The 144,179-nt window shown below is 41.1% G+C and overlaps 6 protein-coding genes across 16 annotated transcripts in view; 2 read left to right on the top strand and 4 right to left on the bottom strand.

Moving 5' to 3' along the window:
- hppy (MAP4K3-like protein hppy) overlaps positions 1-24,304 on the bottom strand; it is a 104,667-nt gene extending 80,363 nt beyond the window's left edge. The window contains exons 1-5 of the mRNA XM_080276052.1: positions 24,179-24,304; positions 18,273-18,330; positions 10,597-10,752; positions 7,782-7,885; positions 6,089-6,217 (exon numbers count right to left, since the gene is read on the bottom strand). Of these exons, the coding sequence (XP_080132178.1) occupies positions 6,089-6,217; positions 7,782-7,885; positions 10,597-10,752; positions 18,273-18,330; positions 24,179-24,304 (573 nt within the window). The remainder of the gene's footprint in view (positions 1-6,088; positions 6,218-7,781; positions 7,886-10,596; positions 10,753-18,272; positions 18,331-24,178) is intronic.
- Positions 24,305-24,896: 592 nt separating this feature from the next.
- LOC145404490 (methylglutaconyl-CoA hydratase, mitochondrial) lies at positions 24,897-46,334 on the top strand. 4 transcript variants are annotated; one of them, XM_080276050.1, is made up of 6 exons: positions 24,897-25,021; positions 33,671-33,835; positions 35,367-35,456; positions 39,501-39,632; positions 40,618-40,817; positions 46,213-46,334. In XM_080276050.1, the coding sequence occupies exons 1-5, from the start codon at positions 24,940-24,942 to the stop codon at positions 40,770-40,772; spliced, it is 624 nt and encodes a 207-aa protein (XP_080132176.1). In that variant the 5' UTR covers positions 24,897-24,939; the 3' UTR covers positions 40,773-40,817; positions 46,213-46,334. The 4 variants fall into 4 exon arrangements, with proteins under 4 accessions (XP_080132176.1, XP_080132175.1, XP_080132172.1 ...); XM_080276049.1 differs by lacking the exon at positions 46,213-46,334 and having other exon boundaries at positions 40,618-40,857; XM_080276046.1 differs by lacking the exons at positions 33,671-33,835; positions 35,367-35,456; positions 39,501-39,632; positions 40,618-40,817; positions 46,213-46,334 and adding an exon at positions 28,140-30,018 and having other exon boundaries at positions 24,927-25,021.
- Positions 46,335-48,478: 2,144 nt separating this feature from the next.
- Zn72D (Zinc-finger protein 72D) lies at positions 48,479-85,565 on the bottom strand. Of its 6 annotated transcripts, none has more exons than XM_080276041.1 (16): positions 85,469-85,565; positions 79,676-80,004; positions 74,853-75,026; positions 74,166-74,536; positions 73,362-73,647; positions 68,062-68,258; positions 67,654-67,863; positions 67,105-67,340; positions 66,249-66,426; positions 60,264-60,408; positions 59,091-59,188; positions 57,134-57,229; positions 56,387-56,596; positions 56,116-56,272; positions 49,658-49,775; positions 48,479-48,904 (listed from the first exon to the last, which is right to left on the bottom strand). In XM_080276041.1, the coding sequence occupies exons 1-15, from the start codon at positions 85,486-85,488 to the stop codon at positions 49,705-49,707; spliced, it is 2,778 nt and encodes a 925-aa protein (XP_080132167.1). In that variant the 5' UTR covers positions 85,489-85,565; the 3' UTR covers positions 48,479-48,904; positions 49,658-49,704. The 6 variants fall into 6 exon arrangements, with proteins under 6 accessions (XP_080132167.1, XP_080132170.1, XP_080132166.1 ...); XM_080276044.1 differs by having other exon boundaries at positions 56,128-56,272; XM_080276040.1 differs by having other exon boundaries at positions 48,479-49,775.
- A 4,600-nt stretch (positions 85,566-90,165) lies between these two features.
- On the bottom strand, positions 90,166-128,454 carry LOC145404496 (uncharacterized). 3 transcript variants are annotated; one of them, XM_080276059.1, is made up of 8 exons: positions 128,411-128,454; positions 124,207-124,332; positions 118,636-118,773; positions 114,002-114,040; positions 107,748-107,837; positions 106,777-106,938; positions 98,098-98,334; positions 90,166-92,378 (listed from the first exon to the last, which is right to left on the bottom strand). In XM_080276059.1, coding segments are annotated over exons 1-8 (933 nt in total). In that variant the 5' UTR covers positions 128,413-128,454; the 3' UTR covers positions 90,166-92,239. The 3 variants fall into 3 exon arrangements, with proteins under 3 accessions (XP_080132185.1, XP_080132186.1, XP_080132188.1); XM_080276060.1 differs by having other exon boundaries at positions 106,786-106,938; XM_080276062.1 differs by lacking the exon at positions 114,002-114,040.
- A 243-nt stretch (positions 128,455-128,697) lies between these two features.
- On the top strand, positions 128,698-135,584 carry Taf13 (TATA-box binding protein associated factor 13). The gene is made up of 3 exons (XM_080276064.1): positions 128,698-128,779; positions 133,879-134,064; positions 135,262-135,584. The coding sequence occupies exons 1-3, from the start codon at positions 128,750-128,752 to the stop codon at positions 135,433-135,435; spliced, it is 390 nt and encodes a 129-aa protein (XP_080132190.1). The 5' UTR covers positions 128,698-128,749; the 3' UTR covers positions 135,436-135,584.
- Positions 135,585-143,807: 8,223 nt separating this feature from the next.
- Positions 143,808-144,179, bottom strand: part of LOC145404497 (uncharacterized) — a 56,133-nt gene continuing 55,761 nt past the window's right edge. Inside the window, exon 5 of the mRNA XM_080276063.1 lies at positions 143,808-144,179. This exon is cut by the window's right edge and continues 1,237 nt beyond it. The gene's annotated coding sequence lies outside the window, so the exon portion shown is untranslated.

Below are 144,179 nucleotides of genomic sequence, written 5' to 3'. Positions count from 1 at the left end.
ACCAAGTGTAATCGGCCCGCCTTAAGGCGACTGGGTGCAAGCATACTAGTACGCAACACTGATTCAACCACAGCACCCCTTGTGTCTGCCAAAGTAGCAAGTGGCTTGGTGAATGCTTCCCAAAGTTTTTACAACTCTGGCGGTAGGCGAACCCAAGCTCACCAGCGTGCGAAATGCACACTTTACCGCTGTACCACAGAGGCTCATATATATATATATATATATATATAGGCTCCTATATATATATATATATATATATATATATGGTGGTAGGTGGTGGCGACCATCATCCACTCACTTGATGTAGTGTTGCCTACTTCTTCCTTATCCTTTATCATTCCTTTTCCGTGCCTGCCCTCATCTCTTCCTATATCTCCCATTTTTCCTGTCACTTCTTATTGCTCTTCTTTCCTTTACAGGTGGCTTTACATTGAGTGACAATCCAAATGGTTTCCTGTAAGCCAAGAAACCATTTACAACGCTGGGTGGTAACCATATAACCAACCCATACGTGCTCCCTACGTGTCAACAAGTGGGTTGGTGGAGGGTTAGTGCCCCTCCCCATAAAACCAATAACTCAAAGTCAAATGGCCACCCCTTAAGGGATTATGGCATCTGGCAATAGATAGATAGATAGATAGATCTATATCTATCTATCTATCTATCTATATATATATATATATATATATATATATATATACATACAGATAGATACTGCATGTGGTGGTGCATGAGGCTCTCCCGGTCCTTCCTCCATCCCCTCTCTTCTCCCCCCCCCCATCCCTCCATTCATCCTCCATCACACTCAGCACTGCCAGGCATGTCTCCCTCCTCCAGCCCTGGTTGTCTGACTCCCTCCCCCTCCCTCCACCCTCCCCATCCCCGCTTGTCTCGTGTGTGTGTGTGTGTGTGTGTGTGTGTGTGTGTGTGTGTGTGTGTGTGTGTGCTTGTGTGTGTATTTACCTAGTTGTATTGTATTTATCTAGTGATGTACAGGAAATGAACTATGCTCGTGGGGTCCTGTTTCTTTTTCTCAGTATGTCAAATTTTGCTTTGAACTCGTTCAAGTTTTCAGACTGGACGATCTCTTTGTCTAAGCTATTCCACAGGTCTATGTATCTATATAGAAAACTATATTTCTTGATATTCTTTAAGCAGCTTGGCTTTTTCCGTTTCATTCTCTGTCCTCTTGTTACTCTCCCATCCCACACAAACTGATCTTTTCTGACAATTTTATCTACTTCCATCATGGCCCTGAACACTGCCATCATGTCAACCCACTCCCTCCTTTCTTCTAAGGAAGGCAGATCCAGCTTTTCCAGCCTTTCTCTCTGTACAACAGATCTGCCAGGCTAGGGACCATCTTGGTAGCTGTTCTTTGTATTCTTTCGATCTTGTTTATATCTTTCTGTGTGGGGACCACATTACTGCCACATATTCCAACCTGGGGCAGATCATGGCCACTATCAATTTTTTCAACATCTCCTCATCCATGTACTGAAATGCTGTTCTTATGTTAGACACGACTTTATACATCTCTAACTGTCTTGTTAATGTTTTTCAGGTCACAAACTATCCTGGACGAGCACTCCCAAATCTTTTTCTTCCCTCGCTTTTGTGACTGGTTCATTACCCATCAAATAATTCAGTGATGGGCTCTTGGTACTTTTACCCATTTACATCATCATCATCATCATCCAATCCTACATTGCCCCATGAGGAGCGTAGGAGCCCGGGGCTAGGCAGTTAGTCCTGACATTTAAGATGAGAGTGACCAGCCTCACTCATTCAGTCATCCCTATACATGAGCAATCAACCCCAACCATCCCTTGGATATAAACCTTCACCGGCTCAGTTCAATTGGAGCGCAGTAATTACCCACTAGACCACCAGGCACCAAAATTTGGTTATATGGTTACCACCCAACATAGTAAATGGTTTCCTGGTGTACCAATATTTTATTTTTTTGCGTTGAATTTCATTTCTCACATCTGGCTCCAATCACGAATCCTATCCAGGTCCTCCTGCAGCATTTTACAGTCTTCCAGCAATTTCTACTTTCCTCATGATCTTTGCATCATCAGCAAACAGACTAGCATAAGTGTTCATTCCATCTACCGTAACGTTTACATAAATCAGGAATATTACTGGTGCTAAAACCAAGCCCAATGGGACTTCACTTGTTACTTCCCTCTATCCAGACATCCTGTCATTTATTACTGCCTTCATTTGTCTGTCCCTCAAAAAGTCTCTCACCTACTCCAGGAGGTTTCCCTTCAGTCCTCCTATGTGCTCCAATTTCCACATTAGCTGCTTGTGGGGTACCTTGTCGAAGGATTTCTCCAAATCTAAATACTGTACACACAATCCACCCAACCGTCTCTCTCCTGTAGCACGTCAATCGCTCTTGAGCAAAAGCTCAACAAGTTGGAAAAACATGACCTTCCATTTTGGATCCAAACTGACTTTCAGCTAAAATGTTCATCTCCTCCAGATATTTTATCCATCTGTCTTTCAGGATTCTCTCACACAATTATGCGACCATGCTGGTCAGGGCCACTGGTCTATAATTCAGGGGTTCTTCCTTGTTTCCTCCCTTATAATCCGGCACCACATTGGCCCTCTTCCATTCCCAAGGCACTTTCCATTCTTCCAGAGAACACACAATTAAACCGTGAATCTTATCCGCCATTCCCCCCCCCCCCTACATGTCCGACTCTGGGCAAAGGCTTCAGGGCCTATTTCTCAGGGACAGTGACCTATCCCAAGGCCCAGTAGTCCTCCTACGCCTCCACATGTCACCACTTCGGCACTAACACCCATCATCAATATTGAATACATGCTAGGGCTGTCTCATACAGAATTGGTGTACAGTATTGGTATTAGCAGGGGTATTTTTACGACATGTCGCCGGGTCATCTGGTAGATCAGGAAAGTCTTGCTTTTTAGGAAAGTCAAATCCTTAAACTGTTCCCTGCCCCAGCCGGGATTCAATCCTGGGTCCGTTAGGACTGAGGCTGCCTCTCTACCGATTCAGCCACCACCTAGTTGTTCTCTGCATTCCTTCAGTACCCAATAAGAGATTCCGTCCGGTCCTGGGGCTTTCCTTACATCTTGAGTTTCCAGTAATTTATGCACTTCCCACACTTCCACTTTTATATCTTTTATCACTACATATCACTCCCTCCTCCTCCACAAGATCCCCTTCTTCAGTGAAAACCGATTGGAAACATTTGTTCATTATTTGTTTGCACTGCCGCATCTTTATAGACCTCTCCTTCTACTTTCAGTTTGGTGATTCCTTCCTTTTGTTTCAATTTGCCATTGACAAATCTATAAAACAATTTGGGTTCTTCCTTACATTTGTCAATTATACCTTTTTCAAAGGTCCTTTTTCAAAGTTCCTTTCTTCCTCTCTATGTACTCTATTCTTGTATATTCATTTCTAGTTCTTCTATAGTCTTCCTTTGTTCTATTATTACCACTCTTTCTCCAGTTGTTCCATGCAATGTCCCTCCCTTTTTCTGCTATCATACATCTTCTGTTAAACCATCCTTTTTCCCATTTTTTTTTCCACTTACTCTTGGCACATGTTTTTCCACTCCCAAATTATACAGGTCTAGAAAGATGTCCCACTTCTTCTCTATCTCTCTTGTTTCTCTGAATTTTCTCCAATCTGCATTTTTGACAAATTTCCTCAATCCTGTAAAGTCTGCTTTCCCAAAGTTGTATCTTCCCTGCCTATAAAGCTCATCTCTTGGCACCATGTTCCCTTTTATCATTTGGAACTCAATGACCACATGATCACGTTTTCCTATAGGACACAGATATCTAGTCTTGCTGGTGTGTCATCACCTCTGAATCTTGTCTCATCTTTGACCCACTGGGTCATTACATTATTCATTGCTATATTTAACAATATAATGCCCCATGAATCTTCACAGCCTCCTGAGTCCCATTCCTCCCAGTTGACCTCTTTACAATTATAATCACCCATCAGAATTAAGTTGTTGCTTTTCTCAATCACTTTCTGTACATATCTAACCATATCTGACAACATCTCCTGGTCTTCAGCATCATTCCATACCCCTGTCTTAGGGGGAACATATACTACTGCCATGTCTCTCTTGCCATTCTCTCAAGTTTCTAATTTCATATTTATCACTTCAGCCCCACCCTCTCCCATTTCCACAGTATCCATATTTATGCTGTTCTTCGCTGCTATCATCACTCCTCCTCCAATTTTTATCTTTTCTGTCTTTTCTCCACAGTTTGTATTTACCATCTCCCATACCGTACTGATATCAATATCCTCTTAACTTGGTCTCTACAAAGCACACGCCAGTGTGTGTGTGTGTGCGTGTGTGTGTGAGAGAGAGAGAGAAAATGAGAGAGAGACTGGGGGAGGGGGTCAGTAGGGCAGTTTGTCTTTTTTTTTCTCACTCCCCATCCCTCCACCCTTCCCCAACTCTGCTTGTCTCACTCTCCATCCCCCCACCCTCCTCCACCCCTGATTATCTCCATCCCCATCCCCCCACCCTCCCCAACTCCAGTTTATCTTCCTCCAGTCCCCTCCCCCTCCCCCGCCCCTGCTTGTCTCCCTACTCGTCCCCACACCCTCCCCACGCCAGAGTGGGTGAGTGAGTGAGACTATGTAAGGAGTGGTCAGTGGGCAGTTTGGCTTTCTTTTCTCCCTCCCCATCCCCCCACCCCCACTTGTCTCCATCCCCCACCTCCGCTAGTCTCCCTCCCCATACCCCCACCCTCCTCCATCCCTGCTAGCCTCCCATCCCATCCCCCAACCCTCCCCCACCCCTGCTGGTCTCCCTCCCCATCCCCCCACACTCCCCCACCCCCACTTGTCTCCCTCTTCATCCCCCCACCCTCCTCTGCCCCTGCTTGTCTCCTTCCCCATCCCCCCACCCTCCCCCATCCCCACTCGTCACCCTCCCAACCCCTGCTTGTCTCCCTCTTTGTCTCTCCACCCTCCCCACCCCAGAATGAATGAGAGAGAGTGATTGAGATGGGGGGGGAGGCAGTTTGGCTTTCTTTTCTCTCCCCGTCCCCCCACCCTCTCCCATCCCCATTAGTCTCCCTCCCCCACCTCTGCTAGTCTCTCTCCCCATCCCTCCACCCTCCTTCACCCCTGCTTGTCTCCCTCCCCATGTCCCCACCCCCACTTATCTCCCTCCCCACTCTAGTTTATCCCCCACCCTTCCCACCCCTGCTTGTCTCCCTTATCCCCCTGCCCTTCCCACCCCTGCTTGGTGCACTTCCAGCTGCCTGCCTGGCTGAGAGTTGCCTTGAAGCATCTCAACACCTCACATCCCATTACCTTACCTTCCTGCATGTAATGTCTGATGTCTCATTTTTTAGCAGTATTATTGTTTATGATGATAATGACATTACCTATGATGTTTCTGTGTCAGTCTCTATTGAGTGAGGTATATGGGAGTTTGGGACTGGGTCTGGAATGCATCTCTGGCTTTTCTTCATTATCTTACGGGAAAAACTGCTTCGATAGCCGACATACTCGCTGAGCGAACACTCCCACTGGTACGCAACATTGTTGGATATAGGGGTAGGCCTGTGAACATGCACGCACACACATACACAAATATACTGTATATATCACATAATGCCACTCATGGATGAATGAGGCTGGTCACTCTCATCTTAAATGTCAGGACCAACCTGCCTACCCCCTGGCTCCTACACTCCTCATGATCCAATACAGAATTGGATGATGGATATACATATATTACAAGGACTAAGCAACAACACTGCCGATCAAGTGGGTTGCATCCTCACTCACCATTCAAACTCTTGGAATCCCAAATACACTGTACAGGCAAGTCTTTAAAAAAAGAGAGAAAAGAAAATGTCTAAAACTATCCAGTCCCACAATGCCCTTTATGAGGTGCTGGTGCAGGGTAATTTATCTACAACACTGAACAAAAAAATACTGACAGGCTTAAAAAAAAAAGTGTGTGTGGGGGGGGGGAGGCTTTCATACCTTGTTATCTATCACTAGTTTTAAAAATAACAGACAGAAACAGACAGTTTTGAAGCATAGTAATTCTCATACCTCAGGCGCCATCCAGTATGGGGTGCCGATAAAAGACTTCCTCTTGCTTATCGTGGCTGTAATTTGCGCTGAAACACCAAAGTCAGCCAACTTCACATCACCATTTTCTGTGAGCAAAATGTTGGCACCCTGTGGATATAAGAGGCAATACGTACAGATTAACGTCTTAAGTCAGAGGATGTTTTTTAATTTATTCTTGCTGCTTCCAAGTTATTTTATACAGATCAGGGAGCACACTAGCAGTGGAGGGTTTAATGACAGCTATATCTAAGTCTTCCAGTTTGAAAATCTCTCCAGAACATACTAATATTGTCTGGAGACTGCAAGACAGAATTATATATCGTGAACATGGGCTGAGACAGTTAATCAGGAATGCAAGGAATATTCTGAGTGTAATCACAACCACATTATTCTTCCAATTTCAGCTCAGTGAAACAGATTCAATAGCAAGGCTAAAATACCGTACATAAAACAAAGCAACAATGTAAGAAGGTGTGTGTGAGTTGGGAGCAGGGCACGGGAATGGCGGAGGACTGGCGACATGGAGGTGATTTGTTTGTGGACACCCCTTATGGGAATAAGGCATCTGGCAATAGACAGATAAACAGACAATTCTCAAAATAACTTGACAGTTTATACATCATTTAACATTCAGAGAGCCTGCCAATTAATATGCAGTACCGGTACTCAGTAAACTAAAGAAAACAAGAAAAAGTACCATTATAAATATCATAGTCACCACCATGATTTAACCCCTTCAATCCAAAGGATGTCTTTGTATTTTTGATGCTCCCTGATTATTTTATGCAACTCTAGAAAGTCCTCTCATAAAAACTGGGTTCACAATTGCTATATAATATTTAATCCCTCCAATCTCAGAAGCTTTTCTAAGCTGAATAAACCTGTCACGCAGAAACAATAAATGGAGACAGACATCACTGAGCCTTATCTAGTTGGAGTGCCTGACCAGCTTGATCACCAAAATGCTGTAATTCGACATCCTAAGAACTTATCGATTAAAATACTGTACTCAATACATGTACGCTAAAATCACTAGGAAATAAAAGGTAATACAGGTGGCCCTCCACATTATCGGATTCAACTTTCACGGGTCTCGCAGATTTGAGGATTGCCCCCCTGTGGAGTCAAGATTCCACTTGCGGCCAAAAAGTGTAGCAGTGAGGACACTTGCGGGTCACTTAGCACCAAACCAGGCCCGCACCAAACCACCGTGCTCCCCTGTCTCTCCCTCAGTCTATGTCCTGCCACTGTTGTGGTCGCTTTCCTGCCTCTACACTGCGACGCCAAACCTCCTGTAATTTTGTTATTGTGCCCAGTGATTGTGCTCTCACGTGTTCAGAGGTAAGAAGTGCACTGCTGTGCTATTAGGTGAGTGAAATTCTGCCCAACTGTGCGATTTACTTGTGATAACTTTGTGTCATATGTCTGTGTTGTCCCGCAAGCATGGGCCCCAAGTGTCCCACATCCCCTAGTGGTGAGCGCACAGGGGGTGATTTGTGGCTGTTGAGACATTTAAGGGGAGGGCGCACCAAACATTCACGGATATTCCACATTTGCAGCAGTCTGTGTCCACTAACCCCTGCGAATGTGGAGGGCCACCTGTAATTATGATACAGCATCACCACCATGATTTCTAGACAGACAGACTTCCTTACAGTGGCATGGATCTTACCTTAATATCCCGGTGCATCTTGCCCATTCGGTGGAGGTATTCAAGGCCACGTAGTGTCTCTCGGCACATGTACCCGATCTGACGCTCTTGTAGAGGCCCAATGACTGACGAGAGAGAGAGAGAGAGAGTTTTATCTGTATCTGTTCCACACAAACACCAGTCCCAACACTGTTTGCATAACAACACTTAGCATCTGTGGATAATACTCAGTAACCAAGAACATTTCTGTAAGTACATTTTGCGTGTAAAGTGGAGGGAATATAAGAAAATGTTTTGGAAGGAGGTAAAGATAGTTAGGATGATAAAGAAGTTAGTAGGGGAGTGAAAGATAAAAACAGTAGAATGATAATGGAGAATGGAGAAAAAGTGAGCAGAAGGCATGAACACTTTAAGGAACTGTTAGAACACAGAAAATGAAAGTAATGTGGGTATAAGTGGCTGAGGAATGGCTGGGAGAAGGAGGGATGTGAGAAGAGAGGAAGAAATCAGTAGGATGGAAGTAGTGGAAGCAATGAGGAAAGTCAAAATGAGGAAAGCCCCAGGAATTGAGGGAGTGTATGGTGAAATGCTGAAGCATGGGGGAGAGGCTGTAGAAGAGTGGATATGGAAGATGTGCAGACTGGTCTGGGGGGAAGTTAGAGTCCTGGAAGATTGGAAGTCTGGTATAATTATTCCCCTGTACAATGGAAATGGGGAAAAAGAAGTGTGTGGTAATTATTGGGGCATTTGTCTTCTTTGCATAACAAAAAAAGTATGTGGTAGGATATTAACAGAGTTAGGGAATAAAAGAGGAATTACCATACTTGGAGAAGAACAAGGTTTTAAGAAGGGAAGAGCTTGTGTAGGTCAGATATTCTTTCTTAGGTCGTTAGTGGAAAAGTCTCTAGAGAAGGGAAAGAAGTCATATGCGACTTTCATGGATTTGGAGAAAGCACATGACAAAGTGGATAGATGAGGAATGTGGAAAATACTAAGAATAAACAGAGTAAATGGGAAGCTGTTGAATGCCATGAAGAGTATGTATCAGGGCGCTAAGGCTGCAATGCATGTGGATAGTGATCTGTGTGACTTTTTCTATTTGAATGTTGGATTGAAACAGGGATGTGTCATGTCTCCATTGCTGTTCAATCTGTATACGGATGGGGTTATAAAAGATACAAGGTAGAGCAGTGGTTGCTGAAGTGACCCTAATAAGTGGGGGCAGCATTTGGAACTTTCCTATATTGTTGTTTGCAGATGATATTGATCGAACTTGCTGATGAGTCTCTTTAATGTGTGGAAGAGTTTTAATACTTGGGAGACATGTTATGTGCTGGAGGTGAGGCAGGAGCTAGCTCTGTAGGTAGGGTGAGAAGTGGTTGGAAGAAGTTCAGGGAACTGTTGCCTCTCCTGACATTAAGAGGACTCTCACTTTGTGCTAAGGGATCTTTGTATGCAGCATGTGTTAGGAGTGTAATGCTGTATGGTAGTATGACCTGGGCAGTAAAGGAAGAGGATATTCGCAGGCTCAAACGAACAAAAATGGCAATGATTAGGTGGATGTGCAACGTGTCCTTGAGTGCAAGGTCTGGGGGTACTAGGTTTACGATGGAAGAGTTGAGAAGTAGGATGGGACTGAAGTGTAATGGTATTGTGATAGGGAGAGGTAGACTGAGATGGTTTGGGCATGTGGAGAGGATGGGGTTTGATAATTGAGTGCAGACAGTGAGAAGTGATGATGTTGGGGATAGGGTAGTGAGAGGTAAACCAAAAACGACATGGGATGACATCACTGGGTGTGAACTCAGGGTTAAGGGACTAAATAGAGAAGCTGCCAGAGATCGAGCAGCAAGCAGAGCACCCATGAGGTGACCAAGGCCAATGCATGCAAACACGTTGGAGCCTATGAAAACGAAAATGACGACAAGGGGAACTGCAAGGCTTGGTGCATGAGTCTGGGAGTTAGTGAGAAACAAAATCTAAAGGTGAATGTAAGGAAGAGTAAAGTTATGGTCTTTGAGAAAAATGAGTTAAGTGAATGTACAGTGAGGTTGGATGATGAGGCAATGGAAAATGTGAGTGCATTTCAGTACTTGGGTAGTGTGATGAGTAAGGATGGAAGTTTGGAGGATGAGGTGCTTGAAAGGGTACAACAAGGAAGAAAGGTTGCTGGTTCTTTGAAAGCAGTGATAAGAGGTGGGGAAGTGAGCATGGAAGTGAAAACATTGCTGCACGATAGTATTATGATACCAACTCTAACGTATGGAAGTGAAGCCTGGACCTTGTTGGAAGGACGCATGTCAAAAGTGAAAGCAGTGGAATTGAGTTATTTGAAAGGAGCATGTGCAGCTGCTTGGAGAGACAGACTGACTAATGAAGAGGCAAAGGAGCACTGTGGTGTGAATGTGGATGTGACAGAAAACGATAAGGAGAAATACACTAAGGTGGTTTGGCCATGTACAGAGGATGGAGTATGACAGACTAACGAGGAGTGTGTATGTGAATGAGGTGAAAAGGGGGAGAGGGAGGGGGAGGCTGAGGATGAGATGGAGGGATCGAGTGGAGAGGTACTGTACATGAAAGAGGGGGGTGTGAGCTAGGGGGAAGGCAGTGAAATGGAGGGGGACATGGGTGACATGGAAGCAGTTTGTTCGTGGCCACCCCTTACAGGATTGAGGCGTCTGGCGATAGATAGATAGACAATACATCAGTACAGTGCTCACTGTGTTCCACCCCTTGCTGCTACACTATTGGAGCTACAGTATTTTCCTATATCAATCAACCAATCACTATTTGTAAACCACAACTATTTTTCTCAAATAATCAACACTCTTACTGTGATAGATATCCTGCAGTGAGCCACCACCACAGAACTCCATACAGATCCATAGTTTGTCCCTCCGTAGGTAGCTTCCGAAGTACGCTACAATGTTCGGGTGCCGGCAGTCCTTCATCATCAGGATTTCTTGTTGGATAATCGTGAAATCATCCCCTGTGAAACAAACATATCATACTGAATTCTTGTTGTTGCTATTGTGGTCTCAGGCTCATCTAAATATGAACCCTATGGATTGCAGGCTAAAACTGAGCCTCTCCAGTCCTATATCCTCTCTTCACGAAAGAAAAATGGAGTCGAGGGATGTTTCTACAGTTATGTTTTGTACTGTTATAAAGTGTGTCATGGGTTTGAACATTTTTAACTCCATTGTCAAAATTTCTCACTGAAAAATCAAGAAGTCATTGCCTGTAAAACAAACACATCATACTGAGTCGATGATTTAAAGTCACTGATTTGTTATTTTCATTTTAAATATTCTTAACTGTTAATTTTTGTACTTGTATACCCCTGCTAACTTCAGACACTTTTATTGGGATTGAGAGAAATATTAAACAGCTGGGCTTTAATGCACCCTTCTATGATCCCTTCATTATTTAAGATCCTTCCTAAGCAGATTAAAATAGTTTGGTAGTGGTCTCAGCAAAATGAGAAATACCGGTGAAAGAATTCTAATTGGCCATCAGATGGCTTTATTCAGCTTAGGTTAGATTTTCAAATTGGAGGGATTATCCTAAGCCTTTTCTAACCCCGTCACCACGGCATGTCTCTCCTAAGCTAGATAAAACTGTGTGGTAGTAGCTTGAATAAAATACTGTATAACAGATGTCCTCTGGCTCAAGCGATTAATTATCTGCTTTGTTTCTGGTCTCGTCATAACCAGTCAGGCGCTGGAGTGGGATGCCTTCACATATTGGCACCGATATAACTCGGCGGGTCAACTACAGCACCTGGTAGTAGTAGTAGTACTAGTTGTTTCCTAGGCAATCTGGCCGTACAGCCCCGAGCCCCTAAGGAAAGCCACGGCTGAGACCGGGCTTTCCCACCGAGCTCTCGAGAAGTGTATGTTGTGTTGTTGGCAAAGGCAACTGTGTGCAATGCAGTCTTCCACGATGTGCTCAACAGTATGGGGTGCTGTGTTGCATCCTGAACAGGCATCAGCAACGGAGTCATCCAGCCTCTTCTGATAACTCAAGAGGGCTGGATGATGTCCACATCTCAGCCTGGCCAGGTGGACCCTGTTCTCACGAGGGAAGTAGGATTCAGTACCTGGTTATACAAATATACAACAACTACTTCCCTATCCCCATAATGGAGATGATGGACAGCAGGAGAGGGAAACCAGCCTGCAATCCACTTGGTTCAAATTCAGATGAACCTGGGGCTGCTACTACTATTACTCATACTGTATCCTGTTTTTGGCTTTTTTTTGGAGTACAGGTATTTTCATATCCTGTTATTTGGTATTTTTAGGTCTTTATTATGCAATTCAAGACTTTCAATTCTCACTGCTGCATGGAATCTCCTTTATACTCTGATTCATGTCTCAGTGTGAAAATTTTTAAAAAAATCTATCTCCTCACTTCATACCAACACAGGAAACAGGATGAAAATACTGATAATGATGATGCTTTGAATTAATTACCCTACACAAAACAAATAAGTAATCTTTCATAGAACACAGCATAAACAATGAAACTCCACCTTAATTAATTCTATAATTATACCTTTCACCAAGACTACAGATAATACAATATAACCATAAAAAGACTAGCTCACTCCTAAAGCCGATAAATGGACAACACTCTGATACTACAGTAAGATAATTCTTCTTTTCTATTTCTTTCCTAAATGCAATTGAATATTTCTTGTACACTATCTGCTATATGGTAAGTAATACTTATATTCAGCCCTCATTTAACCCCTTAAGTCTAATGACTTTAATTTTCATTTCTTCTTGCAATCTCCTATCATTTACAATATAGGGAAGACTTTTCCAACTGGAGAGGTTAGATACTGAATAGCCTTCAATAACCACTTCACTACTACATGTTCTTGCAAAGCTGAATAAAACTGCTTGATAGCAGCAATAATAACACAAAATGTCACTGGAATGAAGGGGTTAAGTCTGGCATATATACAGGCAAAATGCAACTTTAAGTGACACAACTTCAGGTGAGAGTTTGGTTCATGATTACGAAGTTAAAGGGGAAAAAACAAAATATTTAATTTTGATTTCAAAACAACTTTATGATGGATCTCAAGCAACTATAAATGAAGAGAAAACATTGCTGCATCAGGAACTCAGCAACGAAGAAACATTAAATGAAAACTAACTGTATTTTGAAATTACCAAGACAACAGTACAGTATTTTTAGAACTTAAAGGGGAGATTCACCATCCCAGCACAGCAACTTTACAAGACATCCGCAATTATGCTTCACCAATATATGGGCACAGACAGTAATAATTTCACTCCATGAAATGGAATGTTGTCCCTTTCAGTTTATTCTTGCCAATACTGGATGATTCTATTAAACTTAGGAATGGCCTCTCATACTGAAGGGGTTTATTAATGCTTAGTCTAGTTTAACCCTAGACAAGCAACCTTTCTTTTTTTTTTTTTTACACTACAGGTAACCTACGGTCCACTGGACCCCAAAGTTCATCATCATCATCATCCGGACCTCCTTTCCCACCCTTGGGCAGGGAGAGGAGTAGCAACATCCAGACAGCCCAATTTTGCCCATCCAATGGGCCATGCTTCCATTCACTCATCATTCATGCCCCAGGAATCCTGACTCCATCTGATTCCCCAAAAACATTCACCACCTACTGTAGCTTCAAATAAACATATCCGATAGTGTCAATCAGGATGCTGTCACGTTAAAAAAGGGTGCCAAATCCCTGATCAAGCACTTCTCCATACCATATTCATCCAGCCAGCTTGATCTCTTGTCAGTCCCTTAGCCTCACCAACTTCCATAACTCTCTTCCTCACGCACTCATCCACGATATCCCTCCACCTTCTCTTTGGCATACCTCGCCTCCTCCCTCCTTCAAATTCGCTCAGATATACCTGTCTCACCATTCTATTGTTATCCATTCTCTCAACATGACCATTCCATCTCAGTACACTAGCTTCAATTCTGGTGTCCACAGACTTCCTCACTCCACATCTTTCACGAATCACGTTATTTCGTATTCTATTCACCCTCTGTACTCCAAATACATTCCTCAGCATTCCCATCTCCACTGCTCTCACTCCTGACTTTTCATTTTCATGCCACACAACAGTCTCACATCCATATGTTAAAGTTGGCAGTAACACTCCCTCAAGCAAGCTACGTGCAGTTGCAACACTTAAGCCTCTGTTTCTTATCAAGGCCTCCATTGCACAAGTTACTTTCCTTCTTTGTGTCACTCTACTTTCCACTTCTTTTGCACATTTTCCTCTCTTTTTTATCATTGTACCCAGGTATTTGCTCACCAATTCCAGTTTCTCTCCATTCACTGTAACATCACACTGGGAGTCACCTTCTCTCTCAATAACTATCACTTTACTCATTTCTACATTTACTCTCAAGGCAAGACGCTCACAGACATCAGCAAAACTCTGCACTAGTCTACCAAGTTCTTGTCCAGTATTTGCAGGTACTACTGCATCACCAGCATACAACAAATTTGAGATATTCCATTCACCACCATTTATTACCAACATCATCCCTCTCTCTATTCCTCATGTTTTTACTTCTTTCATCACCTCATCCATATATATATTGAACAACCATGGGGACACCATAAGACCTTGTCCTATGCCCACACCGATCGTGAACCATTCACTTAGATGCCTTTTTACCCTTACACATGTTTCACTGCCATCATAAAAACAACTGACAGAACATAGCAGCTTACCATCTACACCGTACATGTGCAAAATCCTCTGCAATCCTTCTCTGCCTACAGTGTCGTATGCTTTTACCAGATCCAAGAATGCCATGAACATCTTATAGTCCTTCTCATAAGCTTTCTCCACGATCTGTCTCACTGCAAATAATTGATCCACACATCCTCTGCCACTCCTAAAGCCACCCTGTTCATTACTCACCAGAACTTCTCATCTCTTTTATTTTCTCTATAATCATTCTTCCATATACCTACCTTACAACACTCAATGAACTTATGCCATGATAATTCTTGCACTCACTTCACTCACCTTTATACTTGTACGGGGGTACAATCATAACCTATTTTCACTCTGCTGGCACAGTTTCACTCATCCATGCCTTCTTATATATCTACAACAGGCACTTCATTTAGCTCTCTCCACTCCACTTAATCATCTCTGCATACATGTCATGAACCCAAAAGTTATTTAAAAAAAAAAAAAAAAAAACTTGTATTGATATATCCTTTGATATATGTGTAATTTCATCTTTCTCGTATCATTTAACCCTAAAAGCAGGAATATTTAAGCAAAAAATACATTTGGGGAAAAAAAAAAATTGGAAAAGCATTAATATTTTTTTTCTAAGATGGTTTGTTGAAAATTTATCAGGTGAAATCTTCTTTTCTTTGCCCCTCCTTTTAGATCATGGATGAGACTTTCTGTAAACAAAAGGAGAAACGGCAAAGGAAACACTGCCGCAAATGAGAAAGTAAAAAATATAATATTTTTTACACAATTTTCAAAGGAAATACATATTTTACATAATTCCTATACAATTTGAGGATTCCATAAAGGTTCATAAACTTATCACAACATATTTAGAACTTAGACAATATGCAGAAAAAAAAAAAAAAAAAAAAAAAAGAGTGAACAAAGAAGATTCTCTGTGCAATACACAAAAATAATGAATTATTTGAGTAAAAATTCATAAACTCACATTTATGTATGTAGTCCTGGGCACAAGTACATCAAAATACAAATTATAACATATTTTCCAGGATAACACACTTTTGCTAACAATAACAGGCTTAATCCTAGAAAGGTTACCATTTTTTTTTTGTTACGCCACAGGTAACCCAGGGTCCAATGGACCCCATTTGCCCTTTTAGTGCCAAATCAGAGTCAGATACAGGAATGACCCCATCACCCCCTAATCTACCTAAAGAGTCAGGAAGGTGGTGGGAGGGTCAGGTCCCTCATTTTTTTTTTTTTTTTTTTTTTTTTTTTTTTAATGAAAAAAATAAATTTTGACTGGGGTCCAATGTACCCCAGGTTACCTGTCTAGGGGAGAAAAAAAAAAAAAAAAAAAAAATCCTAAACTTAATAAAGTTGGCAGCAGATGACAAGACTAAAATAAAAAAGATGTTCCCTGACAAAACTGGCTGAAATTGTTTCACTCCATGTTATTTCATTTTCAAGCTGATGATGAATCAACACTTATCTTCCACTTATTGTTTACCATAAAGTTATATACCGTATTTTGAAAGCAAAAAATTGGTGTTTTAACCCCACAATTATTAATCAGAAGTGGGTGATTCTACACTGAGTGACAAGCCAAATGGTTTCCTGGTGTACAGGAAACCATTTACTACACTTGGTGGTAAACATATAACCAAATTTTGGCACCTGGTGGTTTAGTGAGTACCGGTAATTATGACACTCCAATCGGATTGAGCCGGTGGAAGTTTATATCCGAGGAATGGTTGGGGCTTCTTGCTCACGTAATGCCACTCAGGGATGAGTGAGGCTGGTCACTCTCATCTTAAATGTCAGGACCAACTTGCCTAGCCCCAGGCTCCTACGCTTCTCAGGGGGCACTGTAGGATTGGATGACAAATGAATGAAAAAAAAAATATGCCCTGATTTATGATGTTTCACTTTAGCAGCATTTTCCTTGAAAAAACTCTTCACACTGACAACGAATTATCATAATTTTACACCCTTCAACCTAAGGGCATCTTTTTACTTTAGTATTGTTATCTATATAGTGGTAGGTGGGGGCACTCATCAGCCACTCACTCGGTGTGGTGCTGCTCTAGGGTGCCTGCCCTTTCCTCCCTTCTTATCCATCCATCCTTCATCCAACCCTACGTTGCCCCATGAGGAGCGTAGGAGCCTGGGGCTAGGCAGTTGGTCCTGACATTTAAGATGAGAGTGATCAGCCTCACTCATCCCTGAGTGGCATCACGTGAACAATCAACCTCAACCATCCCTTGGATATAAACCTTCACCGGCTCAATCTGATTGGAGGGCAATAATTACCCACTAAACCACCAGGCTCCAAAATTTGGTTATATGGTTACCACCCAGCATAGTAAATGGTTTCCTGGTGTACACGAAATCATTTGGCTTGTCACTCACTGTAGAGGAAAGAATGAAGTAAAGAAAGAGAGAAGAGGGTGTGTAAAGTCACCCGTAGGCAGAAAGACAAGGAAAGAATGAACAAAAGAAAGACAGATGAGGATGGAAGGAAAGAAGGATGGAGGAGAGGAAAGGGCAGACACCTGAGAGCAGCACTACATCGAGTGAGTGGATGGTGAGCACCCGCATGTACCACAATTCTGTCTTTTTTCTTTCATTCTTTCCTATTCCTTCTGTTTATGAGAGATTCTACACTGAGTGACAAGCCAAATGGTTTCCTGTACACCAGAAAACCATTTACTACACTGCGTGGTAACCATATACCCAAATAATGGCACCTGGGTTTAGTAGGTAATTAATGTGCTCCAACTGGACTGAGCTGGTGCAGGTTTATATCCAAGGGATGGTTGGGGTTTACTGTTCACATAATGCCACTCGGGATGAGTGAGGCTGGTCACGCTCATCTTAATTGTCAGGACTAACTTGCCTAGCCCGGGGCTCCTACGCTCCTCATGGGACAACGTAGGATTGGATGATGGATGGATGGATGGATGTTATATATAAACAACTCTTTTTAGCTATGATAGAGATATTTGACAGCCAAGAGAATAATGAAAGTTATACCTAACCTGTTCTAGTTAGATAACTCTCTTGTTTAAGCTAAACAGATAATCAACTGTTGTTAGCAATTTTACAGTAAAATACACTTCATCACACTGGAGAAGTGAAAGAACAGTAGTTACCCTGTATAACGTACAACTTAACAATCACAGTCTCCTGTAACTCATTCTCAGCTAAATATAATTAAATTGCTTGATGTTGGCTAGAGTTGTCCTGACCACGAGAAGGTTAATGATGACAGTACAGTATTAACTCTTTCTGGCTACTATGTTGCTAGAGAGAAATACCATGTGATGGCATAATATAACCAAGTAGCTTAGCTGCCCAGTTATACAGACATCCCTCGACTCTCCCTCTCTCCTAAATTTACAATGGTGGACTGCAGGAAGAGGGCAACTTCTGCCTGCAATCTAATGGGTTCACATCCTGATGAGTCTGGGGCTATAACAATAACAAAAGGTTTTTATGACTTGCTCCCAGCTCAGTAAAAACTTCCTGGTGTTTGCTGGAATAAAACACTGTAATTGAGTTGACTTGCCCATGAGTGTTAACTGAGGGCAGACATCTCTGACAGTTCACTTATAAGGTGAAGGTACTGGTAAAATTTGAATCAGATGTCAAACATAACTACAGTACAGTACACTGTAACTGAAAAACAATACTGTGCTGTACTGGCATGACCCTAAACTGATAATACATGCCAGTAACCTATTAAAAAAAAAAAAAAAAAAAAAAAAAAAATTACCTGGTTCCAGTTTGATGACTTTAATAGCGGCAAACTCATTGGTAATGAGACGCTTGGCCTGAAACAGAGAAAGAGAAATTAAATACCAGTGCTACCTTACAAACACAATTCAAGTTTAAATAATTTCATAAAGCAAATATTTTCCCATAAATTTTAATTCAGTCTTCAGCAGTCTCACAGGCAGGTGAATACAATAACAAGTACAAAAATACTAGATGTGGAAGCTCCAGGGCTCTTCAGTTAATGCCCTTGGTGTGGTGTGGTGAGGGAGGGTTACTGTATTTTGTGTGGTGTGGTGTGAAAGGGTGGTATGGTATGTTATGGTGAGATGTCGTTTTGCTCAAGTTGCTAAATTCTACTGGAGTGAAGCAACTCGCATCCAAAAGTTATCAAAGAGAGATAGACAGACACACAGAGCTGCTCCAAGTGATACTCAAACATCAAATACCGGGAGACACAAGAGCAGTACTGTACAGAGAGTGGAAATTACAGTCAGCTCTCAGTATGCATAGCTACCATATCAAAGAAGCAACTGAGTAAACCAAGTTCAACCCCAGTTGTAGACATTCAGGACCATCTTTGTCAATTCTGGTCTAATCAAGTCAATTTAAGTCTGTTAACTCTTTGTCTACACAGAGTTTTCTCAGCTGCACAAGTTCTGGTGCAAGCCAGAAAGTAGGTTTGGCAAAAGGGATAATGGAGGCTGCATCAACTGCACGGGGCTGCCTGGACAACTATCTATCATTCAATGGTTACTTGCTCCATCAGGAGCACAGGGGCTCATGTATAGTTTACACAGTCAAGAAAATGAGTACTGGTATATTGTATATCTTAACTCTAATGTGGCCTAAAATTCCCACCTCCACCTTGAATGCTGAGGTGTAACAACAGATTAACATGAGAATATGGTGCAAATAATGAAGAACTGATACGGAAAGGATGCACAGTTGTAGTAGGCTCTCTACTACCTTTTTCTGTCATTGAGCTATGAGAAATAGGCTGTAAAAGGATGACAACTGGGCCTGGTTAAGGTAAAAAAGAGAGTAAACGTTGGCCCGGGTGATATTGATTATGCTTGCAATATATCCCAACTATCCCTCTAATGCAGACTTTTATACGCTGCACGCCTTAACCCAGCAAACCAGCATAACAAAACCACCTTGTGCAACCACAGCAGCACACAGGCTAAGGAATCAAATAAGGGTGACATCAAGTAAAGGTATTTTAACATTAAATTTCAATTATCAGTCAGCCAACTTTGATTTACTCAATTCCCATTACAGCACATCCTTTCATGTCAAGCAACCTTCCAAATGTCTTCAAATCATTCAATGGTATGGTCCAAGTTAATACTATAGTAGCTACATATAATTTTTTGAAATTTCCTTCTCCGCAATTACATCCACAAGAAACTGCAAAAACACTCCTTACTGAATTTTCTTGCTACTTATAAACCTGATACCCTTACTTATCACAATTACAGTACCAGCTATAGGCCTATAGGGAAAGTGTAGTACTTTAGAACACTTAACTTTCTTATTATAAGAAAGTACCTTAGTGCTCAGGCAACAACACTGTGCAGCATTAGAATAAAAAGTTTGCATAGATAGTGTCAGGAAAGTTGGTTTTTTACTGCAGCTAACAGCCTGGGTATGTCTGTTCATTCATTCATTTGTATGTAAAGATTACAACATATTTGCATGCATCGGGCTTGCCCATCTAATGGCAGCTCTCTCTATTGCTTGATCTCTAGCATCCTCTCTGTTCAGTACCTTTTCCCTAAGTCTTGCTCTATGATCTCATTGAAGGTCTTTTTCAGTCTGCCTCTTGTAACTCTACCCTCATGTTCACACCTCACACCCTCTGCACCCTGTTGTCATCATCCATCCTCTCCATTTAAATGTTAGCATTTAGCTACGTACTGTATTGTATTGGCTGGGTTGCTAATGCAGGTCACTTCTCTAAAGAGAGAAATTGGTGTTTCTCTGCCCTTATGGATTGATGGCCCTTCTGAACAACTTAGGAATCTGTATCAAATTTCCAGCCCTGTACTGACTGCTTCTCTAGTGTTTATGATTTCACTTTCATGCTTACGTTCTTCCTCATACGTTTACTGTATAACCTATGTTTATACTGTAATTCACTTGTATTTATACTCTCGTTTATCTTCTATGCAAAACGTAACAAATTCCAAAGAAAACTAGCTATGTAATCTCAATTCTTTTGTATGAAGGTGTTAAGGCTGCAGTGCGTGTGGACAGTAAACTGAGTGAATTTTTCTATTTGAAGGTTGGATTGAAGTAAGGATGTGTCATGTCTCCATGGTTGTTCAGTCTGTATATGGATGGGGTTATAAAAGGGGATACAAGGAAGGGCAGTGGATGTTGGAGCAGCCCTAGTGAGAGAGGGCAGTGTTTGGGAACTCCCTGTACTGTTGTTTGATGATGATACTGTGTTGTTAAATGAAGATGAAGGGGAGCTGCAAAGGCTCGGTGGATGAGTTTGGGAAAGCGGGTAAGAAATGGAATCTAAAGGTGAATGTAGGGAAGGGTAAAGCTATGGTCTTTGAGAGAAGTGAAGTCAGTGAATGTACAGTGAGGTTGGATGAGAAGGAAATGGAAAATGTGAGTACAGTTAAGTACTTTGGTAGTGTGATGAATATGGATGGAAGTTTAGAGGGTGAAGTGCTTGAAAAGGTACAAGAAGGAAGAAAGGTTGCTGGTTCCTTGAAAGCAGTGATAAGAACAGGGAAGTGGGTATGGAAGTGAAAAAGTTACTACATGAAAGTATTGTGATACCAACTCTAATGTATGGAAGTGAAGCTTGGACCTTGTTGGAGGGACAGAAGTCAAGAGTGAGAGCAGTGGAAACAAGTTATCTGAGAGGAGCTTGTGGAGTCATGTGGAGAGACAGACTGACAAATGACGATGTGAAGGAGCGTCGTGGTGTGGATGTGATAGGAAGCGTTTGGAGAAACTCACTGAGGTGGTTTGGCCACGTGGAGAGGATGGAGAGTGAGAGACTGACGAAGAAAGTGTATGTGAGTGATGTGGAAGAGGGGAGAGGGAGGGGGAGGCCAAGGATGAGATGGAGGGATGGAGTGGAGAGGTATATGAGAGAGCGGGGTGTGAGCTGGGAGCAGGGCAATAAAATGGTAGGGGACAGGGCGACATGGAGGTGATTAGTTTAAGGCCACCCCTTATGGGATTAAGGCATCTGGCAATAGATAGATAGACTTTTTTCATTAACACTTTATCTCAGGCACAGGTGTTCCAAATTTCCTTTTCAAATGAGTTGTTCACATGTTGAGTAGGACAGGTCAGGATAGAAATTCTGGTACAGTAAGAAATGAATTGGGGGCTTCCAATGTTTATGTGCAATCCTAGGTAGTTAAAATCGCTGGGAGTCTGGAGGCAAAGCCCAAGTTTGGTTGGTGTGTCAGTAAACAAACTGCAGTGGGCATCCAAGCAGCTTGCTTAAATATATACATTTGTTCTACAGTATGTACATTTTGTGGTCCAAAATTAATAACCATTTATCTGTGCTACATATTGTATTAGGCCCAACGTACACTATCGTTCCGCTCACGGTTCGCTCTCACTCTGGTTAAATGTTATTACTGCATATGCATTTCAATAGTGGCATGCACACTATCACTCACAATTTGCTCTTGCTCTGCATAACAGTTATCCAAAAGATATTTTGAGAGGAATGAGAGTGACAGCATGCAGTACCCAACGGAATAACTTCAGTCTCACCCTGGTCATCACTGAGGTGGGAGGCTGGCTCTCCAACCTTTCCTTACATATTTTCTTTTGTGAATATAAGCCCCAAGAAACCAACCTTGTGGGATTATGAAAAAGGTAAATCTATTTAAAGAAAACATTATTGCTGAGGATTTAGAACAACAGTTTTTATTAACGAAACGGTTAGGATTACGGTAGTCATAATTATAAACATACACTCGTGGAGAGGTATATGAGAGGGGGGTGTGAGTTGGAAGTAGGGCAGTGAAATGGCGAGGGACAGGGTGATGTGGAGGCGATTTGTTTGTGGCCACCCCATATGGGATTGAGGCATCTGGCAATAGATACATGGATTGACTCACGGACTATGATTAGGGTACAGTACTTACAGAGCCTTTGTACATACCTGTATAATGAATGCTAGAGTTATGTTAGGTTTGGTTAAAACCACTATAATTCAGCTTAAACCACCAGAATTTAGCAGTTATGTTTAGTGGTTTGGTTAGGTTAGAAATAGGTTACGTTACAGCTGCCGTAATCGTAGTCCGTGTGTATATTTACGGCTGCTGTAAATCTAACCACAGTCTTTTATTAAATAAGTTTAGTCAGTACAATACTGCAATAATATTTTGTGGAACCTCTGCTGAAATATCATTACAGTATCTACTCCCTTTCAGATGAATTGTTGACAAAGACAGTGAATGCCAAGAGGGACTTTCATGACATGAGTTCTCCTAGACAGTGATGTGGCAAAAAAAAAAAAAAAAAAAAAAAAAAAAAAAAAATATCTATCTATCTAGCTACTGCCAGACACCATAATCCCATAAAGGGTGGCCATTTGACTTTGAGTTAGTTGTTTTACGGGGAGGGGCACTAACCCTCCACCAACCCACTTGTTGACACGTAGGGAGCACGTATGGTTTAGTCATATGGTTACCACCCAGCGTTGTAAATGGTTTCTTGGCTTACAGGAAACCATTTGGCTTGTCACTCAATGTAAAGCCACCTGTAAAGGAAAGAAAAGCAACAAGAAGTGACAGGAAAGATGGGAGAAATAGGAAGAGAGGAGGGCAGGCACAGAAAAAGAATGATAAAGGCTAAGGAAGAAGTAGGCAGCACTACATCAAGTGAGTGGATGATGGTGAGAAATAGGAAGAGAGGAGGAAAGGCACAGAAAAAGAATGATAAAGGCTACGGAAGAAGTAGGCAGCACTACAAGTGAGTGGATGATGGTCGCCACCACCTACCACAAAAAAAAAACACTGGGAGGAAATAGGCTGTGAGCCAAGCAGGAGTGAGCATTACCCATGACCGTAAGCGGGGTGAGAATGGGCAGCGAGCAGAGCAAGAGTGTGCACTGGGCCTTAATGTTACTTTCCGTAAGAACATGAGAATGTAACAAGTAGAATTGCCATACCCATTTGGTAAAGTTTTACACGATTTTCTTACTAATTTTCTCTGATCTTCCCTCTGTATCAATTAATCATGCATACCCATTGCATATATCATGTTACACTACTGTCCTGTACGTTACCACCATGTCTCAATCCCACTAGTCTACTGTAGTAAATCAATACTGGTACAATCAATGCTCAAGATGTAATTATTGAGTGAATTTAAACTGCATTAAAATTTCACTGCAGTTAAATATCAATTTTACATTTGTTCAACTGAAATCCAATGCACATATCAATCGCAATATCAAGACAAACCAAAATAAATTTCCAATTATACAATAATGAGATCATTCTAATGAAGATAGATTCTAATGAAACATAAATTTTGTGAAATGTATCATTGGCCATACCTGTGACAGATTTTATTAAGTATTTTTGAAAGACCCAAGCAGCCCTATATTTACATACTTTATTCCTTAAAGAACCTAAATGCTTTATAATTTTCATCAATGATCCTAATTAAGTGTATTCAATGAGTGAAGAAGTGCAGGTGAGAGGTGTTGAGATGTGGTGTGTGGGCGAGTGATCTTTGTGTCAACCTTGTCAACACCAGGTGGTCCAAAGCTGTCACTCTGTATATTAACCCAAAATTTACGTCCTCCATCTATATTCCCCTGGGTTCTGCCGCCATGCCAGGATGGGGTCTGGTGGTTATGGTTGAGGGGTGGAGTAAAGGCTGGTGAGGGGTACGTGGAGTGGGTACCTTGTAAACATCCCCATAGGTGCCACTGCCGATGCGTTGTATCAGCTCGTACTCATCTTGTGGGTTGCGGCGGCTGATGTCTGCTGACAGGGCCGCCGCCGCCGCCCCGCCACCACCCGCCATCATGCCACACCGCGCCCACCGCCCGCCACACAGCCGCCAAACTCCCTTAAAATCTTTATGGGCCCTTCTGCTTACGACCTTGCGCTATTCCCTTGTTCAATTGACTGTTCCGGTGTCCAGGAACGGTCTGGAAGAGGAGGGAGGGGAGGGGGGGAGAAGGAAAGGGAAAGGAATGAAACGAGAGGAAAACGGAATGAACCATAGGATAAACAATACCCGAAAGAACAGTTACATTTGTAATCAATAAGAATATTATAGGAAGTTATTCCGTAACCATTGCATGCTTTTTAGGAGAGGTCTTAATCCTTTTCCTTGGGAAGCAGTAGAGTATCAGGAACAAATCTGTTGGTGTTAAGAATCGCAACGCCCTTATATTTACTGTGCACTTTTATTCCTTGATAAATATAATCCACAAAAGGTTTGAATGCTTCTACTACATTGCATTCATAAATGCATTTAGCTCCGCCCATTTTCCGACTTCATTCTTACGTCACAATCCATTGGTGACGTCATGTTCGTTACCATTGGCCCCGCCCATGATCCGTGACGTCAAGCCCTTGTTAATTCGAAGGACCTCCCTCTGCTCGAGCCTCCCGCTCTGGTTATTCTTGTGTAACCTCGAGAGCAGGAAGACAACCATGGCTACGGGCAAGAAGGTGGTTGTGTTTGGTGCCACCGGAAATACGGGCCTCTGCGCTACTCAAGCGGCTGTCAAACTCGGTAAGTACTTCATGGGTGTTTCAGTTTCAGTTTCTTCTTTCATAACTCCAAAAAGAAAATCTCAGAAGCAATCGGAGGAAAGTGAATCTGATGTTTCACTAGTACCCCATGAGGATTTCTGATGTCTTCTGTCATTTCAACGCCACGTTATCGACTGGATATTCCTCGGCGCATAAATTTACGTAACTTCAGGAAACGGCCAACTCTGCAGCAGTTCTTTTCTCTTTCATGTAAGTATTTTGTATTCATCGTAATGCATGTTATGTAGCCTATGTTGTAATTCGCATTAATTTGGTCCTTCCCGCCACTGATCGACAGATCGAGTATTTGATTGCTTGTTTGCTCCCCCGGCAGAGGGCACCCTCGGCATTACTGATAAACAGCTGACTTGCGGAACCACCTTCACCTCGTACGTATAAAATTAAGGAAACCTATCAATTTATCTTTATCAGTCTCTCCATCTCAGTTGCCAGACACTGCATCCTTTGAGATGTCAAAGATAGCGTCAAGGGGCTTCTCTCCCTACTCAGTATCGACCTCTCCTTTCCCTACTACGTACAACCGTCATACATTCTTATTCCAGATACAGTACTATTAACTGCTATACAGGGAAGTATAAGAAGAAAACTGCCCAGGTTTGATGCCTAGATCGACTACACTTAGGTCATCACAGCAGACGACTTTTCACCGAGTCAGTTTTTCCCAAATACGACCGGCAACAATCGAATTTACAAACCCAATTAATGCTGTTGGATTAATGGGGACAAGGGGGTAAAGAAACATTAGCTAAAGTAGTGATGGAAAAGAGAGAGAAGGGAGAGGGCTGGCACAGCTCAGTCACGTAGTCCCTGTGATGCAACTCTATTACCCACTTAAAGACCCAGAATTATGGAGAGACCTCACTTAGAAAGCCCTCTTGTCTGTATAAACTTGTGTTGTTGAATCTCTTTGTCTTCTGTACCTGCACTTGCCATTCAGTTTCTGTAACCTCTGTGGTTCTTGGTGGTCATACTTTTTTTTTGCCCATTTCTGTAATATATAAACTTTCTGTAACTTAGTGTTTCTTCATAATCCAGTTTTTGCTTCAGTACATTCCTGTATTCCTACAACTTTGTACTGTATTCAGTAAGTTCAGTTTTACTTCAGTCTATTTTTGTAATGTACTTAGTATTCAGTACTTGCTACTCAGTCTGTACAGTATACGTGTAACTTCATCTTTCTGTAGCTTCAGATTTAGTACTTGCCAGTAAGTTTTGTATTTAACTTCACTTATTAAGTGCCACACAATTTGTGTACTTCTTGTACACCATATTTAGCAATTGCTCATTAATCTATATACTGTACTGTTTGTTATTTGCTACTCTGATTCTGTATTTTATTTCTTGCCAGACTGGAACTGTTTCTTCAGATTTTGGTAACTTGACACTGATTCTGTATTTCAGTTTATTATGTGCCACACAAAAACTTTTTTGTAACTTCAGTTTTTTGGTACTTGACACTAATTTTGTATTTCATTTTATTATATGCAAATGGAATGTACTGGTGTTGTGATGCGGAGGTAAATTGAGATGGTTTGGGCATGTTGAGAGGACGGAGGATGACAGTTGGATGCAGAAGGTGAGAAGTTTGAATGTCACGGTAGGGTTGGGAGAGGCAGACCGAAAAAGACCTGGGACGAGGTCATAGAGTGTGACCCCAGGGATAATGGACTGAAGAGGGAGGCTGCCAGAGATCAAGCAGCATGGAGGGCCGACACATGTAAACAGGCTGGAGCATTTATGAACGATTTGTTATAAATATATACTGTACAGTACAGTCAGCTCTCAACGCACGATCTGTGTGTGTGAACCTCTCATAACACGAAAGGCAATTTTTGAGGCCAGGAAATGGTCAAAACGCGAAAATGACAGATATAATACGGGTTAAAACATCTGCCCATTTTTTCTAAAACCGTACTGTGCTGCGATGATAGGGATTACACGGCCTAAGGCCACAAAGTATCATTTAAATTGTCATTACGAAAAAAAAATTGGTCATAATATGGTGGGAACAGACATAAGGCAGGAGGTGATAGTCATTGAGGGGATTGCAGCAACCAGTGACATATGGCTGTCAGGTGTTTGCACGGGGTGTCATAATAGTCCACTGAGCATTCCTGCACCACTTTAGCCTACCCTCTCCCCTTGCTCTGGCTGCACATGTACTCTGTTCTTTCTTTCTCTCTCTCTCTATTCCACTTGGGGACCAGGAGTCCTGCCCTGCCTCAGAACCCCATTCCCCCTTCCCCCAGGAAACTCACAACCTCATCAGTTCAAGGTGAGGAATTCTCTAGTATTTGTATGTGATGAGTCATTATCAGATAGGTCCTAGGAAAAATCCCAGAAAATTGCCCCAAAAGATGAACTTGGGGCTGGCTTGGGTACCATGATACCCTTTAACGTAAACATATGGCCCTATAATGCGAAAATCTCATAAAGCGGGACCTTCTGGGGACAACATTCGCATGTTATGTGAGAGCTCGCTGTAGAAGTATTGCATTTCCTCATATTCTTCAGGCCTCGTGTAGTTTTCATTACAAATCTTGCATGTACCTAGCTGTGCTGAGACATTAATTGCATTAACTGAATACACTTTGATGAAGATCATGGAATTTAATTAGGCAATGCCAAGGATTGTTATTCTACTTTTAACATATGCTGTCTTGGATTAAATAGACAAGTACAGATTGTTTGCACTGCATACAATGTACATTTCCATAGACATCCCCCTCCTTACCTTCCCTGATTGGGAGCACCAGCACCATCTGCACTTCAGTGTCCCTCACTTGTGTTTTAATGTTGTGCTACCCCACCCACATGCTGCTACAATACTGCTGTGCTTGACCACAGACTGGAGCTGTCTAATAGTCTTTGCTCCAAGGCATGATAACCACAGTGCACATGAAATGACACCCACTTTACCTTTGTGCAGCAACATACTTTCAGGTAGATGATGTCTTGCTGCACAAGTAAACAGGTGCGAGTTGATCTGTCTCTGATAATACATGACTAATAATGTTGGGTTATTCATACAGTACCAATAATTTAATTGTAATGACTTAAGATCATTATTCTTTCAGATTTTCAGATGAATTCAGGGAGCTCGGTACATAAGTAATAGGCTATGACGAGTTACACAGTTGGCAGCTTCCTGAGAGGGGCAAGATGTGCCGTTGGTGTGTACAGCCGAACATTGGGTGGGAGGATGAGCCGACATTACTGCTCTTCAGGCCCTGATGTTGTAGTGGAACGACTGACTGGGGAGCATGAGGGAGTCACTGTGTTTGGCTTCAGTCGACCAGCTGCCAAAAATGCAATAAGTCAGAACCTGTTGAAGGAGTTTGAGGCAGCAATTAATAGTGTACAGCATGACCGAACTGTCAGGGTTGTCCTACTGCGTTCACTTGTACCAGGGGTTTTCTGTGCAGGAGCAGACTTGAAGGAGCGAGCCAAGATGAAATCCGAGGATGTTGGCCCATTTGTTGCTAAGGCACGGGCTTGTATTTCCAACTTGGAGGCTCTGCCCATGCCTGTTATTGTGGCCCTTGATGGAGCAGCACTGGGAGGAGGTCTGGAAATGGCCCTTGCCTGTGATCTCCGTGTAGCTGCTGATAATGCTAAACTTGGATTGGTGGAGACGAAGCTGGCCATTATTCCTGGGGCAGGAGGTACACAAAGGCTTCCACGAGTAGTTGGTGCAGCAAAGGCCAAGGAACTGATATTCACAGCGGCTGTCCTCAATGGCAAGGAAGCGGAAGAAATAGGTCTTGTGAATTACGTTGCCCCCCAGAATGAAGCTGGGGATGCAGCATACCATAGATCATTAGAACTGGCTAAAAAAATACTTCCAAATGGTCCAGTAGGAGTGAAGATGGCCAAAGTTGCAATATCTCGTGGAATGGAAGTAGACCTGAGCACAGGGTTGTCCATAGAGGAGGCTTGCTATGCTCAGGTTATCCCGACTAAAGACAGGATTGAGGGCCTAACTGCATTCAGGGAAAAGAGAACTCCCAAGTACAAAGGAGAATAGCTGTAATATAGACATGCAGCATTTAATGTTCTGAGCACATGTTTCAGCTGCTGGTATGAGTTATGGAGAGACAGAGAAATGGACACAAGCATGGTGAATACGAGAAGTTTTAAAGCTGTTGTTGAATGATCAGTAGTGGGATGAATTGAACTGAATTATTAAATCATGACTAGGGACCACAACAACTCGGTCATTTGGTGCCCCCCAAAATGTTAAAAACCTATATACAGTAGAAGTCCTATTTTTCGGCATCTATGGGACCAGGCAAGTGCCGAAAAATCAAAATTGCCGAATTATCAAAAACCCTACCCACTCAGTACCTTATATGTTTCAGTGAACATTATCATCACTACTCATATCATTACAAATGTTCTTGGAGAGAGTACTGTATACTGTTTGATACTGTACAATACTGTAATGAATACAGTACTATACATGAATATGAAAAATAAAGAAATTAGTGAACATACTGTATATAAATGTATTGATACAGTAGGCCTACATGTTCACATGCACTTACCTAAACTTATAGTAGGTTCCTTATTTACGTAAGTACAATAGAAGGGGTTGATTGGAGTCTGCTACTGCTGGAAGAAGTCCCCAGCAGTAGAGGGGACGAAAAAAATCGGAAAATCTGCCGAACAATCAGAGATTTTCGTAAATGGGACTATTTCTCAAAACTGCCGAAATGTCAGATTTGCCGGGGAATTGGATGCCGAAGAACTGGACTTTTACTCTACTAGAATTTTAAAAAATATATCTTACAAGTATCAGTAGTGGGTATGATTTTAACTCCAATCATTTGGGTCTCTCATGCTGAGAGTATTGTTTGATGTTGCACATACAAAGAAAAAGCCACTAGGTTGAAAGGGTAGATGAAAACTGCTTCTGATCCTTTCTACCACGGAGGTCTCTCGTAAGCTGGAAAGGGGGGGGGGGGGAGTTAGAACAGAAATTGTGTCCAGGCTGAAGGGCTAAAGTTTGTGATAAGCACTGTAAAATGTTTAATACATTAACTGTAGGTTTGTTGTTTTGGGGTCCAATACATTATTTTATTCTCGTAGGGCTGATGTTACCACTGAGGCTCCTATGACTCACTTAGCTGAATAATGATATTAGCAAGATCAGAACACTGAACCTATATTAGAGTTGTCATGCCCATGAGAAGGTTAAAGATGAAGGTATATAATAATAGTCATGCTTCAGTGACCTAACTGAGTAAAATCATCTGACATTGGTTGGCTGGAATAGAATACAAGAACTATACCAACATTTAGAAGGTTAGTTGAGTAAGAGGATCCACTGCAGTGTTCATACTTTGGGTATGTGGATTGTGTGTCAGAAGTACAGTACAGTATTTTATAGCTGAAAAATGTATGAATGTTATACAGTAGTGTGTGTGTTAAGTACTGTACTGTACTATACAGTACTGTATATTACTATTTTTTAAAATTAAATAAAATATTAATACTGCAATATATCTTTATTAATGTCAATTCCTGTACAGTACATTATTTTGCTGTGGTGTGTTCGTGAGGCCAGACCAACACAAAAGTACTGTATTGTACTTTACAGTATTTAATATCATCCTAAGCCAATTTCTTATAAAAACAGAGGTTGTTTGAAATGTGTACAGTACAATACAGACCTGTACTGCATTTTTCAAGTTTATGCTTTGATCAAAATAAAGTAGGATGTAATGAGTGGCAGCTGTCTCATGTTCTTTTCCTGACAAGCACATTCACTGACTGTATGAATGAGATATTCCACCATAATTGTCACAGAAAGAATCGTCAAATGAAGGAAAAATTTGTCCAACAGTCTGTAAGTCAAGATATTATACCACCACTGCCTCCCCAATCCAACAGTCAGTCAAGGTTATTTTAGGTTCATGCAGGCCCTTCACATGTATTTTGGTTCAAGCATATCACTTTAGGTTCTGCTGTATCCAGGCTTTTAAATAATTTCACCATCCATCCATCTGCCAGTAAGTGCTGTCAGGCTATTTCTGGTTCATTAACCACTTTTTTGTTTTTCTCAAATATTATTCTATAAGCTCTATTCTGGCTCTTTGGACCATACCTCATCTCACCTTTGGGTGGGAAAGGAGATCTGGATGATTCCTCCCCCAGATTTGGTGACTTACTGAATGAGTTAGATACAGCCTTCACTTCCTGTTAACAGCTAGGATGCTCTCCTAAACTGAATACAGCTGGTTGGTAAGGATAAACTGCAAAAAGACCTTGTGGACTGCCTAGGCTAAGGGTGCTTCAGGTTCAGTTGGGTTCTTTTAGACTCCCTTCAGGCTCTTCATATCCAGTGCAATCAGATCAGTTGAGGTCCATGCAGAAGTAGTGTCATAATGGTCTTTCAAAATGTCATCCAGTCCAACCAGGACCTTGACATCTAGTTATGCCTAAGTTTCAGGCAGTTTTGGTCCTTATAGAACCTTTAACCCTTCGTTAGTCCTGTGAAGTATTCAAACGTGGTTCGGTGGGGTTTTACAACACCCCAGTACAAAAATACATGTAGTGCTACTAACATGTAAAATATATTCATACTGCTGTTTCAGCATATTTCTGCAATTGCTAATGAAAAGGTTGAGTGCCTTGTAGGTGGTGTTTATTAATTTATAATAATAAAATACAGTAAATTAGTAAAAAAATAAATTGGCTCATATCTCATTTGTCAGGTAAACATGCACAGGAAAATACATTTTGTGATTTTTAAAATCAATATAATTATAAACAATATGCAAAAAACATAAAAAAACAATCTCTATCACTATGATCTAAATGGTTAGTTTGATGGGGTGACTGGACACCCCAGGGGGAGGGGGGAAGTGCCCCACTCTCTCACTACAGCAGAGGCAGGACTAAACCAATCAACGTGCTCCCTCCCCTCACTGAATCAGGAGAGTACTGGAACGGAGAGAAATATTTGAATTACCGACCAGGAAATATGAGCTTTTAAAAAATTTTGGAGTGCCAAAACACCCCACCCGACTAACGAAGGGTTAAGGTCCATCATAATGGAGAGGAGCAAGTGGAAATGGCTGCCTTGATGATGGTGGGTGGTGGTGTGGTACAGGGATAATACACCTTGTGAAGATGGCCATTGTAGGCTGGTTGATATGCATGTAACAATGTTTTAGTTCAAAATTTTCTCAAAGCAGAAAAGCATCAGTAACAAAATAACCACACACCATGACCTGCTTGTATAGTCTGTACTTGATGTCTCACAACACAGGTAATGGTGTTATCATACAGAAGAGGCCAGGAAATTCATTAATCTGTCTGGTCCATGGCCAGATGCCTTCATCCTGTAAGAAGCAGCCTCCATGTTGCCCTGTCCTCTGCCCTTTGGATGTCCTCCTTCCACCTCACTCACACCCTCTCATATATCTCTACACTCTATCCCTCCATCTCATCCTCGGTCTCACTTTGCACTTCACATACGCTCTGCTACTCTGTCTCTCATTCTAATCCTCTTCACATGGCCAAACCATCTCTGTCTCTCTTAACACTTTCAGCACATCCATATGAACATCACAATGATCCTTTTCACTTCCTCATTTATGTGTTTGTCTAACTCCACATGCCCCTATCAAATGACTAATTTCCACTGCTCTCACTCTTGACTTGTGCCCTTCCAACAGGGTCCAAGCTTCATTTGCATACATTAGAATGAGGATTACAATACTGTCATGTAGCAACTTTTTAACTTCCATACATTTCAGTGAACCAGCAACCTTTCTTTGTTGGACCCTTTCATCCTCTAAAACTTCCATCCTTACTCATTACACTAATTATACTTCAATGCATTCACTTTTCACTTTCTCTAATTTCTGACCATCCAGCCTCATTTTTAATGGTGTAACTTTATTACTCTCAGACTATAATGTTACTTTTAGCTTCATACATTTTTAAAATTAATTTCTTACATACACTTCCCAATTCATGAACCAAGCCTTGAAATTTATACTGTAAACAAAAATAGTATTTTAGTTGATGGCAGGAGTGACAAGAGCAATGACAGTGCTGTGTATATGCAAGGAACTGTAAACAGCATTATAAAAATGAATTCTAGTTCTGTCACTCGTATAATGTGAGGCATGGGGAATCTACAACAGGAGAGGGTGAGACTTGGGAGATGATGTGAAGACAAGAACAGATGTCTAAAATATGATGACTATATAATAAATACAAAAGTACTAGAAAATAAACTTTGTACTGTACTACACCAACTACTTGGATCGTACTTTGACTGAATACCCAGTAATTACTGATAACCCTTCTTGATCACTACTTAAATTATTGCAGTACTGTCTAAAATTATCATAAATACAAAAAGATGCTTCTCTAAATTACTGGTGCAGTACGTTGAACTTTCAACTCCACTCTCATCATAAAAATGTTTTAGTACTACACTAACAATACTGTACTATAATTAGAAACTACGTTGAATTAAATTTACAGATAAAGTAACTTAATTTTACACTATCCTGTATGATCTTGATTTGGGGAATTAAAGGATTGGATGATGGAAGTATGGTAACTTATATACTGCAGTGTTTTTCAGGATATGAAGTTACAGCATTTGTACGCACCCCATCCAAACTGCCGGAAGAGCTGGCCTCCCAGCTGACTGTCAAAGTTGGGGACGTGTTGGATGCTGCTGCTGTCGAGGACGCAGTGCAAGGCCAAGATGTTGTCGTCATTCTCCTTGGACGCCGGGATGATCTAAGTATGTGTTATCTTAGAGATGGTGGTCAATTGGTTAGAGATGTGATCTATTGCTTGAAAGGATGAGAGTTGTATTAACTGGGAAATTTGTGGTCAAGTGGTTAGAGATGTCATCTATTATTTAAAGGATTTAAGTTTTATCCCAAGCTGGGGCAGGGAACAATTTAGTTATTTGAATGTCATTAAAACAGACTTTATTTGATTTTCCATAAGACCCACTGGCAAGTCGTAAAGCATTTTCATTAATACGCTCACATCAATCACTAATTATAAAACCCTAGCATGTACTGTATTCAGTATGAATTGTGGGTGCAAGTGTTAAAATGAGGGGTGCTGGATCATAAGAAATGAACTGTCAAGTCTAAGCCCTGGAGTCAGGAAAAGTAAATAAGTAAATAAATAAATGTTGGTACTCATGATTGGGTGTTGTGACCTAAAAACATGCTGGTAGTGCAAGCAGCCTTGTACTTAATGCAGCAGAAGAGAGTGATGAAGGAAGTACAGTAAATCTATTTGCCATGTCATGTCACAAACAGGTCAGATACATGTGCTTCAAATATCCCCAGTCCATGAGAATAAAGGAAAAAAATAATCATCCTGACATCTTTCTCCTACCTGAGGATGGGGTGAGGTATGGTTCAGAAAACAAGGAAAAAATGTGAAATCAGAACTGTCAAGAATATATCCAGTAATATACATGGAGAGACAGACTGACAAATAAGGGAAAGATGGAGCATTGTGGTGTGGATGTGGATGTGACAGGAAGCATTAGGAGAAACACATTGAGGTGGTTTGGCCATGTGGAGAGGATGGAGAGCAAGAGACTGACGAGGAGAGTGTATGTGAGTTAGGTGGAGGGGGGGGGGGGAGGCCAAGGATGAGATGGAGGGATGGAGTGGAGAGGTATATGATAGAGGGGGGTGTGAATTGGAAGCAGGGCAGTGAAATGGCGGGGGACAGGGCAACATGGAGGCGATTTGTTTGTGGCCACCCCTTACGGGATTGAGGCATCTGGCAATAGATAGATAGATGGAATATACAGGACACAAGTTTGTGAAATTAGTATATATTAGCATAAGTATTGCTTACATTTATTGAAATTTATGGAATGCCATGGTAAAAACTATAGTACAGAATGGACACTGCTTTCCCAGTGCATGAGTTAATATACAATTAGGCTTTGTTTTGTTTCATAAATAAGATCCTGATTACATTACCTATTTTTTACTTGAGTTTTAGACTCACTGTACATGTCAAAGTCAAACATGAGTGTTTCTTGTGCCTTGTTGTTGTGGCCCCAGGCTCATCTAGACACCAGCCAGGGGAACTGTAGGCTTAAGCTGCCCTTCTCCTGCAGTCCATTATCCTCCCTGTTGGGGATAGAGAGGGAGTCGAGGGATGATTGTAAACCCCTAAATTTTTGAGCCAAAAGCATATCCCATATAATGGTATTTCACTTAAGAGAGGCACCTACATAAATTCAAGACATTAAGTGAGGACTGACTGACTACCTGTTATACACAACTATGAAGGTGAGACAACTGTGATGTCTACTGGAACCAACAACATCCTGGCAGCCATGGAGAAGCATGGAGTAAAACGAGTTTCGGCATGTATGTCAGGTGAGTTAACCACTGTATCTTTAGCCCTTGAATCTTTTTTTTTTTTTTTTTTTTTTTTTTACCAGACCATTTAATTCAGCTTAGGAAAGGCCTCTCATACTGCAGGGATTTATTAAGGTTGTTATCTAACCACTCCAGCTGAAAAAAAGACTTTTAGCAAAAATTGTGTGAAGGTTTCAAGAATGACAAATATGTCCCCAGGTCAGTGAGTTAAGGGTGACTTCTCTGACCTTGAAAAATGCATGTACACTAATACACTGCACAAAGAAGGGATAAACTGTACATTGAACTCTGAGATATATTCAGATGTCTGTCTAATCTAGCTATCATCCAATTCTTCATTGCCCTACCAGGAGTGTGGGGGCCTGGGGATAGACTGCTTAGTCCAGATATTTAAGACACAAGTGAACAGTTGCTTGCCTATGAGCCGAATTATGTGAGCAATGATCCCCAACACTCCTTGGATGCAGCTCCTTATGGGCCACATCCGGTTGGAGCTCATTAAACCTCTAGACCCCCGGGCATCCAGGAGGTACAAATACACTGCAGATATTCCATGCTAATGTGCATTATTTAGATGGAAATTTCCTTTCCTTAATTGCATAATACTGTTATCAGATCAGTATGTACTATGCTGTTATATAAATTATGTTCCAAAGGATGTATACATATTCCTGGCATTGGTATTAACTTCCCGTTTCTTTCAAACACCTACCTGGGGGTAGGGGGTTTTCAAGAATACTCCCCCAGTATCCCTGCTTGTCGTAAAAGGCGACTAAAAGGGTTGGCGGAGGGTTAGTGCCCCTCCCCGGAAAACAACTAACTAAAAAAACAAACAAGAAGCCTCGGACAAGGACTGACCAAACGATGACGACCCAAGACCGGACAAAGGACTTGGTAATGAGTACATGGAATGTAAGAGGAGCAAATGATGAGGTGAAAGAGAGAGAGATTGTCCAGGTGCTTGAGGGTGCGAAAGTGGATGTATGTGGAATAACTGAAACAAAATGGAGAGGAGAAAGTGTGAGAGAATGGGAGTATGGATGGGGTATATGTGCAGGAGTAGATGAGAATGAGAGGGCAAAGGAAGGAGTGTGTATAGTTGTGAGTAAAAGATGGAAGAAGAGCATAAGAGAGTATGGATCAGTTGGGTCAAGGATTGTGTGGGTAAAGTTGAAAGTTGGAATACAAATGTGGGCGATTGTGTGTGTGTGTATGCGCCAACGCAAGATCGTGCTAGAAGAGTTCTGGACAAATGTGGAAGTGTGCATGGAAAAGTTTGGAAGGAATGAGAGAGTGTTTCTGATTGGTGATATGAATGGTAAAGTTGGTAATGTGAAGGTGGATGGAATAGTTGGTGAGTGGGGTGTGCCTGCCAAGATAGATGGGAATGGGAGTGCGTTAGTGGACATTTGTGCTGGGAGGGGGTTGGTGATAGCCAATACCCTCTTCAGGCATAAAATGATCCACAGGTATACATGGCGAGTGATGAGAAGGGTGGGTGGTGAACTGAATGAAAGGAAGGCAATGATTGATTATGTGTGTGTGGATGAAAGGATGCGAAGATGTGTAAAGGATGCAAGAGTGTATAGAGGTTGGGGGAGTGGACTTTCTCACCACTACTTGGTGGTGGCCAGAATTAGGATGCAAGTGAGATGGAGGAATAGAAGAAGGGAAAGACGAGAGGAAGGAGTAGTTGCAAGGAGAGTGGAAAGGTTACAAGAGGATGAGAAAAAGGCAGAGTATAAGAGAGAAGTGGAGGAACGATTGGGCAAATATGAATTGGAGCAGATGGGAGACGTGGAAGGTGTGTTTAAGATATTTACAGAAGAAATATGTGCAGCATGTGATGTGGTGTGTGGTGTGTGGAAGGAAGAGAAGACGGAGGGGGGTGCAAGGAACAGCATGGTGGACTGAAGAGGTGAAACAGGCTGTGGCACAAAAGAAGAAAGCATACAATGAATGGGTGAGAAATAGGGGCGTGGAAGAAGTTGAGAGGCGGAAGAGAGAGTTATATGTGGAAAGGAAGAGAGAGGTGAAAAGATTAGTAAGAGAGAGTAAGAAGAGAGTGGATGAGGAATTTGGAAGGAATTTGAGTGTAAAGTGGAGGGACTGTAAGAAAATGTTCTGGAGAGAAGTGAAAAGAGTAAGACAGGGTGGAAGTGAAGTTAGCAGGGGAGTGAAAGATAAAAATGGTAGATTACTAGTGGAGAAGGGAGAAAAAGTGAGCAGATGGAGAGAACACTTTAAGGAATTGTTGAACGTAGAGGATGGAAGTAATGCGAGTATAAGTGGCTGGGGAATGGCTGGGAGAAGGAGGGAGGTGAGAAGACAGGAAGAAATCAGTAGGATAGAAGTTGTGGAAGCAATGAAGAAAGTTAAATCAGGGAAAGCCCCAGGAATTGATGGAGTGTGTGGTGAAATGCTGAAGCATGGGGGAGAGATAGTAGTAGAATGGATGTGGAAGATGTGCAGATTGGCCTGGGAGGAAGGTAGAGTCCCGGAGGATTGGAAGTCAGGTATAATTATTCCCTTGTACAAAGGAAAAGGGGAAAAAGAAGTGTGTGGTAATCATAGGGGCATTTGTCTTCTTAGTATAATAGGAAAAGTGTATGGTAGGATACTTATAGACAGAGTTAGAGAAAGAACAGAGAAATTAGTTGGGGAAGAACAGGGAGGCTTTAGGAAGGGAAGAGGTTGTGTAGATCAGATATTCATTCTTAGATCTTTAGTGGAAAAGTTTCTAGAGAAGGGAAAGAAGTTGTATGCGGCTTTCATGGATTTGGAGAAAGCATATGACAGGGTGGATAGACAAGGATTGTGGAAAGTGTTAAGAATATATGGAGTAGATGGGAAGTTGTTGAATGCTGTGAAGAGTATGTACGATGGTGCGAAGGCTGCAGTGCGTGTGGATGGTGAACTAAGTGAATTTTTCTCTTTGAAAGTTGGTTTGAAACAGGGATGTGTCATGTCTCCATGGTTGTTCAATCTGTACATGGATGGGGTAATAAAAGAGGTACAAGGTAGGGTAGTGGATGTTGGAGTGGCCCTGGTGAGAGAGGATAGTGTTTGGAAACTCCCTGTACTATTATTTGCAGATGATACTGTGTTGTTGAGTGAAGACAAAGGGGAACTGCAAGGCTTGGTGGATGAGTTTGAGAGTGTGTGTAAGAAACGGAACCTAAAGGTGAATGTAGGGAAGAGTAAAGTGATGGTCTTTGAGAGAGGTGAAGTTAGTGAATGTACAGCGAGGTTAGATGGTGAGGAATTGGAAAATGTGAGTACGTTTAAGTATTTGGGTAGTGTGATGAGTAAGGATGGAGGTTTGGAGGGTGAAGTGCTTGAAAGGGTACAGCAGGGAAGAAAGGTTGCTGGTTCCTTGAAAGCAGTGATAAGAAACAGGGAAGTGAGCATGGAAGTGAAAAAGTTACTACATGACAGTATTGTGATACCAACTCTAACGTACGGAAGTGAAGCTTGGACATTGTTGGAAGGACACAAGTCAAGAGTGAGAGCAGTGGAAATGAGTTATTTAAGAGGAGCCTGTGGAGTCACGTGGAGAGACAGGCTGACGAATGAGGATATAAAGGAGCGTTGTGGTGTGGATGTGGATGTGATAGGAAGCGTTATGAGGAACACATTGAGGTGGTTTGGCCATGTGGAGAGGATGGAGGGTGAAAGACTGACGAAGAGAGTGTATGTGTGACGTGGAGGGGGGAAGAGGGAGGGGGAGGCCGAAGATGAGATGGAGGGATGGGGTGGAGAGGTATATGAGAGAGGGGGGTGTGAGTTGGAAGCAAGGCAGTGAAATGGCGGGGTACAGGGCGACTTGGAGGCGATTTGTTTGTGGCCACCCTAAACGGGATTGAGGCGTCTGGCAATAGATAGATAGATAGATATTATATATATATATATATATATATATATATAATGTCTATCTGGAGTGGCAGAACTGTAATCCAGCTTGGTGATGATATAGGCCTATATACGGTTCACAGGGAGTGTTTCTCATTGCTGTAAAACTAAATCACCTCTTTATTTCAGCTTTCAATTTCCGAGAGAGGTCACAAGTTCCAGAGCGCTTCTATCACATTTTAGATGAACATGAGAAGATGCTGGAGGCTCTGAAAACAAGTAACCTGGAGTGGGTTGCTGTCTTGCCTCCCCACATCACAGGTACAGTAATTCTGATATCAAAGTTGTTATTACAGGTATTCATCATCATCATCCAAAACTGAGTTGCCCCATGAGGAGCATAGGAGCCCTGAGCTAGGCAAGTTGGTCCTGACATTTAAGATGAAAGTGACCAGCCTCACTCATCCCTGAGTGGCATTACGTGAGCAATAAACCCCAACCACCCCCTGGATATAAACCTGCCCAGGTTCAGTCTGAATGGAGTGCCTTAATTACCCACTAAACCACCAGTTGCCATAATTTGATTGTACGGTTACCACTCAGCATAGTAAATGGTTTCCTGGTGTACAGGAAACAGTTTGACTTGTCACTCAGTGTACAGTCACCCATAAACAGAAGGAAGAGAAAGGGGTGAAAGAGGGAAGAATGAAGGAAAGAAAAAAAGAAGAGAATGGATGGAAGGAAAAGAGGAAAGGGCAGTCACCCGAGCACAGTACTACATCGAGTGAGTAGGTGGTGAGCGCCCCCACCTATATTATTAATTATTGTTATTTTAGTAAAGTACATTAACTACTATTTTTTAATGCAATAAACTCTTATATTATAATGTGTAGGATTTAATGGAAATTCAATAAAAGATACTCCAGTACAGAATATGACTGTTTTGTAAAAGACATGCAATCACAGTATGCTATCTGAATGTTTATGTAGCATCCAGATAAGGCAAAAAAGGAGTACAAAAGTGGAAGAACTATTAACAAGGCCAGTGAAATGGGTCAGTCACTCAGTAACATCTGTAGAATCACTACAAGCCTAACCATTTGCACATATATTTTTCTTTATATATAATACAGAGGAAAAGGAAGCAATGGCTAGAAGCCCACAGTGTTGTTCCCTTCAGAAGCATACAAACAAACAAAAAGACCCAGCTTCAAGATCTAGCCATCTTGAGATGTTCACTATTTAACCATCTTGAGATGTTCACCACTTAACTAAAACTTAATACTGTCCTCTTTGTGTGACACAGATGAAGCAGGTCAAGGTGACTACATCACCCAGGACGGTGGTGGCCCAGGAAGAACGATCTCTAAGTACGACCTGGGCCACTTCATGGTGTCTTGCTTGGACGATGATTCTCGACTCTACAAACTCTGGGGCATCTGTGACAAACTTCAGTCATAAAATCACCCCAACTATCCTCAGAAATACAACAGTGGATTATATAAGGTTCACAGAATGTTGTCCATTAAACACAAAATCCATTGTATATGTTGTCTTTGTTTTTAATACCATTTTCAACAATTAAAGTCCACAGTAAATTAGTGACTAGTTCCACTGGAGCCATAAAGCTGATCTGCAAATCTTCCCCATTTCACGGCATTGGTTGTAGGAGGAAACAGCTCCTGTGAGAAGAGTGGAGAAGTTGCAAGAGAGTGAGAAAATGGCAGAGTATAAGAGCATAGTGGAAGAAAGATTGGGAAGGTATGAGTTAGAGCAGATGGATGGGGTGGAAGACACATGTAAGATATTCATGGAAGAGATAGGCGCAGTGTGTGAGGTGGTTTGTGGGGTGAGGAGGAGATGCAGGGGTGTGCAAGGGACAGCATGGTGGAATGATGAGGTGAAACGAGTTGTGGAACAAAAGATGAAGGCATATAGTGAATGGCTAACGAGTGGAGGTAGGGGAGAAGATGAGAGAGATATGAGAGAGGTATACGTGAGCAGGAGAAAGGAGGTGAAGGAAAGTAAGAAGAGAGTGGATGAAGAGTTTGGGAGGAATCCGAGTATGAAATGGAGGGAGAATAAGAAATTGTTTTGGAAGGAGGTAAAGAAAGTTAGACAGTGTGAAAGGGGTAATAGTAGGGGAGTGAAAGATAGGAACAATAGATTGTTGGTGAAGAGAGAGAAATTGAGGAGATGGAAGGAGCACTTTGAGGATCTGTTAAATGTAGAGAGTGATAGGAGTGATAGCAGTGTGAGTATAAGTGGTTGGGGAATGACTGGGAGAAGAAGAGATGAGAGGAGAGAGGAAGAGATCAGACGGGCGTAAGCAGTGGACGCAATGAAGAAGATCAAGATGGGAAAGGCCCCAAGAATTGATGAAGTGTGTGGTGAAATGCTGAGGTATGGGGGTGAGATTGTAGTGGAGTGGATAGAGAAGGGTTCCGGAAGACTGGAAGTCAGGTATAATTGTTCCTATATACAAAGGAAAAGGGGAGAGAGAAGTGTGTGGTAACCACAGGGGCATTTGCCTTCTTAGTGTGATTGGAAAAATATATGGTAGAATACTCATTGGTAGGGTTAGGCATATAACAGAGGAACTAGGTGAAGAAGAACAAGGGGATTTAGGAAGGGAAAAAGGTGTATAGATCAGATATTTGTTCTAATATGTTTAGTGGAGAAGTATCTAGAGATGGGAAAAAAAGTGTATGCTGCCTTCATGGACTTGGAGAAAGCTTATGACAAGATAGACAGACAAGGTATGTGGAAGGTATTAAGAATATATAGAGTGGAGGGGAAACTGTTGAGTGCTGTGAAGAGTATGTACAAAGGAGCTACGGCTACGGTGCGAATGGATGGTGAGCTGAATGAGTTCTTTGATCTCAATGTGGGACTGAAACAGGGTTGTGTGATGTCTCCATGGCTGCTTAAAATATACATGGATGGGGTTGTAAAGGAGGTGCAAGGTAGGGCAGTGGCTGTGGGGGTGGCTCTAATGAATGAGGGCAAGATTTGGAAGATTCCAGTGTTGTTGTTTGCTGATGAAACAGTATTGTTGAGTGAAGATGAATGGGAGTTGCAAGGTTTGGTGAATGAATTTGGGACAGTGTGTAGGAAGAGGAATCTGAAAGTTAATTTAAACAAGAGTAAAGTTATGGTGTTTCTGAGGAATGAAGTCATAGAATGCAGTGAGGTTGGATGGTGAGGATATGGAGAATGAGTGCATTCAAGAACTTGGGTAGTGTGATGAATAATGGAACTTTGAGGGATGAAGTGCTTGAAAGGGTACAGCAGGAAAGGAAGATTGTTGGTTCACTGAAAGCAGTGATGAGAAATAGGGAGGTGAGTATGGAAGTTAAGAAGTCACTGCATGATAGTATTGTGATCCTTACCCTGAAGTATGCAAGCGAGGCATGGACCTTGCAAGACGGGAACAAGTCAAGAGTGAGGGCAGTGGAAATGAGTTACTTGAGAGGAGCACGTGGAGTGACATGGAGGGACAAGTTGACGAATGAAGAAGTGAAAGAACGTTGTGGGGTGGATGTGGATGTGGTTGAGAAGATTAGAAGAAATACACTGAGGTGCTTTGGACATGTGGAGAGAATGGACAATGAATGACTGACTAAGAGGGTGTATGTGAGGTGGAGGGAGGGAGAGAGAGGGGAAGACTGAGGATGAGGTGGAGGGATGGAGTTGAGAGGTATATGAGAGAGGGGGCAGTGAGTTGGGGGAAGGGTAGTCAAATGGTGAGTGACAGAGCGACTTGGAGGCGTTTTGTCTGCAGCCACCCTTTGCGGGATTAGGGCGTCGGGCTATAGATAGATAGAGAGGTTGTAAGAAAAAACACTGATATATCATGAAACACATCCCTAATGTATAACTAGGACATGCTATACTACTCTCTATGTACTGTATATGCTACTAACTGTGAGAAGTGTACCTAACTACCTATGCTACTGTGGAACATGGAAAGTACTGTTGTACACAAAGTGTGCAGAAGTGAAGGTAGACAAGCTCTGCCTAGGGATCAGCTACTGCTACTTGCAGACTTCTGCTACCCCGGAGAGAAGGAATTTTTATTACACTAGGCTAGTCCTGAGAATACTCTTGAAGGGGATATATTTACACTATAGACTACAGTAAAATTCATCATCATTCATCATCTAATCCACTGTTGCCCCATGAGTGTACAAGCCCCAGGGCTAGGCAAGTTGGTCCTGATGAGAGTGACCTGCCTCATTCATCCCTGGGTGCCATTTCGTGTGCAATAAACCCCAACCACCCCTTGGATATAAACCTGCACAGGTTCAATCTGACTGGAGCACCATAATTACCCACTAAACCACCAGGCACCATAATTTGGTTATATGGTTACCACCCAGCATACTAAATGGCATCCTAGTGTACAGGAAACCATTTGCTTGTCACTCAGTGTAGTCACCTGTAGACAGAAAAAGGAAAGAATGAATGAATGAAAGACAAATGAAGGAAGGGAGGAAAAGGCAAGCACCCGAGAGCAGCACTACATCAAGTGAGTGGATGGTGAGTGTCCCCACCTACCACAAGAGGGATTATTATACATCTTAACCTATTCCTGAGAATATTCATGAAAGGTACTTTTATATGAGCTACTCCTAAGAATACTCATAAAAGATTATTATTTTTACATGTTCATGGCTGAGTGCACATACTGCACTCCTTTTACATGTTCATGGCTGGGTGCACATAATGCACTCCCAGCAGATCCATTCACATACTAACCTGGAAATTTATTTGGAAGGCATGTAATGTGATGGAGGTGGGGCTGAAGCCTAGCTCTTTGGCTAGGGGAAAGAGTGGGTGGAGGAAGTTCAAGGAGCTGTTGCCTCTCCAAACACTGAGAGGGCTCTCCCTCCATGCTAAGGGACCTTTGTATGTGGCATGTGTTAGCAGTATAATGCTGTATGGTAGAAAGATACTGGGCAGTAAAGTTAAGGAATATTCATAGGTTCAAATGTCCAAAAATGACAATGATCAGATGGATGTGTAGTGTCCTTGAATTCAAGGCCTGGGGGAGCTAGGATTGCATTTGAAGAGTGAAGAGGAAGGATGGGACTGGAATGTATTAGTATTGTGATGAGGAGGGGTAGATTAAGATGGTTTGGACATGTTGAGAGGATGGAGAATGATTGTCGGGTGCAGAAGGTGAGAAGTGTGAATGTCAGGGGTAGGGTTGCGAGAGGCAGACCGAAGAGGACCTGGGATGAGGTCATAGAATGTGACCTTAGGGATAAGAGACTGAACAGGGAGATTGCCAGGGATCAAGCAATGTTGAAAACCACCATTACGTGACCAAGGCCAAAGCATGCAAGCATGTTGAAGCATTTATACAAACGATATGATAGTACTACCATTATATAAACAAAGGTATATATGAGTGAATTTGAAGAAGGGAGGAAGCAAGGTAGGCCATGGAGAAGGTGGAGAGATATGGTGGATGTGTGAGGAAGGAGATATGGAAGTCGGTGAGGCTAGGGGACTGACAAGAGATAAAGCTGGCTTGATGAATGTTGTGAGATGAAGTGTATGATCTTGGCACCCCTTTTAACGTGACAGCGTTCGGACTGACTCTATCACATACGTTTTGTGAAGCTACAGAATGTGGTGAAAGTTTTTGGCGTCTCAGATAAAGCCAGGATTCCAGGGGCTTGAATGATGAGTGAGTGGAAGCGTGGCCTACTGGAGAGGGCAAACTTGGGCTGTCTGGACGTTGCTACTCCTCACTCTGCCCTAGGATGGAAAAGGAGGTCCAGATGATGGTGAAGATAATTCATTTAATTGTTTCTCACTCCTTAGCAGAGCTGGTCACAGCAAATGAAAATTCACTTCCACAACCGCAAATCCACAAAGTCAAACCATTACCTTCCGCAACCACAAATCCACAAACATCTTGAAATTTGTGGTTCTGCAAATGCAAATGCAAACTATTTATATCCCTTGCAGTACCATGGCATCTGTTTCACTCTATCCTGGCTACCATTTGAGTATTTTATTAAGTTTAGGATGATATTTTTCGTAATCAAGGGGTTAAAAATCATCTCTAGTTACTTATCCACTACAACTGTATCTTTATTTACTCTATTCTAACTAACAACAGGTGACTTTATGAAGTTTGGATATTGTCTGTAGTACTGAATGGGATATAAAAAATTACATTTACAGTAAAGTTAAAATATATACAGTAACCCCCCCACCCCCAAATTAGTGAGGGTTACATTCCAAACTCCCTCACTAGTTCTTGACACCTTCCTGAAAATGACATTTACCAGTAAGTGTGTATTCTATGAACCACTCATACTGTGATGCATTGCCCGTAAATGTTTCTAGTTAAATCTACTTCCCCGTTGTTTTTAGCTGTTCGGCTGTGCCAACTCGTTTGATTTGTCAGAGCAATGGAGAAAAGGACTGTCCTATAAGTGTTTAAACCTAACCCAACCCAGTTTAACATTATCATCATTCGGACCTCCTTTCCCACTCTAAGGCAGGGGAAGAAATAACAACATCCAGACTGCCTGAAGTTTGCCAACTCCAATGGCCACACTTCCATTCACTCATCATTCAAGCCCCTGGAATCCTGGCTCTACCTGATACGCCAAAAACTTTCACCACATTCTGTAGCTTCACATAAACGTGTCCGATAGATACGTTTAACCATATCTAATAACTTATCTAACCTACAGTAGGAAAACTGGGAAACAAAATCCACTTTAGAACACAAAGTTTCTTCCAGTGCACTGGAAACAATCGTAGGTATGACTTAATGGCTTAACTCCTCAATGGCTGTGGAGTGAAATTTGCATGCACCCCCAGCTGGCCCCAGAACAATTTTCTAAGTTCTAAAATCAATTTATTTTTCTTGCAGATGTGAAGAGAATCATCTGATGCACATAGCAATGTGTTTTTTAGCTTCCTGAACCTGTCCTGTGACTTGCCATGATTCATGGAAGAATTCACTAAATTACGATGCATGTGCCATGTGGATGAAAATATCTGAGATTAAGTGACCGCCTGACTGCTTGGGATGGTAGCGTAGGGTCATGTAAACATGCCAGTGACCTTCATTCCCTTCCCATAACTGTTCGCAGTTTTTTAAAGCTTGCACTAACTCAATGTCACTGACACTGGTACTTTCAAGGGTTGTTAAGTCCCATGGGTTATCAAGGGGTTAATGGAATACATTATTGTTTGCATCAATAATATCTCTTTTACACATACATACAAAGACGAACAAAAGAGTGAGCACTAAATGTACAAATAACTTTCAGCAGAAAGACCTTACTAATTCAATTCTTATTCCTCCAGTTTATTTTTTTTTATGGAGAACTTGTTAATGACATCATGAATTATGACCGGCAATTAGGGGGTTCTGTTGTATTTTAAATACTGTATTATCATTTTAGTATATCAGACTTTTTACAACAAAACAAGGGTAAATCATTTACTATTGTAAAGAAATTAAAATATTACACCTCACAGCCTACACTTGACACACAGACACAACCAGTCCATCTCTGTTCCCTGGCTCAAACCTCCATAGTCCTCACTCCTCAGTCACACTCAGACTCCAACAACTGAGCCAACTCCATCTTGAGGAGGTCCATGTTGCCCATCGTAAAAACAAACCGCTCAAAGTTCTCATAGGTTAGGCTGGTTTACGGGTAGTTTTGTGTTTGCGGAAGTACTTCTGCAAACACAAAACTACAAATCTGCATAAGGTTTGTTGCAAACGCAAATCATCATCATCTGGACCTCCTTTCCCACCTTAGGGCAGGGTGAGGAGTTGCAATGTCCAGACAGCACAAATTTGCCCAGACCAATGGGCCACACTTCCAACCGCTCACCACTCAAGCCCCCGGAATCCTGGCTCTATCTGATACGCCAAAATGAATGAATGTGTGCGTGTGTGTGTAAATTCTTAAATGAAATCACACTTCTGCCATTGTGGAAGTGGTTTGTGGAAGTCCCCAGCCCTGCTCCTTAGCATGCCAGAGTCAGCCACAGTACTCAGGAACTTAGGTTTCCTAATCCTATAACCCAAGAAACCAACTACAACGCTGGGCTGTAACCATATAATCAAATTATGGGGTGGTGTGGAGCCTGCTATGGTGCCCATTAACTGGGTGGAGAGACCCAAGTGTGGCATCCATCCAGGAACCCAACCTCAATGTTATTCCCTGTGCCTCACTGTGGTGAGGCGTTGTCAGCTGCAAGGAGTTCACAGCACAGGACAACCCTGCTGGGGTGGTTAGTTGCATGCAGGTGATGGGTGCTCAGCCACAGACTGAGGTTGATCCACAACCACCACCATTTAACCGTAAGACACCTGAGGAATAAATTAACCATCAGAACCAAGCATTTACAGCACACTCATAGCTGTAATTCAGGCGTAATAATTGTTCATATCATTTATAAAGGCTCCAGAATGCATGCATCTGCCTTAGTCACCTAATGGTGGCTCTCCACGCTGCTCAATCTCTGGCAGCCTTCCTATTCAGTCCCTTATCCTCCTGAGACTACACTCTATGACCTCACCCCATGTCTTTTTTTTGGTCTACCTCTCTCAACCCCATCCCCGACATTCACATTTATCGCCTTCTTCACCGAACTGTCATCCTCCATTCTCTTGTGTCCATCCCATCTCAATCTACCCCTCCTCATCAATTCATCAATATACTCCAGTCCAGTCCTTCCTCTCAACTCTTCAATCATAATCCTAGTATCCCCCCCCCCCCAGGCCTCAGATTGAAGGAGGCACTATTGTACATATCCATCTGATCGTTGTTGTTTCTGTGTGAGCCTACAAATATCCTCTTCCTTTACTGCTGAGGTCTCACTACCATACAGCATTACACTCCTGACATTGCCATTATTTTGCTGAAGAAACTGCAGGCTCGACCATATGCAACAAAAAGCCGTGGTTTAAATACTTCCAAAAAACTCTACTCAAGTAATTTCAAGTCTGTCGGTAAACAAGCTTACTGTAGATCTTTTTATGAAACTTTGCCATCGTCTAGTCTAAAAGAATGAAGGACTAATATCAGTATGGCTGCTGTTAATAAAGCTGATGTTTGAAGTTCCAATGATCTGCTGGTGTCAAAATAAAAGCCATTATTAAATGTATTTTCTTTTACTGTTATCTATATGACAAGTTGAAACACAAGAACACTTTGAAGACAAATATACAAAAACAAAAAGATTTATGTTGTACTGAACATACATGCATCAAATCAAACAATCTTAAAGTATCTAATTATGATAAAAGAACGCTATCTTGATTAAATAATAGCTTTAACCCTCAAGCTAATGATCCGCATCTACATACCAAATACTTCTTCTAAAAGCAGAGTGAATGTTCTAACTTGATTACAGCCTTCCATTCCCTGGTAAGTGTAACAATTTTAGCCATAAAATTCATCCCGGCTGTCCTGTGTAACAACTACATAGTTCTTGATAAAAATTCTATAATAGCAACAAAAGAACCAGGTCTGTTTTCTTACCATAAATAATTTTCAATACTTACTGTCCCTGGCAGATCTGAATACAACCCATCACACCTGTCATAAAAAATATAACTGATTCAAACTAGCACATAACATCCTACTATGGTATTGTACTGGCATAATCAATATCAATCAGACTAGTCTTAGTAACATTAGAGGGAGGGAAATGTTCTGAAGTCTAACCTAATACCAAATGACACCAAACACCATGGTGGGTAATTTTTAAAGCCTAAATATAATACCTTCAGCACTGAGAACATTATTAAATTTTAAACTTTACACCTACGGATCGGTCCTGAAGCTGTTACAATACAATGCTACATCTATGGACTGAACTCAGGATTGCATTCACTGTTCAAACATTTTTATTATGAATGCAATATGTATAATCATTTCTATGCATGTATATGAATGATACAGGTAATTTATCAAGGTATACCTAAATCTCAGTAATATAGTTTAACTGTTCATATCTCTACATACGGTAGGTATATACTGTATACTATTACTGTAACACTCATCTCTCGAATAAAGGAGTAAAAAAATATTTCAAACATATCTAGAAAATTATAATTGATGACAAAATAATCAAACATGGATAATGCACATGTATAGTAATTGAATTTGTTGCTAATGCCCTTCCACCTTCAGATGTTGAGAGGCAAACTAAAATTAATGCTAGAAAAGGAACTCTTGTGATCTTTTGCAAGCAAAGGAGTTTTAAAAATATATACTGTAGATAGAACATCTTAATCTTTACATCAGTGACACTTCCATTAACAAGAACTAATAATAATGACAACTTGCCTTACACTAGCAGATAATTAACAAATCCAGCACCATTTAGGGACTATTTACTTAGTTTCTTTGTCCATTTCCATTTTTGAATCTTCATCCTCCTTCTTATCCTTCTTTCCATCACCACCTGAAAAGCAAAATGGAATCACTTCAAAACAGGATCACCATCACCCATTCTTTCAACAATAATACCCAATTCCATTGTGCCACAAAGTGGAGCATAGGGACCTGGGCTAAACTACTCAGTTCTCACATTTAAGGCAACAGTGAATTTGCTAAGTGGCATTACCAGAGCAGAAAACCCCGACCACCCCCCAAATGGAACCCTTCCAGGCTACATCTGGTTGGAGTACCTTAAGATGGCATAATTTGATATTACAATGAACTCCCAATGTCCATCTCGGCACCACCCAGCATACAACATTATCCAGCATAGCCAATCGCTGAATTACAATGATACCCAGCAGTAATCATAAAACCTTGACACTATCCGGCACAAAGTACCCTTTTTTTCTAGCTAAGAGTATTACCCTGCAGGAGACAGTTGTTGTCATCAAATATCCAGTCATAATCACAAAAAATGAAAACATAGTACACAAAAAGAATGGAGTTACACTGTGCTAATTTACAAACATGATGGAATGTTGAAGAAGGGATGGTTGATGGTTGGTGGGCCTAACTGCTCACACGGTGTTGGTGGGGAGATACAATGGTAGGGAGCAGATGAGTTCTGACTGGCTAAGGCAGGGGAGAGAGAATTCTAATGCAGAGTTTTCATTGTTTGGGAGCAGGAAGGTGGATGTTCTCTCACTATACATTGTATTCTTTTGCTGTTATGGTGCTGATAAACAAACAAGCCAACACTGCACTCAATGTCTCCTACAAAACATTATTACTAGGAAATGGCAACATTGCGATGGGCTTCCCTCCAAAACCTGGCTGGCTTTCCAGTGCGGCTGTGACCTCCTGACACGTTGTACTGCTGCCCCTTATCTCTCCTCTCCTCTCTGGTAATTACAACTTACAGTGTTCTGAAGTTTACATTACTGTACTGTACAAGTGACTGTTGGGTTCCGCTAAGGCACTGATGAAAATGTATTGGAAAGAAAAATCAAACTATCACTTAACAAGAAGAGTTGATGAAAATGTATTTAATTTTACAACACAAAATAATCATGCTACAAAGGAATGGGTAACAAAAAATACAAAAAAATTCAGACAACTGTTCCTTCCCACGTGGTTTGTCCTTCCTACTACGAGACAAAAGTTTCGTTTTGTTCTATGTGGCGGAGCCATCAGCTAGAATTTCAACTGATAAAAGTACAGTATGGTGTAAAGTACAGTGAAGCATGCTTCACATTACTGATTTCTCTCTCTCTAAGTTACTGTATTCTCCAATAATGTCTTTACAACACCAGCATCACATGAAATGTGTTGCTGTATAGAAAATTACAGTGTACTTAACTATATATACAGTATTTCAATATCAGGAGCACATTTTAGCCATGTGTCAATGATTTATGGTGTTTACAATGCATGTGTTTATACATTAGGTACTGCTGGGTGAAAGAAAACAGTTCTCCCAGCTGGGGGGGCTCTGATATTATCCCCATCGTTAACATAAAACTGCTTCTGTATATAAAATTATAGTGCACTTAACAGTACATTACAGTACTTTATTATTAGGAACATCTATTAGCTGTTTTTTGACATTTTCAAGCATTTTGTAGGGGTAAGACAATGGATAAATGTAATGGGGTTGGGAAGTTAGGGGCCCCTAGGAGTACTTTTGGAAAACCTGACAATTTGACACTATTTGGCAGGCCTTTGGCTCTAGTTCGCTGGATAATTGGGAGTTTACTGTATGGTTCCTTCTGCCTCCGGGTGACTTTATGCTCCCTCTTCTGGCTTTCTTTCCTTCATTCTTTCCTCTTCTTTCTGCCTGTGGGTGACTCTACACTGAATAACAAGGCAAATGGTTTCCTGTACACCAGGAAACCATTTACTACGCTGGGTGGTAACCGTATAACCAAATTTTGGCGCCTAGTGGTTTAGTGGGTAATTACAGCACTCCAGTTGGACCGAGCAGGTGAAGGTTTAAATCCAAGGGGTGGTTGGGGTTTATTGCTAATGTAATGCCACTCAGGGATGAGTGAGGCTGGTCACTCTCATCTTAAATGTCAGGACCAACTTGCCTAGCCCCATGCTCCTACGCTCCTCATGGGGCAACGTAGGATTGGATGATGGATGATGATACTGTATGGTTACCACCTAGCATCAAATGTTAACATATAATACAATCCAAAATTTACCAGGCATACAATAACAATTACAATATAAACAAATCATTTAATGGTAAGTGGGGGCGCTCACCATCCACTCATTCGATGTACTGCTGCTTTGGGTGTCTGTCTTTTCCTCCCTTCCTTCCTCTCCTGTCCTTCTTTCCTTTTCTTTCTGCCCATGGTTGACTTCACACTCCCTCTTCTGTCATTCTTTCCTCTTCCTTCTGCCAATGGGTGACTCTACACTGAGAGACAAGCCAAATGGTTTCCTGTGCACCAGGAAACCACTGACTATGCTGGGTGGTAACCATACGACCAAATTATGGCGCCTGGAGGTTTAGTGGCTAATTAAGGTGCTCCAATCAGATTGAGCCGGTGCAGGTTTATATATAAGGGGTGGCTGGGGTTTACTGCTCACATAATGCCACTCAGAGAGGAGTGAGGCTGGCCACTCATCTTAAATGTCGGGAACAACTTACCTAGCCCAAGGCTCCTACGCTCCTCATGGGGCAGTGTATGATTGGATGATGGATGGACAGACCAAATCATTTCCTTGGCCACGGAAATTTCCACGATAGTAGCTGTGATGTTTACAATATCCAAACATATCAGATCGTTCATTAACTTTCATCCGTTCCACAGCAGTACCGTAAATAATAAATTTTAGAATCCTTATCAGCTGACAAAATTTTATCTTCACTCCTTTTTCACCAATTAAACAAATTTCTCCCAGTAAACAATTACAATATACAATAAAAACTTTCCCAAAGAGACAATTTCATGCACTAAATTATATACTAAGATCACACTAAAGCAAATTACAGCATGCACATCATATACTGAAGTTCTTAAACCAGCAAGGGTATATAAAACTGAAAATAGAGAGAGGAGAAATGAATTCCCCAAGCTAGACCTTGATCGATCATACAGCCCTGCTAGGTGATGGGAAAGAGCTACCTCTCCCAGCAAGGCATCTACCCGGGGCAGGGCGCGAACTCTCGACCCTTCAGTCTTGAGTCAGGCACTCTGAGCCACCCAAAGCAGTAACTACAAAATGGATAACAGCCTTCACTTGCATACTATTATGTAACTATACAAAAACTGACAAATGTAACTTTCACCTTAAAGAGAAGGTAAGGATAACTGAAGACTGTTCTATGACACATGAATGTTGAAATCTAAAACTAGTAATTTAAGACTTGGAATTACCTTAAGTGCACATTTTTAAGTTCAGTAATGCACTGGGTGGGAAAAGAAAGTCTGAGACAGTGAGACTGAAGGCAGTGCTGGGAGAGAGAGACTATGCGGAACAATAAACAGTAAAAATTCGATATAACAGATTCAATTGACCGGAATTCGCTTTTATCGGACTCAAGGAGCTACCAGACTAAATTCCTATATATCAGAAAAAGTCTGATAAAGCCAGGCGCAGTCCAGACTGCCTGACCACTTCAGTTGTGTCCACCACAATAAGGTAATTAAAAGACGTTTATCAATGTACACCACTTCATTAACGTAGTGAAGTTATAACACAGTACAGTACTGCATTGGTAGTCAAAGCAGTTTAAAGCTGTTCATGTGATCTGGACTAATGTCTGATATATCAGAAAAAGTCAGGATTAGCAGGGAGAAGTCCAGATGTCGCTTTTATCGCAATTTCACTTTTTCGGAATGGATTGGGCCCCAATTACTCCGTTAAAGGGAGGTCTTACTGTATTGGTGAAAGACCAGCTGGTAGAAGAAGTGTTTGAAGGAAGTGTGGTGTTAGAGGGTAAGGTAGCCTGGAGGTATTTTTGTCATGACTATCCCTCGTCTAAGGGTTCCCAGGAAGGAGCAAGGCATTGGAGATGATTATTTCATATTCAGTAAACTCTTTCATTAATGATATGTTGATATGTAATAAAAATACACTAGAGGAAGAAACCAGTAGGATGGAAGTGGTGGAAGTAATGAAGAAAGTCAAAATGGGCAAAGCCCCAGGAATTAATGGAGTGCGTGGTGAAACACTGAAGCATGGGGGAGAGAAAGTAGCACAATGGATGTGGAAGATGTGCTGATTGGCCTAGGAGAAAAGTTGGGTCCCGGAGAAGTGGAAGTCAGGTATAATTATTCCCCTGTACAAAGAAAAAGGGGAAAATGAAGTGTGCACTAAGCATACGGGCATTTGTCTTCTTAGTTTAATAAGAACAGGATATGGTAGGATACAAAGTTAGGGAAATAACAGAGGAATCAGACGAAGAAGAACAGGGAGGTTTTAGGAACGGAAGAGGGTGTGTAGATCAGATATTCATTCTTAGGTTTTGAGTGGAAATGTTTCTAAAGAGAGGAAAGAATTTCTATGCAGCCTTCATGGATTTGGAGAAAGCATCTGACAGAGTGGATACACATGGATTGTGGAAAATTTTAAGACTACATGGAGTAAATGGGAAGTTGTTGAATGCTGTGAAGAGTATGTATGAGTGTGCTAAGGCTGCAGTGTGTGTGGATAGTGAACTGAGTGAATTTTTCTATTTGAAGGTTAGATTGAAACAGGGATGTGTCATGTCACCATGGTTTTCATTCTGTATATGGATGAGGTTATAAAAGATATACAAGGTAGAGCAGTGGATGTTGGAGTGGCCCTAATGAGAGAGGGCAGTGTGTGGAAACTCGCAGTACTCTTGTTTGCAGATGATACTGTGTAGTTAAATGAAGACGAAGGGGAGTTGCAATGCTTGGTGGATGAGTTTGGGAGTGTAAGAAACGCAATCTAAAAGTGAACGTAGGGAAGAGTACAGTTAAGGTCTTTGGGAGAAATGAAGTCACTGAATGTACAGTGAGGTTGGATGAGGAGGAAATGGAAAACATGAGTACGTTTAAGTATATGGGTAGTGTGATGAGTAAGGATGGAAGTTTAGAGGATGAAGTGCTTAAAAGGGTACAACAAGGAAGAAAGGTTGCTGGCAGAGATGTACCAATGTATTGATATCAGTGGTATTGGTCCATTTTTAGAGTATCGGTATTGGAATCAGTATCGGCTGATTTTCTGCCGATACTTAAGAGGAATTTAGTGAGTAGCATCTCACTCACTGGAAGTTATTTTGTTAAACAGAATTTTGATGCTTTATAAGGATTAAGAATAAATTATCAGCAATACCCAATTTTTTAGTACTGTATCACATTATTCTGAGTACATGGTGCGTAGTAATACAGTACATTCTCTGGTAATGAGCCATATCCGCCACCTTGGACATGTACGAGACAGGATGGTAGCCTCGCATCAGCAGCTCAGGGCCCTGCCACAGCCCTCAGCAGGCAGGCACCACCCTCCCTCACTATCCACACACAGCCTTCTGCCTACGTGAGTTACGGTTTCACAGCTTTTATAATTTTTTCTTACCGATATGTATACTGTAGTTGTTTAATTTCATTCATATTTTTATTTACAATACTATAGCATGACAACTTTCGGTACTGGTTCAATTTTGTGGTATCGGTAATGGTATTGGCCAAAATTTTGGTATCGGTATTTCTCTAGCTGCTGGTTCCTTGAATGCAGTGATAAGAAACAGGGAAGTGAGCATGGAAGTGAAAAAGTTACTGCATGACAGTACTGTGATACCAAGTCTAACAAATGAAAGTATAGCTTGGCCCTTGTTGGAGGGACACAAGTCAAGAGTGAGGGCAGTGGAAATGAGTTATTTGAGAGGAGCGTGTGGAATCAAATGGAGAGACTGACAAATGGGGAAGTGAAACAATGTTGTGGTGTGGATGTGATAAGAAATGATAGGAGAAACACACTGAGGTGATTTGGCCACGTGGAGAGGATGGAGAGGGAGAGACTGACAAGGAGAGTGTATGTGAGTGCGGAGGCCAAGGATGAGATGGAGGGATGGGGAGGTATATGAGAGAGGGAGTTGTGAGCTAGGAGCAGGGCAGTGAAACGGCAGGGGACAGCGCGACATGGGGACAATTTGTTTGTGGCCACCCCTTACGGGATTGAGGCGTCTGGCAATATATTGACAGATTACGTAATTCCACACAGATCAATAGTACACCGTACCATTTCACTTATTTTCTAAAGAAAATAACACCATTATCAAAACAAAATTATGTTCATGCTACTCTATACCATCCCTCACTGTGGATATAATGCAAGCAGTCATGCTTACCTATGACAAAAAACCAATCATTAATGCCTACCGTCCAACTCACCCTCGGAGTCATTACCCTCGCCGGTGGAGTTGTCCCGTCTCCTCTTTCGGTTAAAACGGCCGCCACGCTGGAACTTTGGGGGAGGAATCGGATCCATGCCTAGAACTTTGTGGATCTGTCGGAAAGCTATCAACCGCAGGGCGTGCTGGAATTTGAAAAATACTTGTGAAAAGTGGGTACACATCCAGCTGGTCAGATTTCAATCAACTGAGTGAGTCACACAAGCTGAATACAGTAAGTGCATATTTAGGCTTAGTACCTGTGCGGAGGCAGTGATGTCCTCACGCTCTTGTGCTGAGAGGGGTGATGCAGCATCTATGGGGTCCTTCTCACAGGGGTCAAGGAGGCCAGGTGAGCCAGGCAGCAGCAGCCCTGAGGCCAGGGCTTCAAACACCCGACGTAGGGCATCACCTGGACTTAGGTGCTGACCTGCTGAGGCAATGACCTTCTCACACATCAGCTCCATTGCCTGTAAAATGCAACAATTATATACTAGCTACTGGTGACATGCAGAGGTGTATGGTATGTAGGAGGACTACTGGGCCTTGGGAGCAGACTAAAGCTTATGCCCAGAGTTGGACACACACACACACACAAAGCATGTGGAGAATGGAAAATGAAATACTGATTAGGAGAGTGTACATGAGTGAGGTGAAAGGAAATATTGAGGATGGGGTGGAGGTACATGTATAGGAACGAAGGCAGTGTGTGCTGTATAAAGTACATCCTGATTCCAGATGACAGGGTGATAAGAAGACATTTTGTACGAGACCACTATGTACAGGATAAAGGCACCTGGATATGGATGAGCAAAAAGAAATAGGTAAATGTACATACGCTGCATTACTGTTTCCATGGCACCAAATCCTACAATGGCTAGGCCACATAGTATATACATGTAACACATTTACGGCATGTGACCATTCACTCACAATGGAAAATATAAAAATCTACAAATAACATGAAGTTTCTGCAATTCATTTACAAGGTCATCCATTGGACTCACCCAGCTGTTTAGCGGTCCCCAGGTGGGTACTCGTTGGCAAAGGTCCCGCAAAATCCTTATGACCATTACGCAACTCTGAAGGCCGTTTGCTCTAGCCTGAGGAGAAGTTTGCTGCTACATAAAACTTATAATGCCTCAAAGTGCTGGTTGGTCCAAGATGGGCAGCAAAGAACAAGGTGTTTATATAGAACTAATATATTTCATCTCTAACCAGGGTATCAAAAAGCATTGCAAATCTAATATTACCTTAATGTTAAGCACCTTAAGTTTTGACTTAAAGCATACCTAAAATAGTAAACAATTCTGAAGGACTACAGAAAATTTTGCCCATCTTGTACTAACAAGTGCATAGAGATGAAACAGATCTGTCAATGTATACTCCTTTCACTCCATGCACCCTAAACAGCCAGCACAAATAAATCTTAATAGTTATTTTGAACTAGGTTCTTGTATGAACTCTGCTTGGAAGCTCTTCAAAAAAAAGGCTCCACTGGTGATATACTGAGAGCAAACTACTCAGGCGCAAGACACACCATTACTTGGAATAATGTACAGCCCCTTTTCCATAACAAAGCAGAGTCCTCCTTTACTTTCCAGCCTCATGCTCTTGGTATTCTTGCAGGCTAAGCCTACAATTGGGTATCCTCCTTGACTGGGTACGGGGCACTGCTGTGAGGTAAATGGAGGCCATATTCTAGTTTGCTAAGGAACCTCTCAAGCACCTCCTCCTCCTCAATTTATTCCTGTACAAGGCAATGTTAATGTTCTCTTGTGTGTAATTTTTAAAAATCTATGAAGGTATTAATAAGATATAAATGACATACAAGAGAACAGTAAGGTTTAGTATGCAAAATAAATAGCTGAGGAAGAGGTACTAGAAAGGTCCCCTAGTTGACAAGAATATGACCCTGGTCAAGATAGGGGTTGAGGGATGCATACATATATCTATATATATAAGGGGAAGGAAACTGCTGCCCGGCCTTGTTTGTGAGGGAGACAAGACCAGGCTCCAGATGCAAAACCAAACCTATGATCATTTTCCTTTGTAACTATCTGATTTTATAGGAAAAACAAGAAATGGGAAGAATCTGCACTTTTATCCCTTGTTATTCCTACAAAAACAAACAAAAGCTGCAAAAACACAGCTCAAGATACTTCTCTCGTACCGTAATTGTTCTATCAGAAAGAAACAAGAGACATACAAATATCCTACATTCTCTTCGTCTTTCATGCAAAAACGAATCACAGTTCAGAGAGGTCGAAATTAGTTACAAAAGGTTGTTGATCATGTGTTTTTGCGAATCTGGGCCCAGAGCAGCAGCAGCAGCTAAGGGTCAACCTGGTACCTCACTGCACACCAACCACAATCAGGGAGTTATTTTTAGGGGGCAATCCATCTTGTCTCCTAGCTAAACTAAATAATGAAATTTGAAGGAAAAATAACTGAAATAAATAAACAAAAATCCATCATGACATGAATGATTTTGCAGGTTCTTTCCATCACTGTCCAAGCCCTACAAACTGGCAGCTGTGTGATGGCTAAGTACACTCTGAAATTCAGCATGAAAATCACAAACTCAGCAAGCAGAGAAGACAGATATAGACAATCATTTACTGACATGCAATAACATGACATCCTAGATTTCTTCACTGATGAACAACCTTGCTGTGCCTTCATCCATGCTGATTTTCAAAATGTACATTTTGAAGAACAGGTAGCAGTTAGTCAAAGTTGCACAGTGAAGGCAAAAACCTGATGTGACCTGACTAAGCCTAACTTGAATGACCTCCCATCCCACCCACACATCTCCATAAGGCTGAAAAGTTTGAGGGAAGCCACAGCCAGCCTGCTCCTTCCAGTCTCCATTCGGTAACAAATAAATAAAAAAAAATATATATATATTAGGATGGAACAGCCTGACTGCAGGTGCAACCCTCAGATAAATGGGTAGCAAACCTGGAACCACTTGGCATGTCTGAGGGCAGCAAGAGCGTCCAGACATTTCTGCTTGTCGAGAACATCTGGGGGATCCTTGACGGCGGTCACCTGGGAGTCTAAAATACAACAACACAGCGTCCGTCACACACCCGCGCCACACCCTGCCTGCCCGCCCTCACACACCCACCACCTCTCTTTGCCTGCATGTGTGGACATTGTGGCGCCGGGCGCCGCGCCCACGCAGGCACAAGCCCAACTAGGCAGTTCCAATCACATTAACAGTAACAAATTGTCAAACATTATACTATTTCATGAGGTATTCAATGAATGAAGTTACTAAATTTCATCTTAATATCAAACACATTATCATTAAAGCTAAGACTGCACTAGAAGTATGATAAAAGGTGGTGGAGACTGGGTCAGGTGTGGGCATTGGGCAACTCTTCCCCTCTGCAGTACAAGAGAGCCACATGTTCATGCCTGGTCTCAAGGGACAGACTTAACTGAAAAGTATGGCACAGTTTAGATTGAGTTCAAAGATGACTGTAACAAAACTTTAATGCAAAGGTAATTCTCTTGTCCAGTGTGTGTTTATATGGCCCTATCTTTTCAATCTATTTAATAATGACCATCAAGACAGAGAGGGGAAAGTTTATCACTTAGTTAACCAGGGGCCATCAATGCTCACTTTAACAATGCATTACAATTAATGAATATCAGAATATAGGGCCTAGTTGAATCTATCGTCCTTTATACTGCTCTCACTGTGTCCCCTGGTCTTCTTGTTAAGCGGTAAGAGAGGCCAGTCTCGGCAAATTTTCATCACAATTACTTTAGGTTTGAAACTACTAATCATGTCATAATGCTCAATAGCGAGACAGAGCTGTGATGAAAATCTTGACTTCCCCTAGATACAAAAGTCTTTCAATGGATACTGAGAAATATTCTGCTGAGTTGTATGCAACAAAAAATATCTTTGGGAAACCAGTATGGAAAAGATGAATGGAACACTGGAGAAGCAGCAGCAGCAGCAGCAAGGTTATAAAACTGAAGAAAAGTGAAGAAGATGTGAAAACAAGGAAATTAAAAAACAAAGAGACAGAATAATGTACTCAATCCATGTAAAAGACTTCCTTCCTTAACCTGTGCTGGCGGGGTGAGGGGGTGTGGGGTGAGGGGGGGGTGAGTTACCTCCGTCGTGCAACAGCTGTTCCCGCATAATCGGGGAGGTGAGGGTAATATTGACAGAGATGCGCTGCTCCCCGATATTTTGCACCACCAACGCAGCTTCTTCAACCACACGCTGGATATCATATTTGTCCTCGGGCGCCACAACCTAAATACATACATCAATATTTTAACGTATGTAATGAGGTCTATCATCATCCACTCCTACATTGCCCCATGAGGTGCATAAAAGCCTGGAGCTGGCCTAGTTGGTCCTGACACTTATGATGAGAGTGACCAGCCTCACTCATCCTTTAGTGCCATTATGTTAGCAATAAACCCCAACCACCCCGTGGATATAAACCTTCACCGGCTCAATCAGACTGGAGAGCTGTAATTACCCAATAAACCACCAGGTGCCAAAATTTGGTTATATGGTTACAACCCAGCATAGTATACGGTTTCCTGGTGTTTAAGAATCCATTTGGCTTGTCACTCAGTGTAGAGTCACCCACAGGCAGAAGGAAGAGGAAAGAATGAAGGAAAGACAGACAAAAGAGGGAGTGTAGTCACCCATAGGCAGAAGGACGAGGAAAGAATGAAGGAATAAAAAAGACAGAAGAGGATGGAAGAAAAGGAGGATGGAGAAGAGGAAAGTGCAGACACTTGAGAGCAGCACTACACTGATCGAGTGGACGGTGAGCATCCCCACCTACCACAGATGAGGTCTATCTAAATATCCAATCCTTTACTGCCCTACTAGAACTACGAGGGGCCAGGGCTAGTCTACTTTGTTCAGACATTTTAGGCTCAAGTAATCACTCACCCACAGCATATTATGAAAGCAATAAACTGAAACTCTCCTTCACAGATTAACCAAAACAGACACGAGTGCCAAAACAAATTTAACCCACAAGACCACCAAGCACCCAGTGTGATCTGACTCATACTTTCAAAATATTTAGTGAGGTAAAGTAAAATTTTCAAGGTATGTACTATCATCAACAAGAGTTTTTTCATCTCTCCTAATTTTGCCTCCACTGACTCAGAAATTAAGTCTGTTGAATCCACAGCAAATGACAATGATGACTTCACTTGCTTATTAACCAATGTCAACAGTGTCAGCTGCTGTGGATTCCAGAGACTCATGTCACAAGTCCATAGGAAAAGATTCTGATGGGCAACAGTACTGCACTTTTGTTGAAAATGGTTTCATGGTAAGGTACAATTTTTGAAGTTACTGATGGATCAAATTTTTAAGTGTATCTCAGGGAAAAGCTAAATTTTTTGGATGTACAGTATTATGATTAAGGATAATACAAACAATTACTGTGCGCATAGATGATAAATGAATGAATGAATGACTTTTATTAAAGCTCTTTAATAAAACATCAAGCTTATTTAAGCTTCATTAACCTATGCAACATTTTGATAAGAATTCTATGTACCTTTAACACATTAAGACTACTCAAAACAACTAGTCTTACCCGTGATATTCAAGATGCATAATACCACTAATCAGTAATCTAAATCAATGAGCAGCTACAGTAATAATAAATACTCTTATCATCTTCATGACCTCTGTTGAACCATAGCATTGTTATGGGTTGAGTGAGCAATTAAATAGGTGAGATGGGCTAAAAACTTAATGAACAGTTGGGACTGGGGCAGGGAAAGTCCTCTATATACTATGAAAATGGGTTTTGTATGATTAGTGGTTAACACCTACAGCTCAGATCACAGACAATGCCATCCAAAAACAGGTGTTCGGGATGTCTTGGGTGATGGACAGAGATGTTTTGCATCTCCCGTCACTGTAATTCCCACTTTCTACGGTGCCCAGAGCATGATGCATACAGGAGGCAGATGTGTAACAATGCCAGTCTAACATAGGACATGGGAGGGGTGGGAACGCTGATTTTCTATTCAACTTCACTTGCCATCACTGGTGGCTGCCAGGCCCCTATCAAGCCTCCCACTCATGCAACGAAGGGGTTGAGTGAAAGTACAACTGGGAGGGAACTGAAAGCGACAATATCATATCAAATTTTATTTAGTTTTTCAAGGCTCCAACATGCTTGCATGCATCAGCCTTGGTCACCTAATGGCAGCTCTCCATACTTACTTCCTCTTCTGTCATTTTCCTTCACTCTTTTCTCTTCCTTCAGCCAATGGGTGATCTTACACTCCTTCTGTCTTTCTTTCCTTCACTCTTTCCTCTTCCTTCTGCCTATCGTTTCGTTTCGTTTTTAAAGGCTCCAACATGCTTGCATGCGTCGGCCTTGGTCACCTAATGGCAGCTTTCCACGCTGCACAATCCATTGCAGCCTCCCTGTCCAGTTCCTTAACAAAGGTCACACTTAATGACCTCGTCCCACGTCTTTCTTGGTCTACCCCTCATAACCCCATCCCCAATATTAACACTTCTCACCTTCCTCACCTGATTATCATCCCCCATCCTCTCCACATGTCCAAACCATCTCAATCTACCTCTCCTCATCACAACACCAATACATTCCAGTCCCATCCTACCTCTCAACTCTTCCATCGTAAACCCAGCCCCCCCGGAACTTGCATGCGGGGACGCACTACACATCCACCTAATCACTGTCATTTCTGTACGTCTGAGCCAGCGAATATCCTCCTCCTTTAATGCCCAAGTCTCACTACCATACAGCATTACACTCCTAACACATGCTGCATACAAAGACCCCTTAGCATGTAGGGACAGCCCTCTCAATGTCAGAAGAAGCAAGAGCTCCCTGAACTTCTTCCAACCACTTCTCACCCTAGCCACAGAGCTAGCTCGACCCCTACCTCCAGCACACAACATGTCTCCCAAATAACAAAACTCTTCCACACACTCAAAAGATTTACCAGCAAGTTCAATCCTTTCACGCCCGACAATCTCCACCTGCTCTCCCCGACACACCATGCACATAAAATCAGCATTATCTCGCAGTCTTCCTCTGATACCACTACATCTCTTGTGCACCCATTTATCACAAACACCGCACAAGATAGAATTGCTTCCCACGCCCTTGTGGAAAACTGCACATGGCCACTCTCCCTCTTCTTTGACAGTACCGCCACCAACCCTAGATATCATCACTTTTGTTTTATCTGCATTTACCCTTAAGCCCTTGTGCCCCATACCATCTCTCCACTTCCTAAACCTTTCCTCCGCCTCCCTTTCGTTCTCTGCAATCAACACCAAATCATAAGCATACAACATCTCCCACAGGAGTCCGTTTCTAAAGTCAAGTGAGAGGGCTTCAAGTACCATGATAAACAACATGGGACTCAAAACTGACCCCTGATGCACACCAACACTCATGGAAAACTCATCATTCAAACCTCCATTCACTCTTACCTAGGTGCAAGCACCCACATACATAGCCATAACCACCCTAACCAGCCACTCCTCCAAGCCAAGCTCTCTCATTGCCCACTTCACCACCTCTCTAGGGACTCTGTCAAAGGTCTTTTCCAAATGAACAAAAACAAAATAAAGAATATTCTGCAGTGTTTAGTGATTACTGTAGATTATTTTTTGTACTTAAATGTGCTTTACTTGTACATCAAACATTAGCTTCTTGCCCATATGGGTGTTATCAATATGCCAAAGATGACAATGCATTTTTTGCCTACATAAGTTTTATTCTTATTCCAAATATTACAGTTAATGAATTATTTTTTTGCCTATGCGGGCCTTAGTCACTTACTACAATTTAAAATGTAGGTTAGTTTCTTGTCATGGCCTTACCTGTAAATTATGCAATACAAAACTATCGTACATGATTAGTTTGGTTATTTTAGTATCCTTTTATCTTTTGCAGTTACGTAGGGTTGACATATGCCACATATGTTAATAATTAACAAACATACCATATGTAGATAGTTTTTGGTATGAACTGGAGATTACCCTGATGGTCCGGACAATCTGCTAATTTGGACAACCCTTCCCCCCATATAGTCCGAATGAGAGAGGTTCTACTGTATTTTACCTGAAGCTGTCGAACAATGAATATGACATCAGCGGTCCCCCTACCTGGCATAAACCCAAACTGCATCTCATCAATATTCACTCTTTCTCTAATCATCTATCTATCTATAGCCCGACGCCCTAATCCCGCAAAGGGTGGCCACAGACAAAACGCCTCCAAGTCACTCTGTCACCCACCATTTGACTACCCTCCCCCCAACTCACCCCCCCCTCCCTCATATACCTCTCAACTCCACCCCTCCACCTCATCCTCGGTCTACCCCTCCCTCCACCTCACCTACATACACCCTTAGTCAGTCTTTCATTCTCCATTCTCTCCACATGTCCAAACCACCTCAGTGTATTTCTCCTAATCTTCTCAACCACATCCACATCTACCCCCCAACGTTCCTTCATACCTTCTAAAACTCTCTCCATTACCTTCATTATCTGATCTAAAAGCTTTATACCTCTATAATTTCCTCTTTCCAGGGCATCACCCTTCCCTTTATACACATTTACAATTACACTCCCTTCATTATCTGATCTAAAAGCTTTATACCTCTATAATTTCCTCTTTCCAGGGCATCACCCTTCCCTTTATACACATTTACAATTACACTCATCAGCCAATCATCTGGGACAACACACTCATAAATAATCATATTTATCAGGTCAGTGACTAACCTCACCCCTATATCTCCTGAGGTCTTCAACATTTCAGCAGTCAACCCAGACACATCTACTGCCTTCCCCACCTTCATGCTGCCTACTGCCTCACTCACAGTAGCAGCATCAATCAATGGTCAAGGGCCAAACACTGGATCTGCTGGCTCCAAACCTTCCCTGTCCCAGTCAAACTCCTCATTCAACAACCGGCTATAATGCTCTCTCCATGCATCTTTAATATCCTCACTGTTCACCACTACCCTTCCTTCATCATTCTTCACACACTGCTCACCTACAATATCCCAATTATCCCTCTTCATCTGATTTGCCACCTTAAATATCATATTTTTCCTTTCCCCGTGATTTAGGTTATCAAGTAAAAGTCTCTATGACTCAGACCTCACCCTGTATACCTGTCTTTTAACCCTACGCTTGGCAGCCAAGTATTCCTCCTTGCTACCACTCATCTTCCATTCCTCGAGTCCGATAAAAGTGAATTCCGGTCAATTGAAGTCCGTTATATCAAGGTCTTACTATATATACACACACACACACACACATATATATATACATATATGTATGTTTATATATACAGTACTGTATGTATATATATATATATATATATATATATATATATATATATATATATCCATCCATCCATCATCTAATCCTACTTTGCCCCATGAGAAGCGTAGGAGCCCGGGGCTAGGAAAGTTGGTCCTGGCATTTAAGATGAGAGTGACCGGCCTCACTCATCCCTGAGTGGCATTACGTGAGCAATAAACCCCAACCACCCCTTGGACATAAACCTTCACCGGCTCAAACCGATTGGAGCACATATATACAGTATATATATATATATATATATATATAATATTTTTTCCAACCTTGACTGTGAATGACTTCCCCTATATTAAGAAGTGCTAGCCTCTGGTGCATTGCAGCAAGCGGAAGGAAAAAAGACCTACTTTTTTGACAGAATTCCCAAAGCACAAACAGGGTTGGAAAAAAAAAAAAAAAAAAATCAGATTTAAAAAAAAAATCTGATTTTTTTTCAACCCTGCCATTTGCCCTTACACATGCTTCACAACCATCATAAAAGCTCATAACAGCACCTAGCAGCTTACCATCAACATCATGCACACACAAAACCTCCCACAATTTTTCTCTGTTTATAGTCCTTTTCTCAAGCCTCCTCCACTATCTGTCTCACTGCAGATATTTGATCCGCACACCCTCTGCCATTATACCAAGTTCATGAAACATTAAGTGGTCAGAGTTTTGGATCCTACAACACTCTTCCCTCTGGTGGGGAAAAAAAAGGTCAGGACGATCTTGATTTAAAAAATACTCACAGCCAGCTGCTTGGGTAGATTATCAGCCACTCTGTCTAGCAGCGTTCTGGTGGGTTTGTCACCGCATAACACCACCAACTGTACACTGGCATCCCCACGGAGTAGGAGTCCCTTTGCCAGGATACCCACCCGCATCACGCCCTTCAGCATGCGCGGTGGACCATCCTCCTTCTTGTCTCTGTGTCAAAAGTATAATTGTTTTAGTTTTTTCGCTGCAGCACAGTGTTGTTTAATCAGGTCAACACAATTTACCTTTCATATTCCAGGCTTCCTCATCTAACACTAACTTATACCTTAAAAATGGGACTGCATTTGGAGGGAAACTTGCCAATGAGATTAACAGGTGAGCAATTTTTGTCATTTCAAGTACTGAGAGCTTGATGCAAAAATTAACATGCTTATCAGGTACAGTAAAACCTCGATAATGGACTTCTATAGACCGGAATTTGTTTTAATCGGAATCAAGGAGCTACCACATTAAATTCTTATATGTCACAAAAAGTCCGATAAAGCCAGAAGCAGTCCGAACTGCCTGACCACTTTAGCTATGTTCATCACGATATGGTAGAGACATGTTTATTGGAGTAGAGTACAGTATTATTACTGTATATATATATAATTTGATTATTGTAGTGAATGTATAATACAGTACAGTACAGCAATGGTGGTGAAAACAGTTTAAAAACTGTTGGTGCGATCCAGACTAATGTCTAATATATCGTAAAAAGTCTGGGTTAGCAAGGGGATGTCCGGATGTCACTTTTATCGGAATTTTGCTTTTTTTCAGAATGGCTTTGGCCCCAATTAGTCCATTATAGCGAGGTTTTACTGTACTAACCTTGCTGCAGTCTCTTACCCATCCTTCTTATCATCATCTTTACTCTCGTCTTCCTTTTCTTTCTTGGCCTTGGGTTTGATCTGCTGCTCCTTTGGTGCATCAACTTCAGCTAGGTAATCTGACACCATCTTCAATGCCTTCTCTGTGTTTGATACGATCTTCTGGATAGCACCCAATTCCTCCTCTTTGGGGTAGATCTCTGCATGTTTGGCTAGTACGTGCCGGTCATCACTGGAGTCTGGCCGACGCATTGGCTGGGGAAATATAATTAAATAAGTTTTTGCTGCATGAACACTGAATATAGGGACCAAGGAAAGGACAGAAAATTATTAATATACATGTTTTTCAGTAAGAGTTACAGCATCTCTTATACCTGTCTATAAGCTAAATGCATAAGGTAGTGTTAATACAGTACTAACTAAAACCCTTTCAAAAGAAAAGTGCTTCAGAATGCTACAAAATGGGTACAAAGCAATAATTTTGTACTATACTGCATGATATTTAAAACAAAAGAGCAGCACAAAGATGAGTTGCAGTTGTGTGAACCCAACCAAACGCTTTTCTCACCATCATGGGTGGCATCCCTGGCATGAATGGTGGGCGTGGCATCCCGGGTGGCATCATGGGAGGGGGTCCCGGTGGTCCCCTCGGGTAGCGCCGGCACCAGTCCAGGTATTCACATTCCTCCTCGTACCGCCGCCTCTCTTCCCAGTACCACCTCTCCTCTTCCTCCATGATGCGTTCCTCCTCACGCCGCCGCCACATCTCCTCACGCAACTGAAGCAAACAAATGTACCAATGTCATGTGAAATACTGCACAAACATACAATAATTTTTATTCGCATTTAATCATTACGACCACATTTCATGCAACTAAAACTAACAAAGCCACGTCATGTGAAGAACACTATAAATATACACCACCACCACCACTACTACTAAGATAACACAAACACAAGCAAACTTTTGATGTACCGGTACCTGTTGCCTTCTCAATTTCTCCTCTTGGAGTTTGCGTTGGCGGAGGGAAGGCTTTACCTCCACCACCAACTCTGGATTAACCTTCTTCTTATACTGTAATCTGTGTCGCCGGCCCTTCATGTGCATCTCCTTGGCATTGGGGTCATTGAACCGGCATTCGCACAGCTTGCAGTTGAAGCTGATTACCTTTCCTGCATCAGTAAGATAAAAATTGGAAAAAGTATTTCTTTAAGTACTTAGTAAAGGACTAGATAAGGGACAGCAATATGCTGAATGATGGGTAGCCACTAAGTGGACAGAAACATCTATAAGCAGGCCCTACACATTTATTTTCAATGCCCTGTACTCTTCATAACAGCATGAGCTACATACAAAGATGGGACTGCTTAACAGAAATGTATATGCAAATCCTTCATAACCTTGTTTAAAAAAATTAAAACTAAATCAATAAAATCTAGTTCACTACCAACTTTAATTTGATTGACACCTCCATAATGAATGCTTAAAAACATTCAAGACACTGCATAAGATCTTAGTAAAGAGGTAAAATTTACCAAATGCAACATACCTTCCTTTAACTACAGTAATCCCTCACTTATCCAACCTAACAGAGCCATCGGCATGAATATGGAGCAATATCCTACCTACATGTACAGTACCCCCTCCTAATTGTGGCAGTGTTCTTCCATCTTTCAGTTATTTAGACATCAAAACACACATGGGAATATCCAACATTATGCTAGAGAAAACAATTAATAAACAAATCCACATATACCCTATCTATGTGTACGGTATCCCTCCTAATTGTAGCACTGTTCTTGTCTTTCAATTACTTAGATATCAAAACACACATGGGAATATCTAATATAATGTTAGACTCAAAGAAATCAACGCAAAACATAAAATATCCACAAATAATGAAAACAATGCATGAACATAAAAAAATCCACAATTAAAAAAATGAAGACGAAGGTTGCAAAAAGAACAGTGGGTGCAAGGATTGTATGGGTGAGGATGAAAGTAGGTATACAAGCATGGGCGATTGTATGTGTGTATGCTCCAACAGAGGATCGAGTGGCAAGAGTGAAAGATGAGTTTTGGGCGAGAGTAGAAGCATGTATGGACAAGTTTGAGAGGAGCGAGAGAGTGCTGTTGATTGGAGACATGAATGGCAAAGTCGGGAATGTACGAGTGGATGGAGTGGTTGGTCAGTGGGGTGTGCCGGCGGAAGTAGATGGGAATGGTAGTGCTTTGGTGGACATCTGTGCTGGTAAGGGGTTGGCAATAGCCAACACCTACTTTCGTCATAAGATGATCCACCGGTATACATGGAGAGTAATGAGGAGGATGGATGGTGAACTTGTTGAACGAAAGGCAATGATAGACTACGTGTGTGTGGATGAGCGAATGAGAAGACAAGTGTTGGATGCAAGGGTGTGGAGAGGGTGGGGGAATGGAGTCTCGGACCATCACTTAGTGATGGCCAAGGTAGAGCTGCAAAGAAAGTGGTTGAGGAGGCGAAGGGGAAGACAGGAGGAAGCAGCTCCTGTGAGAAGAGTGGAGAAATTGCAAGATAGTGAGAAGAGGACAGAGTATCAGAGCATAGTGGAAGAAAGATTGGGAAGGTATGAGCTAGAGCAGATGGAAGGGGTGGAAGACGTATGTAAGATATTCACGGAAGAGATAAGCGCAGCGTGTGAGGCGGTTTGTGGAGTGAGGAGGGGAGATGCAAGGGTGTGCAAGGGACAGCATGGTGGAATGATGAGGTGAAACGAGCTGTGGAACAAAAGAAGAAGGCATATGGTGAATGGTTGGCGAGTAGAGGTAGGGGAGAAGATGAGAGAGAGAAGAGAGAGGTATATGTGAGCAGGAGAAGGGAGGTTAAGAGACTGGTGAAGGAGAGTAAGAAGAAAGTGGATGAAGAGTTTGGGAGGAATCTGAGTGTGAAATGGAGGAGAGTAAGAAATTGTTTTGGAAGGAGGTAAAGAAAGTAATGCAGTGTGAAAGGGGAAATAGTAGGGGAGTGAAAGATAGGAATAATAGATTGTTGGTGGAGAAGAGAGAGAAATTGAGGAGATGGAAGGAGCACTTTGAGGATTTGTTGAATGTAGAGAGTGAGAGCAGTGTGAGTATAAGTGGTTGGGGAATGGCTGGGAGAAGAAGAGATGAGAGGAGGGAGGAAGAGATCAGTAGGTCGGAAGTAGTGGAGGCGATGAAGAAGATTAAGCTGGGAAAGGCCCCAGGAATTGATGGAGTGTGTGGTGAAATGCTTAGGTATGGGGGTGAGATTGTTGTGGAGTGGATATGGAAGTTGTGTAGATTGGCTTGGGAAGAGGGAAGGGTTCCAGAGGACTGGAAATCAGGTATAATTGTTCCTCTTTACAAAGGAAAAGGGGAGAGAGAAGTATGTGGTAACCATAGGGGTATTTGCCTTCTTAGTGTGACTGGTAAAATATATGGTAGAATACTCATTGATAGGGTTAGGCATATGACAGAGGAGCTAGTTGGAGAAGAACAAGGGGGATTTAGGAAGGGAAAAGGGTGTGTAGATCAGATATTTGTTCTAAGATGTTTAGTGGAGAAGTATCTAGAGAAGGGAAGGAAAGTGTACGCTGCCTTCATGGACTTGGAGAAAGCTTATGACAGAATAGATAGGAAAGGTATGTGGAAGGTATTAAGAATATATGGAGTGGAGGGGAAATTGTTGAGTGCTGTGAAGAGTATGTACGAGGGAGCTAGGGCTACGGTGCGAGTGGATGGTGAGCTGAGTGAGTTCTTTGATCTCAATGTGGGACTGAAACAGGGGTGTGTAATGTCTCCTTGGCTGTTTAATATATATATGGATGGGGTCGTAAAGGAGGTACAAGGTAGGGCAGTGGATGTGGGGGTGGCCTTAATGAATGAGGGTGAGATTTGGAAGCTTCCGGTGTTGCTGTTTGCTGATGATACAGTATTGTTGAGTGAAGATGAATGGGAGTTGCAAGGTTTGGTGAATGAATTTGGGACAGTGTGTAGGAGGAGGAAGCTGAAAGTTAATGTAAACAAAAGTAAAGTTATGGTGTTTGAGAGGAATGAAGTCACAGAGTGTGCAGTGAGGTTGGATGGTGAGGATATGGAGAATGTGAGTGCATTCAAGTACTTGGGTAGTGTGATGAGTAAGGATGGAACTTTGGGGGATGAAGTACGTGAAAGGGTACAGCAGGGAAGGAAGGTTGTTGGCACACTGAAAGCAGTGATGAGAAATAGGGAGGTGAGTATGGAAGTTAAGAAGTCACTGCATGATGGTATTGTGATCCCTACCCTGACGTATGGAAGCGAGGCGTGGACCTTGCAAGAGGGGAACAAGTCAAGAGTGAGAGCAGTGGAAATGAGTTACTTGAGAGGAGCATGTGGAGTGACATGGAGGGACAGGTTGACGAATGAAGAAGTGAAGGAACGTTGTGGGGTAGATGTGGATGTGGTTGAAAAGATTAGGAGAAATACACTGAGGTGGTTTGGACATGTGGAGAGGATGGAGAATGAAAGACTGACTAAGAGGGTGTATGTAGGTGAGGTGGAGGGAGGGAGAGGGAGGGGTAGACCGAGGATGAGGTGGAGGGATGGAGTTGAGAGGTATATGAGGGAGGGGGGGGTGAGTTGGGGGGAGGGGAGTCAAATGGTGGGTGACAGAGTGACTTGGAGGCGTTTTGTCTGCGGCCACCCTTGGCGGGATTAGGGCGTCGGGCTATAGATAGATAGATAGATAGACTGTATTGTACTATACAGTACATATGGTACCACCCAGTCAACGGGGGACAGGCATCAAAATGTGCCAGCTTCCAGCTGGTGTACAATAATCCCGTGAGGTATACAGTAGTGGCTAACGTAATCACTAGTGGTGACCATATTGATACCATAACAAAATATCGGTACCTCCGATTCTAACTGTTTACTTGAAAGTATCAATACTGGTGGCAAGGTATTGATTACTATGAGTACTAAAATAGACTTTCCAATTAACTGAAGACATATTTTCAAAAATACTATTTCACTGGGATGTGATGTAGACTTATTAATGCACTGAATGGAAGTTTTGGTACATTCCCCTAAAATTGTGGCAATATAACTATTTTAACCCATTATAAGCCCGTGAGCAATTTTGTAAAATTTTTTGGAAGTTCATCAGACTGAAAAGGTATTAATTACGACACTACCAAGCTATCGGTATTGTTAACTGATCTCACAGATACTGGCCAACAAAGTAATCCATATCGTATCTAAATTTAATCACTGGTATTGCCCATCACTAGTAATCACCTAACAAATGAAAGAAAACTCCTCCTCCAACCATTGGAGCTGGACAACGAGTGGGGACATGCAGTACCCACCCCTGAACACAGCGTTGCCATGTCTTTTCTGGCTGGAAAGACGACTATGACCATTTGGCAGGGAGGCAGATGGCCAATTTTCCTCAGTTGGTAGGTTAGGTTCTTATACCAGTGTGCAGCTCGGCTCGACAGGCAGGCCAGGCAACTTTGATCACTTAGTAGAGAGGTGGACGGCTATTCTTGTTCATCTGGTCGGTCATGTTCTTTTCCCAGCCCTCAGCTCGGTTCAAGAGGCCAGCCAGGCAACTCTGATCAGCTGGTATGGACACGGATGGCCATTTTTGCTCAGACTGCTGGTTAGGGTTCGCATTACTTGCGCTTAGCTGGAAGCATCAGAACGATCCAGGTGGCTGGGGGACTGACCGTTCAGTAAGGAAGTGGACGGCCATTTTTGCTCAACTGGTGGGATGCAGTCTACTACCCACACACGGCCAGAGAGGTTAGTAGGCTGCCCAACCGATTTTTTGAATTTGTGGGCCACCCAACTGGCGAAGTTGGAAATTTTATGTTCGGATACAGACAAAATAGAGCCAAGGCCTAATGTCTGGATATGGAGCATGTCCAGATAATCAAGTGATTACTATATTATGATACCTTAAAAAACTCATGTCAGACAGGCCCTAAATGTGAAACATTAAAATAGTAGGCAAACCTTTGTCCCAAACAGTACAAATATCCACCTCTCTCCCCTGACAACCTCCCCACCCCAGTATCACCAGTTTTCTGACTATTTATGCAATACACCATTTAGCATGAGGGAAGGCAGAGTTCGTTAAAGATAATCTCAACCAGTGGGATGCAGCCAAACTTGTCTGGCTGCACATTAACCTTCCTCCTGTGTCACGAAGGACAGTGATAGACACGCCCTAATAGTGAAGCAGACATAGATGGCATGTGAGGTACATTCATCTCTGACAGTACATTTACCTTCCTCATTCTTAATTTCCTCAATATACTCCTGGCCCACTGGCTCCACATCCTTCTCCTTCAGGTCCAAAAGATCCTCCTTCAGATCATCCTTCTTCCCATCAGTGGCAGCAGCAGTAGCAGATGCCGTCATAGTGCCAGTGGGAGCTGCTGCAGTACCACTGGTTGTGGTTTTGGCTCCAACAGTTGATCCTGCAGTGGTGGTTGAGGTTTTGGTTGTCCCTCCCACCACCACTGGATCGGTTGATGGGATAGGCTTACCCAGTTTCTGATGTAGCTTCACGACCTGTAACAGATTAACACTGCTGCATCACAATACTGTATACTAATGCACAAAGAACTGCAAAACCAAAATCTTAAACTGATCCTAAAAGCTCATCATTCATTAGGTTAGGAGATAACACTTCTGCATCACAATACTGTATCATAATGCAAGAAGTAAAACAGTAAAACCAAAATCTTACTCTGATCCTAGAAGTTCATCATGCATTAGTTAGCAGCTAACAAAAATGCTGTAGTATACAATGAAATCTGTTTCTAATGACAGTGGATTCAGCTAACTGTATTAGAGTCCCTCACTGTGTCAGTTAAAACCAGAGTAGGATTCTGCATTCAAATAAACGACCAGACCATGAATTACACTGAAATACAGTACTGAAGTCATCAAAGATTTAACAGCAATAACAGCACCTAGGCAAAATTATGCAATTCCTACAAACACTGAACCCAAATGAACTCATGAATTACATTATCAGGGAAAGAATAAACTGCAATGGTATACAGAAGATAAATAATAAAGCTGACCTTTTGATGCTTGGCACCACGAATGTGAGCAGCATAAGCATCAGCACCAGTACAAGTGACATCACAGAGCTCACAGCGCAGAGAGGCACCGTGCCGTGAGGGGGTTGGCCCAGCCTTTGCAGCTGCTTCTTTCTTCTTGTGCTTCTGTCCCTCAAGATGCTCACGGTATGTCTGGGGTCCTGCACAGCTGATTTTGCACACATCACAATAGTGAAGCTGCTGAGGTTTGGGAGGAGCCTTAGGTTTTTGGGTCTTTCCTTGCATTGTCCCTGGTTTCTTAAAGGTTTGCCATGTGTTCCCAGGAGTTTTCACAGCAGCAACAGCTGCAGCTGGCTGGGATGTTTGCTGCATGTACACAGGCAATGCTGCAGCTGAAAAACATTATTCATTTACCTCTGATATACTGATACTTCAAGTCACTACTGTTATCTGACATATCTCAAACCTTGCATTCTGTCCAGACCAACCACCTGACTATTGAAAAACCAGTATTACTACCAATGTAGTTATTTACAGAAGTCTATCCACACATCATTACACCTCAAAGGAGGAATACATCACTGGCTGGTACTGTTTTGATGTACTGAACTCTACCATTTTAATACCTCTGCTACTAAATTCCATTTTCATCTAATATCCTAAACACGTTCTCGTATCCAACAGTTCTAAAGAGCATCCAAGCCTCACCTTTGTTGGCAGTAGTGGTCTGAACAGCATATGGTGATGTGTTGTAAGTGGCTGTGGCAGCAGCAGCAGCAGCACCTGGGTAGGTACCAGTATAGCTGGTCTTAGGAGTCACCACAGGTGTTGTCTGTCGCGAGGTTGTTGTATATGCACTTGCATTGGTGTATGCAGCTTTGTCTGAAAAAATTTCATATATATATATATATATATATATATCACCTAGAACCTACATATTACAGCAACACTCCATCCTCACATCTCATAAACATACCATACAGTAAGTCCTCATTGTGTGTCAGTGATATTTTTGCACCAAAATTTCCATATGTTTGATACTGTCAACTCCAGGAAACAAGCAAATCAGTTTAATAGGTTGCAATGGAACTTGGAAATTTTCCTCAAAACTACTATGGACCCGACCAAGGGGGAGGGAGGGAGGGGGAGGGAGAGAGAAAGAGAGAAGGGGGGGGGGAATATGACAGGACTTTCTGTATCCTTCACATTCTGAAGGACTTCCTTATTAACATCATTCTGCTGTCACCAAGTACCTTGGAATAAAAGGTTAAGTACTTTAATATTGGAATACTGTATTCTGTGTATTTAATTTTGTTACTGTACTGTATGCTCCCTATACTGAATTTCATTACACCAAGTTTTTCCCAAGAGGTGTAGAATTTAGCAACAGAATAGTACTGTAAGATTATCAATCTATAGCAAGACGCTATAATCCCATAAGGGATGGCCATTTGTCTCTGTGTTAGTAGTTTTACGGGGAGGGGACCTAACCCCCCACCATCCCACTTATTGGCATGTAGAGAACACTTATGTTCTGGTTCTATGGTTACCAGCCTGCATTATAGTTTCCTGGCTTACTGGAAACCATTAGGCCTGTCACAAAGTAAAACCACCTGAAACGGAAAGAGAGTAATAAAAAGTAACAGAACAGATGGGAGAAAAAAGATGAGAGGAGAGCAGACACAGAATGATAAGTGTGAGGGAAGAAGTAGGCATTCCTACATCAAATAAGTGAATGACAGTCACCACCACTACTCTAAGATTAACTATACTGATACATACCATATTCAGAGTATTTTCTGCGTGTTGCATGCTGTTAAAATGTTAGAATTACCTACATTAGTAAAATCAAGATTAACAAGATCATGTTGTACTTTCAATCTACACATCTTTAAACTAAGAATGCAAATTAAGAGGAACTACCACCTACCCATCAACTGCCAGGGAACCATTAACACTTCTTACTTATAACTTGTGCTTATCCTTGCTACCCTCAGATGATTTCCCTTTTTTGTGGCATAGGGGTCAGTATTTAAAGTTGTATACTGTACCTAACATCCCATCAGTTACTGCCTCCATCACGACTGCAGAGGTACAAAACAGTGAAAAGAAAAGTAAATGGCAACAGAACTAATGGTCACTTTGTGTCCATTTGCAGAAGGAGACGACTAACTATTTAAACATTTTGTGGACTGTATATTACAAGTCAAGCAAGAAGGCTATCCCCACCCATCCATCATACTCTCAAAGTGATGTTCTGTGAACAACAAACTTCGATCGCCCCACATGCACAAGCCTTTCTGTGTTACTTGCATAGAACCCTAAGCCAATTAACTACCCAACATCCCACACTTGTACAAAAATAAGCCATCATCATCATCTGGACTTCCTTTCCAGGAGTAGAAACGTCCAAACAGCCTAAGCTAGCCCACTCTAATGGGCCATGCTTTCATTCACTCATCATTCAAGCCCCCGGAATCCTGGCTCTATTTGATACAACAAAAACTTTTACCACATTCTGTAGCTTCACATAAACGTATCCGACAGAGTCAATCCTAACACTATCACATTAAAAAGGGGTGCCAAATCCCCGATCATGCACTTCTCAACATTCATACAGCCAACTCGATCTCTTGTCAGTCCCCTAACCTCACCGACTTCCATACCTTTCTTCCTCACACACTCATCCACCATATCCCTCCACTTTCTCCTAGGCCTACCTTGCCTCCTTCCTCCTTCAAACTCGCTCAGATATACCTTTTTCACCATACTATTATCCATTCTCTCCACATGACCATACCATCTCAGTACATTCTCTTTGATTCTGGTGCCCACAGACTTCCTCACTGCATCTTTCATGAATAACATTTTTTCGTATACTCGCCACTCCCTGTATTCCACATACATTCCTCATTCCCATCGCTCTCACACTTGACTTTTCATTTTCATGCCACATCATAGTCTCACATCCATACGTTAAAGTTGGCACTAACACTCCTTCATGTAAGTCTCATGCAGCTGCAACACTTAAGTCTCTTTTTTTATCAAGGCCTTCACTGCATCAGCTACCTTCCTTGTGTCACTCTACTTTCCACTTCTTATGCACATTTTCCTCTCTTTTCTATCACTGTACCCAGGTATTTGAACTCTCTCACCAATTCCAGTTTCTCTCCATTCACTGTAACATCACACTGGGAGTCACCTTCACTCTTAATAACCATCCCTTTACTCTTTTCTACATTTACTCTCAAGGCACAATTCTCACATACATCAGCAAAACTCTGCACTAGTCTACCAGGCTCTTGTCTGGTATCTGCAAGTAGCTCTGCATCATCAGCATACAACAAATTTGAGATATTCCATCCATCACCACTCATTACAAACGTCATCACTCTCTCCAATACTCGTGTTTTTACTTCTCTCATCATCCCATCCATATTTATATCGAACAACTATGAGGACAACACACAACCTTGTTGCATGCCCACAATGATCGTGAACCATTCACTTACATGCCCATTTACCCTTACACATGCCTCACTCCATCATAAAACTCTTGATGGCACCTAGCTGCTTTCAATCTACAATACACAGTACATGTGGAAAACCTTCCACAATCCTTCTCTGTCTACTTTGTCATATGTTTTTTCCAGATCCATGAATGCCATAAACACCTTATAGTCCTTCTCACAAGCCTTCTCCACTATGCCTCACCACAAATATTTGATCCACGCATCCTCTAACGCTCCTAAAGCCACCCTGTTCATCACTCACTAGGACTTCTGATATGTCTCTTATTTTCTCTATAATAATGCTTTCATATACCTTCCTTGCAACACTCAATAAACTTATGCCACAATAATTCTTGCACCCACTACGCTCACCTCTGCTAGAAACAACCATGCCAACCTATCCCTATCACAAATTTCCTGTCTATATCCCTCAATATGCACCTTATCATAGAAAATGGTGATCAACTTCCACACATGTTTTTCAGTTCAGTAAAACTTCAATGAATTATTATTCAAACTGGACTTGCCTGATGTCTTACCTAAATCAACAAACAGAAAAGATGTAAGATGTAAAGTCAGAAAAATGGCCACAACCACCCTAATTCATCAACCTATTTATATGAAAAGCTAAAATAAAACTGTCTGGAAGCAATTTTTTTTTTTTTTAGTTACCATAATCACAGAGTTAACACTAGTAAACTTGGTCTAATGTGGGAACGGTCTCATGATGACAGTTCAGATTAAAGTGAGCATGATCTGAGTTAAGCTTTATGTAATCACTCCAATTCATAGCTTGCTCCTGAGCTGTACAAAATTACCAACTAGTAGCAAAAATGAACATTTGAGTTCATTTATACAGCAATCACTTTAATTCAATGGCTCTCTCTTCTCTGCTGAATAAAACCATCTAGTGGTAGGATATAAATATACAGTAATACCTCAATAAACAATACACCTAGATGAGATACCCCGGCTTAACAATGGGGCTAGAAATACCACCATACCCCGCCTAGCGATGGCCAAACCCTGGTTTAATTATGGGTTTTTAGTTTTTTACCAGTTTTGATATTTTACACTAAAATTGTATGTTTAGGTTGATTTATGAACTGTTTTTAGGCGTAGGTCATGCGTTTTAGCCACTTGTGGGGAGAACATTGTCATTTTGATGTACACTTTACTAAGCTTAATTTTTCCCAAACTTATATTTGACAATTTTCAGACATTTTACTTGGTGTTATTGAGTTATTTACAGGTGTTAGGCTTAGGTTTGCTTCCCTGACAGCTGTTAGGCCATTTAGATTGACTTTAAACATGTTTTGAGGCTCATTTGGGTGGGTTTTGGACTTGGTTTGGGGGAAACTCAAGGCTGGTAAACGTTCCACATTACATGTTAAAAGTACCCCCATATATGATACCCAACATAACGATGGGGTTTTACCTAACCAATTACATCTTTATACCCCGGTTTAATGATGCAATTGGCTACCGCACGTAAAAATTCATCACTAAGTGGGGAAAGCCATTGGAATGTACACTAAAAAGAACATGTGGAAAAGTTTTGTTGGAGAGCCAGTGTTTTGTGTTAAAAGTCTATGTACAAGAACAATGGGATCTACACCTACAACCTCTAGGTCTTTCCAATGCAATGTGTATGCAAGCCTCTCAAAATGAATAAATCTTTATCTTAGCCTTCAACTTTCTCTGCAAGGGATGGTATCTGCAAATTTTCAGCCTTCGATTACTTTTGCAAGAACACAATTACTGTACACCTGTCAGGATGTATAACCAGATCTGCTTCCACTCAACCACCAATGAATCCAGGCACACGAAGAACTACCAGGACTACCATTACCATCTACTGTAATATTAAAAAATCAATAAATAAATCATTCAACATATACATAAAAGGTACTGTACCTACTGCTGCTCACCACAAGTCAACTAGTGTACTGTACATTATGAAGATGATATGATTATGCAAGGTGATAGTACACTACAGGTATACACTAGTCATCTTACTGTGGTAGTGAGTGTCTGCACCAGTATAAGCAGTAGCTGATGAAGGCTGCGCATAGTAGGTCTTTGACGAATCATATGCAGCTGCCGCTGCTGCAGCTGCTGTCTGAGTAGTGCGTCCATATCCATAGTCATAGGTGGCTGATGCAGCAGCACTGGGGTATGTTCCGGCAGCTGTCGAATGAGTGGCAGCAGCTGCAGCAGCCGTCTGGTATCCAGTGTCATAAGTTGATCCGGCGGCACGCTGGGTAGTGTAGGTGCCCGTAGGAGTGTGACCTACAGGATACCCAGTCTGCCCAGTCTGGTATGCTGCTGCAGCATTGGCGGCAGCACTGTCAGGCAGAAAGGAAAAGTAGAATCCAGAAAATAATAAAATTTGTTTCTGCCACTAAATTTGCTGAACAGTAAAGAAAACAATGCTCTGGCTAGTTTTAACTTCTGACTCTAGGAAGACAAAAAATTGCACTCGCCAACCCACTCACTGCAAAAGATCAGAAAATCAACTTGTATTTCTACACATTATATTACAGTAACATGTTTCAAAAGGTCACTAACCCAGAACTGGTGTAACATGATCCTTCTGCCCATTTATGGTAAGTTTATGTGACAAACTGTAGTAATAAAAGTACTGTTCACTATTTACCCATCAATACTGCAACAGATTAGTATTCGAATCTATCAGCTGACAAATGATAGACAGCCCCTCTGTATGTACAAAACCTTTAAACTGCTCCCTTTTCTTCTACACTTACCATCATTCACTAATTAATGAAGTGCTACACAATGTTATGAACAAAAACATCCATGATCATGTCTACACTGCTGAAGGAACAACTGGCACCGAAGGCATGAATACCTATACTGTAATTCCACTGATCATGATTTTAAGCCCTGTAGTACTAATTATTTTGCTTTATCTAAGGCTTTACATAGCTAGGTGAATGGTTCTCACCTCATCAAAGATGAGTACTTCAACTCTGTTCCTACGACCTGTTGATTATTAATTACCTATAACGTCATTTACCAATATTCAGGAAGGTATACATTTACAGGAACTGATGTTATTACCAATGAATGTTTACACAGTATGACAAACTACCACTGGCATCAAAATTGATACCAGTTCTTTGGGGCAAGTTCAAAAATTTTAAGTGTGCAGTTCACTGCCATCTCATACTCCACGTCTTTTTTTTTTTTTTACATGACCATTACTCCTAATCCCTTTTACCTTACTTGAGGACAAAGTGAGGTCAGACTGAAGGACTGATATGACAAGAAACAAAGGACTCATTCCTAGCCCTTAACATCAAATTTTCATGCAACCATGGCTTAATATTCAAGGCTGTGGGAGTGACCCATGTTCATTATGTACCAGTATTAACAAACTACTGTAGTCAAGTGACTGTGTGGAACAATACTGGCACTGTGCTTGCATCTGTCACAGAAGTGGATACTGCACTGGTCATAGGAGTGCAGGAACCTGCTTGTCATATCTACCCCCCACCCCCACCCCAAAGATATTAACCTTCTCACACACAAGTATGTTTGCATCTTTCATTTCTGTGGCTGGTTGCCTGCCCAGCCATGCCACCCTAGCACTGAATTTTATATCCTTGTCACTTATCTGACTCCCATCCCCCCAAATTTATTGTCATATCCCTTACATCACTGCTCTCATGTGTGTGTGTGTGTGTGTGTGTGTGTGTGTGTGAGTGAGAGAGAGAGAGAGAGAGAGAGAGAGAGAGAGAGAGAGCAATGATGTGAAATAATTACTGGTAATTAAAATTAAATTTAAAAAGCTCTTGGTGTGGCCCTAAAGATTACATGCACACCCACAATCTGTTTGTGTGTGTGTGAGAGAGAGAGAGAATACCAAGGTAAATAATGTACATCCATATTCCCTGCCGAATGCACAATTGCTACAGCTCATATAGTTATGTAACTGTGGTCCTGTATTCTTAAATTTTAGGTCCAGTACTTTGAAAATCCTTATATATGTTGTTCTAACATAACACCAATTTTTACTTGCATTTTTTTCTTTCTTCCTATTAGTTTACTCAGCTTGAGACACTCTGAACTGGTGAGATTAGGTACGACCTTCAATATTTGGGGTTCTCCTATGATAAACTGCATAGCATCTGTGTGATGTAAGGACTGGTAAAATTTTATTCTGCACAGCCATGTTAACCCATGAATTTAGGAAGTACAATAAATTAAATCGAGAAAAACTATATTATGTCACATAAATTGCAATGGTCGAGTTTCACCCAATCGCTGTGCTTGTGGGTGTTTATATTTGAGCAAGTACTGTACCAAGATGTGTATCTACTTCCTAAATTAAGACTAGCCTTGGTTATGTAAATATATTTAATTTTTGTATGTACTGTACTTTGAACAATTTTGACTGATATTTCTAAGCAAATACTGTACTGCTTATTTCCACCTGAAATGGTAAAAATCAAGTAACTGTTACCAAGAGGAAGCACCTAGTACTCTGGATTCTTCACCAAGACCTTTCTTCGCTTTAGCTGTCACAGAGCACTCTGAAGCTTTAATTCTTTTATTTTATACTTAATGATGCATGCATACTCCATTACAAAACTGATCTTGTTTACATTCACAATGGCAATAAAACTGAAAGAGCACCATCTTGGTATGCCATGTTGAGGGTAACATAATCTATGCTGGAAATATTTATGACTCACCAGTCAATGCATTTCCTTACACCAAAATGTCCAAATCACTCCAAAGGCGTGAGATTTTGGCAGGTTTTGCAAGTTCAACTCCCGGTATTATTTTACAACTTGCCAATATGCAGTTCAGGGATATTACCACCACAAACGCATAGTATGATACCTAAGAATGTTAATGGAACCCCATAACCCCAATTGCAAATCAATATTTACAGAGATATTGAATTTTCTAATAGCATGTTATTAGGCATTTTCACCTAGCCCTGCAAACCTACTGGAAAAGGGGGAAATTGGGGGTTATGGGTGAGGTAAAACTAATAATACCACGAGATTGTTCTACAGACCCAGACGACCCTCGTACTGGACCATCATATCTCTAAGGTAGGTATTCTGCTGCGGCAGGTTAGGTTAGGTTAGGTCTGTTAGGTTACGTAAACCTGTTGTGCGGCATATTTTTCTGGTGGTTTTTGATCCGATTTGATTTTTACTTTCGTTTTTTGTTGGAAATGCTTCACTTAACCACCTCATCCAGTCAAGGTTAATGATTGGAAAAGAGGCAGAATGAAGCATTTCCAACAAAATGAAGGTCAAAATAACTCAAATCTCATTAAAAAACACCAAAAAAATATTCTGCACAACCTCAGCAGTGTACTAACAAGTATAAAAATTTACCCAACTCCCATTTGTATCAACATTTAATCTGCTTTATCCATTTTTTTTTGGGGGGAGGGGGTATAATTCTTCCTTCAGCCCATACCTGATCTGTTAATTTGGGAGTGGTCTATAATTAGATCACATTTATCCCAACATCTTTTAACACACATCCATCAGAAATCAACAACATACAACATTTTTAAACCAAGCCAACTGGTAGCATGGACATAACGGTTTACTTTATTTAGCCAATTACTGGCCAAGTTGCTGCCTGCCAACTCAGTTTTGCCATAACACTGTAATAACAGGCACATTTCCACTCTGGCTCCCATTTTTCAGATGAAAGAATGGCATTTGTTCTGGTTAGAACTGAATTGCTCAGGGTACAGGTTAGGCTAAGTGGAGTCTGGGAGGTTAATCCCTAGAATTACAATACCGTACTTGTAATTCAATCATTTTGCCAGGAGAGGGGTACCAGTTATGCCAACTGTCATTCCCGGCAACAAATGAAAGCAAAAAATCAGGCACTCTCTCTCACTCTCTACAGAGGGTATATATGTATAACCACTAATATGTAGCCATTCACGTTTGGACCAAAATAATAAAATTATCTTCCTTAGTGCGTGCATTTGGCCCAGTTCTGACTAAACTACCATAATGTTAATGACATCTTACTGGAGAGGTTTGCCACAACTCACCTAAAGTTCACCAATTACTTTAAATTTGCATGAAAATGCCATTAACTCATTTTTAATGATGAATACTACCAAATGTAAGCAATGAAAATTATTTAATGTTATTAGTTTGGAGGGTGAAAGACTGACGAAGAGAGTGTATGTGAGTGAGGTGGAGGGGGGAAGAGGGAGGGGGAGGCCGAGGATGAGATTGAGGGATGGGGTGGAGAGGTATATGAGAGGGGGGGGTGTGAGTTGGGAGCAGGGCAGTGAAATGGCAGGGGACAGGGCGACGTGGACGCGATTTGTTTGTGGCCACCCCGAACGGGATTAAGGTGTCTGGCAATAGATAGATAGATAGATAGATAGTTTGGAACTTTTACTGCAAATATCTGAGGTCCCCTTTCTCCCATTAACATTACCCCAAAATATTAAAACACTTAGTGCCTGACAGCAGTTGTACAAGTAAAAATTCACCAAAAGATGTCTGCAGGACCAAGGGGTTAAATGACAAGCAAACTGCTGGTGTCTTAAACCTCAGATATATAGTAAACCCTCTCTAATTCGGATCTTTTTGACCACCAGACAAATAATTTTAATTCAGATAAAAATTCAAATAAAGTGAGACAAGTCTGAAAAGGGTTCCAGTGATAAGTGGACGTGAACAGTTTTTATAGTGATAAGTGTAGTAATAAATGTAATTTTTAAGAACTGTACAGTACCTTCGGTACATTTAAGTGTACTGTACTCTACTACTGTGTTGTAAGACTTCATTACCAAGGTTTGACACTATTTTATTTACTGTATTGTGCACTCTTTGAGTATAAAGTAATAATATACTGTACTGTTCAATGTTTTTGTGAAACAGCCATGTTTTAGTGAGCATGGGTGTGATTTGGGGATAGGGGCAAGCATGAGCTCCAATAATTCGGATTTCTGGATAATTTGACATAGGGTTCCCCCCAATTAATATGAATTATAGAGGGTTTACTGTATACACCAAAATCTAACGAGCATACTCATAACAGTAGATGACTAACATGTGTACTGAATTAGACAACATAACTAAATGGTATAAAATTAGGTTACATAACTTACTTATATGGTTAAACTGTACACAACATCAATTAAAGTTCCAACACCAACACAGTACTAAATCCAAGATTAATATAACCAACCCAAGCCCGATATCTATGCATTAAAAGATGCATAAAACTCATACACATCAACCTATCAGGCCTAATACATATGGCCGTGGTCGTCTGATCAATGACGGCTCATATAAACGGGATCCCATTCACCATAGTTTACCTTGTATTCTGCTTAAACGATGGATAAAAACGATCCACCGAACAACATAATCTAGTCCTACCGCTTCCAGTGTTTCCCTTGAGAGATTATATACTGATACAACCGGCAGGCTAACCGTGTCCACTAATATATGGAATAATGGATCCCCATGCCTTGATCGATACCACGAGCACTCAAACTCCTGCCACACGGCCAGCTGCCTATCGGCTTCCACAAGCCTTGCTTTGGTCTGTAAATGATAGTCTACAGTCTTCCTGATCAAAGCTTGTACATCAGCATCTTCACTTGTATCTTATAACAATTATAACAAGTATTTACAACACGCCAAGTTGGCGTGCGCATGGACAATAACCATATTACTGCGCACGCATGGACGTCCCGGTCTACCTTTTATTTTCATGGATTCCTCTGAGAATAAACTATTTACTGATAAAATACATAGTCAGACAGAAATCACTACATACCTTAGACCACTCCAATACATAGTTGCGTTGTGTTGCACAACAATACGATCACAAACACACCAATAACGGAGGCCACTAAAGAAGCGTGCTCCCCACCTCGGCGTCTGGATGAGCTAGGCCGCTGAACACCCCACCCTCCGCCACCGCTTCGTCCGCTGCCACAAGTAGTTCCCCACACAAGGCTCACATCTCAATTATTTATATACCACAACGCTTTCTGATCTTATTAATAATCACCACTACACTCTGTATTTAAGCATATAAAATTTGTCACAAACATACATTATGATAAGTTCACATGCTCAACAAAGCCTAATTATTTCGCAATTTCTTAGTATTTTCTCACAATCCGACACAGGGAAAACTGTAAAAAAAAAAAAAAAAAAAAAATCCAGCACCAGATTATTTGGCCTAACGGATAATATGCCTCCTAAAAACTGTGCGCCCATCGCATTTCATAACAGAAATAGATAATCCTATAACTGTATTAACTAGAGATGGAGAAGATTGAATTTTACAAAATAACATGTTCTCAGGTCCCCACCGTTATAAATGGGATGGGTAGGGCCAAGACACATGAACAAAAGATTGATTTATTCAAGTATTCTGATTACCCACGCATTATCATCCTCTCTGTCTTCAACAAAATTAGAGTGCAACTTGCCCTTCTATAAATATTTTAGCTTCATACATGGGTGTACTCCATTTAGTAACCATAGCCAGGCTACCATCTACGCACATACTTGAACCTTTTTACTCTTCTGAACAAGCCTTGTCTATTCAGCATTATTCACTAATATCTATACTGTACTGCATTTTAGCCAGAATACACATTGATTAGATTAACTGTATTCTTCAACTATCCCATTCCCTCTGTCCCCACTTTTTATACCTGTACTTAGATTCACACCCTTATCTTAAACAGCATTCATACATAAACTCCCGTACTCTCATCTCCCCTAGTCTGTTTCCATTCCCAAGTGAACTTCAGTGCTCAGCCACCTTTCTTATTTGTGCCACTCCGCTTCCCTCATATATCATTGGACCCAGACAAAACATTTCTATCACCTCACTGAGTGATATGGAATCATTCATTTCAGCATCAGTGTACCCTTATATGCTTCACTGCCATCAGAAACTTTACAGCAGTCAGCAGTTTGCCTTCAACATCACAGATTCATAACATGGTGTCATTTTCAGCCTTCCTTCACGATTCTCATAAGGTCAAAGCCCCACTGGAATAACCATTATACATATCCCCAAACTAGGTAGGTGGTGGTAACTATCAGTCCCTCGCTTTATGAAGTGCTGCCTAGTTCTTCCTTTAGTCATTCTTTTACACTATCTGCCCTCCTCTCTTCCTATTTCTCTCATCCTTCCTCACTTTTTATTACAGTACCAGTATTCTTTGTTCTTTACATAATTCTACAATGAGTGAAGCCTAATGGTTTCATATAATATAGGAAGCCATTGACAATGGTGGCTGACAAACCATAAAACCAAATTAGTTACGTTGAGTGTACTATGGTCCTGGGTGGACAAAAATGTTGCATCCATGCAGAACCAAGCCTTTACATTCTTCCCTGTCTCATTAAGGTGAGATGCAGTTTACCAAAAGGAAACATTGGTTCACAGCATGGGGTGGGCCTGCAGGAACTCTTGCTTGCTGAGGTTTGTGGGTCTGCTTGGCCAGAGACTGGGGCTACTCAACAGCAAAATATCCCCAAACTTTTGACTTGAAACTGTTAATTACTTTCTGAAACTATCACTTCCAAGGAGGAGGTAGACCTTTCAATTGTACTTGGAACATCAATACAGTACTCAAAAAATACAGTTTCATTTTTGAAGGCTCCAACATGCTTGCATGCACTGGCCTTGGTCACCTGATGGCGGCTCTATATGCTGCTCAATCTGTGGCAGCCTCCCTGTTCAGTCCCTTAACCCTGAGGTCACACTTGATGACCTCATCCCAAGTCTTTTTTGGTCTACCCTCGCAACCCCACCCCAAGTATTAACGCTTCTCACTTTCTGTACCCAATTATCATCCCCCATCCTCTCCACTTGCCCAAACCACCTCAATCTTGCCCAGGTGAGCAAAGCCATTCCCAGGTTCTCAGGCCCCATGAGAGGCTACGGTGGTTTTTGGAGGTTTGGCCCCCATGCTGTCCTCCTCCTCTACTTCGACAGCCTCTGAGGGCTAAAACCACGGCAAAGACCATACAGAACAAGGCCCTAAAAATAATCACAGGCTGCGCAGCTACTACACCCACAGACCACCTACATCAAGAAACCAAAGTCCTCAAGTCAAGGATCATCTAGACATGAGGCACACAAATTCTCGCTGCAGCCTCCACAAACCCACAACATCTACTACACTACATGGCAGCACATCCAGACACACCAAGGAACATCAAAACAACACCCAGCACACAATATCATACACAAATACTGTCATCTCTCCCCACTCGCCCGCCTCTGACCAGCTTCCAGAAGCATATCCATACTCAAATCATTCGCAGCTCCATTCAGTCACTGAAAGACAATACACAGCTGCATGCACGGCCTCCTGATATCCACCCTTCTGAATCCTATCTCCCTCATGAGGATAGGGTTCACCTGGCCAGGCTGAGATGTGGGCATCATCCAGCCCTCCTATCTGAAGAGGCTGGATGACTCTGTAGCTGATGGCTGTCCAGGATGTAACACAGCACCCCATACAATTAAGCACGTTATGGAAGACTGCATTGCACACAATCACCTACGCCAACAACACGACATACACTCCTCTAGAGCTCTGTGGGAAAGCCCGGTCTTGGCCGTGGCCTTCCTTAGGGACTCGGGGCTGTTCGGTCAGACTGCCTAGGGAACAACTGTTACTACTACTACTACCACCTCATTCTACCTCTCCTCATCGTAACACCAATACACTCCAGTCCCATCCTACCTCTCAACTCTTCCATTGTAAACCCAGCCCCCCCCAGGCCGTGCAAAGTGGGAAGCATTGCACATCCACCTAATCATTGTCATTTCTGTACATTTGAGCCTGCAAAAATCCTCTTCCTTTATAAATAAATAAATCTGTAAAAACCATCCATTCATCCATCTCATTGTACATTGTCTCATCTGGAGAGTATGGGCCCATAGTTAACCATTGCTTACATATTCCACACAAATCAGTCTCCATGCCATTTCATAATTTTTATTTTAATCAATGTTGGACACAGTTTTAACAATATACAAACCTTTAATCGTAGGCAGTTAGAGAGGTATAGTCAAGAATGCTGTAAGCTATATATCATAGAGTGGCACAGTTGCAGGTTCTCCAGTTTTTGTACAGATGCAGTCAGCTTTACAGTACAATCCAGTGTTCAACTTGCTTTGCTACTTAGGTTCATACACTGATCATAAAGATGAATACATCATAGAACGGAAGGGGTTAAAAGTACTCTTGCAGACTTGTATACTGCTAAACCTTTGGATAATCATACACCAACATTACTTAATATAATTTATGTATCCTATACAGTAGTCATTTTAACATGCCTAGCCCTTGAAGGCAGTGTTCCATCACCAAAAAGGTTCATGCACAATGATGACAAAGTATACTGGCACAGAAAATCATGAAAATGCTACAAATTCTGCATGCAGTATGCATGAAAATAAGCAGAAAAGTATACCTTTATGATCAAAGATGTCATGTAGCCAAAACATCTTTCATGTGATCATGAAACCAGATGAGAACTTGTACTGTGTCACTGGAATAATTTTTATTACAATGATAAAAATATACTCCTAGATAGGGTACTAGTAACCACTGTTGCCTCTTAACATATCTCTATCACTGCTTAACATATCTCTACTAAGCAATCATTTTCTTTCATATTTTTCAAGGTGATGCACTGCTTTCTTTCCTTCATTCTCTTCTCTTCCTTATGTCTACGGGTGACTCTACACTCCCTCTTCTGTCTTTTTTTTTTCCCCTTCATTCTTTCCTCTTCCTTCTGCCTATGGGTGACTCAGCACTGAGTGCCATGCCAAATGGTTTCCTGTACACCAGGAAACCATTTACTATGCTGGGTGGTAACTATATAACCACATCATGGCACCTGGTGGTTTACTGGGTAATTAAGGCGCTCCAATCAGATCGAGCCAGTGCAAGTTTACATCCAAGGCATGGTTAGGGTTTATTGCTCATGTAATGCCACTCAGGGATGAGTGAGGCTGGTCACTTTCATCTTAAATGTCAACACCAACTTGCCTGGCCCCAGGCTCCTACGCTCCTCATGGGGCAATGCAGGATTAGATGATGATGATGATGATGCACTGCAAGCTAGTTTAAAAATACAGGGTGGTTTATACACTGCAAACCCTTTCAACCATAGTCAATTTACTTTCACCTGGCTCAGATTTTTGTTCTTTTGCAGCAAATTTCATGTAGCTCAATGACAAGGATAATACAGTTTTTTCCATGGCACTTTTTCATTACTAATACCATTTTTCAATGTCTGTCTATCTATCTATCTATCTATTGCCAGATGCCTCAATCCCGTTCAGGGTGGCCACAAACAAATCGCCTCCATGTCACCCTGTCCCCCGCCATTTCACTGCCATGCTTCCAACTCACACCCCCCTCTCTCATATACTCTCCACCCCATCCCTCCATCTCATCCTCGGCCTCCCCCTCCCTCTTCCCCCCTCCACCTCACTCACATACACTCTCTTCGTCAGTCTCTCACCCTCCATCCTCTCCACATGGCCAAACCACCTCAGTGTGTTCCTCATAACGCTTCCTATCACATCCACATCCACACCACAACACTCTTTTATATCCTCATTCCTCAGCCTGTCTCTCCATGTGACTCCACAGGCTCCTCTTAAATAACTCATTTCCACTGCTCTCACTCTTGACTTGTGTCCTTCCAACAACGTCCAAGCTCTTTCTACAATTCAGTACTGAAGAGGGAGAGATAGTAATTTTAGGCCAAATTACAGTAAAAAATGGTATAGCTTGAAACATTTCATGTGTTGCAGGTCCACACCCCTATTCATGCTTTATAGTGTGTGCTTTTTTACATCCACTGATTACTAACTACTAATTCCAAGAAGCAGTCAAAATGTTTGGCTCCTCCATCCATCCATCATCCAATCCTACATTGCCCCATGAGGAGCGTAGGAGCCCAGGGCTAGGCACTTGGTCCCGACATTTAAGATGAAAGTGACCAGCCTCACTCATCCCTGAGTTGCATTAAATGAGCAATCATCCCAAACCACCCCTTGGATATAAACCTTCACCGGCTCAATCCGATTGGAGTGCAATAATTACCCACTAAACCACCAGGTGCCAAAATTTGGTTATATGGTTACCACCCAGCATAGTAAATGGTTTCCTGGTGTTCAGGAAACCATTTGGCTTGTCACTCAGTGTAGAGTTACTCACAGGCAGAAGGAAGGGAAAAGAATGAAGGAAAGAAAGACAGAAGAGGGAGTGTAAAGTCACCCGTAGGCAGAAGGACAAGGAAAGAATGCTCCACCCACCAGCAAAATAAACCATCCCTCAAACATGCAACACAGGAGGTGCAATGTACAGTACCTACCCTCCTCCTTCACTACATAATATATGCATCTGGCAAGACTTTTGATGACCATAAAAACCTAGGGTCAAAATTCTCACCAATATACCTTTCCTGCATGACCACTTCAATAAAACCAGTAAAGTGTGCATTGGGAGCGTGTGACGAGCATGCGAGTGTTTGTACATAGGCCTATTATTAAAATTTCATCTTGGTGTATACTTTCAACATTTCTGGTGAGGTAGTTGAACAGTAACAGAAGAAAAACTGAACTATGTTTTTTACATCAATTTCACAGTGAAGCATGTCAACAGAAGCCCTTGGTGAATTTCCTTAGAAAGCTGGAATTCAAAGGGTTTCTTTGGTCTCATGAGTAAATATACTGTATTGCTAAAAACAAAATTTACTGAATGTATCTATTATCTGCTGAAAGAATCTCTTCTCTATCTCATGTAATAGAAAAGTTATTAGCCTCTGAAAAACATCACAATCGGACAGCTCATTTCTCAGCTGAATGTAAACATCACTCTGTTTGCTCGCTCATAAAAATATAATTTAAATTATAATTTTGTTACTGCCAGATGATTTTATTCAGCTTTGACAAATACACATCAGACTGAATGGCATGATGGTGGTCATTTCTTTCCCCTTCACTACACAATGCCTCCCTTAAGGTTAACACAGTCAGTCTTTCTTACAACATTTTTTTTATTTTCATTTTTTTTTGCTGTTATGTTCCATTATAAATTGCAGGAAAATTGGTAAGCTCTACTGTTAAGTATCAAGCTAATCAACCAATTTCCTCAAACTTACATATCAAATGTATAGGGCAAAAATTAGAATACCCAGAAACATCCTGAATTATAATGAGACTTCCCTGTAATCTGACGGTAAAAAAGACTTTAAAAGACTTCATTGTGCTGATGGGGTGATTGGACTTGGGGCTAAACAGATTTAACTTCTCTTTCCATTTGTTTCAGCCCAATATATTCTGTTTTATTTTCTTCTCAAAGTTCAGAGGTACAGTAAATATCTAGGCTCTACTGGAGTGATGCGGCAAAAGGTAGGAATCCCAGACACAAGGGAATCAGGAGGACAAGAGGAAAGTGAAAGGCTATACAGTAGTGACTTAGTGAGAGGAGTAGGATGAGAAATGGGAATATATGCAAGTCTGCAAAAGCAAGAGGGAAGCTGTAGGGATTCAGCGAGAAGAGGAGGAAGAGGAACGTGAATATCTGCGTCGCCTGGGGGGAGTGCGGGAGCGGGAGCGAGAGCGGGGTGACCTGCGTCGAGGGGGTGGCGAGCGGCGTCGTGGTGGTGGTGGCGACCGACGACGCTGCCTGTTGAACAGAAAGTAATTATAAGTGTCTGTTTTGTACTGCCAATATCTTCTTTACCAACTTCATAATCACACTCATCACTGTCACCCTTATAATCATGGTCATCCTCACTATTTAGTTATTCTCAAAACCATTATCATCATAATCATCATCAAATTATTTTCAAAATCTTCACCATCAAGTTATTCTCAAAATCATCATTATCATCTTTCTCATTATCACAATCCTCCTCCTCTTCCTCATGACCATCATCATTGTCAACATCATTATCTTTATCCTGATCAATATCACCAACTTGTCTTTTATTCCCGCTTAAGGATGAAGTGATGAAGGAAATTTATATAACTACTGTTTGGACATGTGGAGAGAATGGAGAATGAAAGACTGACTAAGAGGGTGTATGTGGGTGAGGTGGGAGGAGGGAGAGGGAGAGGTAGACCAAGGATGAGGTGGAGGGATGGAGTTGAGAGGTATATGAGGGAGGGGGGGGTGAGTTGGGGGGAGGGTAGTCAAATGGTGGGTGACAGAGCGACTTGGAGGCGTTTTGTCTGCGGCCACCCTTTGCGGGATTAGGGCGTCGGGCTATAGATAGATAGATAGACTATTACATATACCTATATTCATCATCATCATCATCTGGGCTTCCTTTCCCACCCTAGGGCAGGGTGAGGAGTAGGAACGTCAAGACAGCCCAAGTTTGCCCAGTCCAATGGGCCATGCTTCCATTTACTCACCATTCAAGCCTCCGGAGTCCTGGCTCTATCGGATACACCAAAAACATTCACCATATTCTGTGGCTTCACATAAACGTATCCAACAGAGTCAATCTGGATGCTGTCATGTTAAAATGGGGTACCAAATCCTTGATCATGCTCTTCTTCTCACAACATTCATCCAGCCAGCTTGATCTCTCGTCAGTCCCCTAGCCTCACCGACTTCCATACCTCTCTTCCTCACACACTCATCCACCATATCCCTCCAAATTCTCCTCGGCCTACCTCACCTCCTCCCTCCTTCAAATTCTCTCACATATACCTTTTTCACCACTCCATTGTTATCCATTCTTTCCACATGACCATACCATCTCAGTACACTCTCTTCGATTCTGGTGTCCATGGACTTCTCACTCCACATCTTTCATGAATCACATTACAATATTTCATATCCTATCCACTCTCTGTATTCCACATACATTCCTCAGCAGTCTACCATCACTGCTCTCACTCTTGACTTTTCATTTTCATGCGACACCACTGTCTCACATCCATATGTTAAAGTTGGCACTAACACTCGTACATGTAAGCCTTATGCAGCTGCAACAATCAAGCTGCTGTTTCTTATCAAGGCCTTCATAGCACCAGCTACTTTCCTTCCTTGTGTCACTATACTTTCCACTTCTTTTGCATATTTTCCTCTCTATTTATCACTGTACTCAGGTATTTGAACTCTCTCACCAATTCCAGTCTCTCCATTCACTGTAACATCACACTGGGGGTCACCTTTTCTCTCAATAATCATCACTTTACTCTTTTCTGCATTTACTCTCAAGGCACAATGCTCACAGACATCAGCATACCTCTGCACTAGTATACCAAGTTCTTGTCCGGTATTTGCAAGTAGAACTGCACCATCAGCATACAACAGATTTGAGATATTATCCATCACCATTAATTACCAACACCGTCCCCTTCTCCATTACTCGTGTTTTCACTTCTCTCATCACCTCATCCATGTGCAGGCGGGTCCTGATCTTAGCTAATTGGGAGCAAGGACTTTGCTCGTTAACCGAATTCTCATTAAAAGAAATGAAGAACTTAGGGGAAAAATAAGGTTAGGGAGCAAGGCTCTCCAGCTAACTCCCTCCAAACCACCAAAACTGACTTTCTGATCATTGTAAGTTGGAATAAGGGGTTAGTACAAGAGGGTAATACACCTGAAATATCTATCTATCTATCTACTGCCAGACGCCATAATCCCGTAAGGGGTGGCCATTTGACTTGTGAGTTAGTTGTTTTACGAGGAGGGACACTAACCCTCCACCAACCCACTTGCTGACACGTAGGGAGCACGTATGGTTTGGTTATATGGTTACCACCCAGCGTTGTAAATGGTTTCTTGGCTTACAGGAAACCATTAGGCTTGTCACTCAATGTAAAGCCACCTGTAAAGGAAAGAAAACCAATAAGAAGTTTTTATATTTCAGGTAATAACTAGAAAAGTTATTACCTGAAATATAAAAACATTAATATAAGGAGAATAACATAAATTATAGGTAAAATAGGGATAGGGTGAACAACAAGCCAAGTAACCTCCACCGACCACCAACACCTGTGACAGACAATTTTAAGCAGGAATAAAGGGTTAATACACATGAAATACCAATACCCTCGTCTTGACTCTCGTAAGATGGGATTTGGGGGGATTTTACCTGCACGTTAAAAAGGCGATGGTGCAAATTTCAAGACCTCATATCAGCGAATTCTCTTTAAGCAATTGCTCATTAAACCGGGACTTTCCTGTATAGATACTGAACAACTTATATACTGTATACAGTACAACCTATATATATAAATAATAAATAAAAATCAAAACACTCACCACATTTTACCTCATCAACTGTAGGGGCCCAAGGCTAGGTTACTGTAGTCCAGTGCATTCAAATATGGATTACCAGCCTACTTCCTTTAATGGCACAGTAGCCCATGACTGAAAATCTCCAGTCACCTGCTGGAGACTGAACTTTGCAATGCTGTCACTATGACTGCGGTACTCTACGTGTACAGTATACTTTAGTTCTTTTACCTTAACTTGGTCTAGATTTTTGCCTTTTAGCAGCTCAATGGCAGAACAGGAGAATACTATGGCTTTATGCCCTACCCACGTTGCATCTGCCTAACTCTAGTTACTCTTGTGTTGCAAATCAGCATTCAACATGGAGAGATGATAATTTTAGGCCATGTTAAATAGAAGGTGTAAGCTGATCACCTGCAACTTTTGAGCTATGAGGAAGTTCAAAATATTGACGCTGATCATTTTTATACAATGCAAACCACATTTTAAACAGATGAATACCATGTAAAAATAGCTTTGACATAATATCAAGTAGTGAGGTGTTGTGCTGTACATAATTTGAATATAATTGCGGAAAATAGCTATGCTTTGATTTAGCTGAAAATAAGGAAAATAATAAACAATTTCTCAAGCACTGAGAAAAGATGGGCAGTCTTTGATTTTGTTCTTTCCTTATTTCAGGCTACGTTAAAGCATAATTACAGTAGATGCTCGATTTAACAAACATCAATTTAGAAGAAGCCCAAGATAACAAAATCATTTTTCCCCGGTACCTTTCCCCCAGTTTAAGGGAAAATTTCTGTTAACATGAGTATAATTCTGTTAAGGAAATTCCATTCCAAAAACCACCGAATTACTGGAAAAGTCCCATAAATCGAGAGCATCACTGAGTCCATACCAGAAACACATCTCTGATTAGCGATGTGCGATACTGCCACACATCTTCGTCAAGCTGCCTGGGTAGTGATGGGGAGTTAGCGACATCGCTTGGCCCATGCAGTCTTCATGTAATCCCCCAACAGTAAACAAACTTCTCCGCACGTGTGCAGCTTTGCCTTGGTATTGTGGCCTTATTTGTGTGTGTGTGTTTTTTTTTCCAGTGAACCAAAGCTTTTATGAACCATGCCTAAGGTTCAAGAAAAGAAGAAGAGGGTGAGGCTTTCTCTTGCCTGGAAATTGGAAATAACTGAGAAGATGGAGTGCCATCCCTGATGCTCCCCAGTCCCTGTCACCCCTGTACCATCTCGAGTGTTGATGGAGGGTGACTCTGACAGTGACTAAACCACCCCCAGGCCTGACAGGTCTGGGGGGGCCAGTATGGCTACCTTTGTCAGGCATCTTTCTGCAACAAGTGCAGAACCCCTACTATTGGAGGTATGCCATACTGTAGTTTACTATCCCTGTTTACTATACTATTTGGTTCATTACTATCCTCACCTTATTCTTTATGTGTGCATATTCATTACTGTATGCATCACTATTAACATGTACACAAAAATGCACTTAAATGGGAGTATTACAGTAATTATGGGTTCAGACTGCTGTGTGTAGCACTGAGAGTTATCACAGTTTGCTAGGTTTGGGTGTGCATTGACACTAACTCGGCTTGACCGCTGCCTTCCGTGATTGAGTGGAAAGTACCTCAAAATACCAGAAAAGTTGCCCTTACATTAAGCCTTGGTTATGGAACTAGATTTTGCGGAAAATTCAAGAAAATGGAATAGGGGTTGGCTGAATTACAGTAGTTCGTTAAATCGAGCATCTACTGTATATTAATCAGCAAGTAATTGATATTCAGTTAAAGCTATTTTCACACGATAATATTTTATTTTAAATGTGATTTATGCTAATACAGTACAATGAAATTTTCAATGCTGACATTTTAAACTTTCATGTAGTTCAACACTCTCAAGTGGTTAATCATAAGATCACCATAAGCGAAAATATGTTCATTCATTCTGTAACTATCTCATTATTCTAAGCCTTTCCCATTTAAGGATGGGGATGTATGATCCAGAAAGCAAGCAAAAAGAAAGCATAAAAGTGGGAGAGCTACCAACAGCATGCCTAGTGAAATGGGCCACAAACTCATTCACAAATTACTTAAGCCCTCAAAAAGCTGGCATCATATTATGGACCTAACCATCTGTATATTTTTTTCTTTAGGTGGGGGCGCCCACCTTCCACTCACTCAATGAAGTGCTGCTCTCGGGTGTCTGCCTTGTCCTCTCCTCCATCCTTGTTTCCTTCCATCTTCTGTCTTTTTTTCCTTCATTCTTTTCTCTTCCTTCTGCCTACGGGTGACTTTACACTCCCTCTTCTGTCTTTTATTCCTTCATTCTTTCCTCTCCCTTCTGCCTGTGGGCGACTCTACTCTGGGTGACAAGCCAAATGGTTTCCTGTACACCAAGAAACCATTTACTACGCTGGATGGTAACCATTTAACCAAATTTTGGCGCCTGGTGGTTTAGTGGGAAATTATTGTGCTCCAGTTGGATTGAACTGGTGAAGGTTTATATCCAAGGGGTGATTGGGGTTTATTGCTCATGTGATGCCACTCAGTGATGAGTGAGGCTGGTCACTCTCATCTCAAATGTCAGGACCAACTGCCTAGCCCCGGGCTACTACGGTCCTCATGGGGCAACGTAGGATTGGATGATGGATGGATGGATGGATATAAATTCACATACACCTTCTAAATAAGAGTCAATCCACTGACTTGCCAAGGTGAAAAAAAATAAATCCATCCATCCATCCATCATCCAATCCTACGTTGCCCCATGATAAATAAAAAATAGAAAACTTACTTGGGCTGACTCCACTTATCAATCCATCTAACAATCTGCTTATCTATCTACAGCCAGATGTCTTACTAGGAAGTCACACACAAATTTTCTCCATATCATTCTGTCCTCTGTCATCAGCCTGCCCTCTCCCTAACTCACACCCATCATTCATATACCTCTCCACCTCATCCCTCCATCTACTCCTCGCTCTCTCTCTCTCTCTCTCTCTCTCTTCACCCTACCCCCACTGCCTCATTAACATACATTCTCCTAGTCAATCTCTCTATGTTCTCTCCACCTACAACTGACATACACTTTCCTAATCAATCTCCCACTCTCCATTCCCTTCACCTAGTACTCACATGTATCGGGGGGGTGATCGCCAGCGTGGAGGTGGGGGTCCGCGACGATGCATGGGCGGCAGGGGTAGTGGGGAGCGGCGCCGGGGTATCACCTGTCGAGGGATGAGCACAGGTGCTGCAGTGATCTCCTGCCCATCAATCTGCCCACCGTCCATGTGCTTCATGGCATTCTCCGCATCCTCAGGTTTCTCAAAGTCGATGTAACCATAGCCTCGGTTGAGGGATGTGTTCATACGCCTGTCAGAGGGAGACTAAGACTTATCAAACTGGATGGCATTAGTAACCAACACAAAGCATATGCCTTTAGCTATCTACCTATCTTTTGCCATACACCTTATTCCTGTAAGGGGTGGCTACAACAAACTGCCTCTACATCACTCTGTCCTCTGCTGTTTAGCTGCCCTCCCTTTAACTCACACCTCCTTCTCCTATATCTCTACTCCATCCCTCTATCTTATCCTTGGTTCCCCCCTTCACCTTATTCTCATACTGTTCTATTCAGTCTCTCATTCTTCATCCTCTCCATTGTATCATACAATAGCTATAGATCTTAGACAGGTAACACCACATGGCCAAAGCATACACATAGGTAAAAAATAATAGGTCCCATATAACTCTTTATGCAGCACAAAGGCACAGAACTAAGCTTAAGAAACTAGCTGTACAATGCTGGTGACATTACACTATCAAGAAAATTGAAGTACCCTCTTAGAGTGTAAAACCTGTGAAGTGTACCTCACTTCCATTCCAACTGGTGGTGCAGGTGAGGGACACCTTCATGTAGTGACATAATATTGGGTACAAAGTTATGCAAATGTCCCTCAGTTCCCTTCTTATCCCCCTAAAGGAGGATGGTTGACTACAGGACAAGGGCAGCTTCAGTCTGATGTCCACTAATTTCATATTCAGATGAATTTAAGCAACAACAACAACAACCCTAGCAGGTACCAAAGAGCATCACACCACCTGGCAACTAACACCACATATTACATTCCTTTAAAATTTGATGCATTTACATAACTTCACAAACAGCAAAAAATGTATAATCCTGATATACATACTGGAACCTTTTTACATCTTAACACAAGCTATCATGTGCAGAGCAACTCCTTTCCTTGTTCATTATTATTTAAGGCTGAACTGCAACCATCCAAACAACATACTACAATTCAGCAAACTCAAAACTGGCCAAAAATTATGATAGGAACTCAACAAAACAACTGCATTCCACTTTCCATAATCCCTCCATGTTCACCTTGTCAAAAGCTTTCTTGACCCATTCAAGCTGCATAAATATCCTGTAGTCTTTCTCACCCAGTCAAGCTGCTTAAATATCCTGTAGTCTTTCTCACACACCATATCTAGCAGATTAAAATTCCATGTGTTCTTCAACCAGTGAATGGCTAATCAGTGCACAGTGCACAACAGTACCAGTAGTTAGTGGACTACCTGAAACATTAATAAAACACATATTAAGTCTATCTATCTATCTATTGCCAGACGCCACAATCCCATTCGGGGTGGCCACAAACAAATCGCCTCCACGTCACCCTGTCCCCCGCCATTTCACTGCCTCACTCCCAACTCACACCTCCCTCTCTCATATACCTCTCCACCCCATCCCTCCATCTCATCCTCGGCCTCCCCCTCGCTCTTCCCCCCCTCCACCTCACTCACATACACTCTCTTCGTCAGTCTTTCACCTCCATCCTCTCCACATGGCCAAACCACCTCAGTGTATTCCTCCTAACGCTTCCTATCACATCCACATCCACACCACAACGCTCCTTTATATCCTCATTTGTTAGCCTGTCTCTCCATGTGATTCCACAGGCTCCTCTTAAGTAACTCATTTCCACTGCTCTCACTCTTGACTTGTGTCCTTCCAGCAACATCCAAGCTTCACTTCCATACGTTAGAGTTGGTATCACAATACTGTCATGTAGTAACTTTTTCACTTCCATGCTCACTTCCCTGCTTCTTATCACTGCTTTCAAGAAACCAGCAACCTTTCTTCCCTGCTGTACCCTTTCAAGCACTTCACCCTCCAAACCTCCATCCTTACTCATCACACTACCCAAGTACTTAAACGTACTCACATTTTCCAATTCCTCACCATCCAACCTCGAGCTATATTCACTAACTTCACCTCTCTCAAAGACCATCACTTTACTCTTCCCTACATTAACCTTTAGATTCCGATTCTTAAACACTCTCCCAAACTCATCCACCAAGCCTTGAAGTTCTCCTTCGTCTTCACTCAACAACACAGTATCATCTGCAAACAACAGTACAGGGAGTTTCCAAACACTACCCTCTCTCACCAGGGCCACTCCAACATCCACTACCCTACCTTGTACCTCTTTTATTACCCCATCCATGTACAAATTGAACAACCATGGAGACATGACACATCCCTGTTTCAACCCAATCTTCAAAGAGAAAAATTCACTCAGTTCACCATCCACACGCACTGCAGCCTTAGCACCATCATACATACTCTTCACAGCATTCAACAACTTCCCATCTACTCCATATAATCTTAATACTTTCCACGATCCTTGTCTATCCACCCTGTCATATACTTTCTCCAAATCCATGAAAGCTGCATACAACTTCTTTCCCTCCTCTAGAAACTTTTCCATTAAAGATCCAAGAATGAATATCCGATCTACACAACCTCCCTGTTCTTCTCCAACTAATTCCTCTGTTCTTTCTCTAACTCTGTCAATAAGTATCCTACCATACATTTTTCCTATTATACTTAGAAGACAGATGCCCCTATGATTACCACACAATTCTTTTTCATCTTTTCCTTTGTACAAGGGAATAATTATACCTGACTTCCAATCCTCTGGGATTCTACCTTCATCCCAGGCCAATCTGCACATTTTCCACATCCATTCTACTACTATCTCTCCCCCATACTTCAGCATTTCACCACACACTCCATCAATTCCTGGGGCTTTCCCCAATTTAACTTTCTTCATTGCTTCCACGACTTCTACTGATTTCTTCCTGTCTTCTCACCTCCCTCCTCCTCCCAGCCATTCCCCAGCCACTTATACTCGCATTATTTCCATCCTCTATTTTCAACAATTTCTTAAAGTGTTCTCTCCACCTGCTCACTTTTTCTCCCTTCTCCACTAGTAATCTACCATGTTAAGTAATGCCAGTAAAACTTGACATGCTTAGCTGTGTCAGGCAAGCTTGTGGTTCTGGCTTAATTTAAAAATGAATAGCAATGTTGATGCTTAAAGTTCCTTCCACAGTTGCTGCTTCTAATTAAGATGCTGACTAACAAAACCTTCACTGTGGGTCAACCATGCTATACAATCAGCCACTGTATGATCATTCACTTATGTGATCTTAATATTTTAGCAACCCTTCTTCAATGTCACCAATTTTTGCCAATACAATAATTATACCTCCATTGCATCACTATTCAATATACAATCACCAATTCTGCTTAAACAATCACAGTGATCCCCACATTCAATACAAGAGTGGTCATTATCTGATCGGTATTCCATGAATGTAACCCAATTATATAGCATGGCTGATCTGCACTCTGCTGACAGTTCCCCAGTCCCTTTTAGCCATGATGCTGCTGCTGGCAACTTGGTGGTGCATGAACCACTAACATGAACTTTATCAGAAGTTATAATTTTTTTACTTTAACCTGGCTCTGACTTTCGTCCTTTTGCAGTTTCATTCACATAGGTCAGTAGCAGAATACGACAATGCACCGGCTCCACATCATTTCCATAGTACTTCTGTGAGACTAGCATCCTAGTCTGTTGTTACAACTCAGCATTAAGATGGAGAGATAGCAATTTTAGGCCAAGTTAGGGTAAAAGTGGTAAGCAATGGAATCCTTAGTGAGCTAGATGTTTCCCAATAAAGCTTACCATTTGGGGGGATTCTTGTTGTTGGGATGGAAATAAGTCAACTGTGGAAGCAGTCCTGAATACAACTACACCAAATAATTTGTGTGCAATGACTAATGTGAGTGCTAGTGGGGCACCAAGGTCTTTATGAGAGCATAGTTCTTTTTTAAGGTTCATATCATACGTGGCTTTGGAAATTTTGTAATACCTCTTCCTTAGCAATTTCTTCTGCAAATTACACCTCCATCCTCTTGTATATTACTGAAGCAAACTATACTGATATTAAACTCTCTCGCTCTCTTTCTCTCTCTTAGATACGAATAACAGAATACAGAAAAAACAATTAAATACCCGGTACTGTAAAAAAAAAAAAAAAAAAAAAAAAAAAAATCTATACACCAGGATACAGATGTCCATTCATAAAAAATCTGTAACAGCTGGACCTGAACTGCTGTGGGCTGAAGTTTGGGGGAAACTAATATTTGGAAGCATGTTCCACAGACAAGCATAGATAAACAGCAAGCAAGAGAATGTTAAGGTGTACTATGCTACATAAATCAGTAAGGGAGAGGTGCTACAAAGACTCCCATTCCACTTGAGAGTATGAGTCATGATATGATAAGTTGTACTTGTCAATGAACGAGCCTTTCAATACAGGCATACCCCGGTTTAATGATGCAATTGGTTACATAAATACCCATCATTAGGCAGGGTACTGTATCTCGGGGTAGATTTAACATGAAAGTATAGGGATGTGTTTTTGAGCCTTGGGTTTCCCCCCTAACCAAGTCCTAAACCCACCCAAATGAGTCCAAAAAAATTTTTAAAGCCAATTTAATTGCCTAACAGCTGCAAAAGAAGCTAACCTAAGCCTAAAACCAGTGTCCATCTCACCTGTACCCAGTCAAGGTCACTGGAGAATGCGATCTCCGACTCATATTCAAACTATTCAAACTCAGTAGAGAAACAGCAGCACTGTATACAATCCCACCATCAGACGGTCCCACGACAAATAAACATTTGTAATGCATAATAATAATGTATGAATGATGCACAATCGTCCAAGGTATGAACTGTTGTGAAGGAGAATCGCTGATGTTTAGACGGGGAATTCTCCTGAGAGGGAATGCAATCAATGTGATTGAGATAGCCTTTCCAACAGCCCCTCTTTATGCCGTTTTTGTTACTGTTCTGGTTGCTGAGTGCCTTTATTTTCTTCTCTCTTATTTTCCAACATTTATTCAAAAATTCCTTTACATTTTCAAAGCGTTTTCCCTTGAATAAACCGAATGTAAACACATGATTTATCGATCAATGATGCGATCAGGATAGTCTTTTCAATGGCCCCTCTTAATGTTGTTTTAGCTACTGTTCTGGTTGCTGTACTCCTTTATTTTCTTCTCTCTTATTTTCCAACATTTATTTAGAAATTTGTTTGTATTTTCACAGCATTTTTCCTTGAACAGCCCGAATGTAAACATATGATTTACCGTATCAAAATCACAGTTTTTTCAATGCATGAAAAATTTACTCTCTAAGGTTTTCATAATTACCGACCCATCGCATCCAGCATATAGTTCTGCTGGTCCTTCTCCCAGTCGGGCATTTCAGAGAAAATCATCTTTTTTTAAACCACAATATCTCAAACTATTATTTAACCAAAAATAAAAAACTAAGTGTCATAATAATCACCAATCCTTCGACTTCAAGCTGATTGCCTCAGATTGTCCGTGAAGTGCGTGTAGTCAAAGAGAGTGAGTGGGGAAAGGGGGCAACTTTTGTTGTTTTTTTGCCCATGTCCGTTTGCGTGGCTGATGTACGGTGGCACAACCAAGGCTTATACTTGTCTTCTACTAATAGTACCACAATTACTACTACTACTGCTACTATTATAACTACTACTACTACTACCACCACCACCACTACTACTACTAATACTACTACCCTACCACTGCTACTACTACCACCACTACATAAAACCTAAACAAAAATATTGTGAACAAAATACTTATCTATGTACTATCAATAATCTACTATAATTTCCACTATAACAGACTTTTTTTTTCCTGTGATTTGTACTTTCTCATCATATCAAATATGTACACACACAAAAACTTTCAATAAAAAATAAGGCACTGATTTCATCATGAAACAAACTTTCTGCTTCTATTATTCACATAAATATACACAGCTTTGGTGCAAGGCTTGGCCTACCGCACTTCCTCCTCCCTCCCTCCTCAACCTCCTTGCTTTCTCCACTCCACTATATTTTCCACTACAACAGAACTTTTTTCCTTGTGATTTGAAGTTTTTCATCATAAATATCTACTCACACAAAAACTTTCAATAAAAAATAAGGCACTGAGGTCATCATGAAACAAACTTTCTGCTCCCATTATTCAAATAAATATACAAAGCGCTACTGAAAGGCTTGCTCTACCATGTCCCCTCCTCCATCCTTCCTCCACCTCTTCCCTTTCTTCAGTCCCTACCTCCTCTTCCATCTCCTCATCCGTGCCAATATCCCTCTCTCTGGGACAGCCAATACCCTCTGAACCATTCCCATCATCGGAAGTAGCAAACAAACGTATAGGGGGAAACGATGGGCACACAGTGGAGGACTCACGTGACCCACCCTCCTCATGAAATGCATAATTATCGACACTCATCATGGCAGTTGCTTTCCTCAGAGGAAGAGTCACTTTCTCCACCTCACAATTGGCAATAATGTCACCGCAAGTTCTCTTCCTATCGCACTATCACTAAGGCCTTTTCTTTTCTGGCCTTTGGACTTCATTGGTGCCGAAGTCGGCGATTGCAGGCACTCAGCGGAGGATCCGGACACAGGGAAAACATTTTGGGTAGGTTTATCCATTACAGAGGTCAACAGGTAATTGAAGCGTGACTCACATGCGTGCAAGAGGGTTGCCAGTGGCTGCGTGTGGTGAAAATAGCCCACAGAATATTCAAGCAATGCCGCGAAACACTAGATCATGTGTACGTGTCACCTGGACGTCCCCGGGCAATCACGTAAGCATGTCACCCGGATGCCATGGGTTTAATATTTATTTTAAATTATTATTATGTATTCCATGATAGGTTAGATGACAGCTCAATGGTCAAACACAAAATATTCTTTGTTGAGTAGCCTAGTTGTCCATGTTGTTTTGTATCTCGTATGATGGGCAAAAATCCATACCCCAAATGACAGCGTTCACTCCACCAACGACAAAAACACATTAATTTAGCTCTAAAAACAGTTTATAAATCAATCTAAAAATATCATCAAAATCAGTAAAAAAAAATTAAAACCCATTGCAAAACCAAGGGTAGGCCTCTGATAGGTGAAGTAGGGTGGTATTTCTACCCCAATCACTATTCTGGGATATCACAAATCAGGGTTTGCCTGTACTCTTTTAACCCTAACGACCTAAAATTTCCATCTCTCCATCCTTGAATGCCGAGTTTTAGCAACAGATTAATACTAGAATATGATGCTACTAAAGATGTGCTACAAAAAGAATATGGAGTTGTAGTAGTTTTTTTTTTTTTTTTTTCTTTTCCACACTGAGCTATGTGAAAATAAGTTGCAAAAGGAAGAAAATCTCAGCCGCATTCAAGTAAAGACTGTACAGAATTGCACATCTTCTTTGCCAGTGTACTGTGCATGCATGTGTATTACTCTCCTGTGAGATAGTACTGCTGTATTTATTTATTTATTTTTTTATTCACATTGACTGCATAATATAAACTACAGTCAAGTCACCTATGGCGCGGACTTCTATACCGCGGTTTTCTATGACACGGCAAGGTGCCAGACCCAAAAAAAAAAAAAAAAAAAAAAAAAAAAAAAAAAAAAGCATAAAATACCTATGGCGCAGGGGCGCGGCAAGGTTTGAAACCCAGTAGCAGCATGAGGCACCACCAGGCTCACCTCAAGCTGGCAGGCAGTAGCCTGCCTCTTGCCTTGGAACCCCCAACCCTACCCCTTCCACTTTAGCATTATTGTCGTCAGAGTTAGGTACGTTCAGTATTTTATGCCCTTAAAGCCCTTTATTATTTATTGTTTAGTGATTAAATTGCGTGTAAAACATGCATTGATTGATTGCTTGATTGTTTGCCTGTGTAAAGTTGGAGAAAAATGTGGAAAAGTGGGGTGAAAAGCGGGACTTTGGGCGAACGTCTAGAACCAAATTCCATTTTTCCCATACGTTTAGTTGTTTGTATGGCACGATTTTCTATGGCGCGGGCTTGGTCCACAACCAATTAGCCATGCCTTAGGCAATTTGACTGTACATGAATAAATTAATTGTCAGATGCAAAAATATACAGTACTGGAGTGAGATTCTTGAACATATTTATGATCAAGGCCATCATAACTGTGGTACGTTTTCCCAGGAAGCTCAGGGAAAGGAGAGTACAAGGTCTTCCTGTGTCTTTTGCTCTTCCTAGAAAAACAATTCTTGGTTACGAGAGAAATATCATTGTGGGTTAATGGACATGATTTAGCAGGAAGAGCAAGAACAGCTTGGCACAGACTTTTTCCATGTCTCTTCCTGAAAAATCAAATCTATGTTATAACAGGGAATCAATCATAAATATGTTTGGGAATTCCACCCCTGGTAAGGAAGAGGTGCCACAGTCTCATAAACCAACAAGAATACACTGCTAAAACAGATCCATGAACAGAAGTTACTCCCTTTTATTTTTGAATAGTTAATTAACCCTCCTCATAATTCCAGCCTTCATCTATGACTTCCCACCCATGATGCACCCAGCGGAGACTCACATATCATACATGGGAAGGTCGACGCTCTTGACATTGCCGTAGACGCTAAAGATCTCCTGCAGGTGGTCCTTGTTCACATTGCGAGTCAGCCGCCCCACGTGGATCCTGGTAGGCCGAGGGGTGGGTGAACGCTGCTTTCTCCTTGGACGGGGTGAGCCAGATCTTTGAGGAATGAGAATGAACAATAAATTTGCAACATCAGACAAGGTAATGATGCAGGGTATTACCAATGAGAGTGAAGTGTGGCAACAATCTAGGTAAGTAGCCACAAAATCATCACTGTTTAGGTTGAAAACTCAGCCACATGTAAATGGAATCAAAGTACATGCTAAGAACCTCACACTGTTACAAATCATTTTTACATCTGAATTCCTTTTTCTTCCAACAGTTTCTAATTACCGCTGGAAAATACAGGCAGTCCCCAACTTACGAAAATAATTGGTTCTTAAAGGTCTTTCGTAAGTCATTTTTTTCGTAAGTCCATCTCTCATTCTCATGCTCTCTCTCTCTCTCTTTCTCTCTCTCCTCTCCAATCCAAGCCTAATCCCATACTGGGGTCAAAGTTCTTTCCTTCTACCTCATCACCTTTCTACACCATACCTACTTCTGTGTTCTCTCTCTCTCTCTCCCAGATTAAAGCCCACTATTGTCTCCACTCCTCCATTTAACCCCCACTCTTTCCTGAACTGCAATTATCACCTCATTTCCCTGTCAGTGTCTTCACCTGACTCCATCCTTCCTTGCTATGACTGACCTCCCCCCCACACACAATTTTTTTCGTATCTGCAGATTTTTCATAAGTTGATCCTTCGTAAGTAGCGGTCTGACTGTAATTACAGTAGCTGGTTTTCACTGTTTAGCTTGTAGTCCACAAACAATATCACCCGTACTTCAGCCACCCTCAATAGGAGGATTCCTTAAAAGGAAGTATGGCATCATTTGGGTTTATTTGATTTGATGTAGAAACTGACCTTGAGCGTGATTTAGATGGCTTCTTTGGTTTTGGCTTTTTTTCCCGACTCTGGCTACGACTCTTCTCAACTCCACCTTTAATCCCAGACCTGTAAGCACATCAGCAGTGTTGATATTCTGTACATAATACTGTAGTTCAAATAACAACAAAGTACAGTATATATATGCGTATATATATATATATATATATATATATATATATATATAAAATACGATATACATACACACATACACACACCAAGTATGTGAAGAGAGATGAAAATAACCTCAACATAACTAAATACAGTACAGTACTGAGCAGTACAGATTTAATGGTTGGCCAAAGAAAGTACTATACTGTACTGTACTGTGTGTGTGTGTGTGTGTGTGTGTGTATATATGTATATATATATATGTATATATATATATATATATATATATATATATATATATATATATATATGTATATATATATATATATATATATATATATATATATATGTATATATATATATATATATATATATATATGTATATATATATATATGTATATATATATATATGTATATATATATATATATATATATATATATATATATATATATATATATATATATATATATATATATATACTACTTGACAGCCTAAGCAACTTGGTAGAGATACATTGGCTGTATCGTCCCCACTTCGGTAGGGATAGGCCGGTCCTGCAGTGGACACTCAAACGGCTGATGAGATGATATATATATATATATATATATATATATATTAGATAGATAGATAAATAGATAGATAGATAGATATACATACATACATATAGTATATACATACATACATACACATATATATACACTGCATATATGTGACTGGGCATGTATTTACTGACATCATTGTAAGAGGGGGATTCAGTGGTAATTTCAAGCACTTCCCCACTGTGTGACCAAAGCACTGTATTACATACAATGACCTTCAACACTCACAACTAATGATAACAATCCATTAAAAGTAAAATACTAATATGAAAAAGTCTGGTAAAAAGAAAAAAAATAAATAATCTGCAAAACCCCCTGTGCCTAAAATAATTCATCATACTAAACTTCTGTATTTAGCCTTCTTGAAACCATTCACTCAACCATACCATTATTCATGCTATGGCAAATCCAGTGACTTCATTCTGTTTAACCCGCCCCGTCCCGTCGACGTATGGGTACGTTGCAACGATTTGCATTTGCCAGTCCCGGCGAAATACCAGTACATCGTGCAATTGCAAGGTCCCTAATTTGCACAATTTTCAATTTTCGCGCGTGATTTTTCGTATGTATACATGGGACACCTTCCTCTATTCCTCTACAAGATGCCAAGCAGGGACAATGCTTTACACCGCATAACCTCCCCCCTTCCCCCCCTCACGCCATTGTCTTGGCAAAGGACCTGTTACCAGTGACCTGGCTAGTAAAGATATTCAGGGCCAGAGTGATTCCCCAATCGATTACAATGTGGAGGACAATGTTTACATAGCATTAGAAGAAGAAACAGCCAGGAATAATGATCAGGTAACGTGGCAAAAAAAGGTCAGGTATGGTGATTAGTTAGTGAGTGAAACAATGCTTATAATGCCTTTATTACAGCTTGAAAACCAATATACTCTCATACTACATATACATTCGTACCAAGTAAATAAATAAATACCGTTTATGAGTGGATAAAATAGTTACCCTCCCATAGAACTCGTTTTCTTTGGTGCCACCATGTTAGAAAACCCAGTCAGGTAAGGAGGAACTCCTACATGGATTGGGTACTTTAAACCTCAGGTGAGCGATTTCTCTATGAATTTTCGATGTTTCTCACCAAAAGCGAAGGTTTTAGCCAAAAATTTTTTTTTCGAAAATACCTCAGGACTGGGGGATGTCGGAGGTGCAGAAAACCTCGGGACGTGACGGGTTAAACTCTTCTGTATAATTACACCTTTTCTAGCTCTACTCTTTCTACAACCAGATGATTTTACTTAGCTTCTGATATTTGGGGGGGGGGGGCATTTACCTTGAACAAGAGGTCACCCCTGAACTAAATAAAACTGCATGAAAAAAAAAAAAAAAAAAAAAAAAAAAAAAACCACCCATCATCCAATCCTATGTTGTCCCAAGAGGAGTGAAGAAGCCTGGGGCTAGGCAAGTTGGTCCAGACATAGAAGATGAGAGTGACCAGCCTCACTCATCCCTATGTGGCACTATGTGAGAAATAAACCCCAACCATCCCTTGGCTATAAACCTACACAGGCTCAATCCGATTGGAGCGCTTTAATTACCCACTAAACCACCAGGTGCCATAATATGGTTATATGGTTACCACCCAGTGTAGTAAATGGTTTCTTGGTGTGCGGGAAACCATTTGGCTTGTCACTCAGCATAGTCACCCACAGGCAGAAGGAAGGGGAAAGAATAAAGGGAAGACAGAAGAGGGAGTGTAAAGTCACCTGTAGGCAGAAGGAAGTGGAAAGAATGAAGGACAGAAAGACAGAAGCGGAAGGAAAGACAAGAGAAAAGGGCAGACACCTGAAGCAGCACTACATCGAGTGAGTGGATGGCGAGCGCCCCCCACTTACAACCATACTGGAAGGATAACTCCATGACTAAGAGGATTTTTTTTATTTTTAATCTGTTACCTCCATGGGATTTTATAAAGCTCTGTAAAGACTTTTTTAACTGGATGGCATTAATCAATCCAACAACTACTACGGATCCTCCCCAAGTTCAGTGAAATAATCTGATGCAGCAAGGATAAATCAATAACAGACATCCTTGGGCTGAATGAGCTAATACTACAAATTACTCCTGATACCCTGAACCTCACCTGACACCATTTATCTATCTACACAGAGAGACAGACAGACAGATATTTCTTTATTGTGTCCAGCTCCGTAAATTGACTTTAACAGCCCATTCCCTGAGGCCCCAGTAGTCCTATGTAACTTGCACCTGTACATGTCACCACTTTGATGCTTAAACCCACCATCCACACTGAATATATGCTGGGGCTATCTCACACAGAACTGGTGTATTGGTATTAGTGAGGGTGTTTTTACAACATTATCAGCAGGTCTTATGGTAAACCAGTAAAATCTACTTTAACTTAATTTATCCATCCATCCATCATCCAATCCTATTCCGTCCCATGAGGAGCGTAGGAGCCTGGGGCCAGGCATGTTGGTCCAGACATTTAAGATGAAAGTGACAGCTCACACTCATTCCTGGGTGGTATTACGTGAGCAATAAACCCCAACCACCCCTTGGATATAAACCTACACAGGCTCAATCCAACTGGAGCGCTATAATTACCCACTAAACCACCAACAGGTGCCATAATCTGGTTATATGATTACCACCCAGCATAGTAAATGGTTTCCTGGTGCACAGGAAACCATTTGACTTGTTACTCAGTGTAGTCATCCATAGGCAGAAGGAAGAGGAAAGAATGAAGGAAAGGACGACAGAAGAGAAGGGAAGGAAGAAAGGAAAGGGTAGACACCCAAAGCAGAACATAATTTAAATCCCTTGAATCTGGGTGCTCAGTTTTAGTTGTTCTTGCTGTTACCTGACTACTTCATTCAACTCAGGAAAGGCAACTCACATTCTAAGATGATTATTCTCTCCAACAAAGAGATTATGTTTTCACCTGTGTTTGCTTGTGTTTGTCTGTCTGTTAGCAGGATTATTCAAAAACTAAAAAGAGAAATTTGGACCAAATTTGGTGGGTAGATTGACTATTGGATACATTTATAAGAAGCTACAGAATGTGGTGAAAGTTTTTGGTATATCAGATAAAGCCAGGATTCCAGTGGCTTGAATGATGAGTAAATGGAAGCATCACCCATCGGACTGGGCAAATTCAGGCTGCCTGGACATTCTACTCCTCACCCTGCCCTAGGGTGGGATATGAGGTCCGGATGATGATGATAGCCCATGTCCCAGGGAACAAATGATTACTTTTTGGGACTGATCCAGATCATGTTACAGATTGTGGATCTGGAAAGCCTTTTTTGTGAAACCCTACTCAATGATATGAAAACTTAATGCATTATGAAGTGGTTTGGAAATTACATTTTCCTTGTCAGAGAGATGAGCTCCACAGAGTGCCCCCACAGTTAATGCTGCATCTAACCCTATCAGTTTGAAAAGTGCACTGTATTAACACTTTTGCAGTCTTTGGATACAGATCTTTATCCAACCTCAAAGTGTCTAACCCACTCTTTGGATGCAGATCTCTGTCCAAATGATGAAAAAAGGAAAAAATACTGTATCTCCATTCACATACATAGTTCTAATTTTCTGAAAACATCATGACTTGCTTAGACTGAATTTCCAGTTCAGTGAAACTATTTTCATTCATGGGAAAATTCGGAAACGTGACTAAACAACACTTAGAAGAGGTATAAACAATATGAGGTATTTGAACTTATAACTGTCATAAGTATTTTACTTTTATCACTTTCTTTTTTCTTTTATTTTATTCTACATAGTCTATACTTTTGAACAGCATAAAAACAAATCTGCTAATCCAAATATTTTGGGATGAATAAAGATCGGAAAAGAAAAAACTCAAGCATGTGGATTTTCATCTAACATTCTTATGCGCTCTTTCTAATTATACTCGTCATAACTATTTTACTTTATGCAATATAACTTTCTTTTTTCTTTCATATTATTCTACAAAGTCTCAGCTTTCTAATGGTATAAAAACAAATCTGCTAAACCAAATATTTTGGGGTGAGAAAATTATCGGAAAAGAAAAAACTTGAGCACGTGGATTTTCAGTTGTCAGCTGATATAGAGAGAGAGAGAGAGAGAGAGAGAAAGAGAAAGAGAAAGAGAGAGAGAGAGAGAGAGAGAGAGAGAGAGAGAGAAAGAGAGAGAGAGAGAGAGAGATGGATAACCATCCATCATCTAATCCTACACTGCCCCATGAGGAGCGTAGGAGCCCGGGGCTACGCAGCTGATTCTGACATTTAAGATGAGAGTGACCAGCCTCACTCATCCCTGAGTGGCGTCACATGAACAATCAACCCCAACCATCCCTTGGATATTAACCTTCACCGGCTCAATCCGACTGGAGAGCAATAATTACCCACTAAACCACCAGGTGCCAAAATTTGGTTATGTGGTTACCACCCAGCGTAGTAAATGGTTTCCTAGTGTACAGGAAACTATTTGGCTTGTCACTCAATGTAGAGTCACCCACAGGCAGAAGGAAGAGGAAAGAATGAAGGAAAGAAAGACAGAAGAGGATGGAAGGAAAGAAGGTCGAGGAGGGGAAAGGGCAGACACCCGACAGCAGCACTACATCGAGTGAGTGGATGGTGAGCGCCTCCACCTACCACACAATATATATATTTATATAGCTTTGTTAAATTTTTGAAGGCTCCAGCATGCTTGCATGCATCAGCCTTGCTCACCTAATGGCAGCTCTCCATGCTGCTCTATCTCTGGCTACTTCCCTATTTAGTCTCTTATCACTGAGACCACATTCAATGACCTCGTCCCAGGTCTTTTTTGGTCTACCGCTTGATACCCTATCCCTAACATTAACACTTCTCACTTTCTGCACATGCTCAAACCATCTCAATCTACCCCTAATACACTCCAGTCCCATCCTACCTCTCAACTCTTCCATCGTAAACCTAGCCCCCTCCCCTCCTCTCCCGGCCTCGCACTCAGGTACACACAGCACGTCCACCTAATCATTACCAATTCTGTACGTTTGAGCCAGCAAATATTTGCGTATGCTCAATTCATTTCATTCTTGCTATTGCCTCATAATTTTATTCAGAATATGAGACTTTTTAACAGAAGGGGCTGCATTTAGCCTTAAAAAAAAAAAAAAAAAAAAAAGGAGGGGTCTTTCCTAAGATGAATAAAATAATATGGTAGTAGCAAGCATAAATGGAAGGGACGTCACCTAGATTCAAGGAGTTAAGCTACATAATATCAACAGAAGATATCAAGAACAAATGAAAAGGAGCTCCCCCGACTGAATGGATTACTGTTACTATTGCTGCTGCTGCTATGGCCCCAAGCTCTTATAGATGTGTACCCAATGGACTGGCGGCTGAAGATGTCCTTCTCCTGACATCCCCCATCCTCCTTTCAGAGAACAGGGAGGAAGCTGAAGGATGTTTGTGCTGTATAACCCAGCAGCCCTGACCCCCAGTTATATTGGTGCCACCAAGTGAAGGCATTTCTCATCAACAGCAGAGCTACTAAAGCACTCAATTACTCACCTTACATCATCCTTCTTGTCTTTCTCTTTCTCCTTTTCCCTGAACAAATAAAGTTTTTTCATTAAATTATATGCAAACACTCCGAATGTCATTTAAGATCAATGGACATCTTAAACACTTCACTCTAATAATGTAGCTAGTTTATATTTTATTCTTAATGCTACCAGATGAATTTATCCAGCTAAAAGAGTATCCAGGTGATCCATCAATCCATCCATCATCCAATCCTTTGTCACCCCATAGAGGAGCGTAGGAAACTGGGACTAGGCAAGTTGGTCCTGACATTTAAGATGAGAGTGATAAACGGGTTAATGATGGCTATGATCAATATTCACTTTACGGGTTCCCAAATAATTTTCTCTTTTTCACGAGCTTCTTTTGGCTCTATGTGGGTTGATTTGATGTTGAAGGTTGTTTGAAACATACTTTTAGATATTAAACTAATTATATCCAAGCAAACCAAATTGGGTAATAATGTATTCAGATGGTGTTACTTCCATGCACAACAACACAGAATCCATCCCTCACAAGAAAAAATCTTGCCCTTTCATTCTGTATCTTAGGTAAGGACAGACAGGGCTAATTTAATATCTAAAAATACATTTCCCACAACCTCTGGAATCAAATCATCCCACACAGGATAAAAATAAGATGTGGGACAGAGGAAAACTGATGTAAAGGAGGAGCCCGTAAAGTAAATACTGATCGAGGGTATATCTAACCCTCCAAGTATGAAAAGTCTCTCCTAAGCTGAATACAATCATCTGATAGCAGCACATAAAAAAAAAGAAAAAAAGTCATAAATCTGAACCTGTTCACCAGAAATACATACCTGTATAAGTACTAAATCACACACTACAGTGACATACTTAAGGTGTATTCATACCTGACTGATCCCTCCAATCCTATGATGTATTATTATCATTTTCTTCTGGTGTATTTTTGCTACCTTCAGATGCTTTTGCTGAACTTCAGAATGACCTTTGGTACTGAAGGGAATCATGAAGGCAATATCTTACCTGTCAGGTATGAAAAGTCTCTATAAAGCTGAACAGAACTGTCTGAAGGTAGCAACAAGTCAAATAATACACCACCTTACTGAAGGGATCAAAATCACATCAACAATATTCAATATTCATAGGCCTATCTGAAAACACATCAAATTTAAACTGAGCAGCTAAATGCTGTTAGGTTCAACTGCAAATAAATATAGTTCTTTTACCTTAACTAGGCCCAAATTTTCAGCCTTTTGTAACTTATTCCACACAGTTCAGTGGCAAAAAGGTAATACTTTGACTCTTAACCCTTCCATAGTACTCCTTCATGACTGACATAATATTCTGGCATTGATCTATTATTACAACTCTCCATTCAAGGTGGAGAGATGGTAATTTTAGGCCAAGTTAGGGTAAAAAGAGTACAGTGTTCAACATCTGAAGGGTGCAGTGGTGTCTTTCCAAATTGTGTGTTAGTTCAACAACAACACATCAGAAGACATCAATACCACTGTGATTAAACACAATGGAATTTTCAATCTCAATGCACATTATACACTCAAATTATCAAGAGTACCCAACTGAAAGATAAAATTCCAATTATAATGCAATTCAAAACACAGCACGGTACAGCAAAAGTAAATGTGTGATACTGCATTTGCTTGTAAAATGAAGGGCAGTCCAACATAATCTGCCCTCCACCAAATGAAGAAGTAAAACTGGAGAAGATTTTAACATGCAGAATATGGGCACTGCAAATTCACAGGGGTTACAGAAAGAATATGCTTTACAAGTTGCAACAAATGTAAAATGTAAAAAATTGGAGAAGGTTTTAGTGTAAGGAATATGAAGGAAGTATAATAACATGGGTCACATTTCCACTCCACCACATTAACCTTTCCTTAAGGCACCAAACAATCATAAATAGCAGCATTACTTTTAAGACAATTCTTCTTCCAAGTACTTTAATGAATGTTAATCCACTGGCTGTGGAATACCTATGCTGAAGTTTAATTTAGCTAATGTCACAAGATTTTATGCTCAAGAGAAAATCAGAATACAAAAAAATGTAAAAAAACTATCATGATTCATGTCCTGATCAAGAATATCAGAAGGGTAGCTATTAGTTAAAGGTTGCAAAGTAAATAAACACACAAGGCAAAGGGTGGAAGAGTTTAAAAGGTAAGAAGAAAATAAAAAATGAAAGGAAAAAACAAGGCATTAAAGCTGGAAATGTGTTGAATGCAGTGCCTTATCACAACATTATACGAAAAATCTTCATTAAAAGTAATGTGTCTGACATCCTTTTGGGCTAATAAGTCCACAGGAAAAATTAAAGTTCCACTGCTACCTCCAGAGATAATTTATAGCTGCAGTTTATAGTAATTGCTTTGCAGAGAAATTTGTGATATTCTGAAGAGCATTCCCATTATACAACAAAGACTTTAAGTTACAGACAAAATAAAAAAATAAATGAGCAAGTACTGTATGGGAAATGAGTTAAGTCTCTTCTGTCTGGGTATGTAAGAAATTTGTGATATTTTGAAAGGCATTCCCATTATACAATAAAGACTTTAAGTTACAGGCAAAATAAAAATATAAATAAGCAAGTACTGTATGGGAATTAAGTCTCTTCTGTCTGGGTATGTAATCATATTAACCCCTAACCACCAGGTGATAGTATGGACCAACAAAAAAAGAGTTGGCATGAGGCCACCGGGTGTCAGTAGGAACTACACTTGTTATCCCAATACAGTTTGAAGTGGCCGCCATTTTATCTCATCACCAAAAGCTAAGGAAAGACTTCCACCAGCCGAGCCAACCATACCTCAGTCACCTCTGTGACTGCCATATGTAAGACGATGTTGTCTTAACCATTCTTGTCCAATTCTGTTCCTCTCTCATGTGGACTTTTGCCTCATCAACCCCTGCCAAGCCTCTTTCCAAGGATACTAGGAAAGGACTCAGTGACAGTGCCATACGGTTTGCCTTGGATGCGACTGTGTCTTGTTGATCTAGTAATGGATAAGTTATCACGTCAAGTGCGAAGCCAAAACTGAGGCCGCGTGCTAAAGCAATTACCTTTTTTTTCCCATCCCTTGGTGTGCAAAAAATGAAGAAAAGTTTTTTTTTTTAGTTTTGTTTATCATAAACTTGAAGATAAACATCCAGGGCATCATCTGGCAAAAAAAAAAAAAAAAAAATCTCTCCGTCTTTACGTAGGGCCATGTGTAAGTTTACATAGGGGAATAGTGAAAAAATGAAAAACAAAAACAAAATTTTGTTTTTGTTTATTATAAACTTGAAGATAAACATCCAGAGCATCATCTGGTGAAAAAAAAAATCTCTCTCTTTCCATCTTTGTATAGTGCCATGTGTAAGTTTGCGTAGGGGTGGAGGAGTTTGCGGTGATGCACAGCCAGCACAGCCTGAGCTGTGGCTTGCAACACAATGCTACCCAGCCTGAGCTGTGGCTCGCAATCCACGGGTTTACTGCCATAGTTTCCAAGAAAAATGTCCGTAGCGAAAGAGCAATGGCGGTATAATTAGCCCGGCGTCTAGGGGTTAAGAAACTATTGCAACAACATCAAAATTCTAAGCATAGATCAACTAAGTATCAATGTCAAAGAATTCATAGTGAAACTGATGAAAAACTGACTGCATCCAAAAGAAGCTGGTGGTCAATACTGTACTGTATTGACTTTACAGGCTCCTCTTTTTCAACGGTTTTCTTCCTTTTCACCATCCTGTTTTTATCCTGTGTGGGTTTATTTGATGCTTCGGGTTGTCAGAAAAGTGTTCTTAGATATTAAACTAACTTCATCTATCTCTGTTAAGATATATTGAAGGGGAGGAGGTGTTTTTGGTGAGGGATGGGGTGCCATTTTTTGCTGTGCATGGCAAAGTAAGTAGTGCCATTTGAAAGTGCTATTCTCCCCTGTGGTTTGGTTAGTGAGGTTAGTTTAATATCTAAAAACATGCTTCTAACAACCTGCAACATCATATCAACCTGCACGGGACTAAAACATGCTGGCAAAATACAAAAAACTGCTATAACAGAGCCCATAAAGTACATACCGTACTGATCAAGTTGACAGATCAGCTTTCAATATTTAAATATAATAAACAGGCAAATTTTCTGCACCTTACTGTGACTTGTAACAGACTTACTATATATTGCATACGGGTGTTAGTTTATTTTTCTGTGCTACTCAAAGTGATATAGCATAAGAAAATAATTACAGCAAAAGCACACACAATGTTTTTCAATGGCATTACACCTTTATTTCCCCTGGCTCCTCAGGCCAGGGGTTATATTTATAAAGGACTCAAACCAATTTTTACAATAAACACATCTCCACTGAAGCAAATTATTATAATCAAGTTGTGCAATTGCATTCATTTTTAACTTTTATGTCCATCTTTGTTTGGCTAAAATATATTTGGTAGCTTAAGAATAAAAATTTTGCCAATAACATTTTAAGTTTAAGATGGCTTATAAATACAGCCCCTGATATACAAGCCAAGAGTGACCAGTTGCTTTCCCTAAGTGCAATTTCATTTATTTATTTAAAAAAAAAAAAAAAAAAAAAAAAAAAAAAAAAATCACTCATTGGATTTAAACCCAATAGACCTTACTTTGGTTTATTCTCCTTGTCTCGGGACCTGGAGCGTGAGGATGAAGACGAAGATGAGGACGATGATGAGCGTGAGGATGAACTGCTGCTTGAGGAACTGTCTGAGCTGCCTGATGACCCAGATGAACTCCTTGATGAACTGTACAGGAAAAACAGTGTTAGTTATTCTCTCACATAAACACAAAAATGATGGGAGAGAGGAGGGGAATATATCAACCACTGACGAAATGTACAGGTAAAACTTTGCCAGAAACTCATTCCCATAAACACCATTGAACTGCAAATTAAAAGGACAAAGAAGAAATATTATCAACCTGATTTCTTTTAGTCCAACTCAGTTTTGGGGCTAACTATACCTGACACCCATAGCAAGCCGGAAAAACAAAAAGTAGCATGATAAATTTATTCTCACAATCTGTCAGAGACTTCATTGTTCCTTTGCATCATACCAAAGGCGAATACACTAGCCACAGCATAACAACACCTCACTCATCCCAAAAAATTTTTACGTTATCTAACTCCTTTATTTTTGCTGTGATTTCAAGTTTTTCTGATGGGTTTTCATGCATTTCAAATATTTTTTATGGTAGATTTTATCAGAAATTCTCTATTCTGGCATTCCCTTCCCTTCCCTCTGCCCCCTCCATGGCAAAACAAGGAATTCCCAACACAAATGAACATAAATAATCAACTGAAATGCAATAAACCATCAGAAAAACCAGGTAACTAACTTGGGGGGGGGGGGAGGTTGCCAACTCTGAGACTCTCCATGACATCAATCATTCAGACCACCACAAAACCTAACCTTGAAAGCCACTCAAACTGGGACACTATTTCTGACGAAAATGCCAGCAAGAGGGGCCCCCTAATTTTGTATCATATTGTGTATAAAGGCTCCAACATGCTTGGATGCATTGGCCTTGGTCACCTAATGGTAACTCCACTCTGCCCAATCTCAGGCAGCCTCCCGATTCAGTCCCCTATTCCTGAGGTCACACTTGATGATCTCGTCCCAGTGGCCATACTTATAAAACCTGCATCATAGTTAGGTGAAAGTCAGAAATGTGAGACTTAAGGAGCAGTTCATCATAACAAAGTCGAGACTTTGTTAGGTCGAAATCATAAGCATCTGAGATAGCATCTGCTATATGTTGCACTTGCGAGTTTTGAAAATTGAAGAAAAATACATAAAAACAGCAGAGAAAAGACGTAACAAAAAGTCTAAAATAAACACAATATTTTTCTCACATGTTTTCAGTGAAAAGTCAGCTGATTAATGTCAAGTTTTAGGAATTATTTATTTACTGCTTTGTTTCACTGTGGACGAGGACATGTTGCCTCACCGCACCATCCTGTAAACAAACACCACTACTGCCACCAGCAGCATGGAGAACTCCAACAGTAAGATAGAGAAACGCACAAGTGGTCGTCACCACTACAGAATTGCATTTTTCCAGTTGCAAGGTAATGCAACATTAAAATAACTTTCATTTCTGGCGTGAGAGCCTTGTTCTTGCCGTTGGTCTTGTTAGGGTCCTCTGCACCAAATCTGTCACGAATATTATGCCTGCACGGTCCAAGTGGTATCTCTTTACCAGTCCTGCATCACTTAACTCTTTAACCCCTACACCGCGGGCTTGTTTACCAATGACTTGCGTGTGCCGCGGGGTTATTTGGGCTCCGACAGACTCTCAAAAAATATTTGCCAAAAATCGGTTATTAGTCCTAGAATAATAAAATTACATATGCTTATGGCACATACCTTCAGCTTTCTCCTGGAATGATTGTTGAGCCTTCGTCGGTTACCGTAGGACTTGTGGAGACCTCTGAAGTAGGGTAACGAAGTCTCCACTTTACACTTCCCGACAACCCGTAATATGATTACCACAGCCAGATACAAACACTATAAACACTATTCTACAATTTTCAAGTAGTTTGGGATCCATACTAAAAAAAAAAAAACACTGTGAAAGCAATGGAAATTACGAGCGCGTCTGATCGTCGCACTGGCACTAGTTCGCTCTTGGTAGTCTGTCATTTATTATTCATAAAACCCCTCACACTTTATATTTCTATTACTATATAACACTTATATATATCTACAGTCTTTATCCATAAGTTTCCTTCAGTAGTATTAGTTTATTGTCACTGTAGGGATTCAATTTCTTTCAGTAAAATACGTAGCATTCACTTTCTCGTCCTGTATACTGGCATTGAGAGTGAATGTCACTTTCATCTTCACTCTCATAACTCATAGCATTCAGACATGCTAGAGTGAAACTTTCACTTTCATTACTCCTAGGGTATATACTCGTATTCTTATAATACTACTCATTTACATTTCTATTTACGTTCTCTATTTTATTTACGTTATTTACATTTCTATTTTATTTACACTGTGTTGTGCACTGTCACTTGAAATAACTTATAAAACTATTTTCCATTGTTCAGGAATATTTACATTCATTACTTTCACTTGCTGTTTACACATTATTTACACATTATTTACAATTCCACTTGCACTGTTTTACTCAATAGAAAGATCGTAGTCACTCTTTTATCAATTGTCAGCCCTTTACCTCTTTCCACACGAGGTTTAGTAGGGGGTAAAGGTCACAGAGCCATTTGCATGGGGGTGAAAAATGGCCTTGAAGTCAGCAAGATGAAACATACGTCCTCTCACTTCGGAAGATGAGAGTACACTGATAACGCAGGGCCAGCCAGCCTGGACGCCTGTTTAGGGGTTATTCAGAGTTACCAATATTACTTCTTGAAACAGCTAAGTCTAGCACTGATATGATTGGCAGGAAATCTAGACAATACATTATAAATTTGGTAGTTCCAGGTGAATGTAAATATCACTTAGGCTTCTCCTTCCTCCTTACATGTATATTTATTACGAAAATAGATTAGAGGCCTACTTAGGAGATATATAATCAGAGCTACCAATGTTAAATCTTGAAACAGCTTTGTGTAGCACTGATATGATTGGTAGGAAATCTAGACAATACATTATAAATTAGGTAGTTCCAGGTGAATGTAAATATCACTTAGGCTTCTCCCTTCCCTCCTAACATGTATATTTATTACGAAAATAGATTATACGGCATATTTCAAGGGGAAAAAAACAGCGAAAATTAGCGAACGAGTGCACGTGAGGTGTTGTCAGGTGATAATTAGCCAATTCCAGGTGTATGGCACTCTCACTTACCTGATTTCTTTCTTGTATATATTATTTGGTATAAGAATACGACATAGGGATTATTTCAATGGATGAAATCAGTGAAAAATTCCAGGGAAGATTTACTTAGCGTACCATGGCCGGGCAGGCGAGAGGATAGGGTAATGGAGGGGGGGTAGGGAGGGGAGTCAAGAACGGGGAGAAATGGCTAAATTGTCAACAATGGATGGGAGTACAGATGAGATTAGGAGTGCTGACTAGTGTTGGACATTGTCAGTACTGATAGATGATACAAGCCCCCACTTGGAAGCCCGGGTGAATTCAAAATAACACAGAATCACAAAAGCGACGCCCCGCGGTATGATCCCTTGCTCCCAAGCGTCACGAAAGTGACGCCCCGCGGTTAAGGGGTTAAGCACATCATTCCTGTCACGAGAACGTCTTGGTTGACGGTGGCGAATTTACTGTTGTTGTGGTGCGGCGGCCATGTTTACCATTATGATCGAGTCATCAGCCGCGTCCTAAGCACTATACCAACTCGGGAGGTGTCTTTAGCTATGACTCAGGTTAGGTCGAACATAAGGAGTTATGACTCGCTCCTGTGCATGTAGGACAGACTTTGTCTTATGATGCAGTCTTAGTGTTTTATAAGTACGGGCCCAGGTCTCTTTCAGCCCCCTAATTTGATAAGAAAATGTCACTGAACACATTGGAAAAATTGCTGGGTCATTACGAGCCTAAACATATTCAGTAGACCGTCACTATACTGAACAATGATATATTTGCTCTCACAAATACAGTATTGTATCAAACCCCTCAGGAGCCACCAAATTTTCATCAGCTATACTGAGCCATGGTTGATAAATGGGGTGCATCACATGGCCCTTCTGAATGCCTCAGCCCACCAAACTGTTTTTTGGTTATACCAAACACAGGTCAATAAATGGGACACATTATGCAGTTCAAACGAACCACTCTTCATGTGCAGAGTGACTCGCAACACAGCTGCCAAAGTTGATGATTGTTTCTCCCACCCACTTGGGTTAGGTTGCAGACTTGCTGGTGGGAACAGGTGATGAGTTTGGTTATTTGTGGGCTACTGCTGGTAGACTTGGATGGAACCACAGTTTGTAGACATAGTGCATCACACGTAATTGGCCTCGGTCTTCCCGCACCTTTCACTGAGTTCAGAAAACAGCATTCGTGTTTCACATCTCTCAACTTTGCTAAGTTTTTTCCCATTATGATTGTGAAGAATATCTTCAAGCACTTCAGGATTCTCTATACCTGACATGACACCACAGCCACCACAAAATCAACTTTATTGACAGCAATGATGAGTGACAGTTCACTCAGTGTACAGCCTACAAGATGAGTGGAAGTGTAAGCAGTGTACAGCAGTCTATACAGGTATAGCGTACAATAAACGAGTTTCATACCCTTTAACTCCAACCTGGCCTAGAACTGCCCTCTCATCATCATGAATGCTGAGTTGTTATAATAGATTACAGTACAGTAATCCTGTACTAGTCATGAAGAAGTGATATGACAATGATATGAAATAAGCTGCAAAGGGTAAAGTTAAGGACCACATTAGTGTACAATGGGTATAATTTTTATTTTTAGTACTAGACTATGATATTATACTCATTTTTAAACATGTGCTTGAATTCCCACTGGCGGGGGGGGGGGACCCCTACATTTTTTCAAACTTCAGGCTTTATCAAGCCTGGCTTCCCCCCAGTTATGTTGTTATTGTGACAATCTACTGTAAATGTCTTCATCCTTTACACATACTGCAAGCACATTCGGTCTCTCTTTATTCATACTTGAGTTGGGTCGTGAAGGGTGTCACATCTTTCCAATAAACATTTCCTCAGGTGTGCCTAATTCTTCCACATCACCTAACCTGGGGTGGGATTCTCTGACATACTGAACACAGATTCCCTCTCAGAACTTAGATAAGTTTTTGCGCAATGAACACAATATGAGTGAGGGTCTCCGCTCCCCTCTCATTTTAAATCAGTTCATGAATACTTTCCTCTCCTAGCTAAGAAGATTTGGTAATGAGGAATGGACAAGAGACAGGGGAAGATTTTAAGTTTCTTGTTCCTCTTGCAAAAACAGACCTGTTATGACAGGGAATCAATCGTAAGTATGTTCGAAAATCCCACCCATGAAGATGATCCCTTGTCCCTTTCAGCTCAGTTGAATGCTACATGTAGTAAAACTCGAGGGATGATTTCAATTATTTGACTAGTACTGTAACCACTAAGAACCATTCTTAGCTGGTCCAATTTCATGCGACTTCAACTCTGTCTTCAAAGTGTGGGAATGGCCCAGCTCTACCAAGTGAGGACAAAAAATACATACCGTACATATATAACTCACCTCCTGCTAGAACTGCTATCACTACTGGATGATTTCTTGCGCTGCTTCTTTTCCTTATCTCTGGATTTCCTCTCTTTCTCTGAGCCACTTGAAGAGGCAGAGTGGCTGCGACTCCGACTAAGAACCCTGGAAACAGAAGCAAGCTCAGTGGCTAAACAGTACAATGCAGCAGAATGATTATACTATTTTTTTCTAACCTGGCCTAAAACTGCTACTCTCTGTCTTTAATTTCTGAATTACAGTGATCCCTTGGTTACAGTGAATGTCATTATCACTGCAAGATGAAAATCTGGACTCCTGCTGTCACTGCATGTTTTTCAATGGGGGGGAGGGGGGAACTGTCATCATGCACCTAATGTGATTTCTGCTGACAACAGTGGTCCAGTATCTGTAGTTTCTGATGGATTAGAGAGATCCAAAGATGAAGCTCTACTTGAGGAGTTAATGATGTTAATCCCAGATGGTGGAGACCACTATCTCTTACCCCCCTAGTCTCAGAACCCATTACCTCAAGCCCATCTGAGGTCTCTCAATGGTATGTGTTTCTTCCTTATTTTGCCCTTTTTATCACTTTCTATTAACCTGACCAAACCAATGTGTGTGTGTCTGATACCATAACAGTACACAATTATGCATTCAGTGGGAGTAAAATGTAAAAACAGAAAATTTGGGTTGAGGAGTGGGATGCCCAGCCCCAACTAGGATAAATTCCATAGGTTCTGTGCTTTCATTAATGTGCAATATCATCAGCATGCACTTGGCTCAGTACCATGCCAATTATGCACAATAACCAAGGGATCACTGTATAACAAGAGATTAGTATATGGTGCCAGTCACAATGCAGTGCTGTGGAAAGGCTGCAAGGCCTTAGCATTGTCTTTTTCTTCCACTTACCTACATGAAATAAGCCGAAAAAAGATGAAAATCTGGGCCCAGGTAAAAAAAAAAAAAAAAAAAAAAGTATACCAGTACTGAAGTTGGATAATTATTTGAGCTAACACTGATCTCAAGTAACTGCCTTGACCACAAACTCCCAGAAATTGCCAATTCTCACCTGATAACTTAATACATTCAAAGCCGATCAACTAAACTACTTTATTATCTGTGATTCAGTGACAAGTAAAATGCTATTAACATATTTACTCACTTCAATAAGGAAACGACGCTCAATTATGATAAGTAAAAGGATATCACCAACATAAGTTAGCATACCACCTCATTTCCAGGACCAACCTTGTTCTTAGCTCAATCCATCAATGTTCATGCTTTTATTTACCTGAATGAAAAGAAATTTTCATATCCATATATCTACAGTATATATGAAACTAATATAAAGTAATATGATTCCAAGATGTTAGCAGACCTCAGGTGAAGACCATATGCAATGATGCATTTGTCCCTTGAAAGGTACCAGGTATTGTGTCTGGTATGGAAATATTGTAGTAGCATACCGTCTCATTTCCAGGACAAATATTTTTCTTCGTTAAACACCAGTTAATCACTCTGCCTCATACTCTTTCCTTACTATTTCAATATGTGAAAAAATTACATTCATATATCTATATACAAAAGTAATTTAACGCCATTTGAATGCAAATATTAGTACAGATCGATTTAAGAGCGTTTGCACCGATCTCACGTGCCACGTGTTAGGCTTATATAGTGCCCACGATTTCTGCTGGAGGTTTTGTCTTCCCATGTTTCCAGTTTTAAAATTAAACTTTTTTATAAGTAACATTCGGTACATTCACTTCAGCATTTACCAGATAAAGCATTAATCTGTTTGAAAACTACATGACAGAACATTCGGTACATTCACTTCAGCATCTGCCAGATAAAGCATTAATCTGTTTGAAAACTACATGATAGGTATTTAAAACTAGGCTAAACACGCGGCGAGGCTTGTAATATTATGTGATGAATACTATTGCATCACTGTAGTTTTCTGTATTTTAGTAACTGTTCTGCAATATTTTTCTAAGTAAATCATGTCTAGAAAACTGGTATAATAACTAATAATTACATTATTGCAGAAATTATGTACTGTTCACTAATAATTATCATGGAAGGGATTTTAGAATGTAGGCAACTGTGTGAGTCAGAAAGAGGTGACCGACTTCAACTGAATTATCAGGTAAGCATTGGCAATTTTGGGGGGGTTTGTGGCCATAGCAATTAACACTGTCCCTATATTTCTAATATTTCTAACAGTGAAAAAGTACATCATCTTTAATCTCTTAAACATAAAGTTATAACTATTACTGGTAGCTACATTTTTCCAAGATGATGTCTTGGACATAACAAAACTGTGCATGGGAGCAGTGTAACCCCTACAAATTGGTTTATTCTCCAACATCAGTAAAGCAAGACCACTGACAGATAAGACATCACAAAGAGATATGAAAACAACAAACACCTACTGTAGATTTCACCAATACCAATGACAAGTATGACATTAGAAAGTAAACACCTTGGAGGAAATGAGACGTCTGGCACCTGCTTTTCATTACTGGGGTGCCATTTCCAGCCATTTACAATTCTGGGTAAACTTACAGGTACTTATTACTTTAGGGTGGATCCACACGTGTGCTCAAACAAGTATTGGCAACATGCAAGCACCACAGTAACGAACATGCTGAAAACATGTTGGGAAAAGCAGCATCCAGATCATGTTGGTAACATCATGATGAAGTCTCAGCTGCCTGGTACGGACACACTTATCCCATCACCTCTGCTGCCAGTGTTCGAAGCTGCACTGAAACATGTTTGCATACATCTGTCCAAATACTGCTGCAAACACGTTCTCGAACATGTTGCCAGTTGTGTTGCCAACATATGTTTGTGTACACGTGCGGATGCGCCCTAAAGCAGTAGAGACGCGTTACCAAATCAGTTCTTCTTCCTCATAGTCTGTTATATTTTTCTGATAATTTCTGGGGTGGCAAATAAACGATTCTTGCTAAATCCATTTCCCCATTATTTTTAGCTGTTTTGCTGTGACAGCTTGTTAGATTCATCAGAAAAAAAAAAAGCCAAATTCAAGAACTTCCCATTTTGAGATGCCTGGACACCCTGCGTTTGAAAGACTGGAGATCATAGGCAGTATGAAATACAGACAGAAAGAGACAGTTCCAGAGTTGACCTGTTGCATACCAGTACATGAAGGACTGCGAGTAATGGTAACTCTTGCAATAGAGAGTTGGACAGAAAAGAGATGAAAATTTGTTGCTAGACAGGTGCTACACATCCACCATTGCAAAGGAGGGATGAAAGTATTTAATTAAACCTATCCTAACCCAGCTTAACTATAATTTAATTTAACCTAACCTACCCTAACCTGAGCTGAACTAACCTAACCAAACCTAACCTAACCTCCAGTTAGGTAATTAGGAAACAAAATCCACCTTTGAATACGCTGAGTTTCTTCAATTACGTTGGACACAAACAATCATTAGTACAGCTTAAGGAACGTGATCATACTTTTCAACAAGAAATGGCAATTCACTACTCTCTAAATAGTCAGAAAAATACAGACAACAAACTGGAGGAATATGAACTGAACTAAAAAGTTCTGCTGCAAGTGTACCTTTACCTAATTCTGTGATGCTCTGTGATCACTAGTGTAAAAGACAAAGGCTGAAGCTTAAACCCAAATAGTGTGTCAATTAAGTTTGATTTACCACAGGGAATTGCAAAATACATGGTTAATCTAAATCATGGAATGAGAACAGGATTTAATCATTCCATAGCCTACAGACGGAAACCTTGGCATAATGCTATATTACTCCTACAACTTAAATTCTGGCAACATACAGTATATCTTTTCTAATACGGTACGCACAACAAAATAGTTTCATCAATCTGTAAGATACTGGGTATGCCTTTGCCGGTAGCTTATGATCTTGAACTGATTATCATTTAAAACTCTGTAATTCGTAAAACACATGCTGCACAAGGCGGTCAGCCAATGCTTTTACCAAGAGAAAACACTTCACCTTTTACCACAAAAAATTAAATAGCTATCAATTTAACACTATTCTCAACTGTTACATACAAAAGTTTGTAACTAGTATCTCAGTGCTCCACACTTGCTTCGAGGATAGACATAACAAGAAAAATTCATAGGGTGATTGATAAATTATAGGACCTATATAATTTTGAGGTAAGTGAAAGGATTACCTAAATATATCAAGCTTATACTTACATTTTGGTCCTTGCAGTCCTTTTTGTTTACAAAAGCTCCTCCCGTCGTTCGCATAGCCGACGCCAAAGTATCCGGATGGCTCTTACATGCTTAGTTGAATTTTATTTTAATGTGATGAATAAACACAAAAAATATGGATATAGCAAATATGGCTATTACCAGACGATTTCACTCAGTTTATTGGTATTGGTTTACCAAACTGCCTATTAAGAGCAGAGCCCGCCGAAAAAGATCGTGCTTGAAGCTTAACAAAATCCACTCAAATGCACTCAAATGATGTAGAGCACACAGGACGTGGTACTTCTCTCTTGTCTTGTTTAGGAATCGAGGAAACTAGATATGGCGACTGCAGATGATAGTTTTGATCAGGTATGGTTATTTGCAATTCACAGTACTGAAATACATTCTGCAAACTAGAACTCTTGGACCTAGGAGACCCGTCATCAGTTCAGTTCAGTTGAAATGAAGGAGTGTTGCGTCTGCAACATATTCATATTATTATTCCTGGTTTTTCTTCCTTCTGTTTTATTTCCCTGTACGGTCTGCATTTCTTTTCTTTTCTCTCAGTTATGTTGTTGAGCCCTTCTTTCCCTTATTTTCCAAAAACTGTGTAGAGTTCTCTTTGTCTCTTCTATGCTGTCACTGTCGAACAAAAATTTTCTCATAACTTGTTCCTGTTCTTCATAAGGCTGTTGAAGTCTTGGGCATTTCTGTCTTTCTGTTGCATACGCTGGACACCACATGATGAAGTACTTCAGGTCTTCTCTTTCTTCTCCACACATATAACAACTTGTCTCTTCATTTTAAAACCTATTCCTGTCCACCAAACCCAGATTGTTTGTCCTACACTTAAACAGTATTACTGAAGCTATTCTAGTACCATATACCCTTTCTTGTTCCCCCAATCTCTTCTCCACTCTCGATATATTTTCAAACTTGCTCTTTCACTCATTTCCTGCTTCCACATTTCTGTGTCCCATTCTCATTCTCTTTTTTATTTATTTACAAGTTTTTTTCATTCATTCATTGCCAGATGCCATGTATCCCAGACGTGGTGGCCAAGGGCTTAGAGTTAATTGTTTTACAGGGAGGGGCACTAAACCTCCACCAACCCCACTTGACACGTTGGGATGCCAACAGCATCTGGTGTTCCCAGGCGGTCACCCATCCAAGTACTAACCAGATCCAACGTTGCTTACTTAATATTCCACCGTCGGTATAACTTTAGAAGTAGCCAACGTTACCAATTTTCATTATGTCACGTCCCTGAACTATTCTAACTAAGACTTATCTTTTAAGCCTAGTATGAGTTGGGGGAGCGAATTTTGTAAGGGTAGTCATATAGTGGCTTAGGTTAGGCTGTTGCTCAGTAGCGGATGAATATCGCGCCATATTGGCTGGTGCAGGCGTGTGCATTCAGTCTATGTCAGGCCCTAGACTAGGCCTAGGTTGGGTTAGGTTAGGTTAGTTTGGGTTAGTTTAATGCAAAATAGTGTGTTTTTAATTAATCTTGATCTTGATTTTAGGGGATAAACCCACTTTTGGAAATCTTACTCAAAATTCCAAAAAGGGGATTTTCCCCCCAAAATGAGGGTCAAAACTAATTAAAGCACAGTATTTTGCATTGGAAACAATAAAAATAATAATAAAAGAAAACGTTGGTTACTTCTAAAAATTTACCCCACTGTCTATTCCTGCCCCTATCAGATCACTGATAAGTCCATTCAACCATATCTTCCCCCTGTTCTCTCATTTCATCAATTATACTCTTCATCAAATCATTATTTTCACCACTTACTATTTGGCTTAAGTCTTTCCACTGTCCTTCCATTATTCTAGCCCTCATTCTTGTTGCTCCCATTTCACCTCTCAATGCCACTCCCTGTACATATCCCTGATCCCCCAAAATTTGGTTGTAAACACTATACTCTATACTTTGTAATTTATCTATTTCTTGCTTTGTTAACCAAATCAAATTCATTCCATATAATACTGATGGCAGAGCTATGTTTTTCCAATATGTTTTTCCTGTTAACATTTTTGAACAACTTCGGGCTATAACTGAATAGGCCATCTTTGCCAGCCTTCTTGCCTTCATTATCATCTCTTCCTTATGCACCTTAAAATAGTTTTTACTATCATTTATTGTTATTCCAAGATACTTTATGTTTTGACTCACCGTTATTCCCATAATCTCATCAGGTTTATTTTTCATATTAAATATCAGTATTTGGCTCCTCTGCATATTCATTGTTAACCCACACTCTTCACTAACCTCTGTGACCTCGTGTATTACTTTTTCTGCATCCTCTGTGATGTTTGATGGCAATAATCCATCATCTGCGTAAAATAATGAGGTTATCTTGAACCTTTCATCCTGGTAACCTTTGCCCAATTTTTCCAATCTTTCCATTATTTTGTATGTTACTAGTTTGAAGATACTGTAGTTGTTGAGCCTGTGCACCCCTGGCGTATTCCACTCTCTACTGGAATTATTACCTCCCTACCTTCTCCCAATCTTATCTTGGTTTTATCTCCTTCATACTGTACATCTTCGCTGTTCTGTTATATGTGGATTCACTTTATATTCCATTAGAATTTCTGTCATTTTCTCTCTTTTACTATCAAATGCTCTTGCATAATCTGTAGCAATTACAATTAGTGGCATTTTCATTCTAAATGTGTTTTCAGTACAGTAACTCAATATAAATACATTATTTTCTATTTTCTCACCTTCTGTGAAACCAGCTTGCGTATCTTTTCTCATTTCATTATTCTGTAGGTGATCTTCATGAAATGGTTAACAATACAGTATCATCTGCAAATAGCAGTACAGAAAGTTTCCAAACCCTGTCTTCATCACTGAGGCTGCTGCAACATCCACTGTCTTCCCTTGTATCTCCTTTATAACCCCATCCATATACAAACTGAACAACCATGGAGACATGACACATCCCTGTTTCAGTCTAACATTCAGATGGAAAAATTCCCACAGTTCACTATCCACATGCACTGCAACCTTGGCACCCTCATGCATACTCTTCACAGCATTCAGCAACTTCCCATTTACTCTTAATATTTTCCACATTCCTTGCATATCCACTATGTCATATGCCTTCTCCAAATCCATGAAGGCTGCATACAACTTTCCCTTCTCTAGAAACTTTTCCACTAAAGACCTAAGGATGAATATCTCATCTACACAACCTCATCCCTTCCTAAAACCTCCCTGTTCTTCTCCAACTAATTTCTCTGTTATTTCCGTCTCTCAGTAAGTATCCTACCATATACTTTTCCCATTACACTAAGAAGACAAATGCCCTTATGATTACCACACACTTCTTTTTCCCCTTTTCCTTTGTTAATTATACCAGACTTCTTATCCTCTGGGACTCTGCCTTCTTCCCAGGCCAATCTGCACATCTATAGCATATCCATTCTACTACTATCTCTCCCCCATGCATCAGCATTTTACCTCTCATTCCATCAATTCCTGGGACTTTCCCAAATTTAACTTTCTTCATTGCTGCCACTACTTCCATCCTACTGATCTCTCCATCCCATCTCACTGTCCCCCTTCTCCCAGCCATTACCTAGCTTCTTATACTTACATTACCTTCCTTCTGTGTGTTTAACAGTTCTTGAAAGTGTTCTCTCCATCTGCTCACTTTTTCTCCCTTCTCCACTATCAGTCTACCATTTTTATCTTTCACGTCTCTAATAACTTCTTTATCACCCTGGCTAACACCCTTTACCTCCTTCCAGAACATTTCCTTACATTCCTTCCACTTTACATTCAAATTCCTTCCAAATTCCACATCACTCTCTTCTTACTCTCTCTTACCAATCTTTTCACCTCTTTTTTCCTCTTTACGTATAACTCTTTCTTCAGTCTCTCAACTTTCCCCATGCCTCTGCTTTCCATCCATACACTATATGCTTTCTTCTTTGTGCCACAGCTTGTCTCATCTCTTCATTCCACCTCTTTCAGTCTTCTCTTCATCCCCTCACACCACCTTACATGCTTCACAGATTTCTTCTGTGAATATCTTGCACACAGCTTCCACCTCCCTTTTGTGCTCGAAATCGTATTTACCCAGTTGCTGCTCCATTTCTCTTGCATATTCTGCCTTTTTTCCATCCTGTTGCAACTTTTCTACCCTCCATGCATGGACTACTTCCTCCTGTCCTTCCCTTCCTCTATTCCTCCATTACACTTTAACCTTGACTTTCACCACCACCAGGTGGTGGTCAGAAAGTCCACTCCCCCAACCTCTGTAGTCTCTTGCATCCATTACACGGTACCTTATTCTGTCATCCACACACACAGTCATAATTGCTTTCCATTCATTCAGTTTGCCACCCACCCTTCTTATCACTTGCCACATATACCTGTGAATCATTTTGGGCCTAAAGAGAGTGTTGGCTATCACTAACCCCCTCCCTGCACAAATATTCAATAGGGCACTGCCATTCTTATCCACTACTACAGGCACACCCCACCCAACAACTACTCCATCCACCTTCACATTCCCTACTTTTCCATTCATATCTCCAGTCAAAAATACTCTGTCATTCCACTCAGACTTTTCCATGCACACTTCCACATTTGCCCAGAACTCTTTTCACTCTGCTTGCATGATCTTGTATTGGCACTTACACAGTTGCCCACATTTGTAATCTTACTTTCAATCTTGCCCACACAATCTTTGAACCAACTGATCCATACTCTCTTATATTCTTCCATCTCTTCCACATAACAATACACACACACACACCCTTTTGCCTTGTCATTCTCACCTACTCCTGTGAAAATATCCCATCCATACTGTCACTCTCACCTCTCCATTTAGTATCCGTTAATCCACATACTGTATTTCCACTTTTGTGTTCTCAGGCACCTGGACAATTTCATCACTTCATTATTCGCAACCTTTACATTCCATGTTGCAGTTCATACAGTGTCCTTTGTCTGGTCCTTGGTTATCACCTGTTTGTCTGTCCTGGTCCAAGGCTTCTCGTTTGTGTTTTTTGTTAGTTGTTTTCTGGGGAGGGGCACTAACCCTCTGCCAACCCACTTGTTGACATGTAAGGAACACGTGTTGTTTCGTTATAAGGTTACCACCTAGTGTATTAAATCATTTCTCACTTTACAGGAAATCCTTTGGCTTGTCGTTCAGTATAGAGTTACCCTGAAATAGTACAGTATATGGTACCACTACACTGAGTGAGTGGATGATGGGTGCCTCATGTACCCATGGTAATCATTGACTAATTTTCAGCAGTCAAGATGGAGAGATGGCAGTATTAGGCCAAGTTTGAGTAAGAAGGGTGTGTGTGTGTGGGTGTATATATATATATATATATATATATATATATATAATGTCTATCAGTCTATTTTCTTTTCTTTCCATAAATTGACAAAAACATGAAATTGTCACTAATATGATCTATTTCACTACTTCCAGTATGAAGAGGAGGAGAGTGGAGAGCCCCAGTCAGAAGTGGCAATAACTTCAGGGACTGGAGGCCGTAAGAGACTGTTCTCGAAGGAATTGAGATGTATGATGTATGGGTTTGGGGATGACCAAAACCCTTACACTGAAAGTGTTGACCTTCTAGAAGATCTGGTTATTGAATTCATCACACAAATGGTAGGAAGTTGATTAACAATTCATCTTGCAGTTGCTGGAGAGGGATGCTTTCATGTGGTGGGAGTAATGTAACCAGGTGGCCCCATTACCCATTTATAAAATGGCTCCTCAGCTGCCTCCTTATCCCATGAAAGGAGGATGGTGGACTGTAGGAAAATAGAACTTCAGTCTACAGTCCACCATATTTATCATCAGATGACCCTGGGGCCACTGCAACAACAATGTTCTTCCTACAGATATTGGTGGCCTAGTTAGCAGAATACTGTTCCTGTCACATAGGCTACTCTTAAGGTCTGATGTTCAAACCTGCACAAGGTAACTAAATGGGAGAGCTTAGGAGTCATGTCAGTCCTGTCATCATTGTGAATATAACGATGCAGGTAATGGTAAAAAAAAATACGCAGTAGATGGAGGTCTTGACAGAGTACTGTAAGAATGTTTTGCTCTGCTGAACATTGTCACATAACTTGAGAAGGCTCATTAAAGCGAAGTGTTACTTAGTAAAGACCACCTTACAAGGTGTTTTGTTCACCACTCATGCAAACTTAAATCCATGCCATGGGGGGAGGGGAGAAGCTACATTAACACAATGTACGACAAAGGTTGCTTCTCTCTCTCTCTCTCTCTCTCTTTTTTTTTTTTTTATGGTAATCAATAGAATGACTGTCTTACAGGTATTTGTGAAGTGCCTGTCACTGCGAGTCATGATTTTCAAGCTTTGGACGAGGAGTGAATTGGTGTGATCCCTTACCTTTGGGCAGTGTTGATAATTCTCCCACTGTTATTAAGCAAGAGTCTCTTTCCTATTTCTAGATCCAACCCACTCTTCCTTGCTTCAGTACAGATAAAAAGTACAACTCACAAACAATCCCATATGCCCTCAATGTAACACAGCCCTCAACAACACAGCATACTTACATCATATACTGTACTATCTAAACATTGACAGTTTTTCAACCTCAACAAAAAATACCTGGGAATGCCTGGTTAAAGTGGCCAGTTTCCTGCAGTCCACTGTTTTCATGTCCAGATTAGCCTGGTTTGACAACAACCCATCATATTATTTATTAGGAATACAGTTAGGATGTTGGTGATATTTTAATGTTTGATTCTAGATGCTTTTTATTGGGAATAGTTGGGTTGCTGATTGTATTTTAATGTTTGATTCCAGACACTTACTTGAATGTTTGATTTCAGACACAGCGAGCCATGGAGGTTGGCAGGTCAGGGCGAGTGCAGGTAGAGGATGTACTGTACCTGGTGAGGAAGGATAAGAGGAAGTATGCACGTGTCCATGACCTCCTCAACATGAATGAAGAACTGAAGAAGGCCAGAAAGGCATTTGATGAAGTTAAATATGCTGGAGTTTAGATCTCCACCAATGTTTTACACTGTATCCGTATTTTTTTCAGAAGTTAATTTGAATTTTCATCATAATGTACACCCAATCCTAATGGGGAAGAAAAGTTGGGATGTCAGTGACAGCATTGACAAATGACTTACATTTAGCCTATCAATACCATATTGTGGAAAGTGTTAAGAATATATGAAGTAGATGGGAAGTTGTTGAATGCTGTGAAGAGTATGTACGATGGTGCGAAGGCTGCAGTGCGTGTGGATGGTGAACTAAGTGAATTTTTCTCTTTGAAAGTTGGTTTGAAACAGGGATGTGTCATGTCTCCATGGTTGTTCAATTTGTACATGGATGGGGTAATAAAAGAGGTACAAGGTAGGGTAGTGGATGTTGGAGTGGCCCTGGTGAGAGAGGATAGTGTTTGGAAACTCCCTGTGCTGTTGTTTGCAGATGATACTGTGTTGTTGAGTGAAGACGAAGGGGAGCTGCAAGGCTTGGTGGATGAGTTTGGGAGAGTGTGTAAGAAACGGAATCTAAAGGTGAATGTAGGGAAGAGTAAAGTGATGGTCTTTGAGAGAGGTGAAGTCAGTGAATGTACAGCGAGGTTGGATGATGAGGAATTGGAAAATGTGAGTACGTTTAAGTACTTGGGTAGTGTGATGAGTAAGGATGGAGGTTTGGAGGGTGAAGTGCTTGAAAGGGTACAGCAGGGAAGAAAGGTTGCTGGTTCCTTGAAAGCAGTGATAAGAAACAGGGAAGTGAGCATGGAAGTGAAAAAGTTACTACATGACAGTATTGTGATACCAACTCTAACGTACGGAAGTGAAGCTTGGACGTTGTTGGAAGGACACAAGTCAAGAGTGAGAGCAGTGGAAATGAGTTATTTAAGAGGAGCCTGTGGAGTCACATGGAGAGACAGGCTGACGAATGAGGATATAAAGGAGCGTTGTGGTGTTGATGTGGATGTGATAGGAAGCGTTATGAGGAACATACTGAGGTGGTTTGGCCATGTGGAGAGGATGGAAGGTGAAAGACTGACGAAGAGAGTGTATGTGAGTGAGGTGGAGGGGGAAAGAGGGATGGGGAGGCCGAGGATGAGATGGAGGGATGGGGTGGAGAGGTATATGAGAGAGGGGGGTGTGAGTTGGGAGCAGGGGAGTGAAATGGCGGGGGACAGGGCGACTTGGAGGCGATTTGTTTGTGGCCACCCCAAACGGGACTGAGGCGTCTGGCAATAGATAGATAGATAGAATACCATATTAAGTTTAACAAGCTGACGATGGGCCAGAACTTGGCATAATGGAACTTTCTTATTACGGTATATGTAATAAAAATTGGACTGGGCAAACTTGGGCTGTCTGGACGTTGCTACTCCTCACCCTGCCCTAGGCTGGGTAAGGAGGTCCTGATGATGATGATGAAATAAAAATGTCAGTAAATCTGAACATGTTTAATCCAGGATCCATTGTGTTACCTGTTCAGTGACAGCTACCTAACAGATGTTGTCATCATTATCCCGGTCTTGGGTGGGGGGGATCCATTCATTCATCATTCAGGACAAGCCTTCAACATTTGTGGCTCCATCCCTAAGGCTATACCACACTCACAAGTTGTTTCACAAACACATGTGGGATAGAGCCATTTTGGAAACTTTTGGGACAATGCTGGTTATGTTAGTCACGTGCATCATGCGTATTATGCGGTAAGACTTGTTGAATGTTGCCCTTTTGACATTCTTTTTTCCTGCCTAGTCCTCAGTAAAATAAGGAAAGGAAAAATTGTTGGTTAAAGTTTCATTGTTATTTATGAAGTTAACTTGCCATCTTCCTCTGGTTATAATATTGTGTGCAACTAGCTCATACTATATTTTAATTTGAGTGAGAGACTGACGAGGAGAGTGTATGTGAGTGAGGTGGAGGGGGGCAGAGGAAGGAGGAGGCCAAGGATGAGATGGAAGGATGGAGTGGAGAGGTATATGAGAGAGGGGGGTTTGAGCTGGGAGCAGGGCGGTGAAATGGCAGGGGACAGGGCGACACGGAGGCGATTTGTTTGTGGCCACTCCATATGGGATTAAGGCGTCTGGCAGTAGATAGACAGAATTTGTAAACAGTTGGTATTATACAGGGTGGGCCAGATGTAATGCTATACCTCCACCTCACTGGGCAATTTATCATGTTGCAGGAATGGTTCGGTCTGGATATCAACTTCTACCATGCATTTTTTATTTCCTACTCCTACTACCACACCCATGCCCATATGCCATGTGACGTCATGACTTTCCAGTGGAGTGCTGTTTACAAGCCACCTGTATTTTAAAACATCCTTCCATACTTTCAAAAAGGACTGCCTGCTGTACTTCATCCTTACAAGTATTTTGCATCACTTCATATTTCATATGTCCATGTTTCACTTTATAACATAGCTAGTTCAGTATTGTGACCTTCCATATTTTATCACTTCCCTCCATGGCCATATACCAGTAATTATGTAAACAGTCTTCTGTCTTACTACAGGTATCAGTGTTTTCATACTCCACATCTTTCATGTACATTACTCAGTTTTCCAGCCTGTTGAATAATTTACATTGATCAAATAAAAATTTTCTAAACACTATTATGTTTATTCCAGTCTTCCTGCCTGCCCTGCTGAGCTATAAACCATTTAACAAAACTTGGTCCAGATTTTCATCCTTTTCTAGCTTATTCCCCATAGCATAGTGACAGAAGACAATGCTGTGACTATATATCATTCTTACATTTCTTCATAACTAGCATCAATCATCCATCATCCAATCTTACTTACTGTTAATCATTCACTCAAATTCTGGATTTAAGGTGGACTGATGGCAGTTTTAGGCCAAGCTGGAGTAAAACAGGGTATAGTGAATGTATATGAAGCTCACGATGTAATTGGTATGGCATAGAGGTATCCTAAGATAATGTAACTGCAGGGTATACATGTAACTGCAAATATACTGTATTTTCAATTCATAGCTTTGGAGAAGATGGATCATGATCACACTTCTTTTAGGATGTGGATCTTTGTGTACCGGTAATAGCAAATACAAGTTCTGACTTGCCTTCTTATAGCTGCAGCTACTTGCATCTCCAAATTGCTTATTCTCACACCAATCACTGTAACAGCCCTTACAACTATACCTCCTTAGTTCGATGCGTAAGGTATTCAACCTTTGTTATGAGAGAAAAGCACCTTCATTCTTGCAGATCATCATTATTCTCCAGACCTCTTTTCTCACCCCCCCCCCCCCAAAAAAAAGGGGGGAGGGGGAATCCCAAACATATTTACAATTGATTCCCTGTTGTAACAAAACTTGTTTTGGCAGGATGATTTCTCTCTCTCTCTCTTCTTTCCCGATCCTTCCTGTAAAAACAATGTAAATTTTTATTGTGAATCTCAGTACTAATTCTTGGGCCCTAAGCAGTTACTGGACTCTTTCAGGCTCTATGAATTTCTGAGATACCAAGATAAAAGGTCAAATATATGGAGGGGTCATGAACACATCCTTGCATACTTTCAAGTGCCACCACATAGCACATACTTGTGCACCACCTCCTACACCAGTATTCCAAACAACATGGGCTTACATTTTTATCAAGTAACAAAGCTATTTTGCACCTCTTCCTTAGCAATATATTCTATGTATTACACCATAACATCATCTTAAATACAGTACTGTATTACAGTATTTACAGTAGAAGTCCGATTTTTCGGCATCTATGGGACCAGGCAAGTGCCGAAAAATCAAAATTGCCGAATTATCAAAAACCCTACCCACTCAGTACCTTATATGTTTCGGTGAACACTATCATCACTACTCATATCATTACAAATGTGTTTGGAGAGATTACTGTATACTGTTTGATACTGTACAATACTGTAATGAATACAGTACTATACATGAATATGAAAAATAAAGAAATTAGTGAACATACTGTATATAAATGTAATGGTACAGTAGGCCTACAAGTTCACATGCACTTACCTAAACTTATAGTAGGTTCCTTATTTACATATGTACAATAGAAGGGGTTGATTGGAGTCTGCTACTGCTGGAAGAAGTCCCCAGCAGTAGAAGGTCCTGCAACAGGCTCTAAGGACTCATGGAGAATTTCAAGACTGACGGAAAAAATCGGAAAATCTGCCGAATGATCAGAGATTTTCGTAAATGGGACTATTTCTCAAAACTGCCGAAATATCAGATTTGCCGGGGAATTGGATGCCGAAGAATTGGACTTTTACTGTATATGTTTCATATCATGAGGCTTTTTTTGCCCCTCTTTCTTAGAATTTTACATTTTATGCCATAATATCATCTCGTATATATACAGTACTGTATTATGTATGTTTAATATCAATATACTTTGCAGAAATAACACAGGAAAGAATATTAATGCGCAATATTGAGAAATAAATTCAAGCAACGTTGGGTCTGGTTAGTACTTGGATGGGTGACCGCTGGGGAACACCAGATGCTGTTGGCATAACTCCCTGCGTGTCAAGTGGGGTTGGTGGAGGATTAGTGCCCCTCCCTGTAAAACAATTAACTCTAAGCCCTTGGCCACCCTGTTTGGGATACATGGCATCTGGCAATGAATGAATGAAAAGATGTTAGGGAACCTCCTTAGAACACAAGAATATAATTCACGGGTCCTAGGAGAGACAGCTTGGTGCAAAGAGAACATGCAAGACCTTAAGCCTTCACACATACACAAAACCCCTATCCACAGATATATAACTAAACATAATGAGGGTAGTGAAGAGGAAAAAAAAGAGATAAAGGATGAACTAGAAAGAAAAATGAATGCAAATTACTCTGAAAATAGGAAGGTATTCCGGAAAAAGGTGCTGATATCTAGAAGTGATTGCACAAGAAACTGTGGAAGTGTGAAGGAAGTAAGTGGCAGATTATTAACCCATGATGATGAAGGACCAGATGGAAAGAATATTTTGAAAGCCTGATTAATGGGATTAGAGAGGGCAGAGCTGCTGTAAACATAACTGGTTTTGGGGGTGTCCAGAGAAGGAATGCAGTGCCAGGAAATGTGACACTAACACAAGTGAAGAATGCTGTGAAGCGACTGAAAAAGGAAAAGCAGCTGGGGTGATGAGGTGTATGCAGAATGCAGAGATGATTTAGTGAAGAAAGCAGAATGAAGTGCTTGTTGAAGATATGTAAGAAGGCATGGATGAGTGAAACTGTGCCAGCAGAATGGAAAAAGGCTGTGTTTGCAAGTCAGTGCAAGAATTATCATAAGTTTACTGAGTGTGATAGGGAAGGTATATGGAAGAGTTATTATAAAGTAAGGATATCAGTCATAGTGAATGATGAACAGGGTGGCTTTAGGTGTGGCAGAGGATGTGTGGATCAAATATTTGCAGTGAGACAGATAGTGGAGATGGCTTGTGAGAAGGACTATAAAGTGTGTATGGCATTCATGGATCTGGAAAAACCATATGACAAAGCAGAAAGAGAAGGATTGTGGAAGGCTTTGCACATGTACGGTTTAGATGGTAAGCTGCTAGGTGCTGTAAAGAGTTTTTATGATGGTAATGAAGCATGTGTCAGGGTAAATAGACATATAAGTTAATGGTTCATGATCGGTGTGGACTTGCAACAAGGTTATGTGATGTCCCCACGGTTGTTCAATATATATATGGATGGGGTGATGAGAGAGGTAAAGACACAAGTAATGGAGAGAGGGATGGCATTGGTAATGAATGGTGATGGATGGAATATCTCAAATTTGTTGTATGCTGATGATGCAGTACTACTTGTAAATACTGGACAAGAACTTGGTAGACTGGTGCAGAGTTTTGATGATGTCTCTGAGCGTTGTGTGATGGTTTTTGAGCGAGAAGGTGACTCCCAGTGTGATGTTACAGTGAATGGAGAAAGACTGGAATTGGTAAGAGTATTCAAACACCTGGGTACAGTGATTGAAGAGAGAGAAAATGTGCAAAAGAAGTGGAAAGTAGAGTGGCACAAGGAAGGTAGGTAGCTGATGCTATGAAGGCCTTGATAAGAAACAGAGGCCTGAGTGTTGCAGCTGCACGAGGCTTACATGAAGGAGTGTTAGTGCCAACTCTAACATATGGATGTGATACTATAGTATGGCATGAAAATGAAGAGTCAAGGGTGACAGCAGCAGAGATGGGGCTGCTGAGGAATGTATGTGGAGTACAGAGAGTGAATAGGATACAAAATATGTGGAGCTAGGAAGTCTGTGGACACCAGGATTGAAGAGAGTGTACTGAGGTGGTATGGTCATGTGGAGAGCATGGATATCAACAGTGGTAAAAATGGTATATCTGAGCAAATTTGAAGCAGGAAGGAGGCAAGGTAAGCCAAGAAGGTGGAGGGATATGGTGGATGAGTTTGTGAGGAAGAGAGATATGGAAGTTGGTGAGGCTATGGCACTGACAAGAGATTGAGCTGGCTGGATGAATGTTGTGAGAAGTGGATGATCAGGGATTTGGCACCCCGTTTTAATGTAACAGCATCTCGATTGACTCTATCGGATATGTTTATGTGATGCCACAGATGGTGGTGAATGTTTTTGGTGTATTAGATAAAGCTAGGATTCCAGGGGCTTGAATGATGAGTGAATGGAAGCATGGTCCATTGGGTTGAGGAATCTTGGGCTGTCTGGATGTTGCTACTCCTAACCCTGCCATAGGGTGGGAAAAGAGGTCTGGATGATGATTTGTTTTCATATTTGTTTTTGAAGGCTCCAACATGCTTGCATGCGTCGGCCTTGGTCACCTAATGGCGGCTCTAAATGCTGCTTGATCTATGGCAGCCTCCCTGTTCAGCCCCTTACCCTTGATGTCACACTTAACGACCTCGTCCCAGGACTTCTTTGGTCTACTTGCAACCACATCCCCAATATTAATGCTTGTAACTTTCTGCACCCAATTTTCTTACTCCATTCTCTCCACATGCCCAAACCACCCAAATCTACCACTCCTCATCACAACACTAATACACTCCAGTCCCATCCTACCTCTCAACTCTTCCATCATAAATCTAGCACCCCCAGGCCTTGCACTCAGGGATGCACTCCCCAACCACCTAATCATTGTCATTTCTGTACATCTGAGCCTCCAAATATCCTTTTCCTTTACTCCCCAGGTCTCACTACCATACATCATTACACTACTAAGAACTAACACATGCTGCATACAAAGATCCCTTAGCATGTAAGGAGAGCCCTCTTAATGTCAGGAGAGGCAATGGCACCCAGAACTTCTTCCAACCACTTCTCACTCTAGCCACAGACCTAGATCCAGCCACACTTCCAGCACATAATGTCTCCCAAATAACAAAACTCTTCCACACACTCAAGAGACTCACCAGCAAGTTCAATCCTTTCACGCCTGACAATCCCCACCTGCTCTCAACAAGCCGCACACATAAAATCTGCATGATCTCGCAGTTTACCTCCAATACCACATCTCTTATGCACCCACTTATCACAAACACTGCACAAGATGGAATTACTTCCAACACCCTTGTGACAAATTGCACATGGACACTCTCTTTCTTCTTTGACAGTACAGTACTGCCACCAACCCTAGATATCATAACTTTTGTTGTGTCTGCATTTACTATTAAGCCCTTTTACCCCATACCATCTCTCCACTTCCTAAAGAGAACATTCTTCAAATATTTAAGTAGTGTGATGAATATGGATGGAAGTTTAGAAGATGAAGTGCATCAAAGAGTATTGCAGAGAACAGAGGTTGCTGGTTAACTGAAAGCAGTAATAAAGAATACGAAAGTGAGCAATGAAATGAAAAAGTTGCTGCATGACAGTACTGTGATCTCCACTCTAGCAAACGGATGTGAAGGTCAGACATTGTTGTAAGGACACAAGTCAAGAGCGAGAGGAGTGGATGAGTTATCTGAGAGGAGCACTGATTTATGTGGAGACATAGTCAGACAAATAAGGAAATGAAGGAATGTTCTGGTGTTGATCTGGATATTCTAGAAAGTATTAGGAGATACTGTATACTCTGTTTTGAGATGGTATGGCCATAAGGAGAAGATGGAGAATGAGAGACTGACTAGAGGAGTGTATGTGTGAGGTGGAGGGAGGAAGGGGAAGACCAGGGATGAGATGGAGGGATAGGGTGGAGAGGTATACGAAGGAAGGATGTGAGTTGGAGTGCCTGGAGCCAGAGAGATGACACAAGGTGACATCAAGGCACTTTGTGACCATCCCTCAAGGAACTGAATGCTGAGCAATAGATAAGAAACAAAAGTAGCAATCTGGAATTTTCTCTCAACAATGTCAAAATGGTGTTTTATAAATGACACATCTGTTTGCTAGAACATATCAGGCAGTGCAGGCAACAAAAACAAGAAAATTTTGTTTATTATAATAGAGAAATTATACATGTTAAAATCAGCTATATTAAAATATATAAAGCTAAACTATGTAATACTTTACCAAATTAATGTATATTAATATACATTTATAAATGCATTCATTAAAAATTTGTTGATCAGACATTCTAAATGTATTACCATACAAATCACTAGGGTGCTACATTCATATAAATATAAGTTTGTGATTCTGCAAAGGAAGGTGGAATAGACAAGTTCAGTACTTCATCTAGATGTGAAGCCTCCTAAAATATACTTCTACATTTGCCTCTCATAAAAACCTGACCTCAGCATTACATACAGTATGTAATGCAATATAAAAAATCTTAACTCATCACTTCTTGCACTACA

This window comes from Coenobita brevimanus, chromosome 63 (assembly GCF_032717465.1).
Source record: "Coenobita brevimanus isolate Jiangsu-jjx chromosome 63, ASM3271746v2, whole genome shotgun sequence".
NCBI classification, from domain to species: domain Eukaryota; kingdom Metazoa; phylum Arthropoda; class Malacostraca; order Decapoda; family Coenobitidae; genus Coenobita; species Coenobita brevimanus.
The sequence above is the reverse complement of the archived record's forward strand: the minus strand, read 5'-3'. Positions and strand labels throughout refer to the sequence as shown.

What these genes read in the sequence shown, in the direction of transcription:
- LOC145404490 (XM_080276046.1), top strand. Translation starts at nt 28,184, where the DNA reads ATGACGAGTTACACAGTTGGCAGCTTCCTGAGAGGGGCAAGATGTGCC.
- Taf13 (XM_080276064.1), top strand. Translation starts at nt 128,750, where the DNA reads ATGGCGACTGCAGATGATAGTTTTGATCAG. An exon ending in CAGATGATAGTTTTGATCAG is followed by an intron (nt 128,780 to 133,878) that starts GTATGGTTATTT and finishes CACTACTTCCAG; the next exon opens with TATGAAGAGGAGGAGAGTGG. An exon ending in TTGAATTCATCACACAAATG is followed by an intron (nt 134,065 to 135,261) that starts GTAGGAAGTTGA and finishes GTTTGATTTCAG; the next exon opens with ACACAGCGAGCCATGGAGGT.
- LOC145404496 (XM_080276059.1), bottom strand. An exon ending in GACAAGAAGGATGATGTAAG is followed by an intron (nt 107,838 to 114,001) that starts GTGAGTAATTGA and finishes ATGTGCTTACAG; the next exon opens with GTCTGGGATTAAAGGTGGAG. An exon ending in CCATCTAAATCACGCTCAAG is followed by an intron (nt 106,939 to 107,747) that starts GTCAGTTTCTAC and finishes CATTCCTCAAAG; the next exon opens with ATCTGGCTCACCCCGTCCAA.
- Zn72D (XM_080276040.1), bottom strand. Translation starts at nt 85,488, where the DNA reads ATGTATTGGAGTGGTCTAAG. An exon ending in GATGATGATAAGAAGGATGG is followed by an intron (nt 66,427 to 67,104) that starts GTAAGAGACTGC and finishes CTTTTGACACAG; the next exon opens with AGACAAGAAGGAGGATGGTC. An exon ending in ATCTACCCAAGCAGCTGGCT is followed by an intron (nt 60,409 to 66,248) that starts GTGAGTATTTTT and finishes GTATGTATTTAG; the next exon opens with GTTGTGGCGCCCGAGGACAA.